The sequence below is a fragment of the Melanerpes formicivorus genome, unplaced genomic scaffold (assembly GCF_026170545.1).
Source record: "Melanerpes formicivorus ecotype bairdi unplaced genomic scaffold, bMelFor1.0.p_v2 SCAF_2, whole genome shotgun sequence".
Taxonomy (NCBI): Eukaryota; Metazoa; Chordata; class Aves; order Piciformes; family Picidae; genus Melanerpes; species Melanerpes formicivorus.
In genome coordinates this window covers 26,686,791-26,822,774 of record NW_027142354.1, presented here as the reverse complement: position 1 = coordinate 26,822,774, position 135,984 = coordinate 26,686,791, and the positions used below count along the sequence as shown (strand labels likewise).

Below are 135,984 nucleotides of genomic sequence, written 5' to 3'. Positions count from 1 at the left end.
GCCACTCTGACTGGCTGGGGGCTCCTGGGAGAGGAATGAAACACTTTATAAAATCACCCAGGTCCTCCCATGGAGGCAAACCTCCCTAGGTTTTAACAGAGCTAGAATGAGGCTTGCTTGATATGGGAATTTTGTCTGTGCTTTGGAGATCATCCAGGCTTTCTTGGGTTTCACACAGCATGAGGTGGTGGCCTGGGCTGTGTGTGACATGCTGGATGCCAACATAGAAAGCCCTTTTTCAAGCAGCATGTGGCTCCTATTAACATCTTTCTGCAGAGGAGACCTGCTGGCAGTCGCTGCCATAGGTACCCTGCCTTGCTCCCTGCTTTCAGCCACCACACTGATAGCACTTGCCTCAAAGGGTGCAAACCAGTTCCACCACACCAGTCTCCATCTTTTTGCATTCCTCAATGGCAGGACCTGCAGCAGCTCTGCTTTGTTTTTCCTTCTTCTAAACCTAAGTGCCTATTCTTGTGCTAGACTGCTCACATCATCCCATCTACATCCTAAGCAGCCTTATTGGCCCCAGGAACTGTAGATGGGAACCCACATGCTCTGCAATGCCAGCTGGAGCTGGATCCTACCCACACTGGGGCCACTGTGTGCCCAGGACCCACCTTCTCTCCCCTGCCTTACTGTTGGTGGGGAGGCAGCATCACTGTCAGAGCTGACCCCAGCAGCCCTGATGGGACTGGGGAAGAGGTCAGGTCAGAGGTGTGTCATGTGTGAGTTGAGGCAACTGGTGAACCCAGATCCAGACCCAGCTATATCCTAGAGTGTGTACATGGTGGACACTTGGAGGAATACATGTGCAAAACATTTCAGTCATCTAGAGAGTGAGTCCCTGCCTTGCTCAGAAATACAAACTCATTAGCTGCTGACTACGTGTCAAGGCAGCCACCACCGCAGCAGCACAGCGGAGGGCACCACAAACGTGCTGGCAGTCATGCTGCAGTTCCCTGTTTAGAACAGGGCAGTCGGGTGTGAATGCAGCCCCCCCTAAAATAGCACTTTGAAGGGGAGCTAGACTGGCCAGCCACTGATTTAAAAAAAAAAAAAAGGGCCTTGACCAAAATGTCACCACCATGAAAACATTTCCTCAGGTCTCACAGAGAAGTGTTATGAGAGAAAGGCATTAAAAGCATGGCACACCTTTAAATGGACATAAGAAGTGGCATCAGCGGAGTGGGATCTATTTTTACTCCTTTGGAGTCCACAGATGTGCAAACTCCCTGTGTGTATGTCTGGAGACCAGGTCTCCACAGTTAGTGAGAGGCACATAATCAGACTGGGAAACAGCAGTGTCATCAGGGTTCATTTAGCCTCCAGCAAGGAGGAAGATTAAAGTCTTACCATGCCCCTTCCTTTGGCTTGATTGCAACCCCAGCCAGCAGCATGAGCACACACATACATGCTAAGCACTACCAACCAGACACCAGTTTCACAGTTTTCATTTTGGAAGAGGCCATGCTGGGTCCAGGTTTTTAACCTTGGAGTCCCACCTGGCCCTGCCTGTGAGAGGTAGGTGGCAATGATGCTGCCACAAGGCAAGTCAAAACAAGACAAGGTGCTCTGGGAAGGGCAAGGCCCACACCAGCGACCCGTTGATAGCTGCTATCATCAGGCCAGTGCTGCAGCAGAGGCTCAGCCCATCTGTCAGCATTGCTGCAAACCTGCAGGGCTGGACACCTGCCATCCTGGCCTCTGGTCTAGCATTGCCCTGCACCTCACCACTCCTTGTGTGTGGGCACTAGGTGACACACACCGGCCAACCCAGGCCTCCTCCATTTCTGTAATTAAGCCATCAGCCTGCCTTGGGAGGATGGGTTGTCTGCAGCCCCTCATGCTGTCCAGCATTTTGTAGAATCTCCCATCATGTCTCAAGGTCTTCTTCACAGCTTCTTGGGAGAAACCTAGCTGTTCAGTAAGACACAATGCCAATTAAAAATATAGAAAAGCAAACACTACAGCCATTTCCCTGTGTCTCTCCAGATGAAAATTTTACTACATTTGTCTCCAGACACCTGTTTCTCCTCTCTAGTGCTCTCCATCCTAAAATATTCCATCAAAGCAAACTCCTTACAAGGACAGTCACCAAAAGGCCAGCCACTCTCTAACAACAGCTATGGACTCTGTGCTGCCCTCACTTAAAGGATCTGCCATAAAATGGCTTGGCACTAGGATTTCAGTTCTCAGAGGAAAATGAGGCCAGCAGTAAAAGCCCCAGCTTTAAACATTGCTTCCTCCCCAGATACCAGAAGTTATCTTGCGAATGGCTTTGACAAACGGATGTCCTTGAAAAGAACCTGTGCACCACTTGTGAGCATCTCTCCAAGAGGGTGCTGACATCTGTGTATATTATTTATAATTAATTATCTACACATCACAGGGAACCTGTTGGCTCTGGAAAGTGCTGTTAGGCTTTTATCTCCCCAGATTGCTGGTGTGAATCCAGCCCTAGCTTCCCATGAACTAGACCTCTGCCTGCACAACCTACTGTGATGCCCTCAGCCCAAGACAACATCAAGAGGGGAAGGCAAGTGAACCCCACTGCCCAACGCAAAATGGTGTCCAGAAACACTGATGTGTCAGCCAGGCTGCAGATGGAGAATTACTTGTTGTTTCCCCCCTGATGGGGGCATGGGCACTGCAGGGGGCTGGGTTTGGAGCAGCAAAGAGGCTGGCTGTGCAGCTTACCAGACAGTGCTGCAGCACTGCCACTCGCCTGCCACCCTGGCAAGAAAGAAATTACTCCTGATGCATCCACCACTTGCCCAGGCTGTGAGGTGAGAACAATATGATGAAATTCAGGGGATACAGAACTAAGAGAACTGTGCTGAGCTGGGCTCCCTGGAGAAGCTCAGTAAAAGGTACATGCTCACTGAGAGGAAACAGGAGCATTACCCACAAGCAAACTTGAGCTGTGCATTTTACTAGCAATGGCTTTATTCCTGAAAGAGAAGACTAGGAGTTTGGTACTTTGAGTCTGGCACTCCCACATCTGTGTGGCTATCCCTGCCATTCCCATGCTCCTGTTCCCCCACCCATGCAAGGACAGAATAGCATCTTCATCTGGCAGTGAAATACTAAATCATTTGTAGTTGTACCATTCTATGCACTGCCTGGTCTCTTGTTTGGCCAGTCATTTGCAGATGACCACCACGGAAAAATGACTGCCAGGGCAAAAGGTGATTATGCATTTGTTCAAATAACCCTTCAAAAACTCTTTCCATGTCTTTGTCCCTCTTCATCTGTGGAGAGAAAATGAGCAATACAAGTCAGAACTCTTCCTTCTGCATTCCTTCCACTGCTGTGCCCACTAGTACAATTTCCACTGTGCAGATCATGCATTTTTGCCTTTTCACCCCTGCTGTCCATCTGCTTGATGAGGAGATGTGCATCACTCTATATGAGTCACAGATGTGGGCATTTGAGGAAAACACCAAATAGGACTTCAAGTACAATCCAGCAACTGTGCCTGGGAGCTCTAGCTGGGTCCCTGTTGCAGAAAGCTGTACAGACAGTGCCAGAAACCCTGTGCCGGAGGTGGATACTGACACAGTGTCCACGAGGGCTTCTGAAATGCATCATTTGGTAATATGCTCTGAGGATGAGGACAAAACTCTAGAGATGTGTCAGCATCCTCTTCTGAGCACCTAAGACCTGTCAACACTGAGGCCCCCCACAGCCACCAGCAGCCTGAGGGCAGTGACCCAGAAAGATCTCTCATAGGTGGGAAGATCCTCGCCAGATGCCAGCAGCAACCCCCACTGAGACTCTGCTCCTCTCCACTAGCAGGGACCAGCTCCAGTAGCTTCATACCCTCCCTCCAGGCACTGTGCATGAGAAGTGAACAACTGGCTTAAATGCAGTAGGGCTTGTGGGCCTGCTTTCCTGGGATAACCTCACCCTGCTTATCCACAGGTCCTAAAACACAGCCAGGTGCTGGGTCAGATGAAATTTTGCTCTGCTTCTCTTTCCTCACTTTGTGCCCAGCAGACCAAAGCTGATGGTCCCCGCCTCCCTGGATTTTTCACCATGAAAAAGCCAAAAAGCACATTAACTCTGCTCTTCAGAAAGCATGCAGAGATTTACCATGCCCTTTCTAACTTCCCTTACTCTTCTAAATTATTCCCTGCATCCCATAATACACCACCAGAATCTCTTTGGCAGTTTGGAGGGCTTATTTAGCGAGTCAGATATAGTAAGGTATGACTTTATAAATAGAGAGGGGCATGGCTGGGGGACTGTGCAACATGATTCACAAGTCAAACTGCCAGTGAAGATCAGACATTTGCTTCAAGTATTCATTTAGCAATACCAAGCCCTGCTCATCATTAAACTTACCATATAAAACCCCCATTCCCATGTGCCATCACTGTGTTTACAGCAATTTCTCCAAATCAACTCAGAAGCCATTTACTCTCTCACTGGTCACAGAGAAACCACAGTTGGAAATCAAAATACTTCCTCGATGCTTGAGCCTGCCCTCACTTCCAGCTCTGCAACTCATCAGCCTTTCCCGGTCCAAAGCCAGTGGGATGACAGTTACATCATAAAACACTTCCTCCTTAACTGCTTTCATTTTTCACTCATGTACCTTATTCGCCTAAGCTGCTACTCCTACAGAATCCCTGTGGTCTGCATTTGGATCTTACTATTTTCAGCTTTTTTCTATACCCTCACTTGCTCAGCCAGTCCTTAACTCAGACTGATTCTTCTATTAGAAAATGGGGAAAATTAGATATGACTTAAAAAATCAACATGAAAAATCACCACAGAACAGGCATAGATTAAATGCATAAATCTTACACATTTCATGGCCTCAAGTAATTCCAGAATCTGAACTTAGAGCAATAACATTAGTTATTCCTTTGTCCTCTCTTCTACTTTCTCCTGAGATTGCTTTTATTGTTATGGCTTTGTTTCTTAATCTGGGACATGACCATGCAAGCAATTAAAACAATAACCAAACCCATTGTCCTCTCAGCAGCTTCAGTGAGGATTACTGGAATGAATCAACTCCAGCATGTTTGCAAACCATTAAATCAAGGGTTTGTCTAACCCAACAGAGGGTATCCGAGACTGGCAATGCTGGTATAGGTCAAATCTAACCTGCACAGGTAATACAAAATAATACTGAGTGCCATGTTGGTACAGGAACCCTGAGAGCTTTCTCCATCATTCTTGTGCTGCAGATCATCCCAGATGCCTTCTCCTTACGTGGCCATGCCTTTGTGTCCACAGATCCCAGTACTTGTCCTGTCCTTGCCCAGACCACCCCCTCCCCGCCCAGGCATGAGTCCTCCTCATGCCGTCTGCTGACCTTGCAATATTTTCCATGTTATTCTTTGCTCTCCTCCTTTTATTTTTAAACAATGATGCACATTCAACAGGTGTGCTCCCTGAGCTGCCTACAGGGAGTCCTGCTGCAGCCCTTTTCTGCGGGAAGCTGCAGCTGATAAAGAAACCAAGTACTGCCAGTTTGGGCAGAGCTACACCTGGTTTCTGGATACCAGTCAAGATGTGACAGGAGTTATGTCAGTTGCTTCTCCACACAGGAACATGTGCAGCAGGTGGTAAGAAAAAAATAAACCAAGATATTAGCAGAAGGTAAGCACCTCAGCGATTAAATAACGCCCTTTTTAACTTGGACTTTGGGGTTTAGCACCAAGTTCCACTTGATGCCATATTTTGCTCTCTAAGCAGATCAATCTTCATTAACATGCCTAGCATTTAACCCCTCACATGAACAGGGGGACTCATCGCCACTTGATCATGCTGTCCCAGCCAGGATGGTCTGGCTTCAGTGGGCTAACAAAAATAATAATAATGAAAAAATAAAAATAGGATTAGGTAAGAACAACATTATTGCTACTTCAAAATTATTTGGGTTAGGGAGCTCTGGTAGCTTTTTGTTGCCTTCTCAGGTTTCCCAGGACAAAAAATACTTAGAGAAGAAATATCCTGTGCTGACAAGGCTTTTGAAAAGTGCTTCAGTCCCCACACAAGCACTCCGACTAACTCATGGCAAGAAAGTGGACAGTCTCAGCATTTGGACCACACTTTCCATCATGAGATGTGCTGCAGAGCATACAGTGCTCCCAGCTGTGCCCTTTGGTTGTACTCCACAGGCAGATAGCCCAGTGACAGCATTGTTCATTGCTAGCAAACTGAAACTGGTTTAGACCCTCAAGCCTCTGTTATTTTAACCATTCTTCGTGACTATGGTTGCTAAAGGGGATTTTAAAAATCTTACAAAGCAGATACAGTTGCCCTGGTAAACCTTGTTGCCCTCTTTTGGGTTGATGTGCTTCAGATCTGATCCAATTGCATAGCCCTCATCCCTCCTTCTGCAGACAGCCATCTCTCTGCAGCCACAGGGAGGTTTGGGAAGGGCAAGACTGTCCTGCCATTGTCTGCTTCCCCAGCAAGGCTGGCAACACTGCATGTTGCACCATACTGGTGACCAAACCTTCCTCTGCTCTGGCGGGGTCCCCTGGCCAGCACTGTCCTAGACAATACAACACCAACAACCTAAGCTCATTACTGGCCACTGTTAATGGCAATGCAAACTTGTTTTGGTTTGTACTCAAAGAGATCAGGTGATGTTTGTGTCTGAAGGACTAGTAGGTGTGACATGAAGGGTCACTATTTCCTGAAACCACTGCAGCATTGTTTGTGAGACCACTCTTACCCCTACCTGCATGTGCTGGGAGCCAGGGCAGACCTCCTCCTGGGAAAAGGACAGAGCTGCATCCATACAGAGGTCCTCATACCCTCTTGTACTTGAAAACGTACTTGCAGCATTACTGCTTTGGTGAAGGAGGACAACCTAACCAGAAGAAGTAGGAGGCATTAGCTCCTTTGCAAATGCAACTCTGGTCCCCACGCCTCTGTGAGCCAGGGTCAAGGTCTGATGCCTGTTGTCCCTAACTTCAGGCTGCTCATCTCTGAGCACCTGTGAAAGCAATTTCGTAAGGTTGTCCTCCCTCTTTTCCCATCTGAGTTTTCTCAGCTGTAAAGCCTTGTTTTCCCTGGAAGGGAGAGAAGATGCTGGAAGCCAAGCAGTGAGGGCACAGGGGGGCATGGAGAACATGTTTGGAGGGTATTAAGGGTGGGAGGGATGTGCCAAGGAAGAAAGCTGCTTCCAGAGATCTATATATACACAGCTTCCTGAGGTGGGGTTACAGAGAGGCTCATTCCCGGGCTGCCTGTGGCACTCCCTGAACAACAGCAGTGGCCAGAGCTGCTGCTGAGCCTCATGCTTTGGTTTTGGAGCACAGAACTGAGCAGCAAAAACAAGACAGAGTTGGCTGTGATCTCTGCAAGCAGGGGTAGCGCTGGACGTTTGCGTGCAGTTGTCTCCAGTTCTGCGCTGGGCAGTGCAGTTCCAAGTTGACAGGATGCCCTGGGAGGGAGAAGACATAGTTCCCCATGGGCAATAAAACATTCCTCCATCATCTGATCGTCTCAACCACACACAGCACACATCCCCTGTGGCAACCAGCAATAGAGCTATAGAATCACAGAATCGCTTCATTTGGAAGAGATATTGAATCCGACCACTACCAAATTCTACCAAGTCTGGTGCTACATGAAGTCCCTTAGCACCACATCTATGTGTCTTTTAAACACCTTCAGGGATGGGGATTCAATCACCCCCCAGGGAGCATAAATACTCCCAGCTGTCCCTGCTGCATAACAGTTGGAAGATGCATTGTTTTTCATGTCCTTAACAAATATAAGCTAAAGCATTTGCCAGCTGCAATTACAACTAATTCCTTAAGCTTCAAGCTGGACCTTTTTGGTCCACTCCAAGGCTGTTCTGCCCCTGAGGCAATGAAGGAGCATCCCCAAAGCTGCCTGCAGTTCTAGCAAAAAAAGGAAGGAAGCCTAATGGGCAATGTTTAATTTGATTAAATTTGTGTGGGGATTAATAAAATAGAAACAACAAACATATTTCCTATAAAATAAAGGCATTTTAAGTTTTGAACAACTGTTCTTTGAAGGGATTTGTTCTAATGTTTGACTTTCAAAGTTAAAGATTGCCAAAGAGTTGCTTAGAAGTTTCCTGTGAAAAAATAATGGTATTTTTCAAGTGTCCTCTGTTTTGTCTTTTTACTAAATTTCATTGAATAAATATAAGTGGCTAAATGCCCATGGGAGATTCACAATCAACAGCGTATGTGGTGGAACTGCACTGATGTTGGAGATGAGGGGCTGTTCAATTCCTCTCAGCAAAGCCAACCCCATTAAATACTGTAGGCCAAAGTGCTTTTTGTTTCTGCAGTTTTGGAAGCCAAAGGGAGAAATATGTCAAGGTGCCAGTTCCCTTTCTCAAACAGGGGACAGAGCCATGACATTTTGTGGGAGGTAGCCCATCCTAGGCCATGTTGTGCACTCTGTGGCAAAGCAGATTATCACATTAGCAGTCTCTATCAAAATGAAATTAGGAAGGACCTTCTCATCTTTTTCAGGATTCCCTTTGTCCTTCTGCTCAGAGGCTCCTTCAAGCCTGCTCCTCAGAACCCACGTTTTCTCTGTTACTTAGCTTCTTAAACCGTTTTGCCAATTGCCTAGACATCTGCTGCCCTTAAGGAATCTTACTTCAGCAAGTAGTCATGACTGTGCTTCCCAAGCTCATTTAAACAGCCCCATATCGCTTTCGTCCACTCTAGGACTCTTTCTCCATATTTTCCCATCCCTTGGTTATATTTGCATCCGGAGCAGCTTCTCGAGTTGCTCACTGCGTGCAACTGCAAAGCCAAGCTGCGGAGAGTTGTCCTGCACTGGTCGAGCCCCAGAGGTAGCAGGCTATGGAGCAAGCAGTGAGCTGCAACCCCGGAGGATGCTATTGGCCAGGCAAGAACCATTCTCACAGTACCCGCCCTCCCACGGCACGCCGGCGTCCTGTATCCTTCTCGCTGCTCCCTTTTACTCCTCTGCGGTCACGTTTTATTCCTTTGCTTCTAGCAAAACAGTGGATGCTGGTCCTGGCAAATTTTTGCTTGCCGCCAGCAGCACCGTCACAGGCACAGGGAGGGTAATGAAATTATCAAGAAACCCACAAAGAAGATCAAACCCAGACTGCTGCGTACAAGCGAAATTTCACAAATATCTTCCCAACGCTGGGGCTTGTGGGCCATGTGAAAACCAAACTCACCTGTTTCCTAACAACACGTGTCTGCAGTTGCTGAAAATCCCAAATACAAATAAAAGGCTCAGTTCAGACTAAAAAATGTGGCTTGTTTTGAAATTAAAGCCCGAATAGGTTTAAAAATTTGTTGCATCTCAGTTCCTCCATTGAGTAACCAAAACAAACCAGTCTTTTCTTTTTCTTCTTTTCTTTTTCTTCTTTTCTTTTTCTTCTTTTCTTTTTCTTCTTTTCTTTTTCTTCTTTTCTTTTTCTTCTTTTCTTTTTCTTCTTTTCTTTTTCTTCTTTTCTTTTTCTTCTTTTCTTTTTCTTTTCTTTTTCTTCTTTTCTTTTTCTTCTTTTCTTTTTCTACTTTTCTTTTTCTTCTTTTCTTTTTCTTCTTTTCTTTTTCTTCTTTTCCTCTTTTTCTCTCTCTCCCCCCGCCCGGCAAAAATGCAGATTTTTGGCACTTCTCTTCAACAGAATGAAATTGGCACTATCAAGAACTCCTGATGCTGTGGGTTTGTACAAGAATAAATGCTGCTGTTACAGACAGCAAGATGCCAGTAGTACGGCTGCCTCCCTATGTGTGGCAGTGCCTGTGCAATGCCCTCTGCGCACAGCTGCACTCACAAGTGGTCCTAAACCTAGGTCTGGCACTGCAAAATCTGGGTCTTCATTCAGAGGCGAGCAAGCGTCCCCTGCTCCCACTGCTCCTGACTGTAATCAGGCTGGACGGTGGGTGGGTGGTTCAGCATCACTCTCCCCAGAAGTCAGCCTCTTCTGTTGTGAGTTTAGGATCCTAATTGTAATCATGCAGGTGGAAACTGAGTCTGCACTGCTACCCCAGAGCAAGTGCTGTCTAACCCATGAGGCTGTTTTTCTAACAAGTTTTGTCTGTGCTTCTAAAACAGTCTTTTAATCAAACAACAGAAGCAGGTCCTAAATTGTAACAGCACTTAAGCCACAGTCAAACCTGAGATCAGGGGTCAAGTACAGAGGACTTGACATCAGTCAAGCATCTCCCTAAATCCTGATACAGAGCTGTCAGATTAAATATGTGCCATTACACAAGAACTTGCACACGTGCCATACTCACTCTTTAAGGAGCAAACATCCCTACTTTCCAGTCCTCTTCCACTGACTCAGAGATGTGTCTTTGCTCAGGACCTCCTACAGCTGCCCAGGGCCTCCGTTTCCCCAGATATCAAGGAAGAAACAAGTCATCTTCTTCCAGTTTTTTCACTTGGGATAGGGCTACCAAAAATTGCACTCATGTACGGGTCTCATTTTAAAAACAAGCCAATACAAGTGCACCCTTAGCAAGGAATAAAAACTTCCTGGGTTAGAAGTTCAGCTGAAAAACCATTTTTTTCTCAGCACTGCTGGCTTCCACAGTAAAGGGACACTCTGAAACTCCAGCACTGCTTTCCTAGCAGGGCCCTATGTTCCAGAAGTCCTTTTCCAAGGGCTGCCTGCTCCTGTGTGTGTCCTGACATAGGGAGTTGTGCCAAGCCTTGGCAGGGTATCTTCCTGAGGGAGCTGAGAACCTGGTGGGATAGGGACAACAAAGGAGAGGTCCCAAAGCCCCCATCTGGGTAGGGAGATAAGCAGGAGCAGCTTCCCCATCTCTCACCCTGCTCTGCCTCCTCCCTGGCAAAAATGCCAGGCAAACGCCAGAGGCAGAGGGAATTTCTTGTAGTTCTGCTTCATGCACCTGGGGCATCCCTGTGTGAAGGAGCTGGCCATGGGAGGGAGTGGCCTGGGAGGGCAGAGGACTGGATGTTCCCTTTGCAGGCAGCCCCTCACTGGCAAGAGCAAGCATGTCAAGGAGCGTGAGGAAGTGGCCTTGGCTGCCCTCACTCCCCCAAGGACAGCCTGATGGTGGGTGGGTTTCCCATAAGTGGAATGGAAAGCTCTTTATTTACCCTGCCCCCTACCACCTTCCAACAGTCCTGGACTTGCATTTGTTCATCATGCCTTGGAGCTGCACCAGCCTGGCAGGGTTACGTTTTTGGCAGGCCAACACAAAGAAATCCTTTACAAGCTAAAGCTCCAGGTAACCCTTTCCCTTGTGGATCTAGCAGAGAATGTTGCCGAGCAGCAGGCACCCACCACGCAGTGGCAATGATGCAACACACAGAGACCTCTGGGCTGCTCTCAGCACCACCAAGTTGTTGACAACCCATGTAAGTCACACAGCTGGATCCTCCTACTAGTGTCCTGTCCCCACCCCAGTCTTCATCCTGTCTAGAGAGCTCCAACCCCACCACCCACTGCCCTCACTGTTAGGCGACACTCTACATCAGCAAGTGATGGAAGAACACAAGCAAATGATGACACACAGCCACATCAGGGGTAAGACAGAATGACTGATGATTTAATGCTTCTTGAAGTTTTTTGTTTCCTTCCATGGGGCATTGGTTTCAAAAACAAACATTGAGGTAAAATAAGTTAATTTATGTACACTTTACATACATTGTGTCAGGTGGAGCTTTGCAGCAACAGTAACCAGAAATCATTACAAAATAGAAAGTTACATGGCTGTTGCAGGCCCAGGGCAGCCTGCAACCTAGAAGGTTGTCATCCTGAGCATGGTTGGCAAAGTGATCATGTAAACATGTTTAGAAGCATTTACGGTGGACAATGGATGGACCAGCCTCATCATATTCCTGCTTTGTGATCCACATCTGCTGGAAGGTGGACAGGGAGGCCAGGATAGAGCCACCAATCCAGACAGAGTACTTGCGCTCAGGTGGGGCAATGATCTAGAGAAAGACAGGAGAATTGAGATCAGTAAACAAGCAACCACTGCAGGTGGCAGACAGAAGAACGCTGCTCCTGCACCTGTGTCCTTCATGCTCCAACCTTACCTTGATCTTCATTGTGCTGGGGGCCAGAGCTGTGATCTCCTTTTGCATGCGGTCAGCAATACCTGGGTACATGGTGGTACCCCCAGACATGACATTGTTGGCATACAGGTCCTTCCTGATGTCAATGTCGCACTTCATGATGCTGTTGTAGGTGGTCTCATGGATCCCTGCAGACTCCATACCTGGGAGCAGGGAAGGGAAGAAAAGAAGGCACAAGTTAAATACAAAGCAAGAGCTCTGTGGGAGGACTCAGGAGAAAGGGAAGAGGTGGCAGAGGAGAAGAGAGGGAGGGGGGCACACACACCAATGAAGGAAGGCTGGAAGAGGGTTTCTGGGCAGCGGAAACGTTCGTTGCCAATGGTGATGACCTGCCCATCAGGCAGCTCGTAGCTCTTTTCAAGGGAGGAGGAAGAGGCAGCAGTGGCCATCTCATTCTCAAAGTCCAGCGCCACATAGCACAGCTTCTCCTTGATGTCACGGACAATCTCACGTTCAGCTGTCAGGGGGGAGCAAAGGCATCAGTGATTGCAAAGGAGGAACAAGGAATGCTTGCATCTTCCATAGGTCTGTTGGGACTCAAGACCCTCAGCTACACGCAAACTTCCAACAGGGAACGCTCACAAGGTTTGCAAAGGAGCAAGACATTGCAGCACCCCTGAAGAGGCAAGGGTTGGACACAGAGGGGAGTATTTTGGGGGAGGGAATAGTACTTACCTGTGGTGACAAAGGAATAGCCACGCTCAGTCAGGATCTTCATCAGGTAGTCAGTGAGGTCACGGCCAGCCAGATCCAAGCGCATGATGGCATGGGGCAGGGCATACCCTTCATAGATGGGGACATTATGTGTCACACCATCACCAGAGTCCAGCACGATACCTGGGAAAACGAGAAGCAGCCACCTGAGATGCAGCCCACAAAGTGCCCTGCAGCAGAGTAAGGAACAGTCCTGGGCATCCTTTCCTGGGGAAAAGGGCCAGTTGGACACTTGCACTCACCAGTGGTACGGCCAGAGGCATACAGGGACAGCACAGCCTGGATGGCCACATACATGGCAGGGACATTGAAGGTCTCAAACATGATTTGGGTCATCTTTTCACGGTTGGCTTTAGGGTTAAGAGGAGCCTCAGTGAGCAGGGTGGGGTGCTCCTCAGGGGCGACACGCAGCTCATTGTAGAAGGTGTGGTGCCAGATCTTCTCCATGTCGTCCCAGTTTGTGATGATACCATGTTCAATGGGGTACTTCAGGGTCAGGATACCTCTCTTGCTCTGGGCTTCATCTCCTACATAGGAGTCCTTCTGACCCATACCCACCATGACACCCTGCAGAGAAGGAAAGGAGTGGGGGGGATCAGCGACCTATCCACAGGCGACAGCAGGAGGCTCCGCAGCAGGCTAGGCATCCTCCCTCCACACAGAGGACTGGGAGGCAGCAGGAACCCACGGCCATCGCTGCGTCAGAGCTTGAGGGGAGGCTCAGAGGGGGACAGAGCCGTACCTGGTGGCGAGGGCGGCCCACGATGGAGGGGAACACAGCCCTAGGGGCGTCATCCCCGGCGAAGCCGGCCTTCACCAGGCCAGAGCCATTGTCGCACACGAGCGCAGTGGTCTCGTCCTCGTCGCACATGGTGTCAGCTGTCTGCGGGGGCACAAGGGGTGCAGGCTGAGCCTCTTCGGCCGGCTGGCAGCCACAACGAAAGGGCGGCGAGACCGGGACTTACCTGGGCTGGCTGCGGACTCCACGCGTCGGGCCACTGACAGAGAGCCCTTCCGCTCCTCGCCGGGTAGCTCGTGGCCCGCCGCCTGCCGCCGAGCCTTTTATCGCGGCGGGCTGCGACGGCGGCCGGCCCCCAGGAATGCGGCCCCAACCGTCGCCATATTTGGGTGTCGGGGCCGGCGTGGCCCCGGCCCGGCGCTGCCCAAAGAAGGCGCTCCTGGCCGCGGCCCAGGTCAGCCAGGCGCGGCCGTATAAGGAGCGTCTGCCGAGCCCCCCCACCACCCGCGGCCGGGGCGAAATAATCCCCCGGCATCGCCGGGCCCGTTAAGGGCAAAGCAGGTGGGGGCCGCGGCGGCGGACCCGCGGGGGTGGCCGAAGCGGGCTCGGTCCCGCCATGGCGTGAGGGTGGAGCGCGCCGCGGCCCTGCCGGGGGCTCGGTGCGCAGGGGGAGGCAAAGGGCCTCGGCTGTGCAGCCGCGGCGTGCCGCAGCTCAACGGCGTGGAGCTGCAACGGGCGATAGGTACAGGGGAGCGCCTGTGGGTAGAAAAGGAGCTGCGAGAGCAGGTGAATTGACACGGTAGAGCTTGGTTTGCAAGTGATGCCGTTGTAGGTGGTGACAGCCCCTGTGAAAGCCTCAGCTTTACACACACTTATCCACACATTTTTCCTTTATTGGGATTTTAAAATGGGAGATCAATGCAGCAGATAACGTTAAAGAAATGCCTGAAGAGAAATGTGGTAAAGCATTAATGCTAGTGACCATCTGATCCCAGAAGCCTGCTGTAGCTATGAATGCTAGTGCCATTACTGAGTACCCTTTGCTGGCCAGTGAGCTCAGCTGGGCAGCAGGGCATCCTCTAGCTAGCAGTGAGGATCATCCTTTCCAAAAGGTCTGGAGTCTCACAGACGAGTCATCTCTGGTGAGCTGAAGGTACTGTGCAAGTAAAGAGGAACAGTTCATCTCCTTCAGCTGTGGCTATTTAAGTAGATATTCCACACAGGACACTTGGAACATTTTATACAGAAATTTTCTTACTGATGAAAGGAAGAGGCAGTATGGCAAGCAGACTTGCAGGCCTGCCAATGAGTCAATGCATAGAAACATTGGAGACCTTCTCTGAAATCACACTGCCTTTAAAAAATTAGCAGAAAACCGTCAAGAGAGGAGGAAGAAATAGTAAGCCAGAAGCAGCTATCTTGTGAGCAGTCTCCTGCAACTGAAGGCATTTCTTGTAGCTGATTTTCTCATCGGAGGAGCAGACAACTTTTGTGTCCCCCAGTCTGGCAGCATTCCTCTTCACCACTGGCAGCCCTCTATTTCATTATGCTGCAGGTTTTCAATTCCTGTCAAGTTATTAAAGTATGCTGGGGATAAAACATGCTCTTCTCTCATTCTGTCCTCTTATTCTTCAGTTCTGTCACTGACAACTGGCTGTACAAAAATCGCAAGCCTGAAAGCACGCACAGGCAGTGCAGCCATCAAATCTATTTACAGACCTGTAACGCTCTGTTGTGGTTTCCAAAATAGGGTCAGTTGTGTTGAATCAGAAATCAAGTAACAGAAAGCCTAATGCTGAAAGACAATGTTCTTAAACCCTCAATGGAAGCTGATGCAAGCACAAACACACTCCCTACCTTCTTTGATTTTTCTAATTCCAGCCTAGTTTACAGCAAAATGCCTGATGGCAATGCTAAGCTCTGCATAAAATAATTTTTTTCTGTGGGTAGATCTGGTATTTAACTGGACTCACTAAATTAATTTGGTTTTGGTCCCAAGTCAGAAAAGGGTTGAAGTTAATTTCCAGAACAGAGCCGGGCACACAGATCACTACCCAGAAGGCATAGCTTCTGAAATTGATCACAAATGACAACTTAAACTTTCCTACTATTCTGGTGGAAAGAGAGGATAGAAGTGTGGACCTCCTGTACAATGTATCTTTTTTATTACTGAGAAAACCATTTAAGAAGCAATGTATATGTCTTTATTCAGAAGGAGCTATCCATACTGCAAACTTGAACCTTTTAGTCCCAAGTTTATTTGTTTTTGTTACACTGGAGACAACCTAGAGCTCTTGGCATGACTTTTGATATGCAGTGGTAAATGAAGGCATCCTCCCTGTAAGGTAATCTGAGACAAGAGTTCTGTACCAGAACAACTTATTACATAATGGAACAGAGAAGGGAGAGAAGGAATAGCCTCTTCAAGCTTCCCACCAGAACAGTGAACCAGCTCAACACTCCTAGTACAAGAACACTCAACTTCACTTTAGACATGGAAGTTATTTTAATGAGGTTTTGTTTAAGTAAACTCATTGCCTGTAGCCTTCTGTTTTGGCAATAGTCAGATGGAAAGCCGTTGTACAAATGCCAAATGCCTCCCAACCCAGCAATAGTATAAAACATTAGTTGCAAAGGCTACACTGCTGGTTGCTTCCTGAGAAGCTGGAGAATGCTTTGACACCAACTAGAATAAACCAATTCCAGCACAGAAGCAAGGCACTGAGACAAATGGAGAGCCTGCTTCTGAAGCAAGCTTTCCAGGGCTCACCCTACCCTTCCTGACAGAACACAGGTGGCCTGTATTCTAGGAAGGGATGAGAGATCCCTGAAGTGTTCTATTGTGGACAGTCAGCTACAGATTCCTCTTCAAGCAAGATTTAAGTCTAGTACAAGTTCAGGTAGAGCATACTTTGGCAGCAGGTGGTCATCATTTGATAAGATTATAACCCTTCTTACAAATGTGAAGTTGATCAACCATGTGAAACCACCTCTAAAGCAAGCATGTGGAATTCTTCTAAGGCTTTGAACAACCCACTCCTTTTGAAGCGGCAGCTGGGACTTAACACCCGCTCTTCATTCTCTCAGCCATGCAAAGCTGCAGAAGAGCAGGGTTCACTTCTTAGAACAATCTTAGAAGATGACTGCTAGTGCATTTCTTTCCCCTATTAGTTAGAACCTCTCTAGATAATTCTATTCTTCCAAACATGTTCAGACTCTCAGCACAGCTTACTGTATTAGTACAGGGAGGAGGGGAAGCCACGGAACAGGAGCTGTGCTTTAAAACTAGAAACTGGATTCTCTTCAACCAATTTAACTTCTGACCTTCTCAGCTGTTGGATCAAGTTATTGCAGCAGGCATGGAGCCAGACAAGTAAAACATAAGGGCATGCAAGTTGCTCTGCATTCACTCCCTGGCTGTTGAGCTACTTGCAAAACAAAGGTACATGTCAGACTGAAGTAGTTTTATTACATAAAGATTAAAATCTCCTGCCAGTCAGGATAATTAAAAATGAAAAGTTAAATGGACTTTTTTATTGCCAGGTTTGGGGGTAGTAGTGGGAGGTAGGTGGCATACATGGACAAAGAAAATTATTAGCATCAACCAGTAAAACAAGTTACTGAGCAAGGAAGATCATGGGGTACTGCCACACTTTCCTAACTGCTCTCTAGGTTCAAGCAGTTGCTGTGAATAGCTGTACAGTGAGCTGCTTATCTTATTTTCTCATGAGTTCTAAAAATCTGGATATATCTTAAATGAAAGTACAACAGGTAAAATATTTACACGTTTTGCAAAAGTCTAATCTGACATTAGAATTATATAAACTGGAAGGAGGATATATTTACTGGACCAGAGGACTTTGCATGAGAACTGCAGTTTTTCTTGTCACAGACAAGTAGACTGACCCAGCCAGTCATTCCCTTTGTGGCAGTGATCTTTAATGCAAAACTGAAATTACCTCGTTTCTAGAGCAAGAAGTGTTGTGCAAAGAGAGAGTACAGCTGTCTTGTAGAGCAGGCATTTAAGTAAGCTCCACAGTCACCCAGTCAAGCATTTGTGTTTTCAGTATGTTCCCTGAACTGAAATCACAGCCCCACGGAAGAGAAAGCAAAAGGTTTCCAACTTCTGCAATAGGTCCTGTATTTTGTCCTGTGTGAAACAGCTTTGAGTCTCAGGCAAGAGTCATACCCATGAAGGGATAAAATCAAACAGCAAGTTTATGAAAGGCATAGAAATGTTTTTTTTGGTGTGTGTCTATAAACACACTTCTGCTCCCCCCCCCCCCCAAGTGTCAATGTCGATAAATTTAAGACCAAGTATATTATGCATACAGATTTTATTACAAAGTTTTAGCAAAAAAAAAAAGTTTAAAACAAAATTAAAAAAATCTGACCACCAACCAAGTATACAGGAAATGAACAATTCGTTAGAAAAAACAGCAAGTAGCAAGAATCACGCTTGTCCTTGAACATAGAACTCATAGTTCGCCTTTAACACAAATATGAAGTAAGTGTTATATTTCAAGTGGCCAAGTTCATCTGCTTGCAGGAAGTCCTTCACCTCTGGTAAATATTCACTTAACTGCACTCCTGCAACAAAACCTTTGATTACAGCACTGATAAAAGTACTTTGTGTTAGGAGTTAAGATAATTCCAAACCCAAGTAATTTAACTCTGAGGTAAGCACAGGAGTTTACTTAAAAATTGAGAAGATCTAATTCTATTATAGATGTCAAGAAATACAATAAAGCTTAAGCAGGCTTTAAACTGAGTTTAGGGGGCAAAAGAAAAGGCAACAAAAAGGTGTTTCCTACTCAAAAAACCTTCTCAGTGAATTTATGATGACATTTAAAATCCTTAAACCTAAAATCCAAGTCTTCACATAACATGTCACCAAGATACAGAAAAGAAAGATCAGTCAATACAACAAATACTTCTGTCATCAGTTGCAACATTTCAATCTGGGGGCTGAGAATCTTGTGAAATGGAAGAAACTGACAGAACTGAATACAGAAAACTAGAACTACTCCAAAGAACTTAATCTTTGTGGTTTTGATATGAAGGCTTCTCTCTTCTGGAAAAAGTTCACATGCAGCAATATTTGGAATGGACCTTGACTCTAAATTGCACCCTTCCTCCCCCCAGCTGTAACTTCCATAATCATAACCTCCCATGGTCAGCTTTAGCTTTGTTTATGTTCCTCCCACCCCAGCCTCTCAGGGAGGAAAAACAAAAGCACATTGAAGGTAGTTACTAATCCCTTATTTTTACAGAAGATATGTATTTAACTCCAGAAGACATACTTTACTGTATAGTAAGGAAGTGCTTAAAAATCTGACTGCTGCCCTACTGAACAAGCAATTTGAGGGTACCTATATTATCACCCAGAAATCTGCTCATCTCTTATCCCCTCAACATTCTAAAAAGAGAATTAGGTACATATAATTGTAATCATCTAGTGGAATAGACATGGAAGTTCTTATTACTCTAAGAATTTATTAATGCTATATCTTACATATTAGTGTCCATCTTAAGCAGCTTTTGGAACAACTACATTTCAACTATATTTAAACACACTTTACCTTCTTTCAGTAGCTTTTGTAATATTTTCACAAATATACTGTCTTTAGATGCTTCAATTGGATCACCTTTACCATCTAAATTGGACCATCTGCAAGTCAAAGAACAATTTGTGAAAGAATTGCATAGATGAAATTAAATGAAAACAAACAAGGAAAAATATGCAGGGAATTTGATAAATTGTCAAAGGCAATCAATACATGTTCACATAATTTTTATGTGTGTGGCTACAGCTCAAAGTAAGAGCTTTTTTCTATCTTGTGTAATTCTTTATTCCAAGAGTATCTTCTGCTGTGGCTCTAACTTTTCAGTTGTTAAAAATTCCTGTTGTACATAGAATCATAGAATCAATAAGTTTGGAAAAGACCCGAGAGATCATCAAGTCCAACCTATTACCTAACATCTCATGACTAACTAAACCATGGCTTCAAGTGCCACATCCAGTCCTTTCTTGAACACCTCCAGGGACGGTGACTCCATCACCTCCCTGGGCAGCACATTCCAATAGCCAGACAAAACCAGGTCTTGTAGCGCTCTCTAAAACAGCATGAGCTTCTTAGGACCACTGGGACATGCTCGTAACAGATCTGGACCCAGCTCCTAGGAGCCAGGACTGACAGATTTTCTGTACTTCACTGAAACCATGGTTTTACCCTGGATGTCACTTAAATTCCAAAATTTTGAGGATTTCATCTTTAACATCTACTGTGAAGAGTATAAAGGAAGGAGAGACAGAAGGAGAAGGGGCATTTAAGGAAACAAATCACTCAGGCACTAAACAGAACAGAAAATCAGAAGCGTGCTCATCAAGGCTGTTTTACCCACGCTGCCATTTGTGGCTGTTAAGCTAGAAAACAGGTTGTCATCCTTAAAAGCAGGTTACTGTAATGCTTACTCTTGGATGTAGATGGAAGTAAACCCCACCTCTTACGAAATAGCAACTGATCTCTTTCTGAGCCTTGTTGCCTGGAAATTCAACTGTTACAATTTGAGATTACTTTGCACTATATAGAAAACTTGATGTATCTGTTTAGTCAGTGTAGCAGAAAAATCTTGTCAGCATTATATATGATCTGGATGGTTTAGATAGGCTCAAAACTCTGTTCTTGGCCCAGGGTAGGCTGTAGACAAACCATTTACTGGACTGGTGCCATGCAGGAGTTCTGGATTCTTCAGTCCTGAACATAACAGCAAGGGAAGAAAACGCTTGGAATAGCGTGAACCTGCTCCTGCATAATATTCATGTCCTATGTGACAATAACTTAGCCATGCAACTACTGATACATTTTCTACTAATCATTGTTCTTTGAAATCTATTATGTGCATAAATGTCAATCCAAATGCTGCTTAGTTCCATTCTAATCACAAATGACTCAGTGCATTTGGAATATACTTTTTCCTCATCCTTTCTTCTTTAGGTCCTTTCAGAGCATGGATGGGAGCTGGAAAACCTGTGTAACTTCTGAAATTTAGAAAGGAAAGGGAGGAAATTCCAAGAGTTATTTAATCTGGAAGAGAACATCAGCACTGCATGATAAGAAGATTATTCTGACCAGTTGGATTCAACCTGTAATTGGTTGTGAACATCCACAAAAGTGACGCTTTTAGGAAACATTTAATTGATTATAGTCAAGAATGGAACCCATTGTATTGGGTTTGGCTGAGCTGGAGTTAGTTCTGTGATGCACCACTGCTTTGTCTGCTGCTGAGTAGTGCTTGCACAGCACCCAGACTGTACTTTTCCAACATTCCCCTGCTCAACAGCAGGCTGAGGGATGGGCAAGATCTCGGGAGGGGACACAGACAGTCCAGCTGACCCAAAGTGACCAAAGGGGTATTCCATGCCATGTGATGTCAGCTCAGATATAAAAGCTAAGTGAAAGAAGGAAGTCCTGGGGGCATTCGATAATGGTGTCTTGCCCTTTGGCACAACCAATATGTGTACTGAAGCCCTGCTTCCTGGGGAGTGACCAAATACCTCCTGCTGATGGGAAATAGAGTCATATTTTTATTTGCTCTTTCTTCCGTGCTTTTGCTTTTTGTCCTCTATCTTGACTCCTGGGCCTTTGTTGCATTTTCCCTCTCCCTTGTCCATCTAAGAAGGGCACGTGGCCCCCAGCCAGGGCCAAACCACCATGTAACTTTAACTCAAAAAGGTCATGAATTTGTCAGTGACCAACAATAAGTAAAAATGTTTGCAGGAATGACCTCTTCACATTGCTCTTAAAAAGTTTTTATCTTGATTTTTTTTTTCCAAAGATAAAAAAAGTTTCAGCATAGTTTATTTCTTTTACCTTAGCAAAGGGTTCAAGAATGAAAGCTGCATAGCTACATTTCTGTCTCAGGTACGAAGAATGGAGAGTATGTTGCCAGCAAGCTAAGTGAATAAAGTACTACAGATGATTTATTTATTTTTTTTTTTGAGTGGGTTCATTTTACAACTAAAAAGGCACGTTTGGATTACATACTTCACATACATTACTGACCATAATACTATGAAATTCAGGCTTTTTGGTGAGCTAGAGTAGTATACTAATATGCCATTCTGGAAAAGCTATGTCACAAATACTCCTAGTTTATACTGGACTTACCCATCTCTTTGTAGAGCCTTACAGAGAATTTTAAGTTTAAGCTCATTTATATCCACTTCCTCTTCCTTCAATTCATATAAGGAGAAAAGACAGCCAAGTTAGATTTTCAAACAATTTTCTTAAAGAAATTGTCACTCTTTCACACATTGTACTGATGAATTAGATTCAATTACTGAACACTGTTTTTAAACATGTTATTATTAGGCAACCTGGTCATATTGTTGAAACACCAAAGACTTCATTTCCCCTTGAAAACATGTCTTGGACTTTCTATATTATCACAAAACTTCTGATGACCAACTACCTCAGTTTGAAAGCAGGCAGATTTTAAAGCATCAAACAAATTCCATTGTGTAAACTGCATTCTAGGCAAGTTTTATTTTAAAATGTGATAAATGGTGCCTGAAGTCAAGGCTCTTTTGTTAACATGACTGAGCTATGAATTAATATGCATTAATGTCCACATTAGCATGTATGCAATTTGCTTTGAAAAGGGCTGTCCCTTCATTGCACAGAAACTTCGAGATAATTTGTACTAGAGTTCCTTTTAAAGTTTCAGGAACAACAGATTCTTGTTTGTTTTGTTGTTGGTTGGGGTTTCTTTCCCCCCTATCTCTCAATGTCCTGAAGCATCACACCTACTTTAATTTCCCTTCACAAGAGATAAAAAAACACAAATGCTTGAATTTACAGATTTGGAAGCAAGAGGATGAGGCTTGACTTTCTGCTACACTTTTGATGGGTTGGACACGATGATCTTGAAGGTCTCTTCCAACCTGATTTGGTTTGGTTTATTCTAAATATTTTTGCAAGAGAAAAGCAGGGAAAATAAGGGAACAGCCAGTTTTTAGACTCTAGGGTAAACCATCTCTAATTTGTGCCGAATGTCTATACTCAAGTTGTTAGAGACTCAAAGATCAGAGCAAAAACACGATTTTGAAACCTCATGGGTGTAGAGTGGTATTTATTTTGTTTAGATGTAAAAAAAAGAAAAACTTGCCAGTGGTCATGAACTGTTTTCACAAAATTTAAGAAGAACATTTAAAAGAGAAACACATGAGTTCACTCAAAGTTTGGTTGCTGTTTTTTTACTGCAAGGTATTATTCTTCAGACTACTAATGTTGTAAAAGTAAGGGGAAGTTAAAAAAAAAAAATATGCATTTTTTCTTAACTGAAGTGAACTAAAAGTATCTTGCTACTCTAAGTAGCAACACTATTTCCTCAGTGCACAAAGTACAATATAGTGCTAAACACGGGGCAGGCAAACATTTGTGCGTAAAGCGTGAATCCTAGCTAACAACGGTAACAAAATGTTATTTAAAACAGAGTTTGATAAAAGAAATGCAATTAAAAACTATTTTAAATTAATTTACATTTTAAAAGCAATTTACATTATTAAGATATTCGTAACTGTCGAGCCAAAGTTACTCAAGACCAACAAAATGTCACAATGGCCTTCACAAAGTACTACCACAGAGCAGATTTTAACTTGGAGTCTACCTAGACTAACAGGAATTGGGATAAATCGGAGAAGATCTCTCATTTTCAATTAGTAAGGAAGACTTTTGCTAAACTAATACAACTTCGGCATTTTAGCAAAGGTTTTTGTTAGTTCAGGTTTGATGTTTCTCAGAAGTTGATTTATTCATGCTTAGTGGAAAATGACTCTTGACAAGATGACAGATCATACAAGGACATGCAGCAAGAAAGCCATTCTGTGGCTCAGTACTATTTACATGTTAAAAAGCTGGTGAATATCCCACATTATCTCATGACAACGAGAGAAACTGCCAGTAGGAAAGAACAAGGACTAAACTACTAAAGAAAGTCTGCAGGGAAGCAGGGCTCTAAAAAAAGAAACTATAGACTATAAATGGGAAGTGAGGATGAGGAGTGTCATTTTTCTTAAATAATCTAAACCACATTTGACATTAAATCTGCAGTGACTACAAAAACAAACTGAAAAAAACACAACCGCATCAGTGGTTACAATAAGCTAATATGTTAACTAACTACAGATGTACCATCCTAGCTCAAATAATAATACATAGAAATGTCTGGATTAAAAATTATTCAAACACTTTTCCTACCTCATCAATATATTCCAGCAGATCAAGTGCTTTCTTGAAGTCATACTCATTAGCCCTTCTGTTCTCATCACATATGTACATCTAGGATATGAGAGATAACACAGAGCATTATTTTTAGCCTACAAACTAATGTAACTGATACCATGGACAACTCATTGTGGGAAGACCACCATGTATTTTCCACTTACATGACTCTCTCATGAAAATATGTCTTGATTCAACTGCAAGTGTTTTTATAGTGAGGAATATACTTAAGCTTTTGGAGCAGCATTCCACCTACATGACAATGGTGTGTGGACAGAAGGGATTGGGTATGAGGCTGCTAGGTTTCAAATTTAAATGCCATTTAAGGCTGTAACATTCCTGGACTATTGTAGCCAGAGCTCAGCTCCACAAATAAGCTCTCCGAATTATTTCGGTAATTAAGCTCAAAGCAGTACTTAAGCACACGGACTGCCTTTCGCCTTTTAAAAACAGAGGAGTTGGCTATTATAGTTCATCCCCACCCCCCACCCCCCAATACAATCTGAAATTAGTACTTCAAGGAATTTAACATTAATGCTCTTTAATTTATTTACTGTTTCCCAGTTTCATTCTCACATTACAAGTAGCAACTATGAACACTGGTTTGACAATAGAGAGAATTCAGAAGGAAAACTGTCATGGTGTCAGTGCTTGTCAAGTCATGAGTGACACCTCCTACTCCTCCCTAACCCCACAGAAAAAGACACAGGTCATGACTGGAGCATCTGCTATTACCGTTCTAAGGAAATAAGAAAGTAAAGGAGCGCTCTATTAGCCTTTGACTTTCTACAAGACTACAGAAAAGCAAGAAGTTATAAAACTGACACCAGACATAATCTGATTTTGTTTCAGAACACATCATTGTATTCACCAAGTATCTTGTGTGTGTATCACTGGATGGGAAAGATATGCTGCCAACGAGGCAGAAAAGGTTGGGCTACTGGTTCCTGGCTACCACCACAAAGGAGTGTGGAATAAGACTCGGCACTGTTAGTGATCCCAATACTGGAGCAGTTCATGGTTTTGTTTTGCTATGGGTTGAGTTTTTGCTTCTTTTTGAAATGGAAGTGGAAAAAACTAATTTTAAAATTGAAAGACTTCAGATGCCTCTTTGCAACAAGTGACCAAAAAACCTCTGCCTGCTTCTAGCCCTCTCTTTTTCTGGATTGTGGCATTTCTTTCCACTAAGGTGGAATTCTTTGTTCCTTCTGACTTTCAAGTTCTGTTCTACTAAGAATATAAAGGTAAAAATTGTATCATATGCAGTAAGTGGCTTATAGCAGCAAAACAACTTCTAGCACTGTGTTGATTCACTTTTTTTTCCTCCTAGCAGCACCCTAAAGCACATATTCAAGAAGAAGTTTGAACTAAAACCAGCATTCTGAAGTTTGGCACTTGCAGAAACTAAGCAAAGATAAACCAATTTGTGTATCAGATCTTCAGGTGCTTAGCAAGTCACATAACTGACAATGACAACTGTGATCTTCTCATTGTATCATACAGAGGCAGAAAACATAAAGGGACTTGACCTAGGTAATGAAGAAAACATGAGATACTTACATCAATGAGCTGAGATACAGACAACACTGGCATATCATTGAGGTTCAACTGTTTCTCTGACAGTAATTGTTCTGGAAGTGTCTCCTGATGCAACAGAAAGCGTTCCTGTTCTGATATTTCTTGCAGTCATTTAAGGAAATGAATGTTTCTTGTTATTAAAATGTAATAATAAATGCTACAGCACAGTAATAACTGCCAAGTCACAATATTATTCAGGTCTCCAAGTATTTGTAATGAAGCATTTTCTTTGGATGCTTGTCTATGTGTTAGAAGCACAAAAATGCTTCCACTTCAATATTGTCATCCTGGTGAACTAGTTCTTACTTTCCACTCAGGTTCCCAGTGAAATACTGATCATTTTTTTCTTTTTTTCCCCCTCAAACCCACAAAATGAATATGCATGATTGGAGGAAAGCTGTTGCACTAAGGCAGGAAAGTTAAGTTGGTTGCAATTTTTAGGAGGTACTTTGTGCCAAGAACGTGCTCCATTTAATGAATTATTCAATTTCTGATTGTTTTGGTTTCCAGTATGACCTGCTTCAGGGGCAGAAACTTACTAGGCTGAAACAATCAAAAAGGAATAACTTCAGCCACATCGAGTGAACACTGCCATTCCCACACAGTTCCACTGTATGGTAGAAAGGAGAAAATAATTCTAAGGAGCACTTGATCTGTTTAAATGGATTAGCAAAATAAGGCAAAAATAATTTCCTTTACCAATGGGAAAATGATAAACAAGTAAAGTCTAGAACAAATTTTGAGAGTCTATTAGTCTCCTGAAACAAAGCTTTGACAGTGGTTTAGGTACTATTCCAAAGCTTCCCCCTGGTGGCCAGTATCGGCTGAACTCTTAATGTACAACGGCTCAATGTACAACGGCTCTTTCACAAACTCACAGCACCCTGCACTGCGAAGACCATGTCAGGAAAAGGGTATTTTCCAAAGGGATAGGAACGGCAGAGCAGGGAACTGCTGCATTTAATAATGAAGCACAATAGGCATTCCTACTATTCCCATTATCACCACGCTCTAATGGAACGGCTGTAACACTGTCACTGTAACTTCATAGTTGCAGAGAGTAAGATGTGAGGAAGTTAAGTCTTGATCATAAATGTATATACTTGCAGGTACATTATTACAATATAACATAGTTACTGAATTTCCTTGCACAGCCTTAAAGTCTTAGGACCTGAGAAGAACTCAGAGCCATTCAATGAAGAGGCTTTGAGAAAGAAAATATTTTTTTCCTCACATCTTGAATATGAAATGCAGCTTCATGAAAACACATTAACTGTGAATGATTTACATGTTTCAGCCACTTTAGGAATGGTCTAATGACTTCTCAAAATACTCTGCAGCTTATTTATGCCAATATTTTGCATGTTATTAGAAAAAGTGGGAAAGCACAAATTTCTCATGCTCACAGTCCTAACTCACAGGTGAAAGTGAATACAGAGGTTACTGCCTCACACTGCCTCCCTTACACCCTTCCTGCAATGAGCATTAAAATCATCAGCCTGTTTATCCTTGCCACATTGTTAGTGCTCAACCTAATTAACAGTATGGAAAATTAATGTGATTCTAATTCAGTAACTTCATTAGAACATTCTTCACTTGGCTTAGTTTTTATTTCACAGAATCACAGAACATTAGGGGATGGAAGTGACCTTGAAAGACCATCTAGTTCAACCCCCATGCCATGGCAGGATCACCTAAAGTAGGTCGCATCCAGACAGGTTTTGAATGTCTCCAGAGAAGCAGACTCCACCACCTCTCTGGGCAGCCTGTTCCAGTGTTTTGTCACCCTCACAGTGAAAAAGTTTTTCTTTATGTTCCTGTGGAACTTCCAGCCTGTACCCATTGCCCCTTGTCCTGTCACTGAACATCACTGAGAAGAGCCTGGCTCTGTCCTCCTAACAGTCAGCCTTCACAGAGTTATAAACATCAATGAGATCACCTCTCAGCCTCCTCCAAGCTAGAGACCCAGCTCCCTCAGCCTTTCCTCATAAAGCAGATGTTACATTCCCCTAATCCTTTGTGGCTCTGCACTGAACTCTTTCAAGCAGTTCCCTGTATTTCTTACCTTCTATTTTCTCTTGCAGTATGTCTTCTGAGAAGTCAGATGCCAGTGCAGCTAATTTGCTCAAGCCAAGAAGTGTTTTCTTCTTTGCAAAATATCGAGTCTCCATATTTGCTAAAGTCTGCAATGTTCTGTGAGCCTGACATTAATAGAAGTATGAGAAATCAGTTTCATAAGTTAACATCAGAAGGTTAGCAGATAAGGATTTAACAAACTGCAGTCTCACAGCTATTTATCATTTGTAATAGTATAAATCTTATTTTTCAAAGTTGCACAACTTCCATGTTAGAATTCTGCATTACACTCTTCAGAAAGAGAGAGAGATGTCCCCTCCAATTACACCCAGGAAAATCTTTTCAGTACTAATCATGAAAAAACTTTAATAACGAAAAACTCTTACAAACAAAGGACAAATTGCAACTTCACATATTTTACCTCTGGCATCTTAATTAAGGTTTTGTCACAAAAGCAATTGATAGTCACTGCAAAACACCAGTTCCATCAAAGTAGTGATCATGTAGACAAAACTTCCCTGATAAAAAGTCACCAACAAGAGATGAAAAGCAGGCCTAATTTCCATTAGATGGTGCAGTGGCTTAAATAATATACCACCTGGTGCGTGGAGAAGGCCTTTTGGTACTCCATTAATAATCTGTCTCATCTCTTTCCTAAGTCAGCCAGATAAGCTCTCTTTTGATGAGAAAGACTCATAACTAAGTGACTTCCCTTCTTGAACATGAGCTTGACCTGTCTTAACATGCAGTATTTCACTTTGGTTGTATTTAAGAACCCTTACCTTTTGCAAATCCTGACTGTTGATTTCATGCAACCAGCTCAGATGCTCATGGGCTTGCAAGAAACTGGCTAGCTGTCCATGCTGAGCAATAGGCTGAGACAACAGCTTCCCTCGCTTTCCTTTTTCTAGATACCAGCGAAACAGGAAGTCTGAGAAATTCTGAAGACAACAGGAATATGAACAGATTTTAAAAGTTACACTGAAATACCTTGTTTGTCTTCCAAGGCAAAATGCTTCATAAAATAAAATTGGTGAGATTATGGCAAAAACCTACTTAACAAAACAAGACACACAACACCAGTGTTGAGGAATAAACTTTGTTGTGATAAAAACAGTATTCAGAGAATTCATGAGTACTCTAACAGATGCTGCTACACACAGCATCCTTCAACGGAAGTGAAGGAAGTGCCAATGGTAAATTCTTCATGTTAATCTACAAGAGTGGTAACAAGTATCACATCAATCTCAATTCTGATCTTACTTTTTCACCTGTTCCTTTGCCTTCCTTAGAACTCTGTGTTTACTATTTCCTTTCATATATGTTTATTTCTGCTGTTACTGTTTTTGAAACATTACCTCCTATCTCCAAGTGACCCTACAACCTTCATGGCCCCACTCATTACTAAAAACTTTTTCTTAAAAATAAAAAGAAAAGAAAGAAAGCCCACAACTATTTCATCCTCAAAAGCTTCAACAGCTAATCAGGATTTATGTTTGAGATTTTAGTCTTTTTCAGAATAATTATAAATTTTTATTGCATTAACAAGTTTGAAGACACCATCAGCCTGATACTCTATCCATTAGACTTATCTAGTCAGCTCTACCTTTGCCACAGTGACTTCTTTTCAGAAAATATTACATTTTTCCTTTTTAAAATGAAGCATGTGAAGAGAAAAAAAAAATACCCCTTTCTTCAGCAGTATTTCAGACTCACTATTAAAAAGGTATACTAGAATTGCTATCTTCTACTGACACTGTTTTATTTTCTTAGTAAAACAATTTTTCTATACTCTATTAGGAAACCTGTAGACTGCAAGATTTTTCTTTCGATAGTTGTTGTGCAAAGCTAAACAAATTGATCTCATCACCTCTCAAGTTAGGAAGCTTTTATCCTATTCCACTCACTTCAAGTAGTCTCTATCAGCTTTGCCATAAGCTTTCTGTTTTTTCAGCACACTTATGACCTTTACAGCAGATTTTAACAGACATTAGAAAAAATTGTGTCAAACAAGTGCCTAGCAGGACAACAAACAAACAAACCAAACCAAAAAGACAACAGCAACACTCCTACCTTTCCCTTCCTCTTAACTGCTCTTCTGTTTAGATGCCTAACAATCTCATCTTCTCTTTTGGAAATTATCTTTGAATTACTTTAGTTTAATAAAACAGCAATATGCCAACTACAACACCTCAGTGAAGTCAGAAAATACAAGATGATGTTGAGAGTGAGACAATGTGTAAGGCACAAAAAAGGTCCCATAGAGCTAGCACTTGCATTTCTTCTGACTTGCTTCACAGTCTCAGTCTCTCCTCTTTGGGTTCTGTACAGTGAATGCTGACTTCAATTTTCCACATTACACCTCTACATACATACAAATACCTATGCATTGAAAAACAACCACCACCACTAATCAACCTCCCACCCAACCAAAACACATTTGCAACGTTTCAGTTACAAACTTATTATAAAACACACTCCAGAGCAAACAGGAAAAAAGAGAATTACCTGATCTGCAAACTGACTCATGTACCGTTGTAACCTGGCCTGGTTGTCTGTCTGCTCACACATTTGCACCAGGATATCAAAGTCACAGTACTTCTCTGCTAAAGTAGCTGCCATCTGATACTGTCCCAGGGAAACTAAGTAATGAAGAAAAAGTTGTATCAAACAATGTCATCTTTGACCATAAGAAGATGAGTGAGGGCAGACAACAGAAAAATTGAAACAAGTTTTAAATGTTCCTATCAGAGAGATACACATTCCCAAAGAAACATTCACTTCCTGCATACACACATCCTGTGCACACACAATTGCACGCACCTGCCACCTCTGTCCCCCACAGAGAAGAAAGAAGCAGCAGCAGGCAAAGGCTTCTGATAAAAAACAGCACAACTAAAGGTAACAGGGTTTGTATTAAAAGTATATTCTTTAAACTCATTCTTTTTGCTTCAGTTCAGTACATGACAGTCAACAGGATACTCAGTTTTGTTTGTAAGGAAATCCGAACTTCAGATTGACCATAGCATGAAATGTATTTGCAAGCTAACAGAGCCCATGAATGTCATGGGTCAAAGTGAAAATGATAGTTTAAGAGATTTAAGAATGTTAGGAGGCAGTGTTAGCTAAAAAAATTAGATTTTATAAAGTTGCTAAAATGCATTTACTTCAAGTTATTCTCACTTAAAAAAGGGGGCCTTGCTGTCTGTTACTCATTAAAGAGTTGACAACATGTAACATGTTAAACAACAGGCTTGATTATTAAATAATCAAGATTAAAAAAGTTATCTTTTCCCTGACAAACACTAAACAGTTTTTTAGGCATTTAAGTTTATGACAACTGGTGACAATATACACATTTGGAAATTACTTTGTAGGCTATTTTCAGCCAAGCAGCAAAAGATAAACTGCCAAAAAAATACAAGAAGTTAGCAAAAGAAAAAATATTCAAGGAGAAGCGTGTCATATTAGAGGCACAAGCATGGATGCAGTCCTGGATACAACTCTGACCTGTTTCTATATTTTAAATATCTCACTAAATCATAAAAATAGAGTTAAAAATGTAATTCATACTCAAGTGCCATTCACTCCACCAGATTTGCACCACTTCCTCACCAAACGGCACACCGAATCCTCGCCTTAAGGAAAACCGTACTTACGGAGGGGAGACAAGAGTTCTGATCTTTTCTGCACATATTCCATTTCCAGATTGCTGTATCGCTCCTGATCAGCAGGGCGGTCCACGGATTTCAGCTGAGAAACATAGCCATCTAGAAAGCAATCCAGTAGTGCCACCAACTGCTCAGCCACAATGCTACGGAGGTTACTGTCAGCCTGAGGGTACACCATGTTCAGAATGATTCCGTGCTGACGTATTATTGATGCACGAAGGCAACTAGATGCTTGGGAAAACACCACAGACAGCATTAAAATCATATAATAGGAATATTAGAAATAATGTTTTATAATAAATAATATCATAAAAAGAGTATGTGCTGTACTGCAACAAAAACATTACTATATATAATTAAAAAAAGAAGTAGGAAGGAACAAGTGAAACAGTTCAATTTAAAAATCAAAGCAATACTGTTAAAAACAAACAAACTCACTCCAAAAAGCCCCAACACCCAATGATAGAATAGAATTAACCAGGTTGGAAGAGACCTTTGAGATCATTGAGTCCAACCCACCATCCACCACCATCTAATGAACTAAACCATGGCACCGAGCACCCCATCCAGTCTCTTCCTAAACACCTCCAGTGATGGTGACTCCACCACCTCTCTGGGCAGCCCATTCCAATAGTCAATCACTCTTTCTATGAAGAACTGATTAACTAAAACAACACAAAACCCTCAAACACATATTTATATCTACCTTTACATGGAAAATTTGGCCAAAATATGGTGGGGGAGGGGGAAGAAAAAAAGAACAGGAATAAAACCATTCCCTGAACTACAGGGATCTACACTGTCAACTATCAGTATCAGCTGTTTTTCAGAAGAATCACTTGCACACTGAAGAGACAATTCCTGTTAATCTGAATTAAATATTGGATGTAGTCATCAAGATACAACACAACAAAACATCTTTATCTTGGGAGCACTACACATGGTGTGTTTCACACGTAGAGGCCACATGGAAGCTGACACAGCACTGGAAATTGCTTGCTTCTGCAAACGTTTGTTCTGATAGTTTTTCATGTTATTAAACCGTCAAAACAAAATACACTTAAGGAAGGGGAGAATCATCAATCCTTTAAAAACATTCATATTTTTACAATTAATTTTAATGTTATGTATGCCATAGGTCTACCAACCGGAACCAGAGCATTAAAAATAAACAAACAAAGAAAACCCACAAAGAAACCAACCAAAAAAGTTTTGGTCTTCCAAACTTGGTTTAAAAGAATTTTAATTAAAAATAAGCATCCTTTGATTCATTCCATTTAGTTCAAACAAAAGCTTTAGCTTGTCCTACTCCTGCCGGTCAACCTTGTAGCAGATTTTAATGACAAGTTAAACATTTGGATTGAACGTGTCCAGAGAAGGGCAACAAGGCTGGCGAGAGGCCTCCAGCACAAGCCCTATGAGGAGAGGCTGAGGGAGCTGGGGTTGTTTAGCCTGGAGAAGAGGAGGCTCAGGGGAGACCTTATTGCCCTCTACAACTTCCTGAAGGGTGGTCATGGCCAGGAAGGGGTTGGTCTCTTCTCCCAGGCAACTAGCACCAGAACAAGAGGACACAGTCTCAAGCTGCGCCAGGGGAAGTTTAGGCTCAAGGTGAGGAGAAAGTTCTTTACTGAGAGAGTTGTTTGCCATTGGAATGTGCTGCCCGGGGAGGTGGTGGAGTCACCATCCCTGGAGATGTTCAAGAGGGGATTGGACATGGCATTTGGTGCCATGGTTTAGTCATGAGGTCTGTGGTGACAGGTTGGACTTGATGATCTTTGAGGTCTCTTCCAACCTTGGTGATTCTGTGATTCTTGTTTTCTGAAGCTCAGGAAAATTATTTCTTGTTTAGGACTACTACTGAAATAGCAGTAACACTTCTCACCTGTCCATGGAATATACTCAGGTTCTCTTTCTGGAAGCTCTCCTGTTTTATATAACGAGGCTTTAGACTGACGATACTGACAGGCAGACTGTAGCATGTCCTATTTAAAGGCAAGGACATAAGTACTTTAAAGTGAAAGTTCACACAAACCATATACAGACCATGAAAGCAGGTGTCTTTTAAAAGTGTATTTCAGAATTTTAAAGTCCCCCTTTTTGCTAAATCACTTTTCTCAACTGTACAGAGCAGCACATACTGACTGAGCAAGAAACCTCAGTGCTCAAAAGCATAAGTTGTCCACTCTTTGCTAGGTACTCATGCTGTCACAACTTCTGACAACGCTGCAATTTCTCAAATTCTCTTATATAGCACTGACACAGGAGAATAAGAAATGGCCCCAATTCTGCACAAGACCATCTTTCCCCCTTAATACATTTGGACATAAGAAAAGCACACTCACTTCCGTTCTCATGTCAGTAATTGAGATGCTTCATGCAACTTGAGTGCTCTTAGATATTTACCTTTGCTTCCCACAAATATTTTAGCTAATGACATTCTATACCTTAATGATACTGTTCACATTGACAACTATCTGGGCCCACTGAATTGATTCAATAGGCGTATCTTTCAGGATTTGTTCTTCCTCTTCTAGTAAGCATTCAAAGATGGAGTCTATCTGGGACACCTTAAAGATAGAAAGAAAAATTGCACTGATCACAAACATATCTATTACCAGGCAATACCTGAAAGCCAAAACACAAGGGTTGTACAGAAAAATAACCAAATATTAGCAGAAACCACAAGGGCAGCCATAAGAGGTATCAGCTACTAAAAGCTGATGATTTCATTATCCATTTATTTCATACAAAACTTAGAATACAAGAATTGCCTTCTTTCTCTATTTATAATCTAGAAGAAGAAAAAAAAATCATCCTCATTTTGAAGGCAATTCTATAAACTTTCCATTGAGTGTATTACTCCATCATCTTCTCAAACATTTGGCAATATCATCTTTTTCAGATGAAGTATTCAAGAGAACACATCTGCTGTAAAATAGCAGACTATTGTTTCCATTTTCTTTTATATTTCTCCATTAGCAACTACTGTCCTTTACAGGAAAAAAAACACCTTCATAAGAAAATAACGTTTTGTGTATAGTTCTTCTCAAGCAGCAAGAAAGAAATAAAGACTGGGTGCTTGACTGGAATGTGGTATAAACTGAGAGCTAGCTCAGATTCATTAATGTTGGAGAGAGAACAAAAAATTGAGACACTGAACTGATACAATTCCATTCAGGACAGCTCATCAAAGCAGATTTTCTGCAGTTGTTCTGACAAACTAGCTGGAAAGCAGAACAACTTTACTTCTGTGTGGAATTTGTCAAAATTCATGATTCAGATGCAAACCAAAAAGAAATATATACACTGAAGTGAGGTAGCCACTAATGCCATCTATTTAAGTGGAAATTGTGTAAAGCTTAATTGATTTCTTTTTAGAGACTAGTTTCACAGTAAACATCAGAGCACTCCAACTTCTACCACATGTGATATGCTACAATGATTACAAAATAACAAGTCCCTTACCTCCCGAAAGAAGACATCTGCAGGGGTAAGACTCGGTGGAACATCACACTCTTTTTTGTTTAATGCAATCAGTATAGCAGCATTCACTAGATCAGGCAGCTTGGAGTGGTGATTCTTGAGAACAATGGCTGCTGCTAGTTTCTCCGCATGCTCACAGAGCAGCAATCGAGTTGCCATTGTCGTCCCTCGTACTGGAAAACTGCCCAGACGTTCAAATACCCCAACCTGTCATCGAGAAAAAATAAAACATCACATGTACTCTAAACCAATGTTCTAGAAGAACTACTGTAACACAAAATAATACTCTGTGTGTGTTGATACCAAAAAAGCACTAGGATTTCACCTGATGAAGAAACTCAATGAAGAAGGTATGTGCTTTTGTCTTATCCTCTAGCTGATGAAGAAGAATGAGGGATGTGTTGCTGAAACCAGCTGCTTCTAAAAAGAGAAAAATACTAGGTCAGAGCACTTGGTATCTTAATTTCTTTGATAACTACTCTTTTTTTGCCTCTGAAATAAACACAATTCTGTAAATAGTGCTACTCTATTGGTACTTCTAAAAAAAATCTGCACATTTATATATTGCTTACTATGCTATTTTTTATGTGCTTTTAAAACTATCATACCTGAAGTAAAGCCTTTAGAAAAATTCAAGTACCTTTAGATCAGATTCAAGTATTCTGAAGCACTCAATGTACTACCTGCTAAAATAACAGCTCTCCAGCTTATTTGGGTTTTAGTAACTGTGACCATTTGAGGTTGTGCCTTTAAGAAAAGGGACACCATGGCCGAATGTTTTATAAACAAAGGACAGGTCTAAACTAATTTCATTGGTGGATTGATAGAAAGCAACTTTAAACTCTGAGTTCAGTAGAGACTAGTCTCAGCCTTGCACTTTTTCCCCCTCCTTCCGCAGCTCACAGCTTCTGGGCTTTGGGCCAGACTGACCTTGAACAGATAAGGCCTCTACTAATACATTCTGCTTTAATTAACAATTGCTCTTTTTTCTCTCTTTCTAACCCTCTTCGGGGAAAAAGGGGAGAAAAGGGGGGTACAGGGGGGAGGAACCCTCCTCAGCAGAGGAGGGAATCTCATTCCTGTGTTACTTTGTTATATATTTCTGTACATATATTGTAAATACTGTAAATTCTGTATATAAACCTGCATTTCCTAAACTGCTTGTAAATACAGCACATTTCCTTTGCTAATCCGGCTGTGGTTTTTTCTTTCTTTCAATTTTCTTCCCTTCACTTTACAGGGGGGGGAGAAGGCTGGGCCTTCCCCTCAACCCTCGACAGTAACATTGAGATTCAAATTTCTATCTTCATTATGGACTACTGCTAAATTTATTATGTCCTAGACCACAGCTACTGCAAGATAAAGTGTTAACAGGCATTCAAACCTAAGTCATGCTGTGCTGCCTGTACAATTCCACTGCACAATGTAAGTACAGTGCCCAGCACTGTTTTACTTCTCTTCCTCAAATGAGCTCACATCTGAAAAGCCAACTAGCATTTCCATTTGGATGATGAGGTTCTTAAAGGAGACAGGCTGATGAAAGCTTCTTTATGAGTATCCTCACAAGTATCTCACCTCAGCAAACTTTTCTAGACCCACTTATTTTCCAGTTTCAAAATGTTCTATGTGTGCTTCAAACCAAAAGACTACCAAGATACAAAAATTCAGGAGCTAGTGCACCATAAGCAAAATTAGCAAGACTAATTAGAAGCAGCTATCAATTTTCACTTCTTGCATTAGCAACTAATAAATGCAGATAAGATGATAAACTAAAAAAATGAAGTCAGTTCAGAAAATACTCAGCATCTAGCATGACAATTTCTAACTGGCTGCCATCTAGAAATAACAGCAGGAAGCATCATGCCCATCTGTAACCACTATATGAACTTTGAAACTAAGTCACTGCTTAGTAACTGCAAATGCTGCGCAGAGGTCCTGGGACAGTTTCAAATCAATGCTGTTCTTAAGGATGAGGCAGGGAAGTTTGAACAAAGAAGTTTCTTGATGAAAACCTATCTGCTTTAATCCATTACCTACAAGAAATACCCCAAAACAAGTTTCTCAAGTCCTCTTTTAGGCGGACATAAATACTAGAGGGTTTAGAGGTTCTTTAACCAAGGATCCAAGCTTGCCAGAAGCTATGCAGCCATGCTGACTAAGAAATAAACATGAGCAAATCAACTCTTTCACTCAGCATATCTACTTGTGGAAAGCAATTTAGATCTGTTCAAGGAATCATGGAAACACTAAAAAGTGATACCACCATTTCCTTGCATAAAGTGACCTTCACAGAAGTGATTTCTCTCCTGTTTGAGTTTACTATATAAAGTAAAGAATTAAACCACAGTAGACTGCAAATTTATCTAGCAGTCTGAAAGGATGCCTCTTTTAGCCTTTCTGGGAATACCTTTAATAGTGGAAGAATGGGCAAGGGACACCTATGCCTTTTCCACTGTTTAGTTTTATGTAGAGTAGAAAATTATTCACCAAAAATACCCCCAAGCAACCATCTCCAAAACATAAACCATCATGTTTACCTTCAGGTACAGATTCAGCCCATCTTGGATCAGAAGCAGGGTAATCATCTATTAAGTCCACACTGATCTGAGTCACTGCCCTATCTAGTTCAGCATCAGAATCCAGATCTGCATTACTTTGAAAGAGCTCAAGTACCATGCTTTGTGCATTGACTGTATCTTTCCTGAAATAAAGAAATACAAAAGTATGAGAAATAAAAACAATAGGTAGATTTGTAGGTACAAGAACCACCCAGACGGGATTTTCTGATATGCTTTCTGTTAAGTGCTTTAGATTATAAACATTGAGGATTATTTGGGCTATCTATAAATTAATTATGGATAAGAGATATTCTGATTGTACATATAAAGGCATATCATGTGACCAAGATATCTTAAAATAAAACCCAGCACTGCATCCAAAATTACACAAAGGTTTAATAAAATAAACTGTACTTTTAAAAACTGGAATATACTGAATTTTCTATTAAACAACCTTCCATTATTTGCTCTGCATCAACCGCTTGGCCATCTGGACAAGTCATTGCTACATCTGGTCTGTGGAAGAGTTCTCTGTTCATTTTACCATAATATTCCTCTGGAAACAATCTGAACCAATACCATACATGTCAAATTATTAGTTTATTCTAGTTTAATGGATATAACCCATGTTTTAATCAAAACAACATTCAGCTTTGTTTCTCTTTCACACTGTTTTCATTACTACCTTATACTTTCTTCTAACATGGTTTTCAACCCCCTTGTTCACATCCTCAGTGATGGCAACTTTCATATTTGTTACCTGTGCTTTCAGACCTTAGCTACTTCCATCTGCAGCAGTTCTGTCCACTTGTGACTACATACAGATTCCTACATTCTATGCATGCTTTCAGATCTCATCTTGATATCCTTTATTATGTGCTTAACCCCCTTCACAATCTTCTACCTTACATGCAGCTGTCAAAAGAATTCCTGCTTCAATCTGTTCTGTCCAAGTTTTAATACTCTTTAAGATGGGTTTGTGGGTTGTGGTTACTTTTAGTTTGGTTGGGGTTTTTGATATGTTTGTTGCTTGTGTTTTTTACACGGTTGGGGTTTGTTGTTGTTTTTAATAAATTTATATTGGTTTTAATAAATTTATATTGAAAATCATCTCTTCTAAACATAATTAACCTAAGTTGACAGCTCTATTTCTCCTCTTCCTCCTTTTTACTCATCATCAAACCTTTCAGTTAGGTTGCTTTAATCAGCACAGTCTGAGGAATACTTATTTCCTTTCACTCCTCCATCTCAATCTGAAAAAGAGACAACTTACCAGGCAGAATCTGCCATGCTAGGTATTTTCCTGGCCACATATACAGTAAATAAACATACTGAAAAGCATTATTTGAAACAGCTACACAAAGAAATACAAGGAAGAAAAGTAAAGAGTATTTTTTAACAACAAAACACCACTTAATATAAGAATCAAGAAGGCAAAACCCAAAGTTTAAGGTTGTTTTACTGGCAGTAATGTAACATCATGATTTATGCAGAGTTAGCAAGAAGTCATTGAGAGTACAGAAGCCTGTTTCTTCCTAGCATGTATCATCACTTTTTCACTAGCTCAAGATGTATCTAGCACTTTCCTAATACAGATGTGCATGTGTTATTAAAATGGCTTTAATTAAAACAGCATAGGAAAATCTTTACCAGGACTACCCCTCACTCAGAGTACCTTCAAGACTAGCAAAGAAAGACTCAAAAATCAAGTGCAATTTCTACCTGCAGTAATGTAGAAAAGCAGATTTCAGTAATTTAGTCTTATCTTCTTGAGCTGCAATTTCTAGCCTATTGGTTGTGTCAAACACAGGACTCTGAAAATACAAAATAAAAATCTTCATTATGAAATTAAAACAACTTTTCTAAGTAGCAACAACAAATGTAAAATAAAAATGCCACCTGGAAACTGTTGTCTTTATTAAGCCAAACATAAGCCATTAGAGAAATTACAATAAAAGTCATACAGTGGTTTGCCCTCAATTTTACTAAAATTGATACAAACTGCAAAGGAATTTACACCAACTTATTTAACCAGTCAAATTTTCAATGGCAATTTAAAATATTTTAACATTCAAATATTGTGGTTTTGACAGAACTTATAAGAGTATTTGTAGGCACTATCACCTGCAAAAAACAAGGTAAGCAGAAAAAAATCTAGGTATTAGTTCAATAAGAAAAATACAGCTCCCTCTGAGCAATCACCATAACTGATTTAAGAGGTGACTGAATTATAAGAAGGATTGAAACTCACTATTACCCCATAGAAATACTCTCTAATTTATACTGTAGCAACTGGGGGTTTTTGTCTATCCCCAATCTAGGGCACATATGTTTTACCTAAAATGTGTCTAATATAAACAGGAGCTTAATGCATATTGCACAAAATTAAAATACTTTCATTTATTTGTATAAGACTACATAAAAATATACATACACACATATACAAACAACAGAGTTGAAACTGTGTACAGCTATTGCATAGCCTTTCTCAGCTAAGCCTCCAAGCTCTTCACAGTGTGGTCAGAAAAAGTATCTCTTATATGCATAAGGGACTAGACTCAAAAGAAACCTTTCTGATCAAAAAGTGAGAAGGCAGTCTGCAGTAGTGTTAAATCAGGCCTAGTGGCATATAATAATATATCTACAGGAAAAAAAAAATAGCATTTCATAGAAATCTCATCCTCAGAAGAAGGGAAAACAGAAAAGTTATCCCAACTGTCAGATGTTGCAAAATTTCTTTGTTTTTGAAAACTGACTTCATTAAATATGTTTGAAAGTCTATTTAAAAAAAAAAAAAAAAAAGGAACTTTAAAAGTCAAACAAGCCAGGATTTCCACAGTGAAAATCCAAAACTGCCAGAAAAGCATTTTATTTGCAGCCTCACTTTTTAACTAGCCAGTCAAACAACCATTACCTCACTCCTTGGTCCAGCAACAGAAGAGCACAGAGAATCTTCAAGATCTTCAGGAAGCACAGAAATGTTTTCCTTAGATAAGATTGTGATAAGCCCACTTTTTTTGGTGAAGAAGATGGGGAGGCTGGTACAGGACCCTGCCCCTAAAATGCTATCTCCTAAGAAGAGAAGGGAGAGAAAGAAAGGAAAAAAGGAAAAAAAAAGGAAGAAAAAAAAAAAAAAGAGAGAAAAAAAAAGGAGAAAAGGGGCAAGCAAGCACATACCATTTTAATTCAGGAACAAAATGTTTCATAGATAATTACTAAACTTTGTCAGGAACCAACGAATAGCAATTGACAACTGCACCTGATTTACAGAAATTGTGGATACTATTTGCTGCTCAGGATTTCCAGATACTGCAAGTTTAAGGGAAAAAACAAACCTTCAGATCATTCGGAATCTCCCTAAGGGCTGATGTGTGCATTCCACTTAAAAACACTGCTGAAGATCAAGAATGACATATGTAGAGGCATCTGACACAGGCACCTAGTATGAATTCTAGTCTTAGCCTCAGCATAAAAGGTAAATTCGAGGGCCAAAGAAAAAAACAAGCCACCAACACAAACCCTCAGTGAATGTTGGAAAAAAACCCCAACAAACAACAACACACACACAAAAAAGACCAAAACCAACCCCCCCCAAAAAAAAAACCCAAAACAACCCAAACAAACAAGCCCCAACCCATTCATACACAAGAAGTGGGAATCTACTTCAATTTCATCCAAAATACTGGATGTTACCTAAGTGCTTTCTTCATACACCCATGAGAATCTTGAAAGATTTCAGATTTAATGAAGATAAAAAGGAGTGCAAACAGGATTTTTGCTCTCCAAGAAATATAAACACTGTAAAAAGATTCATTTAGAAAGTATCAATGAAAAGTAATGATTATTTTTCTCCTGCATTTTACCTTGGATGCCAAATACTATTTTCTCCTGTGGTAAAGAAATTCTTCCAGTTCCAGAGGAACAAGCAAACACTTCGTCTTCTTTATAGAGATAAGCAGCATGGCTAAAGTAATCTGGGACTATCAGACAGCACACCACTTCCTCTTCTGACTGAAAGTGTTACACATGAACAATATCAGATATATATATATAACCAAAACAAACATCCAGTATTTTAAAGGCTAATTTGAGTTGCCTAAACCTGTTTTCATTTTAAACAAGAAGCTATATATAACTTTAAATGTGAAAACCTCTTTTAATTTGCCATGAACTTATGATTTATTTTTCTCTTCCACAAGTATTACATTCTTGCTAATTTCACATGGAGACATAAGTAAACAGGTCAACTATTCTACATATTTTTCACTCTCCTTCCACCTTAGGATTCAATGTTAAGATGCCATTACAGAGGAAGAAAGGAAGAAGCTGAAGAAATTTACCAAAGGAAGTTAATGCCAAAGTTTATGTTTCCAGAAGAGATCACACAAAGGAGGTAAACTAAGGATAATCAATGTGTCCTCCCCCAGCAAGCCAGCTGTCTAGCAACGACCAAAACAAAAGACTCTTAATTCCTTGTCCTGCTACAACAGTCTCAACAGAGTCTGAAATCTGTCCTAAATGGATTGTATAAGTATACTGTAAAATTAGCCTGTAGAAACTTCCACAGACAGCACAAAAATTAAAACAAATCAGAAATAATCAGGTCTTCAGATTTCTCTTTTTTAGGCTTGTTCATTTTGTACTATTAATATGTTAAGGATAAACTTTGTATACAGATACTAATAAACACTAACACATACTAGCACACATTTTTCTCAAAATATTATGAATACATACTAACAGAACAACCTTAATATGGAGAACTAGATTTCCCTTTAGACAAAAAACTTGTATCACCTATGTACATCATCTTGTACTCATCTATGTACAGGAATATTCTGAAACACTGTGCTTCATTAGCTGAGTTTTAGATTGTTCATTTGCATACCTGAAAAGATGGATTATACTGTGTGACCTCCACAACAACATCATCAGACATCTGGTAGCCTTTATCTTCTACTGTTATTAAACTGTAGTAGACAAGACATGGACGATCTCCAGGGTGCCATGCTGCAGCAAGTATCACCAGTCCATCACTATTCAACAACAGATATCACACTGTTAAGAGATGATTACTACATATTTTACTTGCTTAAACTCTACCACTCACAAAACCCAGACATTTAAGTCCAATCATAAATAAGTATTTTCCAGTTTGGCAGTTTGTTTGGTTTTTTGGGGGGAAAGGGACTGCAGTATTTGATGTTTCAAACTGTTTTATTAACAGCATTCACGCTGCAGTACAAAACTGAACAAGGCATTTGTGATTTTATGCAATTAAATACAAGAGATAATGAAAACACTGTATTTACTGGAACAAGTTACAATTGCTTATTTGCTATCTTTTTTGATATCTTTGTAATATCAAGACAAAACAAATATTCAAATCTGGTAAGAATAATTTCTTTCACTTTTTAAAATATAATCTTAGGTAGAGAATTTGTAATCTTATCAAGATGGATAACTGTAGTAGTTTGGGCTGGGTGCCCTCTGCTACGTGGGGTGCTTCCTGTGTCTAGAAGTCCAGCCCAGTGGGCAGACACAGGAAACTAGGTATTTCCTACCATAATTCTCTGTGCCACTATAAGATCCAGCGCAGGGGTCTGGCACTTCCTCTTTCTTCCCCTCACCATCACCCAGTAACGGGGTGATTTCTCCCGGCCATGGGCCTAGCTAGGCCCAAGGCCACGGGAGATGGGCAATCTCAGATCTGGCCAGCTGAGACTAGCCTGGCAGGTGGATGGGGCGGGGGGGGGGGGGGGGAAAGAAGGAGCCCTGGGGGTCTTGGGTGCACCCTCAGGTGAGGTGGGATATTTCTGGGTCTGCTTTGGGATTTCTTTTGTCACTGTGCTTCTGGCTTTCTGTAAACATTCACCGCTTTCCTTTTAAACTTTCCATCACTTTTGCAATCCATTTGTTTGAGCCATTATTTCTGCCCATGGTGGGGAGTGGGTCTGCCTCAACCCTTCACAATAACTAGAACCTTAATGCTAATATGACATGCTTATTTTATCAACAGCAGTACTTAAGTAAAAAATTGCAACACTTATCTCATTAATTTAAATCTTACCAGACACAAGTGCACTTCCTTACCGATTTTGTTGCAAATCCATGTATTGTATATTTACTCCTCCTTTAATATCTTCATAGTTACTTTCAGAACCCTAAAAACAATGCATCTGATTTATAACTATACATAAATAGACTACAAAACAAACAAACCAACCCTTTCCAGGTGAGCTGGCTCTTACCCAAATTGCATCTGTAATATGTTCTTTCAGGACCCTATTGATATCCCAGCTGAGAATGTAACGTTCTGATGTATCATCAATCTCCCATTTGTTTAGATTTGAATTTGTTAGCATATAAAAGCTTGATCTCTCTCCATCCCAAAGAACACTAGAAATCTGCATTTAAACCAGAAGTTAAAAGGGTTAACAAACAGCCTCAATATTTGGATACAATATATACCACTCTCAATCTACCAATAAAACAAAAACAAACAAAGAGACAAGAAAGAATTACCTCCTTGGGCAAACTACACAAATTACACTAAAAGATGCCTTCCAAGAAAATTGTTTTATAAATACAGGAACATCTATAACAAATATGTTCTTCATACTGTCTTCTAACTTTTGCAAAGTTCACTAACAAAGCTCTTTGCAGTCCCCAACCCTTAGTGACCCTAAATCAGTAAAGTAAAATGACAGGCTATTGTTAGTTTCTTCCAGTAGCAATCAGGAAAGACTTTGAACCATTGTATATCCCCCAGGCAGTATTTCTATTTTAAAGTCTCCTTTCATTCAAATCTAAAGAGCAAGTGAGCATTCACCTTAACAAAGCACAAACATTTACTTAGTTTTCGCTTTTCTCTCAAATTTCAAAGTAACATAAATCACTTGAAGCTTGTCTCTTTTTTTTTGGGCATCATACATCCTTACACAGTCTTTTCCTCTTTCCTTTCTTAAATACTGAGGCTAGAAATTGCAGAGAAAAATTAAAGCAGTTTTTCAAGCTCACCATAGCACCATTTCCAGGAGACAATATACCCAGAAGAGAAGAAACCTTTCTACCAATTCCAGAAAACATGCCCTGACCCTGTGGCAGGGCATGCTGATGAATCTTGCCAGAACTATCCGGAATCAATCGAACAAGCTGGCCTCTGGAAGATGATAAAATAAAGCTTCCTCCCTAACAAAAAAGAAAAAGCAACTACATTAGAAAATAAGAATCACATTCCTGAACCAAGTCTACTGTCAGATAAAATTACATCAACTCATAAACCCTAAACAAGATTGAAGAAACCCATAGCACTTGAGAGCTAACAACAAACCTTCTGCTGAAAAACATAAAAAGACTGCTTACATGAATTTTCCACATTCTTCCCTTTTTGAATTTCCACATTATTGCCTGAATCAGTGCAGCACAGACCTCACAGGATACTTTTTAAAATTTTTAAATGGTATCTTCAATCACTCTCTACAGGTAATACTACATCTAACATTTATATGGTAACTTAAAAATGAATGACATTAAATTTCCATGAGTGCACTTTAAACCTGTATTATTCAGCACACTAACTTTTTTGTGAATCAGGTAACAAACCTTCCTTCTGATTGTGTCAAAAAGTCAACACCTGACCAGTACTTAGCACTTGCAGAGACTCATTTTCTTAGGATTGCATGACATTTTTATCCATGAAACTCCCATTTTAGTTTAAGGATAGAATTAACATCTTACATAATCCTTGGAATCTAATGATGAAAAGTGTTACCCTTTCACTAAAAAAATGTGAATAGTCTTGTGCTTCATGCAAAATAAGTACTAATAAATACTAATAAAAGGATTCTGCTCAAAAAAAGTTTCCTGATATTCTAGAATAATATTTATAAATGCACAGTATGAACAGCAGATGTTGAAGAGGTCCTGAGACAAAAATGTAACTTTAACTGGCAATTAGTTTTGAACATATCAAAAAATTCAACATATACTCCAATATGTGTTATGTTGAATTTTGAGCTTTCTCCATTTAGGCACATCAACAACAGAAACCAGAATTTCTAAGACCGGTTTACAATGTATTTGTTAATTACTCTCATACAGAAATCTCTCCAATTCAGTCACTACTGGGTTAAAATACAAGATGCTGAGTGTGTGGCCTGCAGATACAGATGAATTAATTCTCTCTTCCTAATAACAGGATTTCTACCTCTGGAATCAATCACAGTAGTAATACTGACACCCCTCAGACTGAGGTACCAAATCAGACCTGTTACTTCATGGCCAAATTCTGCATGCTTCCCCAACTTCAACATTATTGTGACTACCTGTCATCTGTGCTATGTAAGATCATCACATTCATCAGCGACCTCTGAAGTAACTCATTGGAATGTTAGATAGCATGTGGTGCAGCATTTATTGGAGATTTAGAACTGATAATGTGGAGCATGCTTTTTAATTTTTAAATTAAGAATTAAACTAGTATTTTAATATAAATCATACAGCACTGTACCTTTACTGCTGTTAGGAAACTGCACAGACAGCCTCCAAAGTCTGTAAAAGTCTCTGTATAGGAGCCTTCATGTGCAAGGTTGGGCCAGTAGCGCACAGAGCCTTCGCTGGTAGCAACCATTACTGCCAGAGACTTGAAAGTGAGAAAAACAATGGAACACACAAGATAACCATAATTGGACTGCAGCTCTAGCCAAAACATTATTTTACATATCAAGATCATGGACGAAAAACACACAAAAAAGTAGTAAATACATACAGATGTACACTGACAAACCTCAAACTGAGTAGCAAAATGATTCTGTAGCATAACTTAATACGTGCACAGAATGCTATACTCTCTTATTGTGCTAACAATACTTTCTACTGGTTTTTGGTGCTGATAATTCAGATTCTACTATTGAAATGCAAGGAAAACTTAGTTACAAGACAGAAAAGAGCCTCTGGAGTATTCTAGATGCCAAGGATTATAACTTACACTATTGTGGCCGTTTGAGGCTGTGCCTTTAAGAAAGGGACAGTGCTGGGACACTCTGGCTGAATGTTTTGGTGAAGACAATGAAAACATCGATATTCTGAACGAATTTCATTGGTAGATTGGTAGAATGCAGTTTTAAGTTTTAGAGCAGCTGGAGTTTTTTCTCAGTTCGCTCCTTTCCTTCTCTCTTCCAGCTTGCCTGCTTCTGGGCTCCTTGCCAGAGCGACCTTGAACAGATAAGCAACTAATCCTACTAATAGGCCTACTAGAATTCTGCTTTATTAATAACTGCCTTTTTCTCTCTTCCTAACCCTTTTTGGGAAAAAACGGAGGTAGGGGGAGAGAAGGGGGTATAGGGGGGGAACCCTCCTTCTGTCAGGAGGAGGGAATTTCGTTCCTGTATTCTTGTTTTTTTACTTTTCTGTATATATGTTGTAAATACTGTATATTGTGTACATATCTTGCATTTTCCACATTGCTTGTAAAATATAGCATCCCTTCCGCTTCTCCGGCTGAGTTACCTGTGTTTTGTTTTTTTTTCCCTTTGTGGGGGAGAGAAAGCTAGGCCTTCTCTCTCAACCCACTACAACTATGTAAAACTTAAAATGCACACTATAATTTAAACACAGAAACTGCTCTAGTCTCATTAAGAAAAAGATCAAATCACAGAGCAGCTGTTCTCTTCATAAAGACACAAGGCCACAGTGTGCCTACATTAGAGCTTCTGACTCATGAAACACAGCAGACCAGCCAAGGGAGGGTGCTAGTGTTTGCTGCTCATCCACGAGTTAAGCCACTGCTGAGAAACTTTTTCAGACAGCGTGCATTTAAATTGTACTTGCTTAGACTGAATGTTTCAATGCCTTGGTGTTTGTTAAGGGAATGCCTCTTAGTTTACTGTATTTATGTTTGTCACCAAAGCACATAAACTAATCCCTAGGAAAACTACTACTTAACCTGTGATCCTGCAATATATAAACAGTGTAACTGGAAAAGACCACCAGAATTTTGTCTATTTCAAACATACTTATTGTAAACTATCGATCCCGATCTTTAATCGATAATACAGCACCAAACACGGTTTTCAATGAAAGAGGGTATGTTCAAAGTACTTTTAAACACTATGATTTAAAAGCTGATCACCTGCAGAGAAGATGCTTCACCAGAGGAACTGAGACAAGTTATAGCTGCTAAACTGGAACTCCACTGGAAGTCACTGGGTGGTAGCTGCAGTTCCTTGCACTGAGATAGCTATACAATAGAAAAATATCATAATAAATATCAGACTGGCCAAGTTATTCTCTGCCACTAAGCCTTTAGACTTTTTGATTCTGCTTAAAATTAATTTTTAACTAGCCCAGACACTACATAAGGGAACCAAAAGAATCTCACAAGACATTTTCAGAACAGTTGTCACAAGCAGCAAGAGTGCTTGTGCAACACCTACTTGCACATTTTCAAATACTATTGTTTTTCTCAACACCATGACATTTCCTTCAGAGGTGAAATTATTCAATCATTCCTTAACACAATATGCCTAAAAAGGTGGCAAAACAAAATTAAAGTATGAGAGCTTGAGAAATCACAGTAGGTACTACCAGAATGGAGAGGGGAAATGCTCCTCTCTCCTCTTCCCCTACAAGGTTTTTCTTTAATTACTTGAAATTCTCGGCAAGTATGAGAATTCATACACCTAACACTCCACTGTAAGGGCAGAATCTGTATAATTAACATATGCTGCACTAACTGAAAGACACTGATTCTACAGGCAACTACAGGTTTTCCTCTTACCATACTTGCTATTCACTGAAATAATGCTGAAAGGAACACGTCCCCAAAGGGAAAAAGCCTCTCAAAATATTTTTGACATGAGAAATCTAAAATGAAACATTATGTTCAACACAACTGAAAAAAAATGTTTTTTTCACCTCAACATGTTGAAAATCAGTCCTAGAATAATCTAGATCCATCTGTAATCAACTGCCTAACTTGGGAGACACTTGTTAAAATGTGATGGATCAACCTTAGTATTAAGGTCACAATTAAAACAAAAATACTAAGTTCCCTCAAAAGCTTGACTTTCAGGTATTGTTAGTATGACTTCATACAACCTCTACTGCCTCTGAGGCAAACCAGACAAACATTAATTTATCAAGAAACTCTCTATAAGACCCATAACTTGTTGAACTAGCATAAATTACAGATTTTTTTCTTGATCTTTCAGTTACCTTAGCTACTAGAGACTGACCAATCTTCCAAATAATCAGCTTCTCTTTATGGACTAGCCAGGCCCATCCACTTTGATCCACTTGAACACTCAGCTGGTCATTAGCTACACAAAAAGTAATTTTTAAAAAGCATTTACATTTTTAAACCACTCCAGAGTGCCCTTAAAACCCATACACTTTCATTCTCATATTAAAATATTTCTTTTCTATTAGACTAAATTCCATGTCAGAATTTCCATGTATTTAAGATACCAAATTACTACATATAGTTTAAAAATCTGTTTAACAAACTCAGCTTTGAGAGTGATAAGCCAGACAATCCTAGAAACCATTTCCATCAATTTACAGCAGATTACTAAGAGCTCTGTAAATTGCTCAACAATTTTTGAGGGTCTTTTTAAGATACACATTTTTGGTTCCACACAGGAAAAACTGCATAGGAGATAAATTTCTGTACCTTCGGAAGAGGTTTGTATCACTAAGGCTTTTAGAAGTGACAACAAAGACGGCTTAAAAATAGGTTTTTTAAAACAGGACATCCTCTCTAGGACACAACAAAATCAAAACAAGTGAAAAAGGTGAGAAAGAACCAATACACAAAAGCTACTAAAAAAAACATTACAGGCTTTCTTTAGAACCTTGGATTTTTGGACACACTGGTTAAGACAGCAACTAAAGGATGTTTACATGCATGCATATTCACATCGGTGTTATTACAATTATAGTTACATAGTTAACTGAGATTCAAACCAAGGCACAAACATTTCAGTTTACACTGCAAAGCCTGCATTTAAATGGCATCAACGTGCTATCACTTCTCCTATGAAAACTGACAGGTGAGAAAAATAACAGATCAGTTCATACCATCAGCCTTCTTCAGGGCTTCCATAACCTTAACAGGCAGAGAGGATCCAAAAGCTTTAACATCATAGTTAACAGTCTCGCTTGCTGAGGGATGCTGGATAACTCTGGTAGGAGTTGCTCTTAAAGAAATCAAAAAGCTATAGTTAGCCTCTTATTGTTTCTTCATCAGTTTAATCAGACATTAAAATAAAATAAATGTAAAGTAAAATAGATGTTATCCCTCTGGGAGCACCATCTGAAGCAGCAATTTGGTGGCCTCCTCACTGTTAGCTGTCACCAAATTCCTTTACTTTTTCAAGAACTGACTCTAGATATGCATTCCTCTGCCAGCAACAAAATCACTGTTCAACTTCTCTACATTCTGGCTATCGACAGAATAAAGCTATCCACAATGCCAGGAGAAACTCAACAGAAGTTGAAGACTGCAGAGCCTATTCCCATCCCCAGTTCTCACACTGGTGAGCAGTACACACCCTGAACCCCTGTGGCAATTAGTATCAGCTCACACTTCTGTTGTCCTTGCTTTACTGTGGGGAATGCTGTTCTTACCTGTTTCAGCCGTTATTTGTTTTGTGATAGAATTTACAAAAGCTGCTTAACAACATAGGTCTGCCTTGCCTTTTGAACATGACTAAGTGGGTAAATTTCTCTGCTTTTAGAAGATGATGGTCTCTATTTCTCTTCACAAGTAAAATGGTATCACAAACCTCACCAACAGAAAATGCCAAAAGATGATTCCATACAGCTAGAAAACAACCCTAACACCCAGGCTGAAAAAATACTGTATTAAACAGATCTGCAGTAAAAGTTCCCCAAACCTGAAAATCAGCAGTTCTGTTTATTTCAACAACAAATAGCTGCTCCTGAGAAAGGAGATTAAGCATCTCTGAAATTGATCTGGGGGCTCATGTTTAATCTCAGTTTTCATTCATACAGAAAGGAGAAGAGGGTAAACTGGGGTGGAAATGCCTAAACTTTGACTATTTCACCTTCTTTTTAAATAAAGAGATTCTTACTATTTTAACGTTTCTTCTATACCAGGGATACATCCGAGGAATTAAAATGCTAAAAAGATGTAACACTGAACATGTGGTATTACATATATTAACAGTTTTAATGTACAATACCACTTTTAAAGAGCCTTAAAACCATTAAACCATAAAAAGTTTCAGTCAGACTTTGCTACCATGAGAACAGAGTGTATCAAATATCCTACAAGGAATCAGTGAGCATCTGAGAAATCCCAAACTAATGAAGTCTTACTACTCCTGCAGGAAAGTAAATGAGCAAAATGAGCAAACAGATCGGTAATTCAGATTATTTTTTTTTTTCTCCTTTAATACAAAATCACGCCTAGGAGTTCTGTCAGGTTGTAGACAGGCTGATGATGGTCTCTTCTCCCAGGCAGCCAGTACCAGAACAAAAGGACACAGTCTCAGGCTGCGCCAGGGGAGGTTCAGGTTGGATGTTAGGAAGAAGTTCTATACAGAAAGAGTGATTGCGCTATGGAATGGGTTGCCCGGGGAGGTGGTGGAGTCGCCGTCATTGAAGGTGTCCAGAAGGAGACTTGACGGGGTGCTTGGTGCCATGGGTTAGCTGTTTGGGTGGGTTGGATTGGTTGATGGGTTGGACACGATGATCTTGAAGGTCTCTTCCAACCTGGTTTGGTTTATTCTAAAGGTTTATTCTAAATTTTCTGAGGAAAAAAAAGTCTATGAATACAATCCAGGCAACAGTAAGTAATTTCCCCAAATATTTTTAAAAGATCCCTTATCAGACATTCCTGAAGAAATCAAGCTGGGAGTATGAGGAAGAGGTCTACTGTTGATAAAACTTCGTATAAAAGAAAATGATGAACAAAAACAGTACTGAGGAAAGACAGGCTGATTTAATACACTGCAGTAATGTCTTCATTCTATAAATCTGTACTGGTCTCTAAAATCTTCTGCACAGCCATTAAAAAAAAACAACCAAACAAAATAACCACCCACAAACAAGGAAAAAATACTACCAGAGGCTCAAGTGCATTGACAGTACAATCTCAGCCTGGAAATGGCTCAGGGGAGACTTTATAGCAGCCTTCCAATACCTGAAGGGGGAACTACAAGTCTGGGGAGGGCCTTTTTACAGGGGCTTCTTGTGATAGGGCGAGAGAAAGCGGATTCAAGATTGAGAAGGGTAGATTCAGACTAAATATTAGAAAGAAGTTCTTAACAGTAAGAGTGGTGGAACACTAGAATAGGTTGTCCAGGGACGCAGCAGATGTCCCCTCCCTGGAAGCGTTCGAGGCCAGGTTGGCGCAACCTGGTCTAGTGGAAGGTGTCCCTGCACATGGCAGGGGGGTTGGAACTAGTCGATCTTTAAGGTCCCTTCCAACCCAAACCGTGCTACGATTCTATATTACTTAGGATAAACAGCGTAGAGGGTGGGGCTCACCGGGCCGAGAGGGAGCCGCTCCTCCGCGCCACCGGGGAGAACAGCGCCGGGGAGCCGGCTGCCGCCACGACGGACAGGTTCTTCCTACCGCCCGGACGGGAGAGGGGGCTGGGAGCGGCGCTGCCGATGTTCCTGCGGGCCGACCCGCTGGGGGTGCGCGGGGAAGAAGGAGCCGGAGAGAACATGGCCAGGGAACGAGCAGCAGCGCAGGCCCTGGGTTCCCGCCGGGTGCCGGCCGGTACGTCACTTCCAGCGGGGGAGTGCTCAGAGCGGCGCAGCCCCTGCCGGTGGGCGGAAGCAGCACTGCAGCAAGTGCCTAGGGAAGCTCGACCCGGTCCCTCGCACCCTGCTGGCCGCCTTCGTACAACTCTGCGGTAGGAAACGTCCTGCCTCGTAGTTGTTACAGACTTCAGCGTTAAGGCAGAACCACCCCATTTCTACTATAGCTGCACCAGTACTAAGCACGCACCTTAGAAAAGAGATTTTTCTTCTCCAGGGAGGGAGAGCAAAAAGAAGACTTCCTCAGGCCCGATGGAACATCTTGTGGTGGCTGATTTGCCGTGCTCCTCTTGTCAGCACCGGAGCCTGAGTGGCCCCGCTCTGCTTCGAAGCTTGGGCAGCGATCTCTTTTGGGTGGCCCACATAAAGAGGGGTGCCCTTGCTCAGGTCTTCCTGGACACGGGCTGTTGCACTCGGTGCTTCAGGATGCTCCCAGTGGCATTCACTGGGATGGATTTGGGAGCCATTTTTTACTGACTCCATGCACTACCAGCACCAATCAACTTGAGCTGAGAAGGGCAGCTGCATAAAGCACAACGAACTGCCACTGAAAGACCACTGCAAAATGATGTTTGGCAGTTTAGAAAGGACCTGTATTCCAGTGATGTAAACTCTCCTCGGCCTCAAATTTCTAACATAAACAAACAAACCCCCAACACAACCCAAAACAGAACAAGCCACACTGCATGCAAATCTTGTGTCTCAGATCTATAGGCAAATAAAAATCATGCACTACAATTGTTTGATGATAGATAATTAGATTTTAGTCTTTAAAAGGGGAGCTGACTTTTCTCATTGAAAGAAAATACTCAACAGCACTGGTTTGTATGAAAACATGTTTCCAGAAGATACATATGTACCATGTATTCTAGGAAGAAGTTGAGGTCTCTCTATGTTATCAATTAAGCTAGTTAAGATAAAATTAACTAAAAATAGAACAATCAGAAACTGCCCATCATTTTCCAAAACTATCTTCCTTCATTGAAAGTGTTACAGCAGTTTTGCTTTCTATGTGGGCTGTTGTCTGACAGGCCTGAACCTGTAATAGAGAGGTAATAAACTTGAGATACTTCATCTGACAGTACTGAAGTAAAAGGCACCTGTCTGAATGTTTCAATGCTTTGCCATTTAACTTCACTCTGTATCCTTTTGCTTTGATTTTACGGGAGAGGCAAAATACGAACTTAGTGAAACATCACTATACTGTTAATGTACTATCCTTCTATTATAGCCTTCTCTTTTTTGACTCCATGCAGCCATGCTAAATTACCATGTTATATTTGTTTCAAGAAAAAAACAAACAAAACCAGAAAATGCACACAGAAGCAAACACAGGGAGACAAAGTAGAATTCAAGCTGCTGTTCACGTTTCTCAACATCCACGAATGGTAACAAATTATTTTAAAAACTGATAGCTTCCCTACACAACTTGTTTCCAAAATATTTAAGATGATTCAATGTGAGCAGTAGGGTTTTGCTGAGTCCTGGAAACACTTTGCAACACTTGCTGAGAGGACTGCTCAGCTTCATTTTTGCTATACCTATAGTTAAAGAGCTCCATCATCAGCATACAGCTCAACCTTTACATGTCACTACATGCTAACTATATGAGTTAGAGATTTAACCAGTTCTTGAACTGGGACTTGTGTTGTATTTGTTTTTTTACATGAAAGATGAATGTCCAGGATGCAGTTTTGTCAATACTGACTTGGTGGCCATTTAAACTAAGAGAAGGCAAATGGTTGACTTACATTAAAGACATGACATCAAAATATATGGGATTGATAATCTTTTTATAGTTCTGGTTTTGATTAACTGATTAATGGACTGAAAAACAGTGTAGAATATATTACTTGGGTAGACTTGCCACAAATAGCTGTACACTTGTTTAGAAAGAAAATTAGTTTGAAAGGATAGCAGCAACCAAACCCCATCATGTGTGTTCCAGGTCAGGGTGGGTGAGGCATTGAGAAACCTGATCTAGTGGAAGGTGTCACTGCCCATGGCAGGAGGTGTTTGAATTAGCTAGGCTTAATGTTCCTTCAAACCCAAACCATTCTATGATGTGCAGAACAAACCAAAATTGCCATGAATTAGTTACCTGATTATGCCTTACTGGGATGTTTAAACAAAGATGTGTATAAAACATGAGTAACATTATATATCTTATCAGAATAGAGCATTCCCTAATAAATCAGAGTATTAATCTGCTGGATTATTGCATCATGAATTTCAGGTCGCTAAAGCAATTTTCCCCATTCCAGACAACTGAAAATGTTGAACAGTGGAAACGTGGAGACAGAATTGGAAAGACCACAAAGGCAGGATACTCTCTTCTTTTACACCTCTAATTAGAATCCACTCCCTGAAATCCACAAATCTGAAGCTGTCCAGAAAAGCTTTCTACTTGTATATGTTCTCACCTTGTTGAGCACTGTGGTTTGTTCCAAGGAGTGTTTTGAGTGGTCCTAACCTGAATAAAGTCTGTTATCTGATGCACCTGTTATGACAGGCATTCTTTTTTGTATCTTTTCACACTTTTCTGTAGACTGCAATACCTGCCAGAACAACTAATAAACTGATGATTCAATTTGGCTGCAACAATTCCTGAATCCTGTGTAAAGGTTTCAGGGGCTTATTGCATCCCACGTAAGGAGATAGTACATCAGTAAGGATTAAAGTTCAAGCCCCTCTAAATACATTATAAAATAGAAAAAATAGTAGTCAACACTGAAATTAAACATCACATCAGGTCAGTGGTATTTCTGGCATACCTTTAGTACAATATCTGCTTCTAGTAAAAGTGTATCAGAAGATAAAATTACATCTGTATGTAATTTTATGTTCATTTCCTAGCAGAGATCTCTTTAGTGTTTTCACTGTGTTCCACAAAGTACCATTAATGATGGCACATTAGATAAATGTTTTATGCTTGCCCAGCACTACATGTTTCACCTATTGCCAATAAAGTTTTCTAACAACAAGTTTCCTAGCATATGTGAGTTTTAACATAACATGGAAAGTTTCTAACTTGTTTTAATGCACAGTTCTGCATCTTCAGAAGGTCTAAAGAGATTCTACTGGAAGAGATTCTTAAATTAGAATAATGAAGCCTGCCCTTTACTGCCAAATATACCTTTCTGCAGTTATTTACATTGATGTAATGCTAATATTTTACTAGTTGGCCTTAAGAAGGTAGTTTACCAGTTCTCCCTAATAATGTAGTTAGGCAAAACCTGGGATTTCTATCAAGGAAATTTTAAAGAACAAAAAGCCTTATATATGCCTTAAAAAAAATGACAACAACTTACATATGCAAGATTGTGTTCTTTTGGATGTCTTTTGACATCCAAGGAAGTGAAACTAAAGAACTGAAAATTCATAAGGGAAGAAAATGTTAGATTTTCCTATGCTGACTTGACATACTAATATACTTCCTTTGTCTTTATGTAAGTCAGTCACATTTTTTATTTGGTTGCTTGTTGTTGCTGTTTGTGTTTGATTGCTTGTGTTTTTGAAGAACGTTCCTTCAACTCATGCTTTCACATTCTCTAGTGTTCTCACATGTAATTCTCTACAGAAACTGTAGATGGTGATCATAATCAACTTTCACATTTCAGAACAATGGTAACAGAAAGGATGGTGCAGTGTAAGTCGGAACCTTTGGAGGACATTAGGGTCCCACATTTTTCCAATTCCAGCATTTTAAAACTGCTGACAAACACTGAAAGCAGAAATTCCTACAAAAGAGACAATGGTAGAAAAATGATAAGATTTGTCATTTAATTACCCTTAAAATACTGAATTTACTTGAGAATGAAGTACACCATCATAGAGTGCATGACAGCAAACAAGATTCTAAACGGTCTCCATTATCAGAACACAAAGCAGAAAAATCTATGCAGTGAACTCATGTCAATGTGATAGTTTAAAAAGTTGCAATAATTATTAAAAAGCTTTCAGTAAAAAGTTTAAATACATTTAGGTTTCAAAAGAATATTTTGTACATTCTGGAAAAATATAACATTTACTTTACATAACTGAAACATAACTTATATTCTTTGTAGTCTGTAAGCTTCCATTATTCATATATACTCTCATACATTTTCTTTTAATACCTCTTTTTCTCTAGATTGTAAATCTAATGTGAAATTATTGTTATTCTGAAGGAAAGCTTGTTTCTGCATTAGTTTCCTGAAAAGTCCATTTGGATTTGCAAGCAGTTCCTCATGTTTTCCACATTCAAGAATTTTACCCTGGCCAAGGACTGCAACAAAATCAGCATTCTGAATAGTAGAGAGACGATGAGCAATGATTAGGACTGTCCTCCCTTCCATCAGTCGGTCCAGAGCTTCTTGCACTAGGTACTCATTTTCAGCATCCAAAGCACTATTCAGAAATGGGAAGCAGAGAAGGGAGAGGAAATTAATTGTTATTTTAAGACAGGTTAGTTTTGCATGCATTAGGCTTATTTTGCTAAAACTGCAGATCCTTGCCGTTGTTGCTGAAGATGAACCAAGGGAACTGCAGGGAAGTTCCATGAATATGCTTAGTGCACACATCAAAGTTATAGGCATTACATAATCTCACAAGCAAAAAACATGCATGGGGAAATAACACTAAATTAAGTGGAAAAAATGAAGTTATGCACAAAGACTTTATTTAAAATAAAGGTTAGGAAAAAAAAAGATAAAAGAAAAAAGAGTATTCTGAGCAGATGTTTCAAAGTTAAGTTACATATTACAAATTTAACTCCAGAAAAGTGTACCAGCCAGCCTTTCCACTCTTCATAAACTGTTCATCACAGGTCTCCTAGCCAATTCACACATTCTAGAAAGCACATTTATTTTTTGGTAGAGAAAAACAGAAAACTAGATAATTTGTGCAAGGGCATGCAGAGAAAGAAAGAACACATCCCAGATCTGAGTTTTACATAGAGATCATTACTAAGTTTCTATTTATTTTCCTTCTCACCTTGTTGCTTCATCTAACAGAAGAATTTTTGGATTCTGGAAAAAAAAATAAAGTTGATTGTAATGCTAATTATTTTTATCAACAGAGAACAGGAATCATACAGCCTAACATTCCAAGTAAGTGTACTTCTTAAAAAAAAAAAAAAAGAGTGTCATTCAAAGCATTACTTTTAAGAAGTCCAAATGCTAAGACAACAAAACAGAAACAGCACTCTTCAAACTTTCCAAACTAAAGTGGCAGAACACTATTATCTGATAACCATTTGATAGATACAAACTAAAGCTGGGAGGTGATTTATTTATGCATACAGTGGCAGCACTGTAGTCTACAGTGCAATTTACTTTTTACTGTTCTCAGTGGATCTTTCACAGAGGCTCAGCTATCCTCTGCTTGCAGTCAGTCTGCTATACATAACTGTCTAGTAACAAAAAATAACACCTACAAACAAGCAGTACTTCACCCACACATGAAATACATAGTACTGAAAAAATAGCATTTAAGAACTCATCACAAGAATTAAATAAATAAATAAATAATCAGCACTGAAATGACTCTGAAGCTTCTTCTCAATTACAGAACACAAAGTTCCTTGATTAAATTGGCAGCAAATCCTTTAGCTTATCTGGAGATGAAGGGACTCTACTGCACCCTCAAACACTTGTATATCAAGTAGTTGTTTATTTTTTACAACCTCTGCCCCCAAATAAGGTCTCTGCTCCCATGAGCTGTGCTTGACATCAAATATAGCCTGGTTTTCTGTATTTTGGTGTTTCAGTATTCATGGTACAAGAGAACTGGTATAATGAAAATCTCCCCATAATCTACCAGAACTGGACATGCTAGGATGCTATAGACACCTCTGCGACTTAGAGTGAACATAAGCTGGGTTCAGCAAGGCTCAAAACTTCCAGCTGAGCATCAGCGCCAAACTGCCTTGCTGCAAAGTCCTGATGCCGTCCCTGAACCAAAATCTCTATCCAGAAGATCTGCAGAAGCCTCCTTGAATTTGTGCAGCACAGAGCCTGCCATAAAGCTAGATCCATGCCAACCCTTAAGTAAAACAATGACACAGTATTATGCCTGAAAGTATCCTGTCCCATACCCAGACCAAAGCCAGGACAGGGCATCTGTAGTCCTAGTAAGCTGCAACCCAGAAAAATCAACCTGTGAATGACAGAGTTCTGATGAGTTTACTAGCACCACAATCTTAAAGTCTTCCTTCATCCTTGACCTGGTTTTATCCAAGTGAGCCATTATACAATGTTTTACCATTAGTCTTGGCAAGAACTATTGAAAAATGTTACTGAAAGATAGGAAGAAGCACTTATGTAAGTAAATTTGCTTCAGTTAAACCACTCAGCCCTTTCAAACTTCCTCATTAACATAGAAAAATACATTTTTCTTTTTAAAAATATTTTTCTACCTCTCCCATTCAAAGACCTCCTCCTTTTAACCCTTCCTGCCTCCCTACAAAACAGCTGCTTGGGTGCTGGCATACCTTGAGTAGAGCTCGAGCAATTGCAATTCGCTGCTTCTGTCCACCTGGGAAAAAAAGCTCAGTAAATTGAAACAGGAAAACAGATGTGAAGTAATTTTAATTGAATACCTGGGCTGAAAAGAATTAGGCACATGTACTTCAGTGGGGGGGAAGGGGAAATGCAGTTGGAGGGTTTTTTAATACTTGGAGGGGGAAAAAAAATGGTAACAAAAAATAGAATTTTTACTTCATTATCATCAAGGTTTTTATAATAAGCAATATAAAGATGTACCCGAAAGCAAAATGCCTTTTTCTCCAACTACAGTGTCAAATCCTTTTGGAAAATCTCTGATGAAGCTAGCAGCATTAGCTATTTCAGCAACCTTCTCAATCTCCTCTGCAGTCACAGTAGAAGGATCCTCTGCACCATAGGCAATATTTTCAGCAATAGAACAGGAGAACAGAATTGGTTCCTGATAAAATTCAAAAACATAACTAATATGGACCTGCAGTTACATGCATGTATTGTCTGTATCTCAAAAATCATAAATCCCACCAAGACCCAGCATCAATTTCTGTTATATGCATACAAAGGAATATGTAACTAAAATTAACTGAATTAAAAACAAACAAAAAACCTTCCCCTAACACCAAAATGGGCAGTGAAAACCACTTTAAAAATAAGCTGCTTTTTTAACTGACATAACATAATACTCAATTCCTAACATTTGAAGAAGAGTCCAGCAAGAACCATTCATCCAAACATCAGAAACCTTCCCTTTGCACTTACCTGTATATCATCGTTTGCAACAACTGTAATTCTTCTCTAGTACCTACACAGATTGCACGGTGGTTTATGCCATTTAATTTAAAGCTTGAAACAGAGGACTGACAGTTAGGGCAGGTAATGTAAAATGGGAAAATGTATGAAACAAGGTAAGCCTGCTCTTTATAAAATAGAGACATGCTGCAGTATGAACAGTAGAAATCTCCTACTAGCAACTCATGTGGAATACATTATGTTTAAGCAGAAAAATGCTGACACACCCACAGGGAAGTAATTTTTGCACCAAAACTTTTGGTGGCATTATTACATGAACTAGATGTTTTGACATGCAACATATACTCAGTTATCTTTATGCTCTTAACCAGAACATCAACCTAATGGTTAATTGTATTATGAAGCATGTGGGGAGACGAGGGAAGAAGCACACATGTTTTACTTGGTGAAATTGTTTATTTGTAAGAGACCACTATGTATTTCTAGAGTTCAGGTGTTGTTACGGAGAGGGCAAGTACAAGAGTAAGTGCTGTATTTTCATGCTTTCCTAACTTCCATTAACACAAAATGTGATTAAATCTTAAGCTTTGTGTTACTTTCTTCAATGAATCACAACTAACATTAAGATGGTCTTACCTGTACAGTTTGCAAAAATGTAATTTCCAGTCTCCACATACATGACTCTATGATTATGTAAAAACAGACTACACAATAATGGGACTAGCTCCAAATACTTGCTTTCAGAACAAACAGCACAATAACATAGCTGCACAACAGCAGTTTGTTGACAAAAGGATTTCACTGAGAAGCAAGATTATATAGCTTTTAAAAGAAGACAAATGAAGCACAGCTAGCTGATTACACAAAATTACTTCCTTCACTTAGAGTTTTTTTTTCGTCCTTACCTGACTCACTGTTCCAATCTTTGTCCTGAACCACAGTGGATTTAGCTGACGAATGTCAAAGCCATCAACAGTGATAGTACCTTAAAGTAAGAAACAGTAAAGCCAAGTGTTTCACAAGTACTGAAAAGGAGGAGAAAGAACAGTTGAGGACGACAGCTCACATACTGGTGGATCAGAAATGCAAAGCTATGCAGGCACCATAATAAGGTAACGATACATCATTCTTCTATCTAGTGTGTTGCATCTCATGCAAAGCATCAACTGCTGTGAGTGAGAACAAAGCAAAACATACCTGAGATAGGATCATACAGCCTCAACAGAAGGGATACAATAGTGGATTTCCCTGTACCACTTGGACCAACCAGAGCCATAACAGAGCCAGCTGGAATGGAAAGGCTAAAATCTTTGAAAATGGATGCTTCTGGACGTGTTGGATATGCAAACTCAATGTCCCTGAATTCCAAAGCGCCTTTGAATGTGTCTTTGCCCAATGTGATTCCCTCTGTATGACAAAGAATAAAATACAGAACAGAAACAAGAATCAGATCAGCCTTCCTAGAACTTGCTTTACAGACACCAAATAAAAATACCTATCTCCATGTTAAATCTAGGGATACCTGCAAGCTGTAATTCAGGATCACAGGGGTTACATTTCAGCCATTACTGAATCAGTGTGGCACACCACTTGTTCGTGAATGTAATTTCAGGTTGCTGGCCAACAGTGAACCTGGAGGCTACCTAGAGCAAGAGGGAGAACTGCATCTTGCTAATATCTAAAAATTAATAATACTCACTTCTAACAAAATTATCTGAATTTTTAAACATATTGTAAACAATTTATTGGCAGTTTTGTCAATTAGGAGCAATTAAATAAATGACATTATTGAAGGCCAAAGTCCTGTTGCCATAGAACACATGCAAAAAGATAAACGTTGCAAATTGTTTATTGCATTTTCATCAAGCCACAAAACACACCTGAGACACCCTCCTCTGAACAAGAGCAGTTCTTTCTCCACTATGTGTTAACTGAGTAGCTTTTAATCAGAGGCTGTCACCAGAATAAAGTTGCTGCCAGGTTTCTTGCATTAATAGACATTTTTTGGTGGGTTTTGGTTGTGTTTGGGGTTTTTTTGTTAGTTTAAGAGGAAAGTATACTTAAATTCAGGACAACAGCATATTCAAAGACCAGTCTAAGACATAACTCTTAGGCAATAGTTCACTGAAAATGAAATTTCAGTTTGTAAAGTACTGTATCAAACCACCATGAATGAACAATTGCCAAAGCTAAATAAAATCAGCTTCTTTCTGGAGCACAGCATTTCATCTAAACCATTACCTTAAAAGAATATCAGTACCATGAAAACCTTATAAATAGGTAAGACAAGCATAATTACTTCAAGCCCTGTTAAATCCCAGCAACACATATCCATTCAAAACAAACTAACTGGACAGTGGTGCTGCATTCGTGAAGGGCAGAGCCTCACTAATGAAATTTTGTGAAATTGGCAATACCAGAGCAACACCTGAGTAGTGTCTGTTCATGCTAAAGACATGCAGCTCAAATCCCTGAATTCTTTTCAGAGGCAGCACACATGTAATCCTCAACTTGCCATAGCACACAGTAGCACATACCCATGTTTGGTTAAACCGTAACTGTAGATAGGAAACACAAGACACCTATCAGCAGCATGTGACTAGTCCTAGAGAAAGCAATTTATTTAGCCTTTCCTTTTTTCTAGATTCCCTCCTCTTTTCCAGGCTTTCTGTTTAATGGTAGTAGCATAGAAAGGACAAAGGCAAGAGCATACAATTTTACTTCATCCTTGACTTTCATCTGTGGACACACACAACTTGTTAGATAAAATCACAATGGTCTGTAAGCTTCTCTTTGGCAGAAGAAACGTACTTGCTTAATCCCATGCTAGCATCATAATACTTACTATTACTGAAGTAACAAGTAATAGCTTACTGGTATTCTCAGTTACAGTTATTGTACAGTCTATTCCATGGCCTGAGACACTGAAATCTACTGCAATACAGGAAGGACTGTTACCACAAGTCCTTCCTCTATCTATTAATGTAAAAGTATTTAAAAGCTGAATGTGATTGTGCTGTTCAGCAGGGACATCCTCAACTAGATCAGGCTGCCCAGGGCCTCACCAAGCCTTACCTTGAGTATCTGCAGGGAAGGGGCCTCAACTACCTCCTGAGACAACTTGGTTTGTTCAGCCTTGAGGAAAAAAGGCTTATGGAAGATCATGTTTCAGTATTTAAAGGGTGACTACAAAGAAGATGAAGACTCTTTATAAAGAGTCACATGGAAAAGACAAGGGTTAATTGGTACAAGTTACTCCTGGGGAGATTTCGATTCTACACGAGGAAATTTTTTCACAATGGGCACAATCAGCCATTGGAAAAATCACCCCAGTAAAGTGGTGGATTCCCTAACACTGGATACTTTAAATATTCAGCTGGACAGGCTGTTGGGCCATCTTGTCTAGCCATGCTTTTGCCAAGAAAGCTTGAACCAGATTATCTTTGAGGTCTCTTCCAACCTAAAGCTAGAACTCACTCAAAAAATCTGTTAGTTCTGCTGAATAGTCTTTTCTGATGACTCCTCTTAAAGCAATCCTTACAAAGTTTCCAAATTAGAGGACCACATAAACCTTAAAGAGAAACTAGTGCTGACATCTCACCTGGACTCTGCTATATTGCATTTCTTAAAAACATACAGAGCTGGTAAACACTCACGTGCAATTTTTACTCAGTGGAATGCAGCTAATTAAATAAAAGAGCAATTCACAAAGAAAGTACCTTTTACAAGCAGCTCACTCAACCACTTTAATGGATACTGGCAAATGCTGTTTATAGAAAATACACTCAGTACTGGAAGGTATTGTCTAGCTTCCAAACAACAAAGCTGTAAAGAAGGTGTTGCTGGCAATATGTTTTTATTTCCTATATTTAAATATTGTTAAATATGGTAACATTTAATTACACTATTAAAATAAATACTTTTTACAATCTTACTAATATTTAACTTTATATTTCTTTAAATTGTACTGCAGATTTATAGATGAAGTTTGCATATCTTCTTTTGGGGACTCGACTACAACATCAGCAACCTTCCATAAAAGCAAACCCATAAAAATCTAACACCTCTCAAAGATTCTTATCTAAACATACTGATAAAAACATTTGATTTCAGACTCACAAAACTATCTTTAGGCCTAAAGCAGCCCATGAAAAGAATTCTGATATGAATTACTGATCTGACAGTAATTCCACGCACTTCCAACAATGTCAAGCTTGATTAATAAAGGACATTACTTCCCTTCCAAAACTTTGTTGTTCGTGGCGTTAGAACATTGCAGCTATATGAAAAATTATGTCCATGTTACCAGGCCCAACGCTCCACACATCAAACTAGGAGACAGCTTAGCATGGCAGGCTGCTTATGCAGCAAAACACCTGTAGCTCCCTTACTCATAAGTGAATTAGGTAAGCCATGTGCTAGAGTGGCTCCTTGCCTTTCTTTAAACGGGAGAAATGTTAACACGTGTAAATCATTCCAAAAGCAACACCTGCTGTACTTGCACATCCATGCTTTCTCAAGAAGCAGGGCTCCCCACATTAGCTAGGTCCTTCCATCCTTTAATTCCCCAGTCATGCCTTAGTCCCCCACATCTATGGCAGAAGAACTGGAAAAGAAAAGAATTTGGCATGTGCCACTGAAAGGCCTCAAAATGTCCATGCTTGCAAGTAAGATTTTAAATCAACATGCCTTACTCAGGAAAGGTTTTCACTGGATCACTATGAATCATTTAAATGTGAGATACTCTCAATGCCATGAAAACACATGACTTTGAAAGCTTCTCCTTCAGACTGATAATTTCTTAGCCATTGGAGATAAGCATAGTAAACATTTTTGGGAAAATATGAGACCCAGCCATTTCAGAGCTCCTCCCTCCTCTGCTTTTTCTTCCTTCCATTCTAAAGCTGATCCAAGAGAAAGTGGTGATGACATCAAAGAAGTATTTCAGGAAGATATAAATGAGCATGTCCTCAGTCTCATAACTTACAAAGTAATACACTTAGAACATAGTCTGGATTAAAGAAAAAAGAAACACCGAATTTTCAGCTTCTGTTAAAGGAAAAGTCAGAAGAATATATATATCTAGTTTCTTTCAAAATCATTACTACCTTTAAGTATTATACACATTCTTCTGAAGTACTGGTGACCAATAAGAGAAAAATCAACCTGTAAATAGGAACGAACCAAGGACCCACCATTAAATGGAAGTTGGGGCTTCCTTTCAATAAGTTCCCATAGACGTCCACCAGCACCTAATCCTTTCATTAGCTCAGAATAAAAGGAACTCAGACCTAAACAAAAAGCAGAACAGTATTATGCATCCATACAGAATGCAAGACACAGGAGACATAAAACTTGCATTATACTTTTCATCACTAGCATTGAAGTATCAGATATGTAGGGGATCTCCATTGCACTATCAATCATATTCATTTGAATCCTACCTAGTCTCATTTGAGAAACTAGCTAACCCTCAATCACCATTCTTATTTCTATCTGTAACACAAATCATTCCAAAGAAAAAAGGAAGAAAATGTTAAATGTTAAGTTTGTTTATACTCAAAAGCAAAGCAACTCCTTTTTTATCCATCTGTCAGGAAGAACAGCATCCAGCTCTAGAGAAATAGCTTTGCATGCAACCAACTATATTTTAAAAATGATTCAGTGGACCAGAGCACTCTGAATGCCCTTCTTTGTCAGACAGGGTCATTCGATTCAAGGGGAGCCTGGCTGAGTCTGCCACAGCAGAGAGAAGGCACAAAACCAAAGGCTGAGTTGAAGCTCGTGAAGATGTGTAGGGAATGGACAATGTAAAGAAATGTCTCCCAGCCCAGTACGATTCAAACATTACTGGAGAGAAAGCAAAAGCTAAGCACAAGGCCTGCATATACTACTGTGTTGTAGCTCTTAGCAGCTGTGTGAATCAGTTTGGAGCTGGATTGGCTGAAAGGCTTTGCAGATGAAACAAACACAGAAACCTACCTAGAACAAAAAAATAAAGTATACATATAAAATGTTTTATTCCTTCATTTTTTGGTATGTCTTTCAAAACAGAATAACCAATCCCAAAATCTCTGAATTCCAACAGAATAAACCACTTCTACCTTAAAACATGTATAGTGTTGAGTGATTTTAGGAGGGCCTAAAATCAAAGGTATATTGAAATATATTTACTAGTTTACTCTTGCAGAGGAACAAATTGAGCACAAGGTCATGAATCTGTAAGGGTGAACAGGGTATTTCATCACACTGCTGCTGAGGACTATCTGAAAGCTTCCACCACAAGGTACTAGCCATGGTGAAAAACTATCTACTTGGAAAAAAGAGCCAAATCACCTACATCCTAGAGCCGGGCACAGGGCATGAGGCACACAGAGTGCCCTGAAACTGAGACACTGAAGTCTGCAAATTCACAACTGCTCATAAAAAAAGAATTCTCTAATATGGACAGCAAATACTAATCAGAGATTTTCTTTTACGTTTTTGTAATCTGTGTTCAATGTTTGGTAGAAAACACAAGCAAACTGTTACAACAAAAAGAAGCAAAGTCCCAAATTATACAGTGAACTTCAGAGTTAATTGCATGAACTCCTGTATGTATTGGTGACATATACCAGGCAGACTTAGCACCTCAAAGATTTATATGCCTTGTAGGTATCAAGGAAGGCAAGCCTTTTGTGGCAAGATACTTTTACTTCAGAGCCTTCATGAGAATAAGCTCTGTGCAGAACTATACTCTTAAGTAATCTTAAGTAGAATTAAAAAAAGATGTTTTTATATCGAATAAAATGTAGTTCAATGACATTTTATCAGTGCTTCTAACTTTATTGTTCATTTATTTAATTTTCCCACGTTATCAAAGTGTCAGGTACCTCTCTGTTGACCAAATTTGGATGATTTGAGCAGAGAAGGAAGGGGTTTTGTGGAATGAATGCCACTGGAATTTTAATATTCACCAAAGGTGGTTTTGTGAATTTTGCCCTTAGGCACATCCTTGTGCTTCCCACAGTATCAGGCTTAGTCTTAGAAGAGTACAGACGAGCTGCATTGCCCTACCCATCTATCAGAAGCAACAGACTCATTTTAAAGAGGAACCCTTCCAATCAATTGTGAAACTTCCAAGTACCTTATCTTCGTTTCTGCCTGCATGCAGTAGCGAAGACTGCTCTGTCAAAAAGACAAACTGTTTCTGGGCCAGTAGATTACAGAGTCTGAGCTTCAAAGAGGAATCAGTCAGTAAGGAAAAACAAAAGGTTAGCACTAGAGTGTGGTGTTCTGATGTTGCTATGTTCACTCTTCCAGCCCATGACACTCTATACTGAATTACTTCTAAATTCTACATGACTTTCTAAAAAGAGTTGTTTAACACAGACCTGCAAACTTCGTAAAACACCTAATAGCAGTATTATCTCTTCACACAATTTACCAAGTATCTTCATTTAGATCCAAAGAAGATTAAAGTAATATGTCTCTGTCACACACAGAGGAAAAATAACTTCTGTATTCCTTTGGGAAAATGGAAGGCTTATATTAAGTTATTTCCAGTAACTCTTCAGGGGGAAAAAAAAAAAGGTATGATTTCTTATGCAGATCACTTGGAAGAAACTTTAGGAAAGCCAAATCTTTTGAGAGTGTCTTCCCTCCCATTTCCATACTGACTGTAACACTTTGAAGTGAAGAAAATTTTTCATTCCATACCTCCAATGCTTATTCCAACCCAGAAAGCATACATTAGGAAAGATGAGAGTTCTCCAACTGTCATGTAGGCACTGCCCATGAGTAATCCTCCTTTGTATAAGACTGAAAGGACAATTAAGTTTCCAGAAAGACCAGTCTAAGGAAAAAGAAGAAAAGGCAGATTTTGTCCGATTCATCTTAGACTTCATGCTCTACAAAGCTGTTTCCGCATTTTTCTTCTAATAAACAAATTTCTATACGAGTGCCTAGAGTTTTGGAAAACTGACTAAAATGTGCACAAAATCAATTTTAAAGCAAACAAAGCCAACAGCTAGAGATGTCCAGTGGCAATACACAGCACTATCCAACAAGTGTTCTATAAGCAAGAAACTGTTGCGGGCTTGGGTTTTTTTTTTCACCCAAGGTGGAAAGGAACACCAAAAATTATTCTCAACCATCATTAAAGAAGAGTTGTTAGTCTGCAGTTATGTTGTAGTTTTAGAAAACTATTAAGCAAACTCACTGCAAGCTGTTATCAAGAAATGCTATCCCCACCTGCACACCCCCAGCTTCCTTGGCATTGATGCACTTCTCATCAGGAAGCCAAATCTGTAAAATGCCAAGAGTGAGGGATGGTTTCCACCATTTTAATTCCCTGAATAGGAGGTGTAGGCTCAAATAAACAGTACCTAGCTATGGAGTGTGGGGCAGAAAGAGAGGCTTAAACTGGCTTTATCATACCACTGCATCTTGAGGTGCAGTTTCACAGCAATTTAGACTGACTTAAGTCCAGTCTTCCTGCAGCTTTATGTAGGTTCAATTTACACTCAATTAATTTATTTGTAGATTTATAAGTACCCTCGTGAGTTTTAAAATTACACTTGGCATAACATGGTTGGTTTACTTTCATCAAGATACACTTACTGCTCCGAAGAAGCCTGCGCGAGCTAGTGCCTCTTTTTTAGCCAGCTGTAGCACATCATCAACTTTATTTGTATACTTTGCCATCTCAGCAACTTCTTGCCCAAAAGCTCGAACTGTTCTTATGTTCCCAATACGCTCTTCAGCTAACTACATTGAAGCAAAGAAGAAAACAAATACATACAGACACGCAATTTGGAATGTTCATATTATTTAAACCAATACCACCACACTAACCTTTAAATACATTTCTTTGGATACCACTGGAAAATTTCTCATGTGGTCCTTTCCCCAGACTTAGACTAGAATTAGACTAAGTTAGTAGAGGACACTGTGAAGGTCTTACAAAAAAACCCCACAAAACCACACACACTGAAACTCCCCTTTGTGAATAAAAGTATGATATAAAAAAATGTTTATTTTCCTTCCACCCTCCATTCAGCCTGAAAATCTGAATGAAACACTAGAATGTTCATGTGAAGTCCTACAGCCTGTTTACATAGGAATGAGCTTCCCCTCAGCACATGATGAGGAAGAGAAACAGAAAGCTAATCTTTCTACACGGCCAATTTACAGGAGTCCTACAAAGCACATCAAATTTAAAACAGCTGACAACTGAGGCTATTTTAACTAAATCTTTCCTAATTACATTTCTGTGCTTTTTAATGATGTCTCTCCACCCCTCAGTCTGTGAGGAAAAGGTTGCTATCTCTACTACACTCTAGTAGTGCCTTGTAATATTTCAGTGCAGTCAGCAAACACAGTGAAGTTCCCTCTGTAACAGCCTCTTTAGAAACAAGTTTGTTCTACTTTATTCCCAAATATCTGGGTATGCCCCCAAAAAGTTTAAGAAATGTCAAGCCTCATAAACATTAAAGAGCTGACAATAAGGTCAAACATCAAGGATTCCTTCCAGTGAAGGCCTTGCTAGCAGAATTTTGTTAAAAGATGGATCCATATAAGAATGCTTCTGATAACCATAAAATTAAAATCACAATTAAAAAAAAAAAAATTCAAACCCAAGTACACATTTACACAGTATTTCATAGGTTAATTTTTTTATGCTATCACAAAGCTAAAGCCTAACCTTATCCTTTCCTACATTTCCAAATTCTCAAGGCCTGGTACCTCCACATTATATTGTTATGGACAATCAAAGATCTATGAGTATGTGTAACTGACGTTTACCTTTCCTACTACTCAGGTGCAAAAGCACAGACTGAGCATGGCTTAAGGCAATGAATAGTACAATTACCTTCAGAAGATCTGTAACTTCAGAGATATTAACCTAAATGCACTAGAACAACTTTGAAGTTAACTATAAAGCCTCTGTTAAAAGATTACCTGTGTTGCTTCTGCAAGAGAATCTTGGGTCATTTTAGTAAGTTTTCGCAAGTATCTTCCATAAATCACAGCCAAGACAGCCAAGGGTGGCACAACACTCAGAACAAATGCAGCAAGGCTGGGAGACACAAAAAACTGGAAGAAAAAGGTATGTGTAAGATATTAGTGTTCGGATTAGAAAAACACACTGGAGTACTGAAGTGCAATTTCTCTCACTAGAATTTTCCACAACTAGTAGGATTGTAATTTAGTGCTGCCATGCTTTCATTTATCATGTTTTATTTCTTCCAGACAAAATGTCTATTCCTCCACAGTATTTGGGATATATCCCATGGTTAGAACAAAGGTTTGTAAGCAAAGCAATCTGGATTTAATTTTGAGTTCTCTCACTGGTTTTGTGTGTGGTCTTAGACAAGTATCTTAAGGTACCAGTAAAGAGGCCTACTGGGAAGTAACTTGTGGATGCTGGAAGACATAAGCTGTTATGTAGTTTCTAAAGTGCTTCCACAAGTTTTAAACAGATGGTGTAATACAGAGAGTTTAAGTAGGAAAACATTGTATGCTACTGGGTAACCAAGGAACAGATGGAGTTACCAGTGCTCCCTAGCACCCACAAATGCTCATAACCTGAAATAAAGGGTTTATTTACTTCTGCAAAACCTTATCACTCATAACAATCATCATCAAATCTCCTAAGTATGTTCTTCTAATAAGATTTATTGAAATTAGATTTAATGTGTTTTCATTTCATCTTGCTTTTTGTATTGAAAACAAACAAAAAGACCCAACAGAAAAACAAAAGACTGAGTTACCTGACAGACTTCATAATGATTTCATAATAATCTCTTCCTTCTGAGCAACTTTTTCTAGTCCACCTTTTAACACTGTACCATGGCAGCATTTTTAAGCACTATACTTGGTAAGAAGTTATTCCATTTAATCTATGATAAAAGAGGACCTTACTTTCTACTTCCTTAGATAGAGACAGCCGTAATTCTTATCAGTGACAAAGTATTAAAATTTTACAGCTTCACAGTGGAAACACTTTTCAGTTTCTAATAACATCAATATTGGAAACTTATTTTTGTAAGAGGACTTTCTGCTGTTTTGAACTTAGGGTAGAAAGCAGCGATCACCACATCTTCATTTAAGATAATTGTCACCAATGTATCTTTTCTCAGATAGGCACAACAAAATGCCACAAAAACCACCAAAGGAAGTCAGATTTTCATGTAAACCAACTGATTACCAAGGAATATTAACTGATGCACTCCACTGAAGCCTTCATTACCACCCTTCCTACCTAAATATATTAATTACTGATGGCCACAAGCAGAAAGACTAACACTTGTAAAAATCCTCAGCTGTAATTTGATATTCAGTGTTGCCTTTGCTCACTTAGACTTTAACCAGAATCAACCAACTTCAATGACTTTTACGTGAGTCCCTTCACACTCTATGGGGACATTATCACTAATTTTAATTCCTTCAGTAAGAACAGAGTTAAGCCATTTGACAACTGCACTTTGCTTGATAAATTGAAGCAGTGACACTAGTTCACTTCTGACTTCATTCTCCATATTGTGGATTGTAAATAAACATCAAGTGGCTGCAGGCACATCATATAACGCAACGCAGTACATGCAAGTTATTGGAAATAATCAGAGAAATACACTTTGATCCAACAACACAAACCGGTTTCTGGACTGAATCACATTCACCAATGCATTACCTAAAAGAATTGAAACAAACTTGAAACTACAAGAAGTGACAAGCAGGGAAGAGACCACCATACCATCATTCCAACCCCCACAGATGCTTGTGCTCCTGCTCTGAGGCCATCTGAAAGGTTTTCAGTTACTGAACGGCCCAAGAGGGCTGTATCTGACGATAAGCGGTTTATCAGCTCTCCAGTTCTGGTCTTGTCAAAGAATGCGGTTTCTTGCTTCAAAATAGAGGAGAACATGGTTGTTCTCAAACGTTTCACAATTCTTTGTCCTGTCAGAAACAGAAGCCAGTCAAGCATAGCATACAAGACTCTATACACTGACAATATATAAAAACATTGCAGGATTACACAGCACCAAACAAGTCACATTTAATATACCAGAAGAGAGAGGGCTGTAAGGTGTCACCTAACAGCAAACAAAAATGAGCAATTATTCCAGTATACCTTGCACTATTAGTTTACCTTTGATCTAGTGAAAAAAAAGCTACTGATTCCAAGAGCATCTTCCAGACAGCACCAAGAATTAATTTCAGATCGTTAGATGTCCTGACTGTGGAAAAAGATGACTTCCAGTCATCTTTTGCTTACCTGCAGTCTGCATGAGGTAGACACGAGTAGCATTAGCAGCAGCACCACAGAGAAAGATTCCACTCAGCAAGGCACACAGGTTGGTCAGGCTGTCAGTGAAGTCTTCACTGGGATTTGTATAAATAACATCAATAACCTTCCCCAGAAAGAAAGGGGCTGACATGGTTATAACACTGGAAACTGTCAGAAAGCCAACAGCAGCTGCAAATCAACAAGGAAAAAGGAAAGGAAAAATACTCTGAATTTGCAAGATCATTAATAGTACCTATCAAGTAATTTTCACCTGAAATTCCCATTAAGCTTGCGAATGCCAGTATTAAGTAATCAGTGATCTTTTAGGCCCAGTTCTGAATGGAATATTTTTGGCCCCTGTATAAATTAACATAAGTAAGACATATTTTTAGATCCTGAAAGCCTCTGTACATAATCACAATCCTGGAACTGCTTCTCATCTAACCTTCCCCATCACCATCCAACAAGGTTAACTTTTCACAAATGTCATCCTTAGAGAGCATTAACAGTTACAATTTTTCCATATCTCACACACAACCCTTCAACTCTTGTTTGGTTTAGCTTTTACTATTGATACTTGTTACTGCATTAAAGCTTCCAATTGTCTATTTCTGAGATAGCAACTGACTGAAGATCTGATATGAGATTTGTCTAAAACATGCCATTTTACTAGGGGGAAAAAAAAAGCCAACAGAAAAGCATTTGATTTACTCTTGATGAGCAAAATTTATGTACATTTGTTTTGCTTTACTCTTTACTATTGTTCATCTAAAAGAAAAATTCTATTCTATTCTAATAGCATGTTTGAATTGGAAATACATTTGCTGATGAGCAAAGCTCTTGAATTCCAGTTTTAAAATCATCAGTGGAACAACTTGTATAACTTTGCTACTGTATCGCAGAAAGCAGGACAACCCCACTGGATGAGGACTTAGCTCTTTAAAGTATGATCTGCAAAGATACTTTTGTGAAGAACACAGCTTGATTCTAAAAATGCAAGCCAAGACTGGAAGGCCAATAGCTAAAAAAAAAAAAATCTTAATTCAAAATTGACCAAATGAAGTGAAAACCAGTGAACCACAATGTAATTTGCCTAAGACACTGCACACAAAATTCTGAACTTGCCCAAGTTTTACTTCCATTCTACTGAGCTTCTTGTATCCCTTCTATGGGGAAGACAGTAGAGAGCCTCCCAGCAGCACACTGCTGTAAACAGTATTTCTAACATCTGCCGCAGATTATTTGATGAGTTACCACCTCCTCACGCATGAGGTCACACACATACCTGCCACTGCCTGAGGCAAACACTTCACTGCAGTGCCCCAGAGAAGTCCTGAGAGAGCTTCGCACACTGGACAAACAAACTATTCTTGCCATGGCATCCAACCTACAGGCTACAGTTCTTATCAAGATTTGCCTGTGATCTTTCTGTTGTTACACTCAGGCCAGCAAGCACGTGGAAGACAAAGGTCTTAGATCTTTAACTTGAAAATACAGAAACTATGAGAAGCCAAAACAGAAAAGGTAAGAGTTCCTACTGCAAACTTGTGTGATCCATGCCATAGATACATATTATTTGACTATAAAACTTGGTAAGAATTAGTAACCTTGCTAACAGGCTGGCTGCATTGGTGTATTCAAGCTGGTAAGCAGCAGGGAAAATTTCAGTAAAAAACAGGTCGTCTCCTGTCAGGAAAAGCTTGTCTATGAAGCAGCTGGAGATAGTCAAAAGCATTGCTTCTAAGCATAGTGCTGAATAACAGCTCAGTTACCACTAGTCCAGATAATTTTTCAATTATGGATGGAACTGGACCTATGAACCACATACATAAATATTCACTGAAAGAAGAGGACTGTATAGCTAAAAATCCCATATGCCTCTATCTAGTAGTACATTCCTCCTAGCTTGGATTTACCCTCAGGTCTACTTCATTCAAACCAGCATGGGTTTCACGGTAATTACTTCCAATGGCCGTAACTGAACCAGAACTAAACACTAGGACATAAACTGAAGACTTCCTAGTTACTTAAACATTAGACAATGTGTCTATAATATATCAAAACAATGCAGTCCTGAAGACAAACACATTATCTAGATCATAGAACCATAGAATGGTTTGGAAGGGACCTCTGAAGGTCATCTAGTCCAATTCCCCCTGCAGTACGCAGGGATATCCTCAACTAGAGCAGGTCGTCCAGAGCCTTGTTGAGCCTCACCATGAGCATCTCCAGGCATGGGGCCTCACCCATGTCTTTGGGCAACCTGTTCCAGTGCTCCATCACCCTCATGGTACAGAACTGGTTGCTGATATCCAATCTAAATATATACTTCTGTAGTTTGAAACCATTACAATTATGTCACTTGTAATTTTACCCATCTTTATTAATTTAATCAGAAGTCACATACAAAATAACACTCACTTTGATTATACTGGCAGAATGACTAGAATATAGCACAGATGCTAAGCTGTTGCTCTTTTTGTTTGTTCTAAACTGTTGACTAATTGAAGAAATAGGAATCAGCAAACATTTGTGCTGTCTCCTCATTCACAGAAGTGCTGTCATTGTGATAAATGGCTAAAGGGAGGAGCACGAGGTGTTCATCAACCAGACACTTCAGTGATGCTGAAGGTTGCTACTGACCTAAAAAGGCCAAAGTATATTTTAGAGTATTAGTTCCCCACTGCTTACTCTGTTAATGATATTTTGTATAGCTTTAGGATAGGTATGACTACTGTGGTTTTCTTTCTTCATTGAAGTGAATTCATGATATGTGGGCTGCACCAACTGTTATGCAAGAGCCTTTTAGAATAGTATTCCTTACTGAGCCTGCAGTGTGCCCAGGCAGCCAAGAGGGCCAATGGCATCCTGGCCTGCATCAGGAACAGTGTGGCCAGCAGGAGCAGGGAGGTCATTCTGCCCCTGTATACTGCACTGGTTAGGCCACACCTCGAGTACTGTGTCCAGTTCTGGGCCCCTCAGTTTAGGAAGGATGTTGACTTGCTGGAATGAGTCCAGAGAAGAGCAACAAAGTTGGTGAGGGGTTTGGAACACAAGCCCTATGAGGAGAGGCTGAGGGAGCTGGGGTTGCTCAGCCTGGAAAAGAGAAGACTCAGGGGTGACCTTATCACTCTCTATAACTACCTGAAGGGAGGTTGTAGACAGACAGATGATGGTCTCTTCTCCCAGGCACCCAGTACCAGAACAAGAGGACACAGTCTCAGGCTGTGACGGGAGGTTCAGGTTGGATGTTAGGAAGAAGTTCTATACAGAAAGAGTGATTGTGCTATGGAATGGGTTGCCTGGGGAGGTGGTGGAGTCGCCGTCATTGAAGATGTTCAGGAGGAGACAATATTTACACAACGCAACTTGAGGAAGAAGTCTATTACTTTGAAGAAAGCCTACACTTTGAGTCATAAGGTGTCCTGGATTGACATCTATCACCCTCAGTAGCCCCTCAGTCAGGCATCTATGATCAGAGGACACACCTGCCAGGAGTCTTTTGCTATGGAGCAAACGAAATATCAGAGAGCCTTTGCAGAGTAGGCTGTAGAAGGTTTGTCAGAAAAGCTTTCAGAAAAGGTATTTAACAACAGAAATGTCCTTCCAGGCAGAGCAGAATACAGTGATTTGAGGAAGTCCTAGAAAGGGAGGAGCAAATAAGACTGCCACTTCACATAGGAGAGATTGAAGAGGCAACAATGCACACAGCCTGACAGGAAGCTCAGGCAGAAATGGGTAAAAGACCTGCTTGAAAGCAAAGATGGAAGCTTGACTCTGACTGTAAGCAAGCATCTTCACTTTCTCTTAAGATGCTATCTCTATTTACAAGTTGTTGCTATCAATACAATCAGTAACACAAAATAGTCTTTAAGACACTCAAAACCAGCTTGTCATAATCAGGCCTCTTAAAGAACCCATTGACTTTATTTTTATTTTTTTTGGGGGGGCAAAACATTTGGAGAACTCATCACCAACACACAAAATGTAAAAGCAACTAAGAATTCAGTTGGAGATACTAGAAATTCAGAATTCCTTTCAAAGACAAAGTATTTTAAAATTTCAATTGTATTTTCTCATGATAATTTATTTTGTTGTTAATCAAGTAAGTTTCTAATCACCAGATCTTGGACAGTAATAAACTAATTGAAGGTTTGCAGGAGAGAATCAAGCAGGATTTTGTTTTGTTTCTTTGGGGTTTTATATTTTGGTTGGTTGGTTGCTTGTGGTTGTTGTTGTTTTTGCCATGCATTAACAATTAAAGCATTTAAATTTGTTTGTATTTATCTTGTGTGTAAATGGTCTTTATGTCAGACCAATCTAGCTATGTGGACTTGAGAAATTAATCCAAATTTTGGACAGGAATTTTCTAGCTCCTGGGTGACAGCAGAGAAACAGCAAGGTTTACAAGAGGAGTTTCACCCAGGTTCCAAACAGAAGGGTAACACCCTCCTCTGCTCCCACTAATTTATTTTCCATTATTCACACTACAGAATTTATTTGACTCACTGTCAAGTTTACAATGGGTCTATCAAACCTAAGTTTTAAGAGAGATGATACTTGTCCAAGTTTAAATTGTATTTCAAATAGAAGGGGGGGGGGGGGACGGGACATATCTTTAACAGCGTGTAGATTGCCTGCTGACGTTCAAACTCATGCTACAAAGTTGCAAGAGCAAAAGTTTCAAAATTAAACCATTTAAATGTTACTACAAAGTACATACATATTATTTGCCCAATTTAATTTCCTAAAATAATGGAAATTTAATTTCCTAAAATAAGGGAAATTTTCAGAGTTACTCCTACTCAAGTACTTGTACAAGCTGACATTTCTGAAGTATAAATTACTAAACCAGTTACTTTCTAGTGGCAATACACACAGCTGATGTGCTCTACATATCCATCTGCATCTTGTACAAAAAAATTCAAGTAGCTCACTCCCCCAATCAAATTAATTATTAAAACAGTTTCTGAACTACATTACAAAGAATACACCTAAAAATTCAGGTAGTCTTAGGTACACCATTTAAGATGTTTTATTTAATTGCCTTTCTTTAGGAATTGTTTTATAAGCAATTAGAAATAAAACTAGATAAATCTACAGCAATCCCATACTCCTCATTCAAAGATGACAAAGTGCATCATCTGGTGTAAATTTGAAGGTTATGAATAATGCAGTGCTCTTCTGATTGCATGGCAAATTTTAACCCATAGGAAAACAGTTATTACAAATTATGTCCAAAATTCTAAAATGGAATTATGGAACATTTCTCTAGAGAAGACGTGTATGAAACAAATCTTACTCAGTGCACAGGAAATGTTACATAGGGAAAGGGCATAATTTGCTACTGGATTAAAAATTTCAGAGTTCTTTGCACTTATTTTACAATTGAATAGAACCATTGTTGCCTTCCAGTGTGGTCTGCACAACATGCAACAAACAGATTCTCACAGGGACAAAACCAAGGAAGCAGGAGGAAATAAAAGGGATCTTTTTGAACAAGCATTTTTGTGGCCTCACACACAGAGCAGGATTTAATAATTTCAACAATGGTTCTGTCCTCTTCCCTGGGAACTGAATTTAACTGAAGACAGTTTTACCTGCCCTGACTGCACAAGACCAGCCAAAGAATACCTAAAAGTACTTCCCACCTTTGTTAAAACCTGGGAGGTATTACAGAATTTGCAAACTCCTAATTTCACTGCACAAAACTGCAGCCACTAACAGTGAATTCCCATTATTTGCCCATCTTTTTACCACTGTTAATAGGAACAGCAATATTTAACACACATGTTCTGTTTAAAATGTATATGCAGCTCTACCCAGCTCTAGAAGTAATGAGAGAGGAAACATATTTCACTGACTTTTCTGGGGGGCAGCAAGTCATTTTCATGTTTAACAGCCTTTGGAAGATCAGAACCTTGTTCTACAAGGAGAGCATTGTAAGAGGTGCTGTGAGCACATCACTTATTCCTGAGGCAGCAGATGGTGAAAAGGCCCTGCATAAAACACAATGTGGCTGTCTTCTGGTGCCAGTCACAACCAAAGCAGGTCACCTGCACCTCTTCAGATGACTCCACCTCCCCACCACACCACGATGGGTGATCTCAGTCTTGCTCAACTTGCTCATAAATCATCCTCTGCTCCCCAGGCCTCTGTTGTCACTACTGCAACTACTTCACTTTCTGTGACTGTGAATTTCAATGCACAACTGCAATGAACAGAGTATCAGGACTTGTGCCACATGGAATCATAAAAAAGGTATATATCACTTCACTCCAGTGATAATGCTATACATCTATGTTACCAACTACTGGTTATATAAAACACAAAATATCTGGAAGAGCTCAATTTTCTTGCAGAACAAAACAGCCTGTAAGCTTCTGAAGAGATCCCACAGCATTTGTTTACCAGTTATGTGGACCTGGAGAGGAAATTAAATGCTTTATCCTGGGTTCACTGTTTTACACCATGAAATCATTAACCTTCCTCTTTCTTTAAATGCAGTAAAATGTGAGATACTGAGTTTTTAATGACTAGTTTATCAGTACAAAGATGCCATACAACAAAGTGCAACATATTTTAATGTATTTCAGATACAACTGGGAGGTATGATTTCCCTACAACCACCTACAAGGCATTTTACCCGTATTTGTTATTCCTTCACTCTATAATGACCACAAATATTTTGTTAGCTTTGCCATCCTCCTACTAAATTACAACTTAGCAACAGAAGTTTTCCTTTAAGTAGGGTGTCAATAAAGAAGAAAAATTGTGTATGAATTTGCTGTTCTCCCTAAAACGAGACAAACAGAATGCTGAACAGAAGTTAAAAGAAGTTACTGCATTTGCATATTTAATCCTCATGATCTGATACCAAGCTGTTGTTTTGGTATTTTTTTTTAACTTTAACTGAGGCCATTTTTTTATCTCAAGAGAAAAAACTGCATTTAGCCGATTAACTATGATATTTGCATTACTTAGATAAGACCATCATCAAACTGCACAGATTAAGGATATTTAGCCCTATTTTAAAACAAACAAATATACCGTATCCTGCCCTTGATAAACAAACCTACACCAAGTTCCCAGTAGAGGGAACTAAATTAAGTTCTCAGTTACTTGGGAATCTTTGGCTCCTAAAAGGCATCCTTAAAATAACTGATTTGTTTCAATTTCAGTGGGAAAAACAAAGAACTTGGATGCAAAAGAAAAATAATCCTGAGCAAGACTGAAGTCTTACTGAATAAAATAGTTCTCAAAATCAACTCTTTACAGAAGTCCAACTTCCTCACCTCTTTGCTCGCAAACATCATTTACCATCGGAAGCACCCAACTTTTTACAAAGGCCTACGAACCTTACCTTGGCATGACAGCACATGTGCTGTCCTGTAATAAAGGTGCTTTTTAAAAAAAGACAAACCACATAATTTGATACAGCTTTTTTACAAACAACTACTATCTTGTTATCCCCATGGAAAGCAGTATCAATTAAAGTTTATTTCTACTCCTTACAGAAAGATCACTGTTAAGGGCACAGGTTATACAGACATTACATCTGACTTCACCATATAGACACTAAAAATAAATAAATCGCTTACAAAACATCTTACAAAAGTTTTAGGGAAGAAATTCTTGGGAGACAGAAATTTATTAAAAAAAATAATTCAGATTCCCATTTTTACTGCATTCCATATAGTCTCAGGCCTGAGATTATTGCAAACGGCTTGAGAAGACAGCACTGAATATGCACAGAAGCATTAACCTACACTACCAGCAAAACGGAAGAGTTCTATAACTTCCAAAACTTTTGACTTCCTTTCAAAACAACAAATTAAGAAATAACAAAAGGAGGGCGATTGCATGTTTTGAGCTTTCTCTCGCTCCAAGATTTCACGTTGTGTTCTGATACCCCCAGATCTGTCGGTTGGGAGTAGAAAATACACCGTTCTCGTTCACCTTGGCCGTGGGCCGCTATGGGCTGTGCCCCGGGGGCAGTGCCCCCGGCGCCGGGAGCAGGAGGCTGGGCAGGGCACCCACGCGAGGTGCGCGCGCGGCCGGCCAGGCACCGTGGTCCCAGGACACACTCCGGGCTGGGCGAGGGGAGCGAGGGGAGCCCGAGGAGCCTCACCGCCCCCTCCCCGCTCGGACAAAACCTTAGGACTGCCCCTGGCGCGGCAGCCCCGGGCCGCGGCCGGTACCTGTCAGTCTCCAGCGCTCAGGATGCGCCAGGGCCAGCAGCCTCCGAGCCTCGAAGCGCGGCGGGGTGCTCGCAGCCCCCCGCGGCGGTGCGGGCGGCTCCGCGCCTGTGGCGGCGCTCAGAGAACGCGCGGCGCTGCCCGCTGCTGCGGGCGGGAGGACAAGGGGGTGGCGGCGGCATGACGGTGCGCCCAGCAGCGGCGACAGCAGCAGCGGCGGCACGGGAGGTGTCCCGCACCTGCTGGCCAAGTGCGGCGAGGCGCGAAGGGTGGCGGCCCCGCTCGCAGCCCGAGTCCAGGGGGCGAGAGGCGCCGCCCGCTTCAGCAGCGGCAACAGCCAAGGCAGGCGCGGCGCGTAGCCCGCCATGCGGCAGGCACGGCGGAGCCGAGGCGGCGGTTCTGCTGCAGCCAGACCCCGCCGCGCGGGTCTGCGGCAGGAGGAGGCGCTTCCCAGCTGCCGCCGCCGCCCATGGGCCGGCAGCCGGGGACCCGCGGCGGTCCAGGCCCAAGCCGACCTGCAGCTAGCTGATAAGGCTGTAGCTGTCGGCCTCCTCCCGGTTACCGGGCCGCGCCTCGGCTCCCAGCCAGCGCCCTCGGCTCCCAGCCAGCGCCCTCTGCCGCCGCCCGGCCCGAGGAGTGTTTGGGGCCAGGGCCTGCCGAAATGGCGTCCGAATGGAGGCAGAGTCACTCCTGAAAGAGGGCCGGGGCCTGAGGACCCCGAATCTGGAGCGACGGAAGCAAGAACATCCTTCCCGTCTTAATGTCAGCCCACTCTGGATCGTGCCAAGGACGGATCATTGCCCTGTGTGGATCATTGCAGACTGGCCATGAGGCCTTGTGGACCTGCATTCACAGTGCACCCTAGCTCTGTCTGTGAGTTTGGTCTTGGTCTGGACAAGCGTTCCAGCCAGGGAAAAGCTGCCATTCAGAGACACCATGCATCTAGCTCCCTGCTCAAGCTGGTGACTCTGGCATCTATATGAACAGGCCGTACATGCCAATACTTGCACTGGAGCCTACAGGATGTGTATGAACAGCCCATAATTGTTACTGTTTTCTTCACACATTACTGCTTAGGGTACAAGCCACTTATCAGAGAATCAGCTGCCCCTAACCCTGATTTAGGAGAATGAAATCGAGTCACCAGGGATGCGGCTTTCCCTCAGGCTGTGCAGTACCAGAGCAGAGAACTGCTCCTGGCGTTCTGTTTTCCTTGCTGAGGAGCCTGGGATAAGGATACATAAGTCTTACATTGAAAAGATTGAGTCAAGCTTCTTGGTGAATTAATGTGAGATTTGGTTTGCAGGAGCACTGTTTGAACAACTACACTTTACAGTCTGCAAATGAGTAAAATAGTATTAAAAGATCAGGAGAAAACATGATTACAGTCTTGCTACCACAAGTGGTATTTCCCATTATTTAGGGAAATTGAGGGGTTAGCACACCCACTGTGTGTGCTGAGGGATAGTCTCATCCTGGGAAAACCACCACCTTGCCAGAGCTGTTTCCTTTGATATTTGAGTAAATTAGCATCAATCTTCCTTGGAGCCCTCAGGTGACAGATGAAACATTTTGAGACCCATGCTGTGAGGACACAACAGCCCCACCTGGGATGTTTGATTTTCTGCCCTTCTCACAACCAGCCTCCTTGCCCCATTCTTTGAGGCTCTAAGGAGGAACTGTACATTTAAACAAAACCCCATGGTCATTTTCCGCTGCTTGAGGTGCCTCACAGAACCAAAGCAACCAAAGCCCCTGGACCAAGGCTAGCTTTTGGCTGCTGAGGCCGGCACCAAGGTGACCAGTGTTAGGTGCAGCCATGGCGCACGTAGGTATGCCACCACCGACCCTGCACAGCCTCTAGGAGCAGAGCCGCGTGGGAGCTCCCCCCGACTGGTCCACAGGCGCCAAGGGCAGAGGCTTTACTGGCTCCCGGCACGCAACGCCTCGCTTTCAATTAACGCCTCGCCCAACGTTCCGTTAAGGACTGGCGGTTGCGACGTGCCTTCGGCGCCCCGCCAGGGGGCAGGAGGCCGCCCGCTGCCCGCGCCCGGCGCAGCAGGAGGCGTTTTTTCACGCGCAGAACACTCGGGGGATGTTTCTGATGCCTACGAGCCGCCCTCGAAATAGAGGCGCAACCAATCGATTCCTCGGGCGAGGAGCGAGAGGGGTGGGACGAGGCGGAGCTGCTCTGGGCCGGGCAGGGTCCCGCCGAGCGCCGCAGGCGGTTTCCTTGGGCTGCCCATAGGGGAAGAGACTTCGGCCTTGCCATACGCAGAGCAGGGAAGAATCTTGACCTGAACTTCCTGTCCCCACTTTTGGGTCAGTTTTCAGTGTTGCTGCTTAATTTGCGCCCCATTTGAAAAAGCAGCGCAGAGCGTTGCCACCGCCCGCGGGTGAGGAGAGGTGCCTTGGCCCAGCCAAACTCACATTTCCTTAACGAATTAGTTGGTTTTTGAGCAAAACTTTGAGATAGTCTGTAAAAGGGGGGAAAGATCCAATAAAGCAAAGAGTTGGTGGGGTGTTGTGGGGTTGTTTGTTTGTTTGTTTTTTCTATGGGAAGGACAGTTAGTTGAGTTTGTTGCGGCCTGTGAAAAACTGCACGCTATTGTAAGTTGTGCCATGGTGCTCCCCAGGGCCAGCACCATTCTCTGTGGCCGTGGGGATATTCTGCATCTCCCACACCAATCCCAGGCTGCCCACCCCACATCTTTAGGGTCTGAGGATTTATTTGGGTCTGGAACACAGTGCAGATTGCAAACTCCCTGCCTGGGTGCAACACCAAGATCCACAGCTCTTGACAAACCTGACACAACCTGGTGCCCCTTTCCCTGTGAGTTGCTGACAGGTACATCAAATGCAGGGGAGGATACAGGTTAAAGGGAGGCACCACAAGAAGGACACACTCAGAAAATTGTAGAGATGTGAGTTTGTCTTTCAGAAAAGCTTCAGGTGCAGCAGGCTGTCATGCCCAGCCTGTGCTGTCCCCAGGTTATCGACTGTATCAAAGCTGATGAGGTTACATGTTGTAAATTAAACTGCAAATGCTAAATTTATATTTAGTTATTGCATGATGCTGAAATAGATGACACTGCAGGACAAAAGCCTTTGCAGAGAGGCTGTGGAGTCTCCTTCTCTGGAGACTTTCAAAACCAGCCTGGATGCATTCCTGTGCAGACTACCCTAGGTGATCCTGCTTTTAGCAGGGGGGTTGGACTTGATGATTTCTGGAGGTCCCTTCCAACCGCTAACATTCTGTGATTCTGATTATGTGAGTGAAGCAAGCAGTGGAAAGGCAAAACAGAGCACTGAAATCCCACAATGTATGTCTTTTCACAGTTGCATCTGAAAGCAAATGAAACATCTCCATTGTGGAATTAAACCTGATCAAAGCACGCAGTTCCCATTGCTCAGTGCACCTGAGCTGAAGGAACATGAGCAGTAAGGCATGCAGGGTGGAGCTCTGGCATCCCTGTACATAGGTATCACTGAGATGTGTAAGGTACCTCTCAATAAAATTTTGCAGGTAAGAAGCACCATGTGCTTGTAATAAATCCATGTACTGACACAAACAGTGCTTCAGGAAGGCAGTTCTTTGCACTTGTGTGTTTTCTGCACTGGCTGCAGGATGAGGGCTGTTAGACAATACAGGATGTTTTCTCCTGAGAGACTTTGGAGAAGTAATAAATAATTATGGATAACTAGTTAACAAACAAATAAAAAAACCCCAAACCAACCAACAAAACAAACAAACAAAAAGATAAAATAAAGTCAAGCACCCCCTACCTTTTCCAGGAGAAGGAGACCTGACTGTCAAAGGTGATGGGATGTTTAGATGCAGCAGAGCTTTATGTTCCAGTTTATTTTAGGCTTTGCTTCTGAGTAAAAAAACTAGTCTAAAAAACCCACAACCCCCAAACACAGATGGTTATACAGTTATCTCAAGTGGTCATTGAAGATTTGCTCCAGTAGAGTTGCTAGGAGAGAAAAGAACACATTTACCATATGCAGATTGTTATGCTATTGACTTAAGCAAAAATGGCAAAAGCAACATCAGTCTCCAGCTAAGCTGCTCACCAGTGCAAAACAAAATGAGCAAAAGCTGCACAAAATGCTTCATTTCAACTTCAGCAATGGGTTGAAGTTGTAATGTGTTAACTTAGAATACTACAAAGCCACAGGTACGCTCACAGCTCCAGACCTCAGGATACCTGAGCTTATGGCTTTGACTTGGCTGCTTTGTGGCCTTGAATTGTATGCTGCTCCAGAAGGATTTGTGCAAGTTCTAAAGGGCACATTGTCATTACACAAATTTTGCTGTGCTCTTCTGGATACCAGACAAATGGCCATCCTCCAGATGCAGCTGGCAATAGTTTGTCTAGGGTTGTCTTACAGCATGACCCCAGTTTATCACTGCAGCAAGCACATGGCAGTTTCTGCCCTCACTTGCACTGTCCTTTTCCTCTCCATGAACTACAAAGCATCATGAACTACTGCAAAGCTAGGCTCACCTATAATGCAGATAACAGAGTAGACAGATACTACCAGTGCTGTCCAGTGGCCAAGAAACTCCTTCTGTGAAGAGTGTTTTGCTACATAGTGGCCTTGTTCCCCTTAGTGTCCATCTACTTCTCCTGTCTATCCATTGCTTTTAGGAACTTCCTGAAACTCATGTGCAACCCAGCCTTTGGATGCTCAGCAGGAGCATTGCTAGGCCACCAAACAGAACTATGGCTCTCGTTGTTGTCTAGGCAGCCTGCTTGTCTAAGTGTAAAAGAGGGGGTAGAGTCTGATCTGGTACCTTTCAAACGGGACAACAGGTTCAGGATATCCCCTGAATATCACAAAGAATATCACAAGATGAAAAGCTTCTCACAGATGGAAGCAGGAAGTTCATTATGCTACAGCCTACCTCCCTTCATTTCAAGACACAGAAAAAAACCCAACCAAACCAAAACAAAAACAACATCCCAAAACAAAGTTCAGGCTTGCATAAGGAAATGTTTATACACAATTTATGAGCAAGGCCTTCCTTGATTATTTCAACAAGCAGCCTGACCAGCCCTGCTTCTCTACCAAAGCTGATGGAGTTGGTGGTGTTACATGATGTGTAGCAGTGTGAACAGAATCACAGAAGTTAGGTGTTGGAAGGAATCTTGAAATGTCATCTAATCCAACCCACCCCACCAGAGCAGGATCACCTAGAGCAGGTCACACAGGAATGCATCCAGGGTGGCTTTGACTGTCTCCAGAGAAGGAGACTCCACAACCTCTCTGGGCAGCCTGTTCCAGTGTTCTGTCACCTTCACAATGAAAAGGTTTTTCCTTATGTTTACGTAGACCCTTCTATGTTCCAGCTTGCACCTGTTAGCCCTTGTCCTGTCATTAGACATCACTGAGATGAGCCTGGCTCCATCCTCCTGACACTCACCTTTTACATTCCAGCCATGTGATCTGTCCCACCATGTCTCTGTAACTGCCAGCAGACCACAACCCCTTGGCTGCAAACAGATTTCTAACTCCTGTTCATTCCCCATGCTGTGTGCATTGGTGTACAGGCACTTGAGGTAGGGAGCTGAGCATGCTGATTCCACTCTAGTTGGGTGGGAGGCCTTCTGGTCTTCACTAAAACTAGAATACTGCCCCCCCCCCCCGGTGCAAACCCAGCTTTACAACCCCATCCCCCTTTGAAACTAGTTTAAAACTCTATGAATGAGCCCTGCTAATTCTTGTCCTAGGACTCTTTTCCCCCTGTGAGATAAGCCTTTCCCATGTGTTACTGTCAGGCCTGGTGTCTTACAAATCCAGCCATGATCAGAACCATCACTGATGGGTGGGGGTAAGAAGCGATGCAAAGAAACACAACTGGACAAGGTAAAGTTTTTGTTCTCAGGCAGTGTCAGAGGAGTGCTGCCCATGTGCTGATGTACAGCACTGAACACCATAAAGCTATCAGTTCTTAGCTAACCCACTGGCTATATATGGTGAAATAGTTTTGTTATCAAGCTTGTCATAAACTGAGGGTGATGAATTCAGTGAAGGTCACAAACCTACGCAAAGAGCAAACAATTTTATATTAAACAGAACTGCAAAGATCTGGACCATCTAGGAAAACAGCACTATTGATAAAGAAGTCTTCTGAGAGTCGTCTTCTCATCTAACTCTCAGCTTAATGCAGCTGATCCCTTCTCCTGTTTGAAAACAGGATGCATGTTAGAGTAACACCTATTATATCTGTTTACAGAAATAGCTTCCAGAGCTGCCTTGTTTGAGAATTTCACAACCCCGAGAATATTTCTGCTGGATGACAGATACAGTGGGTAACACTTTGTCTTAAACTGAACACTTAATATGCCACCTTCTCATTAAACAAAGCTAGGTGCTGCTGTGTAGCAGTGCCCAGTAAACAGCCAGATGTATGTTTAAAATAGTTTAAAATTATCTGGATGAGAGGATTGAGTGTTCCTGCATTAAGTTGGCAGATGACAACAAATTGAGTGGGACTGTTGATCTACTCAAAGGTAGCAAGGCTCTGCAGAAGGATCAGAACAGGCTGGATTAATGGGCTGAGGTAATTTGTATTAAGTTTTAACAAGGCCAAGTGCTGGGTCCTGCACTTGGATCGCAACAATCCCATGCAATGATGCAGGCTTGGGGCAGTGTGGATGGAAAGTTGCCAGGCAGAAAAGGACCTGGGGCTGTTGGTTGACAGCCAGCTGAACATGAGCCAGCACTGTGCTCAGGTGGCCAAGGCCAACAACATCCTGTCTTGATTCAGAAATAGCATAACCAGCAGAAATTGGGAATCATGCCAGCAGGATCATGCCTCCATATTTGGCATTGTTGAAGTCACACCTCAAATAATGTGTTCAGTTTTGGGGCCCTCACTACAAGGACATTGAGGTGTTGGAGTGAGCCCAGAGAAAGATCACAAAGCTGGTGAAGAGTCTGGAGAACAAGTCTTATGAGGAACAGCTGAAGGAGCTGGGATTTAGTCTGGGGAAGATGAGGCTGAGACAACAACTTACTGGTCTCTACAACTACCTGAAAGCAGGTTGTAGTGAGGTGGGAGTTGGTCTCTTCTCCCTAATAACAAGTGATGAGAGGAAATGGCTTCAAGGTGCATCACAAGAGGTTTAGATTTGGTATTAGCAAAAACTTGCTTACTGTGTGGTCAGGTGTTGGAATGGCCTGTCCAGGGAGACAATGGAGTTACCATCCCTGGAGGTGGCCAAAAAATATGTAGACTTTGGGACATGGTTTAGTGGGCATGGTGGTGTTGGATTGACAGTTGGACTTCATGATCTTAAGAGATCTTTTCAAACCTTAATGATTCTATGAAAAATATTACCAGTCCAGAGAAATGTTACCAGTATTTGGTACTTGAAATACATTGACCATGGTGAACATTGTTACTTCAGCCAGTTTGGGCTCCTATCCAGTACTTTTAAAAAACCCCGTAGCTAATGTGCAGCATCATGGGATAGTCATTGGCAAGGGATATCCAGGCAGTTAATTTAACTGTCACATTGGTGTCTTGTAATGGTACAGTTTTAGAGCCTGGCTCACTGTGAGCAACTGGACACTGCTCAGAAGAAAGGCCATTTCAGGACTTTGTTGAAGAACCACAGCCTGGAGAAATAACAAAGTCAACAAGAGTTGAAATAAGGTTAGTAAAATGGCCTGTAGTGCTTATTTTTCTTGGCAAACCCAAAGCATTTGTTAATGGAAATACAATTTCTGTAAAAATATTTTTGGACTGAAGACACTTTTTAGAGACAGCTTTTTTTCACAAAAGAACCAGAATAGGGAGGAATAAGAGCAAATGTTGAGACTGGACAGTGTGGCAGCACACTGCTCGGGGGATATCAGTATTAAAAGTGGGAAGGGCAGCTTTAACACAGACCTGTGAATGGGTGCAGCAGTTCATTTATTAGGGCAAATACCCTTTGCTTTTGTCAGTATTCAGTGTCTAAACATGGACTTAGTCTGCATTTACTGTGACCTGTACTACCTGACACCCTTTGAAAGTGCTTTACTGTTCATCACCTTTATCAGTTGAAGAGGTAAGAGAACCCTAATCAGGTAACAGGGGTCTCAACGCTAAGGACATATTTTTCTCCCTCAAAGTCCAGGTGTAGAACTTCTCACTGCAGCCAACTATGGAAGCTAGAAGTATACAGCTGGTAAATAAAAGAGATGAGACAAAACCAATGGAAACTAAATCCCATCAGCAGCTATTACAGAAACACAACCTGCAGCTCTGGAAGTCTGCTTAAAAACACATCCCCAAACAAAACCAAACAAACAAGAGCTGGGAGAAGACAGGAGTATGTAAGCCATGGAAGGATCACTGCTTCTGTGCCCTCATTCTCCAAGCATCTGTTAGCCACTGGCTGATACCATGCAGTGTCCAGCACACTGCACGTCATCCAGTCACTCTTAGGTGACTGAGAACTGCCTCACACAACTCAAAAGCAGCAACGGTCCCTCTTATGACACACATTAATATTTGAGTGGTCAACTATGTCAACTTCAATGATTTTGTGGGGCTTTTTCCCTTTTCTTAATGATATATATTTAAAATAAAGAATAGGTCTATGATTATGTAGACTTATTTCTCAACTACACAGTTAATAGAAGTAATGGTCCAAATTTTGCTAGACTTCATGGTATTTCTTCCTGCCACTCACACTTTTGCTCCCAGTTGTGCCTTGAAATTCAGACTGACAATCAATTTCAGGCACTTTTTTATAGTCTGGATTATTTCCTGGCTTCCTACTTTCAAATACTCCAGGAGCATCAAAAACTGTCCACATTGAGCACAAAAATTTACAGGCTCGAAGCACATAATTAATAATACTGTTTATAGAACGCATCAGAAATCACTTCTACATCTTTAACCTATGTAGAGAATAGGATTTGCTTCCTAGATCTCTTTACTTGTGTCACTTTTGTATGCAAGATACTTCAGAATAACCTAGCTAATAAAAAGTCCTATTTTGGTAGAAATGAGATGTTAAACAGAAACTTTATTCTCTGCCCACCTCACCTTCTCTTCCCCCACCCATCCTGTTTTTGCTTGCTGTTTGCTCTACTTAGGACTGAAAGTCCAGCTGCTCTAAATCTAAGCACTGCACAGAACAAATGACATCAAACAGCAAAACGAGCTCCAGTGAACACTCCTGAGGTACATCCTTCCAGGGTATTCACACAGGCACTGAGCCAAGCACTTCTATACTTTGCTACAAAACAAGAGCAGTCATTTAATAATGAAATCTTTGGGCTAAATTCCCCGGAATTGAACAAAGATATTCAAAACCACCACAGAGATTACTGAATGTTGAAGAACACAATGCATTTAGTCTGATGAACATTATCTGAAGGAGGTCTCTCTAGAGACCTGCATAGTACAATCAGCAATACAACTATGTCCCATACTGGTGTGTTTTTGTTGTTGTTTTGTTTGCCCCACTCAAGTGCCTGATTCTGGTCTGGGACTGTTGATCTGCTTCACACTTCTGATAGCCAGCCATCAGATTAGCAGTGTCCTTCAACTCCAAGCATACAGAGTGGTTTCTTTTACTCCCAGAGCAGAGCTGCAGCACATGCTATCACTAATCTCGGCAAGGTCAAACACTTTCCTGGTAAAAGGTTTCGGTCATTTACCAACGTGTAAAGTAGGTAACAACAAAAAAAAGCAATTGCAAGCTGTCATTGTAACTTGTAGATTGTTTGGATGTTCTCAAGATAATTCTCTCAAGAAAGTCCAGAAGGTGTGAGGGAAGCTGAACAGAATTCTCTCTTAATACCAACAGCCTGTCTAGAAGGGCAAAGCAAAGGTCATGCAGCACTACAGAATGAGGCCTTTTGGTGCAGTGTCAACCTCAGGGACTATCCACCCGCATTTCATCTGACCTACATGCTGTGTCAATACCCTGCTCTATCACCTGCCTTGTCAGCTCTGTGGAAAGCAAGTAGGGGGATACTGAAATACCACACACCAAGTGAGCAAGACCACCAGATTCAGCCTCCACATGCCAAGTGGGCTCTTGCTTGAACAGCACAGAAGCAGTATGCTCCTGCCCTCGCCCTTCCCATGCAAGTCAGAGCAAGTTCCCCAGAAAAGGACCAAACGATTGTTATTATTTTTAAACTAAATGCTTTTAATAGAAAACAAAATACAAAATAATTCTTTCCAGAAAGCAGAAATATTTAATCTCTCCAAATGACAAACTAGAACGTGCTTTTTCTGCAGATCCTTGCTGTAGATGCTGATGATTTATCTCACAAAGTGTTCATGACACTGATATTGCAACATTTTAAGAAATATCCAACACTGGCAGAGCTGCCTCTGTGTATGCACAATAATTTAGTAATACTACTTTTTCCCATGTCACTTCATGTGTGCCTCTCTCTCCTCGTCCCCCTCTCCCTAGATTGCCAACTTCCATTTACGGAAATATTTCTGTGAAGTGCAGTGGATTGATGTGCCTCGTTTCCATTAGGAGTCCAAAGTCACCTGCTTTAGTTCTGTTGTGCCCTCCCTCCAGACAAGGTGTTTGTTACCCCTAAAGCCACCACTGTTCCCTTACTGTCCTCCCGTCCTTGAAACACAGTGCAAAGATTCAAAAAGATTCCTAATTAATGGAACATAAATACAAATATTGCAGCTAGTACCCAGAACCAAACTCGAATGACAACAGAGATGGTTTGTGGAGAGGTCAGGCTTGCATCCCCTCACTAAAAGAAAGATGGAATTTTCTATTTAGCCAGTCCAAAATATTTCAGAAGTGCTATAGGGAGATGCAATATTTAGGACCACTGTCACTGCAGAAAACACAATATTCTTTAAACAGAAGGGTCTTAAAATGATGGTCTTATGTGTACCCAGTTAAACAAAAACAACATGAAAAACACTGGGCCAGTCGTTATCCACACAGCTAAGCCTCAGTTAACAGTAGGTAAGATGTGTCCATTAGTTAATGCAGGATATCTATGTGCAGGCAGCTTATCTGGTTGGCAGTTTCACTTGTCTGGACCAGGAGTTTGATTTCCGCAAGCTACTGGATTTGCTTCCCTTTTCCCCATTCCTACAAGTATAAGATTAGAAGATATACACAATTTCATCACTTTTTTCTGTAGCCTGTTCAACAAACTTGGCTCCCTGATGGTTTCTACCACCTTGGAGGGGTCAATCTTGGCTTCTTGAAGGTTGACACCAATTTGGAGAGGTTGGGTTTGGCCTTCTGGAGGGTTTTCACCACCTTTTGAGGGGTCAAGCTCGTCTCTTTGATGGTTACTCCCACCTTGGAGGGGTCAATACTGGCTCCTTCATGGTTTCCATCACCTTTCAAGGGCCAACTTTGGCTCCTCAACCACCTTAGAAAGGTCAAGCTCAACTTCTTGAAGGTCTCTACCACCTTGAGGCCAACCTTAGCTCCTCCCCATTTTATGAGGTTTTTCTGGTTACAAAGTTTAACATTTTTTACAAATAGGGATGGAAGGATGATCCAGGGAACTACAGGTCTGTCAGTCTGATCTCTGCCAGGAAAGGTCATGGAGCAAGTCATCCTGAGTGCCATCACACAGCACTTACAAGACAACCAGGTGATCAGGCCCAATCAGCATGGGTTTATGAAAGGCAGGTCCTGCCTGACTAATCTCATCTCCTACAGTAAGGTGACCTGCCTAGTGGATGAGAGACATGCTGTGGACATTGTCTACCGGGAGTTTTACTGAAGTCTTTGACACTGTCTCCCACAGCATTCTCCTTCAGAAACTCAAGGCACATGGCTTGGATAAGTGCATTCTGCACTGGATAACAAAAGCTGTCTGGATGGCTGGGCCCAAAGTCTGGTGGTGAATGGAGTGAAGTCTGGCTGGCGCCCAGTTACTAGTGGCATCCCCAGGGTTCAGCAGTGGGGCCTGTCCTCTTCAATATATTTATCAATGACCTGCATGAGGGGATTGAGCGCACCCTCAGTAAATTTGCTGATGACACCAAGATGGGTGGCTGTGTTATCTGCTAAAGGGTAGAGAGGCTTTGCAGCAGGACCTGGACAGGTTAGACTGACAGGGCCAAGGTTAATTGTATGAAGTTTTCTAGGCCAAGTGCCAGGTCCTCCGCCTAGGTCACACCAACCCCACTGTAAGCTGCAGACTTGGGGATGTGTGGTTGGAAAGATGTGACTTGGAAAGGGACATGGGGGTTCTGGCTGACAGTTGATTAATTATGAGTCATCAGTGTGCACAGGTGGCCAAGAAAGCCAATGGCATCTTGGCTTGTATTAGAAACACCATGGCCAGCAGGAATAGGGAGGTGATCGTCTCCCTGTACTCAGCACTAGTAAGGCCACACCTCAAGTATTGCGTGCAGTTCTGGGCCACACTCTACAACAGGAACGTTGTGGCTCTGGAACATGTTCAGAGAAGGGCAATGAGGCTGATGAAGGGCCTGGAACACAAGGCCTGTGAGGAGTGTCTGAGGGAGCTGGCATTGCTGTCTGGAGAAGAGAAGGCTGAGGGGAGACGTCATCGCTCTCTACACCTACCTGAAGGGAGGTTGGAACGAGGAGGGGGCAGCCTCTTCTCCTTGGTGGCAAGTGACAGGACTAGAGGAAATGGTTTCAGGCTGTGCCAGGGGAGGCTCAAGCTGGATGCTAGGAAGTATTTCTTCAGAGAGAGGATTATCAGACATTGGAATGGTCTGCCCAGGACAGTGGTGGAATCACTGTCCCCAGAGGTGTTTAAGCAACCTGTGAACCTGATGCTTAGGGACATGGTTTAGTGTTGACTCTCCAGTGCTGGGTTGAAGGTTGGACTAGATGATCTTTGAGGTCTCTTCCAACCTGATGTTTTCTGTGATTCTGATTCTATGAACAGCAAGGACCTTTTTGTGGGCAAAACATTTTAAAGCATTTGCATCACTCTGAACAAACATGCTTTTCAAGGGGGCAGAGGAAGTTTTTCACAGTCAGTAATCTCAGCTTGCAACGGACTCTCGCATTCAATACACCTACCCATTTCCCTAAGAAAAAAAAATAATTAATGTTCCTGATTTTCTTGTGCAATTCCAGTCACTAGAAGAAGATTACAGGCCATAAACTGTACGCTCAGTACATTATTCATTTGTCCAGTATATACACCAACCAGTTCACTGGAAGACCCATCTGCAGGGGCGTTGCAGTAAGTGTTCCGAATGTCCCAGACACGGACTGAATTGTCCATTGAAGCTGAAGCAATTAAGCTGCTGTCAGGGCTAAAAGTAAGGCTGGTTATGTTGTCCGTGTGACCCCTCAGTTCTTTGTAAAGTGTTCCTGATGCTAAGTCCCACAGCTTTAGCCGCTGGTCTTCACCTGCTGAGGCCAGGTACTTACCGTTGGGAGAAAATGCAAGCGCTAAGACGGGACCACGGTGCCCGGTGAAAAGACGTACAGAGTTGCCTTGCTGAGTGCTCCACAAGCGCACAGTTTTGTCTGTGGAGCCTGTTGCTAAGTAGTTGGAATTGGGGTGGAACTTGACACAGTCTACATCTGCCAAATGGCCTGCATATATTCGCAGTGGGTACGTCCGATCGAATGACCAGAGCCTTGCAGTGCGATCATGGGAACCACTGGCAAAGTACAGACTGCAGGGGCTAATGTCTAAATCCCAGACAGGATAGGCATGTCCTTGGTACAACACAGTGTTTGTGAAACTTCTGAGGTCCCAATATCTGATGGACATGTCCTCAGAACAAGATAAGAGTCCTGAACTGTCTGAAAGGAACCTTGTGCTGTACACAGGTCCACAGTGTCCTCTCAGGATCTTCATTTCTGTGCCTGCACTGTCATCCTCTTCTTCCTGGTTGGGAAGAAGAAAAAGAAATGAGAAAGGAAAGCATGTTTATCTGTGCAACAAATACAGGAACCTCCATGAGGAAAATACATGCGTGTTAATACAGAAGATAATTTAAATGCGGCACATTCTGTGCAACACTGAATCAGAAGCATTGCTAGAGCGTTTTCTGCTAAGATAATACTGAAAGGGATGGTGAGATAAAACCTTTATATAAAAAGTCTTATCTTAGTTTTGAGTAGCCTCATCCTCACTCCAGGAGGCACCTTGACCTTGGACTATAGGTAGATAAGGAAAAAAATATTTTGTGACATTTTCCTACTTGCTAAAAGAATACTTACTCCCTGTTCACTTCCACTAAATTTGGCTAAGATGTTGAAGCAGATCTTGGCACCTGTTCTTTTGGTGTGATCATTATTGGAAATGAATCTCATAGTAGAGAAAAAGAAACACAGATGTCTTAAAAAGCAGGAGATGGAAAGACAAACCACATTTGACAAGCTGTCTGATGGACATTCTTTCTTAGCCCAACATGTGAACAGAAACCCAGTAAGGCCATACCACCTGTTTCTCCATGCAAGCTCCATCATAATGCTTTCACATCCTCACCCTTCAAGAACCTTTAATAGCAGCAAATGGAAGCAGCTTATTTAGGTCTAAGGTTCTATTTTTTGGGGTAGACAATGAGTAACCACAAAGAGGATGGCACTGGAAACCTTTTAATTCTGTAAATCTTCAAATTAAGGACCAGAGTCAATGAGTAAAGGCTTTCACATGTAAAGACTGTTCGGTGAGCTATGCTAAAGGAGTTCTCCCAGTAAGAGGTAAGACTGGAAGCATACACAAGTAACACCACTCAACACTTAAAGGCTATAGACTGTGAAAAGTTTCCACAAATTTCAACTCAAGACAGTATCCCTGCCTGACAAGCTGGGCTCTCATAGTCTGCAAGATAACCATGGTGTGGGGTGCACCTGTGTAGTAGCTCAAGACTACTTTTGCTCAGGCTGTCAGGTAGACACTTTTCCTCAGTACTGAATCAGTTAACACTCATCCATGAACAATCTCTGCACATCAAATTCAACAGAACATCAGCTTGTTTGTAAGTCACCTCTTTTAACTTTTATCATTGCAAACTGACCTGTTTCCTGCAGAAAGAGCACTTCCTGCTGCAGGAGGAAACCCTGTTCCCTAGGGGTGCCAGACTGCTGATGACCTGTGAAAGTCAGCATGCCCCAAGCAGCTTTCTTGGCTGACACAATGCCTCCCATCCCTCTGACCTCAAGACCCACAGTTTTGCTTCAGGCTTAGCAATAGTCCTGAAAGCTCTTCATCTCTGGTGGTTTCAAATCTCACATCAGAGATGAGCAAATTCTGACTTAGCTCACTGCCTTTCTCCACCTCCACTGTGTTTTTAGCACTGGGCAGCAAGCCATGTTTAGAAATGCTAATTCTCTTCAGAGTAGTCATGCCCACGGGAGTTTTATGATGTGGCTGAGAGCCAACTTCATCTCCACTAAGGAGCTGAGGCAGAGAGAAATTGCAGGCTCTAGCATGCAAATTCCCATTCTTACTCAAATTGCCTTTTCTACTTCAGATAGCACATTGCTTGCTGGAATCCACAGAATCTCTAGGCTATGTTACCACATTAAAGGAGAGATGCTGATACCTGGAGCATTTTCTACTATTTAATTATGACCATAAGTTTCCTGACAAGTTACCCATGGAAGCCCATTCAAGTTACCCACAGTTTCTGTAAATTCCAGAAGTTCAGGTACTTAATTTTATGCTTTCAGATTCATCTGGGGCTATTTGGACTGTGTGCAAGCACAGACTTTTACAAGCACCTAACTCTTCTTGTAGCAGAAGCAGCAGCTTATTTGACAATGCCTTCTGCAGTACCCAAAACCATACTCCTATATGGTGACAGGCAGCAAGTCCTATCCCTGACTTCTGATTAAGACCCACATAGCTTGACAACTGCACCCTGATGTTACAGCCCACCAAAAATGTCATAGCTGTAATATTTCAGAGTATCTAAGTTCTCCATTTCCGCTCTATCCAGTCAGTCTGCTGACCAGATTAACAAAGCAGCTAGGAGTGCAGCCATTACATTACTGCCTTACAAAACCAAGATTAATTTCTTGGTAAGATCAAGCATACTCTTCCATGCATCCCACAGCTACTACCATGTAGGTGAGCATTAGCAGCAGCTATAGAAAGGTTGCAACCTGTGCAATAAATCAGCAGGGAGGCAGGAAATCCCTCTCTGTAGTATTTTTTCAGGATTCAAATTTCACACACAGTATATGTTGAGAACTAGCCAGATATCCATTAGTTCCTTCTGAAGTAGAAGTGTTTTTGTGTTGAGCACTTAGCAGGTGAAATATCTTTTTCTGTGTTTCTCTTCTCACTAAAAATACCTAACAGCAGAGTTCTGTTTATTTTGGAAGAGCACAGAGAGCTTGCTGTATGCAGAGATCTATGGTTAGGGATTGCTTTGTTAGCTTGAGAACTAGAGGCAGGCATCCAGGTGAGAGAGCACAGCAGGCATAGGCACTGCTTCCCAGGTTAACCCTATTATCAGAGTGAGCAGGTGGATGAGTCAAACTAGCTCAAGATAGAGCTGTGAACTAGTTTTCATTATAAGCTGCTGGAGTTCATAGGATGTCTGACATGGAAAACAAATGTCAGTAACCTGCAACACAGGAGAATTTCTCTAGTAAATCAGCAAGACAACTCCTTTGGCTCCAGACTATAGAAAAATTAGGTATTATCAGATTATCAGGAGTGTTGTATTAGCTTCTTTTGGCATGTAAGCCACATACTTGCATATTGTATGTGTATTACAAAAGAGCCATGGAAGCTGGAGTACAAATGGCTCTTGTTGGCTATTTGATATTTTGTGTATCCTGCAGTGTTTGTGCACAGGTCTATAACCGAAAACTGGTCAAAGACCAGCACAGACCAAAGTCATTATTGCCCTGAATAACTTCTACCACTGCCAAAACAAGTAGTGACCTGATCAGGAGTTCAAAGAGAGAATACCAGCCTGAACACACTGCTGGTCACATGTCTCTAGTGCAAATGAAAGCCTGCTATGACTACAAAGGAAATAAATTCCAGTATCTGGAAGAAAACCTTAAGTGAAAATACACAGGGGGGTGTGTGTATATATATAAAGTATATAAAAATGAGGTTGAGACATGGCAAAAATGTTGAGAGTGAAATTTTTTATTAGTCCATGTAAAACCTTTGTGTCTCTAAGGTCAAAATTATCTCCTAGGTGTAGTGTTAGTGAATTTTGCTCAGTGTGATGCTCTGGTGCACTTCATTAGCACTGTCTTGCTTCTTGGCAACAGGAGAGGCTTACTACACTATTTTCTTTACTATTATATTTTCTTTTATAGTAGCATCTCACAAATGCCACTTTCTAGTCTCTCTCACTTAAGGTCCAGTGTAAAAATGCAGCTTTGCAGATGGATGCATTTGTCTCATTGCAATTTTGGCTTGCTCATCACTGGCACCACATAAATAAACAGTAGAAACCAATACTCACTGTTCCAAGCCACAAGAGTGGCAGCCTTTTAATTCAGTGAAAAATAAGTGTTGACCACAATCAGCTCTGCTCCTAAGAATCTGCCTTTAAGCGGTAGTAGTCCATCAAGTGGTAATGAGCAGGGATGATGCTGACATCTTGGTGGATGATAGATGGGAGGGAGCAATAGGAAATGCCCTGCAAAGAGCCATGGAATCTGCTCCCTCCTCTTTCCCTGCTAGGAGATCACTTCTGTAGGCAGGTAAGAGATCTTCCCTTTTGACATTGTAAGAGCACTACAGGATAGGAAAGATGACACCACCTAAGAAGGCCTGTTACTAGTTAAAACAATAAAAGCAAACCCAAACAGACAAAGGATGTGTGCGTGTGAGAGATCTTTTGTTTGTTTGCTTTTTTTTGGGTTTTTTTAAGGTTATCATTGTTGCTTTTGAGGCTCACTCATTCCCTTAAAGCTTATGCTGGGTAGGAGATCAAGATAGTTTTTGTGAGCTAGGTAATTGCTTGCTGTTTACAAGGTCAAATGCATCACCAGTAAATTTTTGGGGGTCCACATAGCTGCATGCAAAACTCCATTACTGGTTTAAGTAATAGTTGAGAAGTTGGGCAGTCTGTTCATAGAGATATCATTTGGAAGGTGTCTTGTGTAACAAAGTATGCCAACATTTATGTTCTTTAGTGTTATATCAGTATAATATATAAGAAACAATAACTTATACTTGCTCACTGAGATTTTCTGCTCACTACTGAAGAACAAGTTACTTTAAGCTTACTGTAGCAGTATTGATTGTCCAGTCCTATCCTATAATTAAAATCTGTTTTGATGATTCTTCTTCTCAAAATGGATAGTTCAAATAATAAAAAGTAACTTTTAGTGTGTGTTTGTGTGTAGTTTATTGATTAAAATAGGCTTATATAACTGAATTCCTTGTTGGAGAAAATGCATACAGCAAGCTCTCTGCACTCTTCCAAAATAAACAAAACCCTGCCACTAGGTATTTTTAGTGAGAAGAAAAACACAGAAAAAGGATGCTTTGCCTGCTAAGTGCTCAACACAAAAACAAAGGAGGCACCATTTTTTTTCTCTCCCCCTTCAGGAGAAAGGTGATTAAACAGTCATTACAAATTTTGAAGATGTAAGACGCTACATTGGCAGCTGTGGCAGAAAGGAGGAAACGTGCGACTAGAAGGCAAAAAAAGCCCAGAAAGTAAACTAGAAGATGCTATCTAGCCTAGCATGTGAAGGCACATTCATGCCTGTCTTGGTCTCCAGTGCTCCTCTGAAGTTTCTGCACTTAACAGAGATACTTTGCATAATTTTTCCATGCTAACTCTTCACCTTTGGTTGAGTCCTGAAATACAATTTTGTACTTAGGCATCACTCCTCCTTCCTGAGGCCTCAGAACATCCTCTTTTGGTTCTTTCCTTACTTTGTCTCTAAGGTAAGGGAGCCTTCTCTAGTCACCTGTCCTTACTGTCAGCCCATGTACTGTCATCTGTTCAAGGACACTTGGAAGAGGGAACTCAGTGCCTAGCACTAACAAACTATGACCTCTGCACAAACTCATTGCACCTTAGTGCAGCACTTACAGCCACCACAGGAAAGAACAAGGATGAGAGTAGGGTATAAAATTTGTGCATCAAAGCAGACAAGGTGTGGAACAGCCTGTGTCCTAAGACACCACTAGATACTCCACAATGCATGCCTAAAATAGATCAGCAGAAAGGATAGGAGCAGGGAAAAAGGGGTATCCAGACCTCCTCATCCAGGATGTCACAAGCCAAACGGATGCGGGACACATCAACAAGGTGGGGCTCAGATTTCAACTTCCTGGAACGCAGGCTCCATAGCTTCACACACGAATTATCAAAACCAGCAGCAAGCAGCTTGCTATTTGGTGAAATCTCTGCAGTGTTCAGCAACTGCTCCGTGTTATAGAAGGCATAGAAACAGATAGTTGTTAAGGAAGGGGGCCCATCCTTGACACGTTTAATGCTGTCCTGCAGTAAATCCAGCGCCGCCTCATTCTGCAGAATGGAAGCTGGCACATCACTGGGTTCCAGGCCATTGCTCTCATTGCGTGAGGAGCTCCCACCAGCATAGAGCTGGTAGTCAGTCCTCTTTGCAGGCTGCACATCCAGGTGAATGTGCAAGGTCAAGACTTTGCACAGGGCATTGTTGTTGTCACTTTGGAGGTAGCGAAGAAGGTAGTTGTAGCTGTCCTCTTGAAGGCGGATGACATACTTGTTGTCCAGAAAAGCCCGAAGCTTCAAGTTGGACAGGATATCTTGAATAGTCATGGTAGTCTGCAACTGCTCAATGATATCCTTCTGGCTGGCATTCTGCAAGAACATGCCATGGAAGCGGCTGTAAAAACTGTCCACTGTGCTTTTTAGGCCATTCTGGACCATGTTCAGATGGAGGTAGACAAAGAGGGGATACAGAAGAGGCATCACTTCATGGCTGTGCTGAGAATCTGAATCTGCATAAAACACAGCAACAAACTTTTAATGATTTCTCTATCCACTTGCTACTGAGAATAAAGCAGAGCAAGGACAATTACTGCAAAAAGTCTTGACATTGGTATCAGAGACCATGCAAGAGGAGACTTCTGTTGGCAAATCTAAGTGGACCTCTTCTGTCACCTAGAGGGTATACACAGGGTACACCTATTACAGATATCAACAGAGACTGAAGTCAGTGAGGTACCCTGCCAGAACAAAATCCAGGGATTTCAAAACCTTTTTAGATGTGTGCCAGCAATTAAAATATTGCCTCATAAAACATGATGGTGGAGTTGTCCCCATTTACTTAAGAGGAAAACCTGTGCTGTTTTTTTTTTTTCCCCAAGAAATGGACTTCAAAATTTATTCAATATATTTAAAGTAGTATTTAGACTGTTTAAGGCAAAATTATTTACCTAGCTTGTGTTTGCCTAAGCTTTGGCAGCTTCGCCCCACACCCCCAGCTTCAAAATAACTTGCTTGAGATGGAACTCATTTGTCTCCAGGGGAAAGGAAGCTAGTTTCCAAAACGTCCTGCAATACGCAGTGCTCTTGTTTTAGTTCTGTGCCAACGCATGTGCACTTTTTCTCTCCCCTCTCTGCCAAGGCAAATCCCAGCAGTAATTCCTAGTACACAGCGTAACAAACTCCTGATTAGGCTGTGCTGTACCTTGCTGACTGATCTGTGCAACAGCTCCACCCCTCCACCAGCTTCTCAGGACTGTTTCCCTCCCACATTCAGCTGGCTGCAAGGAGCTCTAAGGAGTGGAGCCCTGCTATAGAACACCATGGCAACATACAGGGCCACAATAATGAATTATCAGAGAACCAAATGGTCCAAATTACTGGAACAAAATAGACACTGCTGATCCTCTAACAGCATTGCTTCTTTTCAACCTACTCTTCCTTCTTACCACTCAATTCATACTCCTTTTTTCCCTTTCCTGTTGAGCACCCTTTTTGACTTTCTTTGGTCCATGCTGCATCTGTCTACCATTTCTCTGTGAATAACTATGGGGGGTGTGTGTAGTGTATACACACATTTGCCTACTTAGGCATCACTCTCCCACTGAAACTGGGCCAAAGCCAGCCAAAGTAGGGGCCTGTACACAGTAAAACCTCTAAGCAGCCAGCAGAAATGCAACAAGGGGAAGGACCTAACTGCAGTGAAGAGAAAAAGGGAAGAGATATGAAGTTAACAGAAGCAGGAAAATCAAAATGCTCCCTAGGAACCCATGAAAAGAGGTTATGGGAGACAGGTCTGCCTAGCCTGGAGAAGACTAAGCAGGTATCCAGCTGCTGCCTTCAGTATTCAGTGGTCCTAATCCCCTGCCTACTTCTCAGTGCCTCTGAGGGCAGGCATCACAGAAATGAGAAATGTCCCCCTGTGCTTTGTGGCTGACTGGCAAGTTACTCCCTTGCAAACCCATCAATTTTTATGTATAAGAAATCAAAACTGTTCAAGAGGGACAAAAAAAGATGAAAACAGTCAATCTGAAGAACAAAACCCAGATCACCATTTCCCCAAGCAATATTTAAGGCACTGAACAGAGCAATCATACTTCTCAGGAATCTATCAAAGCATAAGGATTTACTTCCAATAAAAAGTGCACTGAAGTGCAATAGTGTAGATGGTAAGACTTCACTGTTCTCTGCCTTGGCCTGTATCCTTCCCTTTCCTGTCAACAACTACAAGGAATATTAATCCTAGTGTTATGCTCACTGGGATAAAATCCCTTCACTGGGCAAATGCAGAAGTGCCCAAAGCGGGGAGGAGTGGCAATCTTACTTTCCTTGGTAAAAATCCTACTGCCTTCCTTCCTCCCATATGTGAGGCTCATAAGAAATAAGGACATTCCCAGGAATAGCTTTTAAAAAACATTTTAAAATTATGATAAAAAAAGACACCTTAATTGTCTTCCGTATCACACTACAGAATGAACAACTTTAAACTTTGCCATATACCTTCAGTCTTAAAGCCAGTACAGATAAATTTAAGGTAGCAAATTCTCCCTTAAAAAAACACACCAATCATGAATAAAATAACAAAAAAAACCCAAAACACTAGACTAGGAGACAGCAGAGAACTACACTCATTTCAGCTACTTTCCTCTTCCTTCCTTGCTGCCTGGTATTTACCTGTGAGAAAATTGCGTAATCGTCCAAATTGTACTTCATATTGCTGTGGCTCTGCCAGGCAGGGAGCTGCAGACACAACATTGGCACAACCAGATTCAGATTGGACTGCAAAATAAAATAAGAAAAAATTAAACAGGAATTTGAGGAGTTTGTACGCACGCTTGGAAACAAAGTTTCTTGTAAAACCAAAGGTAACATAGCTAGCAAAATGACATATCCTTCAAACTGTCCAGGGATGACAGTCTGAAGTATGTAAACATGGCATTAACAGTCCAGAAAGATCATGAATGATTAAATATACTGAAAGCTTAAAAAAACAAACAAACAACAAACTTAAAATATCACCAACCTGCTCTCCCCCAGAACACATTTTTAAGTTTTCATATACAACCTTAAGCTCTGAAGAAATTCAGAGTAACATCATACATCCCTTATCAGTTTTACAAGATACTCAATGGTTTTACAACTTCTCACCAAAAAAGGGTGAGTAAAGCAATCTACAATTTCATCCAGAACAAAGCTCTTTTCAGCAGGACCTACCAAACATCATGGACAGAAGGCCTGCAGTGACACTGCCTCTGAGGTTCAAATTCCTTCTCCCAGTCATTATAATTTACAACAAACAAACAATACTCACTACAATTTACCAGTATCCTGGATGTGGTGGTGAAAACACGTTGAACCTGTAAGCAAACACTTAGTAGTTCTTAAACATGTACTCCCCTCTGAGTATTTTACATTAAAGGGCACCTGCTATCTGACCACAAACCTGGTTGTTATGGTCTCCCAAGATGGCATGAAACCAATTTTCAGAAAAAATACCAATTCTGGTGAAAGTGGTTCTGAACTGTTTAGAAAGGACTCTCCTCTGGCACCTAACCTTTGATCTTCTAGCCTCTCAGACTCCAACAGAGGACTTTGCACAAATTTACAGGCACCCACCAACACACCCCAAGTGTATACAAATACTGGTGATTAGAAACAGGAGTTATGTAAGTCACATGTTTATTCATCTACTCTAAGAAAAGCAAAGAAGGGCATGAAGTTTTCACTGTTTTTAATTCATAACTATATTCCCCTCCACAAAACCTATTTTTATTACTTCCACTTCCAATTACTAACTTCTTTCAGATTTTCTTGCCCCATTGCTTTTCATCCTTTCTCTTTGCCTTTCCACTACTGATTGATTTCTTTTTGGTTCACACAGAGGCACAACTGACAGCTTTGGAAATCTATAAACATCACCAAATGTTCACATGCTATAAAGATAGGCCAGCCTCCAGCTCATCTCAATGCTTCTAATTAGGAAGAGATCGGCACATGCTATACTGGCAGCCTGTTGCTATTTTGCTCTCTCTTTCAAGACACAGCCTACCTTCCAGGAGTTCATGGAAATCTAGGAGGTATGTTTAGCAACTTCCCAGGGCAAGCTGAATTCATCATTGGAAACAAAGCAGAGCTATGCTCATCATCCCTTCATAGGAGAAAACCAAAACAGTTTCCAGCACAGATACCCTAGCTCTCTCAAATCAGTTTAGAAATAAACAAATATAACCTGCTGAAAGACTACAGTTGAAAGACACACTGTGCTTTCTACAGCTTGGCTGCTTCAGAAACTCAAAGCCAGTAAGAACTCCAAGCTCACTTACTGATACTACTTAACAGCTTCAGCAAAAAAACTCTGATATTCAGACTTAAGATTTACTATAATCAATACTCAGCATGAGAAAGTAAACTGCATACATGCACACACAGTAACTCAAAAATGCTTAGTGACAGTTTTCAATGCCATCATACTATTAATTGTAAAAGCAAAGAAAAAGATCAGCATCAGGGCCTGTCCTTTATGCTGTATCACATGGCTACAATACAAGGGTCAATTCTTCACAGCATTCCGGTGGCCTCAATCAGTAGGAATGACAATAACTTGTCACCTTGCTCATACCACGCAAGCTCAAACTACTGTCCTTGGCTTTTAAGGTGCTTCCTCCATGCCACCTATTCAACTTTCTCTGCATAAGCAACTTAACTCCAAAAAGAGGAACATCATCTTTGAAGCTATGTCTGACTGAGCAATCCTACTGTCCTACTGTTTCAGTAATGATGTTAGTGCATGTTCCCATCAAGAAAACAATAAATGAACTCTACATAGCAGACAGCTATAACAAATTACCTCGGTCCAAAAGTTAGGAAGAAGACAGTTCTTTTTGAACATTCCCGTGAGTGAAATGAGACACAAATGAGGTCAGCTATCATGACAAGTCTATTTATTAGAGGGAAAATGGAGCAAACAAAGCAGATAAGGAAAGAAATAGGAGTGAAAAAAAATGAAGAGAGCGAGAGAAATACCCCATAGTCCTTCTTTGGTGGGGGAGGGAGGGAGAGATGTCCTTGGGCTGCTGCTTCCAGCCTCACATGTCCCCGGTGATATTCCCCCAGTAAGCTGGCATAGCCCAGAGCTTTTGTTATATTCCTGGTTCATTCATCATAGTTCCACCCGGCCCACACCCTAGTCACATTACAATGCATATGTGACTGCCAGGTGTGCTATCTTGGTGGGCAGAGCTGACTCATCAAGCAGGCCATTCATGATGATCTTATCGTTGTTAAGACACTTCTCAGTTCTTAATGTAGTCACCGCATCACCAGGTGATTTACATGTTCAAGAGAGGATTCTCTCAAGTTCAAATTCTAATTCTTTTCTTTCCAAGACTTTTTATCAACCAGAACTACAAAAAGGATCAAGAGCTCAATTGATTCAAAAATAAAAGTAAATTTTCAGACCTCTTTTTCTCCTGGTGGAAATAAATGACTGTCCCAGTCCTTCTAATATATCAATAAATCTACCATAGCTTCTGAAAATCTGTTGGAAACATCTGCTCCTTGAGTTCCAGTAATTGCAGCCAGCTGTGCAACTTGATAGCAAATTTAAAGGAACTCACTCCTAACTTGGGGATATGGACAGTACCCTCCTGGTCTTGTGTGCTGGCTATGAGGAGCATTACTTACAGTTAACTGTGAAGTGTTTAACAGCTGCCAATTCCTCTTATATAAGTGTGATGACATCATTGCCTATCCGTTCAGATACCATGGGCAATATTACAGGAACCTGTTCCTCAGTCACTCATTTTTGTTCTTACTATTCTTCTAGTTTTCTGCACAAATATAGGACAGTTATGAGGAAGATCTGCACTGCATTTTACTGCAGATGTGATTGGATGGGGTGCTAGATTGTCTCATCTGGGCTCCCTTTCCCATGGAAGGTTGGACCAATGATCTTTTGAGGTCCTTTCCAACCTTGGCTGCTCTATGATTTTGTGAAAACAGCTGGGCAGATATGGCAAGTCTATGAAGCACTGGAAAAGGGCTGAACTGAAGAGTCTCTGAAAGAAGATGAAAAGAAATGCTGAGATAAAACTGAGAAACAGAACTATTTAAAACTAAAACCAGAGGGGACACTTCACTGTAAAAGAAATAGAATTGAAGGCAAGTAAACTGGTCAATGGTAGGCTGAACATGAGCCTGCAGTGTGCCCAGGCAGTCAAGAGGGCCAATGGCATCCTGGCCTGCATCAAGAACAGTGTGGCCAGCAGGAGCAGGGAGGTCATTCTGCCCCTGTGCACTGCACTGGTTAGGCCACACCTCGAGTCCTGTGTCCAGTTCTGGGCCCCTCAGTTTAGGAAGGATGTTGACTTGCTGGAACGAGTCCAGAGAAGGGCAACAAAGTTGGTGAGAGGTTTGGAACACAAGCCCTATGAGGAGAGGCTGAGGGAGCTGGGGTTGATTAGCCTGGAGAGGAGGAGACTCAGGGGTGACCTTATTGCTCTCTACAACTACCTGAAGGGAGGTTGTAGACAGGCTGATGATGGTCTCTTCTCCCAGGCAGCCAGCACCAGAACAAGAGGACACAGTCTCAGGCTGCACCAGGGGAGGTTTAGGTTGGATGTTAGGAAGAAGTTCTATACAGAGAGAGTGATTGCCCATTGGAATGGGCTGCCCAGGGAGGTGGTGGAGTCACCATCATTGGAGGTGTTTAGGAGGAGACTTGATGGGGTGCTTGGTGCCATGGTTTAATTGTTTAGGTGAGTTGGATTGGTTGATAGGTTGGACACGATGATCTTGAAGGTCTCTTCCAACCTGGTTTATGCTATTCTATTCTAAACCACTCTTCCATTTATATAGGCTGGTTAAATTTGAAGTCAAACGAAAGAGCTGAACAAAGAATAGTTTTAAGGATCAAGTGAAAACATCAGAGAAAAACATATCTGATCACCTTAATAAAGCAACACAGGCTTTAGAATAGGGTCAGTTATTATTCACTTGGCAAAACTAAGATGGCTGCAGCAGTATTTTCAGCTTCTCATCAGAACAAGTACAAGTCAGGGTTTTCTTCTCTGACAGTCATTCATGGAACTGCAGCATACCCACTGACAGCTTACTATGGGTGTGTTTGACAAGAAGTAGTAAGCAGCTGATACTTGAGAGTAGACTGTTTTCAATTCTAATGAGAACTGATGACTAAGTTCTGAATCACCAGCCACAAAGTCCTTGCACTGACAAAAGGATACAGACTCATAAGAAGAAATTTAGTTACAGTACTTGGTGAAAGATTAGTGAAAAGGCAAAACTCACACACACATTCATGTTCTCTATTGAAACATTTCTTTTCTGCATGACGCCACATGAGAACGCAAGATTTTATAACCCAGTTATTTTCTACTTCAGATACTCATGTCCTCCTGGTATGGTTGGTCCCAAGTTCCAAACTCATTTCAATACTGACTTTTCTAACCACCTCTCACATAAAATCAAGAACAGTTCAGGATTTTATTTTTGTTTCATTCTGCAAGCTCTTCTGAGAACAGCAAGGAAACAGAGTACTAAGAAGATGTAAGTAACTTCTAATAACAAAGCATTACCCAAATGCCTTCAGGTCCCCGAGAGAGTCAGCCTGAACATTCAACCACAAGTTACTCATCTTTGCATTTTAACTATGACAAAATAATCTAGAAATGGAAAGAGCTACTTGGGCATCCAATCTTATCTAGCTACAAGCACAGACTATGCAGCTACAAATGTTTTGTCAAATCTAGTTGTATCACAACTAACCAAGGTGTTCAGCAGTCTTTGTTATCTAAGCAGCTTTGTTAACAGAAAATATTTTCTCCTTGCACTTTAACTCAAAGATCAGCCCAGTATTTTCTCTTACTTGTACAAGTAAATTTAGTCTTTATAACCTCCACATGGTTTGCATCCTTTCAATGTCTGTATGCACTCAAGCAATAACAGTTTGTTATAACAAATGTAATAATAATGAAGACTGTCACAAACAATTTCCTCTCTCAAGTGACAGAGTGGATCTCTCAGAACTGGAAAGCCCACTAGGCCAGAGCAAGAAACAGCCTGTATCACTCCCATTTCACATGATATAACTCTCCTAGAATAGAAAGGAACAATAGATTTTCCTGTTTCTCCTTCGCACCTAGATTCTTCTCACCTCTATCCCAAAGCATCACTAGTCAACAGACCATGTCTTTGAAATACAGCATATGCATTTTCCACTACCCTGACCTGGTATTTCAGCCTGTTTCACTGTGAATCTGACCCTGTTAGGCATTCACCACCATTTTCATTCTTCACAAGTTCCTAAGTGATGCCAACTTCACACTGGAAAATTTCTTTATTTCAGAAAAAGAGCTGTCCGTATGTGCTGACAAACTCAAGTAGTTTCCAATACACATACACTTCTCACAACTCTGCCAAGAAATATGCAAGGAAAACATAGTAGGGTTACCTGTGAGATTAGCTGCCATCTCTTCAGTGGTCTGACACAGCCTCAGCCCTTGCTTTAGGGGACCTTCTGAGTCCACATACTGACGACGCTTGAGGTAGCAGGACACTGCCATCTGAATCTGTTCTGTGCGTACACGTTTCATGACCTCAAAAAAAAAGGACAACGAAGCTCTTGTTGTGTAGGTGTTCCCTGAGATCAATATACAATATAGCCATATTAAAACTGAAACAAAGGGCTCAATATTGTCACTGCTGCTGTCAAACAACTTTAATTGAATTACAAAACAAAATCTTGATGCATTTGCCTCGTCATGACATGTTAAACCAGATTGATGAAGATATTTTTCTGCCTAATTCTATTTATTTCAGCAAGAAATCAAAAATACTTTTGAGAATCCTGGACTAAATCTGCAGTGGTGAAGTGAAGGACTTGTTTTTCTTAGAAGTAACTGTCAAAAAGGGAATGTTTCTCCACCTTGCTTTTTTGCAGTAGTAGTTTGGGAATTTGGTCATTTTCTGATTCCTCTGCTTGATAAGCCAACAAAATAATTCCAGAATAGTCAAAAGCATGAGAAATAAAGTACACAAAGAAGGAAATTTCAGAATCATAATGATTTAATTCTCACACCTATCTAGTGAGCTCAAGAAGCAAGAACTTATCACTTGAAATTAAAGGTTATATCCAGACTTCTGGCACTTCAGTCAGGTAAGTCCCCAGAAAAAAAATAATAAAAAATTAAAACCCAACCAAACACCACCACCACACAAGCAACTTTGAAGTTTCCTTTTTATATATTTTGAAAGCCATCTTCACTAATACCATTTAGTAGTATTCAAAAGGGAGCCCAGCGATAGCTTTTAGCCTCTGGCTTGTAATCAAAGAACTTTGGTTAGATGAATGCCAATCACTCCCTTGCTATTGGAGTAGTTCCTGATTGCCAGCGATCTTGTGTAAAACCAATGGATATTGTAAAGAAGTTCAGATGATCTAAAAGATTTTAAATAAAGCAGAACTAAGTAATAATTTCATTCTACTAGGACAGGTAAAGCCTACCTCAAAATAGCTCTACCTCTCACAGCCCACTACCAGTTACCTGCATGCATTTCACAAGTGCATATGGTTTCTGCTTTGAGCAGCTAAGTCTGTTTAAACAACTTCACAGAGGGACAAAGACGCCCTCCTCCTCAAAAGACCCATATTTCTAACAAAATGACTACTTCAAAAATATTATTACAAATTAAACTTTTCTAATAGCCATGCACACTTCAGTGCTTATCCCTGTTGTTTGAACAATAAGCCCTCTATGAAGTTCCAATCAGAGCGGGATGCAAGGCTTCAGCAAGTTACTTTAAACAGGTATGTGGAATTGCACTCCTGCTTTGGCAAAAATCTTACAAATATTTCCTTTTGTTCTCACAGGTGAAATAACTATTGAGGGTGGGGAAGGAGCATAACAGGTGTGGAGCTTTCAAAGCATTTCCAAACAGACCCATTAAAATCATGAGTTTCAACCACAACTTTTTCCACTCCAAAAGCAAGCTTCCTTTTCATCTTCTGCTGCACAAAACTAGGAAAGACAGAATTCTAATGAAGACCAGGATGAAAGGTGGACACAGGGATAGACCAACATCTTAACATCTTCCTAAAAACATTCTTAACTAAGCTTCACAATGTATTTTGTTACCCTTCTGTGTTTCAGCCAGCAGCATGGACTCACACAGAGGCAACTTGTGCAGGTCCACACTAACACCTCTGCACAAAGTCTGCCATACAGTTTAGGTTAGGGTAGCAACTTAATTATGTCTGAGATGCTCTCACAGATGCTTATTTCAGGTCTAGAAACTCTTGGAGAGTTTGCATCTAGATTGTTAGATTTGTCTTATAATCCAAAAGAACGTTGTTCCTAAAAATGCCACGGAAGATTCAACTCTATGTTTTTGAAGCGGTTTAGCCAGTCACAGCTGTGCAAACCAGCCTCAGGTCTGTGACTCAATCACAAAGAGACCATCTAGAAATATCTTCACCCATACTTTTCTGCTTCACTTACAGGATAAGTTTGTGCTACATCAGATTCGGTAGAAAACCCTTACTCATTATGGCACAATACGCACATACAGATGATTCCTCATAAACTCGTGATGGATCAGAGGAACTAAAAACTGGAGTGCAAAAGATGCACAACTCCAGAGATCCTTTGAAATGACAAACAAGAGGAGCACTGAGATCAATCTTTTCAAGCTGCTGAGCAAACAGGTGAATGCAGAGACAACAGTCAGTTTGAAATAAGAGGAAAAAAAAAAAGCAGTAGGCTACCCAGCAGTCTCAAATGCTGACAAGAGGATTGGACATTTCAGCAGCAAGAGAGAAAGGCCTGGGAAAAAAGCAGCTGATTCAAGTCCAAACTTTTTCAGAGCTTTGGGGATAACTGGAAGTCCCAGTTTCTTTGGTCACAGCTAGCAAGGTGGTGTTTGCAGCTGCTTTATGCATCCTGTACAGTTTCTTGCTCCTATCATATGCCTTGTATACTTCTTCCAGCAGTCACTGTAGTGGGTGTTACTCCCAACAGGAACTAACTTACAAGAAATGCATCCACCAAGAAACACCTGTTGTCATCAAACACATTGTCATCCCTACTTTCATTTCAGGTATTTGTTTCTTCATTCACTTAGCCTCTATACTTGACCCCCAGCACAAGATAGAGCAATGTCACAGGAGCAAGGAAAGCATTCCTAAACAATGCAGGAAGAGCATTCCTACCAATACTATTTATCAGGCCTTCAGAATTAGAGTTTATCATAAAATAAACTTAAGGATGGCCTGCCAAAATGCCTTTAGCTGGGTTCAAGCTGAGTCAGTTCACAACAGGTCAAGAATGCACAATTTAAAGGCAAAAAAGAACAAGTCTGCCACTCTGACCTCTGACCAGTTGTAAGACTCTACCTCCCACCACTGAAGATAACCTCCAAAATACTAAACAAACTGAAAGCATATAGAGATCCCTGTCCATGCCTGAAAAAAGCTTGAAACAATTGTTCACAAGTCCCATATGCCTTGTTCTTCTCAGAGAGAACAATAAACACTAATGCCATAAACTATTTTTACTGGTAAAAAAAAAAAATACATAGAAGAAAATCACATCAGGAATCTGCACAGCTACAATGCAGTGTCTTTCTGCAGTGTCAAAAGCTAGAGCACGGGACAAAAAAAGTATTAGGTTCATGTTTTGAGAAACCAGAAATACTGAAGTTCCTCTTTCCTAAAAAAAAGCTGGAAATAAGCTGTTTACTAAGCATTTGGCCAAGGAAAATAATTTCCTGCCTGTGCTACATCTTGAATACAGGTTTAGGCAGAATCCATGGTCTCGAAATATTCCTGATACAGACATAAAAAAAAAAAAAGAGCTTGAAAACCAGCACCAGAAATGTTGCTCTTAAAGACTCTGCACTCCTGCCCTGACGGTGGAACTGTAGTCTCTTCCTTTCAGTAGGCTGAGGAAAGACCTGTGAGCATCAGAGAACTGAGGATGTGCAATCTTAAAAATACACAACTAAACAAACCAATATAACAACCCAAAAAAGCACATTTTGAATATTCTCCAGTGAGAACTGTCTCAGGCCTCAGCGCTGGACAGAAGTATTTTTTTCTCCTCCCTTATCACTACAGGTGAAATGTGGAGTCTACTAACAATGTAACAATGCAATCACCTAAATTTTAATTTTGTGTCATTAATGTAAGATTTACAGAATTTCAGAATAAGCATGGATAAATTTATACAAAGGTAACTGTGAAGCTAAAGATATGGGACTTCACACATGCAGTGGCTGCAATTCAGAAAAACAGGCAAGTAAACATGTCGAGTCGACTTGGAGATGCAGTGTGGTGGTGGTGCAAAGTTGGAAAAGGGCTGCAGATAGCACGAACTACAGAGATTAAATTTGCCTGCGCACTGACATTCACTCCAAGAGGCTGAGAGGACAAAGATGTGATTTTAGAAGAGCCTGTGTGCACTTTCATTGGACCTAGATTTTGTTCACTGTCCACGGAATAAGCTTTTGCCAATTCTACAGGGTTGGTTTTCTTTTCCACCCGTGAAGACAGAGCCAAACAGTATGCTTCACCCATTTCACCTCCACTGTGCCACCTGGGCATGACTCCTGCCCACCACACACCACCTCACGCCTTCAGCCTCTACCACCTAACCCTCCTTAGAGCGAACCGTGGGGCTGGACCAAGCGCCGCTCACCGGTAGGCCCTGTGAACAGAAACCCCACGAGGACCCACGCCGAGAGCCCTGCGGCGCCCCTGGCCCGTTCCAAAGGCGTCCCGGGCCGCTGCTGCCCGGGCAGTGCTGGCGGGTGGGACGCTGAAAGGACGCGAAAGCGCCAATTCTCCTCTACAAGAATTAAAAAAATAAAGGGAAAAGGTAAAGGGAAGAGAAGCAGTGCGAGAAGCAGCAGCAAATTAAACCCACGCACTTTTTCAAGGAAAAAAAAAAAAGAGAATAATGAGATAAGCCCACCCCACTTACATCCGAGCGCTGCGAAGGAGCCCGGCCTTATCTTCACCCGCGGCTGCCCCCGAGGGCCGCGTCTGTGCCCGAGGCCCTTCTCCCGGGGCTAACCGGCCTCACGGGAACCTCTGGCCGGGCCGGGCTGGGCCTGGCCTGCGGGCCTCCGCCACGAGGCGGCTCGGCGGGACGCCCCGGGTTCGCTCCCGCCGTCGGCCGGCTGGCGCCGTTCCTCCCCTGCGCTCCCCTACCCCAGTCCCGTACGCCCTCGCTCGCGCTGGTCCCCGCTCCCCGCTACTCACTGAGCATCGCAGGCAGCGGCGGCTGCGGCGGGAGGCGGGGGGCCAGCGGGGCCGGGGAGGGCGCTGTCACTACGCACAGGGGCGCGAGGCGCTGCCGGCGAGTGCGCCGCCACTGCCGCCTCCCCTGGGTGCCGGTGGTGGTGGCACTGGTACGGCCGGTGCTGCCCAGAAGACGGTAGCAGCTGCCGACGGCCGCTCCATGTCTGACTGACACACGCCGCGACGAGCAGGAGCGCGGGGGAGGGTGAACTGGGCTGGGGCCACCCTATGCGCAGGCGCCCTCCGGCCGCCAATGGGCGCGAGCTCCCCCGAGGCCGCCTCCGCGCTCGGCGCTCGGCTGGCGCTGCCTGGCGGGGACAGAGGTCAGCGGGGCGGGCGTGGGGACAGTACGGCGTGCGGGTCTGGCGGGCCGGTGACGGTGAAGGCCGGGCCGGGTGCGGTGGGAGGGAGCAACAGGACGAGCGAGCGAGTGAGTGAGGGAGAGAGAGGGGTCCTGGTGGGGGGAGAGGTGAGTGTTGCGGAGGACTGGGGAATGGGGTTGTGTGGGGCCTAGTGTGTTCCGCTGGGGAGGGAGCACGCGGGTAGGCGCTTAGGCCCTCAGCAGTAGGTACCTTAACCGCCATACCACTTTCTCTTTGCCGTTTCTTTCAGTCGTTGCCTCTGAAAGCCCATGTGCTCTCCTCATGGCAGCGATCTACTCTGGGATTTACGTGAAGCTGAAAAGCAAAAACACTTCTTGGGAAGACAAACTCAAACTAGCCCATTTTGCGTGGGTATCCCACCAGTGTGTTCTTCCTAATAAGGAGCAAGTAAGTATTTTGTCGTGGTAAACAGCGGGGGAAAAAAGGCATTAGCTAATCTCAAGCTGCGCCAGGGGAAGTTTAGGCTTGAGGTGAGAAGGTTCTTCACAGAAAGAGTTGTTAACCGTTGGAATGTGCTGCCCAGGGAGGTGGTGGAGTCACTATCCCTGGAGGTATTCAAGAGGGGATTGGACGTGGCACTTGAAGCAATGGCTTAGTCATGAGGTGTTGGGTGACAGGTTGGACTTGATGATCTTTGAGGTCTTTTCCAACTTTATTGATTCTATTATTCTATTGCCACTGAGGATTAATTGATTAATAAATCCAGATCTAGTTGCTTAAGCTTTTGACCCTAAGTAGTAGTGGAAATACAGCTTTAATGGTGAACTGTGGGTTGTTCTTGATATCTGTGTGTTTGTATGAAATATTTTCATAACATTTTTCAAGTAGGTTCAGAAAAGAAATCTGTATTAGGGCAGGAAGAATGAGCTTTACAGAGAAGGTAGTTTGTGTGTTCTGCTTCCCAGATACAGGAGGAACAGTCATCTTCAGAGCTGTCATTAGTATTGTTTATTATATCCTATACAGGATACTCTGAAGTCTGATGCTTCTGGACATGGTTAAGAAGAACAACTGCAGGGTGGGAGAATTGACTGTAGCTACACTTGGTTTCTAAGTACTCTAAATTTGCATACATAGAAGGAGTTCACTCTGGATTCATGGGCATCTCCTTGGAAGATGCTTGGAACCCACCCTATTCCCTGAAGTCTTTTGATTCTGTTTCCTGAAGGTCTCTTCAGTGTTCACCCTGTTCAGTGCTTCCCCTAGTGAGGAGTGTCTTAAGCTGCTTCTCCAGCATAGTGATTTTGTGGGTTCTAGGATCTGGACCATCTGAGATCCATGTTTTGAGTTGTAATTTTACTTAGAATATTAAGCCTAGCTGTACACCATTATTTATTTTTTTAAATCAATAGTTGAAATTATTAGGTTTCAGCCTTTTCTGGCTTTCACACATCTACATTCCTAGGCCTGAATTTCTAGGTAGCAGATTTAAATTTAAATGTACAAGGAGGATGCAAGTGGAATGCCAGTTGGCAGAAAGTGAAAGGTGGTTCTTTTGATTTAAAAGACTACATTGGCTGTCAGAATTGTGCCCTGATGAAAAGGCCTGTGTTGACTCCTGAGAGCTGTTTTGGGATGGTACAGGGAAGCTCAGGGGTAACACTGGATTTGGAATGAAAGCTTTTAGGAATTGAAACTTAGAAGGATGGACTTCTTGGCTCTTTCAGAGCCTTTTGTGCTTGGATGTAGAGCAGTTCTAAAGTCACAAGGCATGTAAGAGATGCTACTTTTTGTGTTGGTTTTGCATGTTTTTTTTTTTTTTTAAAGATTACTTCTTTTCCCTTTTGTTGACAGGTGTTACTTGATTGGGTAAGCCGTGTGTTGGTTTCACACTACAATAAATCACAACTGGAGGATGAAATTGTTGAGAAACTCTGGGTGTATCTAGACAATGTTATTCACAGTAAAAGACTACAGAATCTCTTGAAGACTGGGAAGACAATCGGTCTCAGTTTTTCAATTGCACAGGTAACGAAAACTGTGGCTATTTTGTAGCATGCTGGACAGCAGTGCCTGTCTTCTACAGTACATGACCCTTCTTCACTGTGTAGGGTGTCAATGCAATATATAACAATGAGTCTGATGGCTTTTGGGACATCTGCTAAAATTATTCTATTTCTGTTCTGTCATATGGTTTGTATTTGTGCAGCAGTAAGGTTGACAGGCAGAGCATCCTAATAATAAACTTTCTTTCTGTCTTTGCCTTCATCAAACTACCAGAGAGTGAGTTGGCTTAGCAGATAAATAAAAGCTCCCTATGTTGGTCTTTTATTTTATTTACTGCTTATATTGCCATTTGGCCTGGGAGTCTTAGGGAGAGAGATTCTCCCTCACGGTGGGGCTCATCATTGTCTTTGGCTTGAGTACATGCGCACTGTGATAATGCTGTTTAGCAGACCTTGCAGCTTCTTACGATGACTGAATGGTGGTGGCACTGAACCGTTACTGATCTTAATCATATCATTATTATATCACTATTATTTAGCCTCAGATGAAAGGAAATGGGGGAGACTTGAGTTATGGTTTAGAATTAAACAAGAAAGTCTAACTTATTCAGCTTCCTGCTTACAGAAATAACAGAATTAGTGGATGGCTGCAAAGGCAGTCATAATGACTGGACAAATTACCCATTTAGTTGTGATCTAGTTAGAAGGAAGCAGGAGAAGATTGACTTTATATGCAGAAATAGGGTCATGAAGTACAGAGAATTGGTTGAATGAAATCTCTGCTTCAGAGATGCTGTGTGGAAAATGTGCCAAATGTAAAAGTCTGGGTGAGAGGTAAAGGCCAGAGTATCCTAAAGACCAAGAAGAGAAGTAGTAGAAGTTCTAGCAGAAAAAATTTAAGGATCTATTTTAGTCCACTGGGGCCTGAGCTGAGAAGATGAACTGTTCACTACAAGATATAAGTAGACAGCTGAGATTTTTAATTCTGAAGTAGAGGCAGATTTGTAAATTGATACTGCATTCATAGTGCAGACAAATGCAGGAACACAGTTCTGGTCAGAGGAGCTTCTAGAACTACAATGCGAAAAGCCTAGCAGTAGCTGTTGGCAGGTCCCTATTGCTTCCTTCTTGCAGCTAGAGCTCACAAAAGGTGGTGTGGGCTTATAATGATGAGTTTTATTTTTGCAAAACTGACTGATTGTTTTGAATTTTTTTTTCCCAATCTTCAGGTCATAAATGAAAGGTTTTCAGAGGCCTGTTCTCAAAAAACACAGCAGAACATCGGCACAGTGCTGAGTTGCTCCAGAGGCATTCTTTCTACTCCTACACTCTCCATCATTTACACAGCAAAGTGTGAGCTCTTGGTTGATCTCCTCAGCACACTGTCCAAATTGGCATGTCAGCAGCTGGCTTCTGCTGACACTGTGGGCTCTCAGTTGTTCAGTGTCCTCCAACTGGCCTTTGCTCAGTACCTCCTGATTCAGAGGCAGCAAACCAACCCAAATCGTGTTTTTGGTCAAGTGGCAAGTCACTTGCTCCAGCCATGTCTGCTACTGAGGCACTTGCTGACTGTGAGGGGCTGGACACAAGCGGATGACAACCATGTGCGTCAGCACCTGAGCAGGGAAATCCGAAACCAAGTAGAAACTTTGCTGCAGGCTGGGCTATTCCAACCTGAGCTTTTCTCATCGTACAGAGAGGAGCTGCTGCCAGAACAGGAATTCCAAGAGAATAAGAAAGGAGCTTTGAAAAGTAGTTTGCTACCAGTCAACGCAGTGCAGATCAAGCTGGGCAGTGGCTTTTGTGAACCTGCCCTTCATGGAGCTGTTGTGGCTGGTTCGGTGTCCCTGCTGTACAAGCTCTTTCTGAACTCATACTGTAAGGCAGAAAACCACCTTGTGTGTTTCCATATGCTCAGCCGGCTTTTTGTCTGTCTCAGACTCTCTGACGTACAGCAGGGCTTGGAGGAGAACACACTCTCTCCAGCAGACTGGAGCACAGAGCTGCTTGCTTTGGAACAGCTTCTGAACTTGGTTTTTAGCAGTGATATCTATAATGTTGCTAGCGACCGTATTCGTCACAAGGAGGTACAGTTCAAGTTTTACCGCAGCCTAGCACAGGTGTTGATAAGGCGCTCCCAAGCTTCTATCCCAGCTTGGTTCCGGTGTCTCAAACTCTTGATGTCATTAAACCACACTATAGTGGAGCCAGACCTGGATGACTTAGTGGCTTCAGCTTGGATTGATTCCCAGGTCTCTGATCAGCATACGAAGAAGCCCCAGGAGGCTCTTATCAATACTGTGTTTCAGACTTACTGCAAGCTGCGACAGTTCCCTCGGCTCTTTGAGGAGGTGCTGACAGTCATTTGCCGACCAGCTGCTGGTGAACCGAGAGGACCTCTCTTCTCTGCTGGCCTGACAGTAAAACTTCACGAGTGCCTCCTTGAACTGCCACCAAACCAGATTCTAGACATTTTGTTTCTCTTTGTGGAGAAATGCCAGACCTTTATCATTCCTGCTGTTGAAGAATCAGCTGACATGGCCTTGAAGCTGCTGTCAGTGAGCTCAGTGCTACACACCTTTCTGTTCAACATGAGGAGTCTAGATGATGTCACTCCTTCTCCTGTGATTATTCGCACTCAGAGTGTGCTGGCAAAGATTCAGAAGGGAATAATTCAGCCACTGATGGAGCTGCTGCAGGCTCCTCGAAAAGAAGAAGAAAAATCAGATGTTTGGCTAAGAAAGGCCAGTGACTCTCTTCTCCTCCTTGTTTACACTTGGGTTGAGGTAGACACTTTGTTTGGTTTTAGCTGCAGTAAATATGTGTCTCCAATAGCTGAAATTGCCGGTGCTGTTACCGGATCTGCTGAAAGGCACTGGGGCATTTCAGCTTTCCTCCCTGGTATGGAGGAGCAGTGTTGGGAAAGGGTCATGGAACTTGCAAATAGTTTTCCCTCCACTAGTAAATATTGCCTAGAACTGCTTACACTTCAAAAAATTAAGATGATCACAATGCAGACCAAAATTGATCTGCAGGCCTTGCGGCATGCTGCATCTTTCATCCTGGAGTCTGGGAGATCCAGCATGAACAGGGGAGAATCAGAACCATGGGATGGAGATATCACTGTTATAAGTGATTTTACTTACCCCACAGCACACTGGCACCTTGTCGTCTCCAACCTGACTATCCTGTTGCCATATATTTCCTTGCAGGATGTAGAGTACATTGCTAATGTGCTTGTAAAGACATTAGTAGTGGCCAAATCTCACGAAGCTGACACAAATCAGGAGTCTTCTATCAGTACTGGAAAGCTATCTCTTGGTTTGGTGCATAGCTCCTTTCTCCCAGAGCTGAAGGTCCTGCATTGTGCTTTTCTGACCAGTCTTATTCGTCAGTTTGCTACACTATTGCCCACTGCTGCTCAGGATTCAGTAGACTTGCCACTTCAGCAGCTATCTGCAGGTAATATCCCTTGGCATGAAGAAATCCTGGCTCCTTGCAAACCAGCTCACTCTTTGGAAGCACCATCAGAGAACAAACTGCTAAAGTACGAGCTCAGCTTGTCTTGGAAAATACTGGAGAAAGTTGCTCAATGTATACTATTAGCAAAAAATGGATACCCTGTCATCTTAGAAGAAAATCATCTGGAAAGCTGTCTGGGTTTGCTAGAAATTGCTTCTTTTCTGAAATTAGACAGTCTTCTTCCCCTTGACTGTACTCGGTGTTTTCTGGTGCTGCTGTCCCTGCTAGCTAATGCCAGGGCTAGTGCCTCTTGTAGCAAACTGTTGTTCCTGAAGTTTTTAAGTACTTGCTTTCATCTTCTGAGGTGCCTGCAAGCTGGCAGGAATGTCAACTCTGTTTTTAAGGTGTTTCACGCCAGTGATATTCTTGAGGCTGTCATGACCTCCCAGCTTACAGCTAGCAAATTCATCACTGATGTCCTAACCACTCCTATTTGGGCGCAGTACCTCCAGGAAGTTCAAGCCTTTTTGGAAAACTTTCTTCAGATGATTACGGAAAGAAGACAGAGTATGAGGCTCAATTTGGAGAAGTTCATGTCTTTCTTGGTGAGCTGCAAGCCAGATACTGGTGCATCCAAAAGCAAAGGTTGGAAAAACTGGAATCCTGTAGCTGAACAGTTACTGCTCATGGCATTCACCACACTGTGTCATGTTATCACACTCTACCTTCAGCAGCTGCCAGAAAAGAGATTGCAGTCTGCAGATGTGCTGTCTGCTCTGTCAGAGTCAGTGGTTCTGCATATGGTTAAAATTGTTGAACATGGCCTTCAGAATTACACCCAAAACCAGCCCTCACCAGTAACATTCATACCATCTATCACAACTCTTCTCAAGGCAGATCTGCAGAAGTGCTGGCAGAGCGAGCCTAGTGGGTTTTTGGAGCAACCTCGTGTTAAACTGTACCAAAAGTTTTACTCTCAGATACTGAGAGAGCTGCACTGCGCAGGAGGTAATCTCCAGTTCCTTCAGTCTGCGTTGCAATTCCTAGCAGTCTTCTGCTCAGCGCCAGAGCTGTATCCTGGGGAAGAAACTGCGGTCACGGTTGTTTTTGCCATAAAAAGGCTTCTCACTGGTATGAAAACTCTCTTTCTACACTTCTTTGCTATTTTGGCAGCTCAGAGGCGAGTTAAAACTAATTTAGCAAAACATAACAGCTTTTTGAAAAGTCTGTATCTTTAGTTGTGTTGAAGTATTATTTATAAATGCGTAACAGGAAAATTTTCAAGGAGGCAATAGTGTGGTACCTGGACCACAGCCACTGTCTAATTTGGTACTGATCTTGTCTTACATTAAGATCTTATTTTACAAGATCTTAATGAATCTGAGATCCTGAGGTACTCCTCTCTCTAGAGTATTTTCATAAAACCTTAGAATGGTTTGGTTGGAAGAGGCCTTTAAAGGTCATTTAGTCCAACCTTCCTGTGGTGAGCAGGGATATCTTTAGATGGGGTTACTCAGAGCCCACTCCAACCTGACCTTGAATGTTTCCAGGGAATGGGGCTTATACCACCTCCCTGGGCACCCTGTGGCAGTAACAGAAATGTGGTAATACTTCTGGATGTAGTGCAGTGTCCTCCTTACGTAGTTGGTCTTGTAGGCAGTGCTGAAACAGCTGATATGTGCTAGATCAGTCTTGATTGGTCTTTCCTGAGAATCTCAGAAGACCTTAACATTAAAATACTCATCTATTTTTCTGTCTGATAGGCAAGGTTATAGAACAACGGAAGAGACCTGTTAGGGATGGAGAACGCATGTAATTCTGATGAATCCTGTGGGATATTGCCAGATGAGTCCTTTAATCCCCAACAAATAAAAGCCAGGGCTAGAAATCATATGAGAAACCTCTCTTACCAGCTGTGTGACCTAATGGCTTCTTTATATAGTCTTTTTCAGAAAGAGATGAACTAAACACAGTACAGGTGACTTCTTCAGACAGCTGGAATTTATTGAACTTACTGCTAACATGCTCTAGTGCAATGATCTCCAAACATTTTTGATTATGCACATTTATCAGTAAAAAAAAATAAACTGAGCATGCAGCCTTAATATGTGTCTATTTATAAATTAGATGTATGTTGTACTCTACTGGTATACCATGTACATCACAAAGCATACTCAAAAATGTTTCAAAAGCATGAGATAAAACATGCAATAAACACTATTTTTACATGCCTTTTGAAAGAATTATAAAAGATGTTTTATTTATAATTTTCCCACCCCAGTGGATTGTCTTGTGCACACCCTAGGGTGTAAACACCATGCTTTTGTGGCTACTGCTCAAGTGATCTGCAGTCATGATCTCAGTGGTTACACTAGCATTAGGTAGTTAAGAACAGAGCACAGCTCCCTCTGGAAAACCTGATAGTGAATTTGCACAGTTGAGTTTGGGCTAGTAGGTACAGGCTTAGTCTGTTTCCTCACTGGTCTGCCTTTTCATCCTTCAGCATTGTGGGGTTCAGTAAGGGTGCTGAGCAGGGAGTTCACATTGAAGTTAGAGACCATGAGACATGTCAGTTTCGTAACTTCTCTGCTGACTTTCATATCTCCTCCTGTGCCTCACTTTACAAGGGTAAGATGAGTAAAGTGCTTTAGCCTGGAGACATAATCACTGTACAAAGCTGTAAGGATTTTAGATTAATAAGTAATTCAGTAAGGTGAAATATGGATTCCTGTTGAAGGAGACTTTAGTTATTGCCACAGATCCTGTGAATACTTGAAGTATTGAAAAAAACCACCTTCAAGTACTGAGTACTTGAAGTATTGAATCAATTAAGATATATGCTAGTCTAGGACTGTCTGTGTAGTAATGATTGAGCAAGAAGTGGGGAGTGTGGTTTATGATCAGCAGAGACCTAAACTTTGTCAGCTTAATGCATCTTGTGAAAGTTCTCTGTCCAGCAGTTGTAGTAAAGTCCTGTGGTTTGTTTAGCCTACTCCCTTGGCTTGTGCACATGTTTTATTGTAGAATTTCCATACTGCCAAAGGCTCCTTACTGATACGATGACTGCTCTGTGAACTCTAGGGTAGGAAATACTCAGTAAGAGCAATTAATTACACTTGGGGGGAGGGATGTAAAGGGAAACTGTGGGGCCTTTTATACATTTGAGTGTTATAAAAGTATCCACGGAGCTGTTTTAGTTTCAGTTTTCCCTGTTCTTACGTGTAGAAGTCCTTGCCTTGGGAATTGATTTAGACATGCTTATGTCTCTTGAATATGCAGGTCCTGCGATCACAACCCAGGTGATCAAAAATATGGAGATGGAGCTGACAGAGGTGCTTGTCCAGCTGCTGGGAACCTGCTCTTCTGAGGAGTTCTGTACCATAGTAAATCTGGTGCTGCAAGGACTTGAAATAAGGAATGTTTGGCAACAGAAGGCTCAAGTAAGGCATTGTCTTAGTTTATTATCAACTCCTTTCTTCAGTTTTCCATACCTTGAAAAAGTTTTCTTGGTTGAATGACATCTGAGTAATACTTTTGACTCTTCTGCTTCATATTCTGTGGTCAGGTCTGATTAATTTACACAGTTAAGGGCTTGGTGACTGTGCTGGAATAAAATTGAGAAAGGTAAAGAAGTCATAGAAACCTACTAGAAAAAAATTTCTATCCAGTTTAAGAACTCAGCAGTCTTAATTCCATATATTGCCAACAGCAGTCACACAGCTCTGATATTACATGTCACGCTGAGATTTTTTTTCCTTCTACTTGTTGATCAGAGCTCTTGCACAACAGATACCAGCAGTTAGTGAGTTTCACCACTGTTTGTCTGTGGTGCTAAAGGCACGTTTAGAAATGCTGGCATTTTAAAATAAAGCTGAAACAGTATCTGTACTTTTGGTATTTGTCTCTCTAAAGACTTCTACTCTGTAGTAACCAGATACCACTCAGCAGCTTTTTAAGTAGTGTGCCTTTCTCCAGAGCACCTGAAGCATCAATGGTGACATATGAAATGCTTTTGCCTGAAAAGCCAGCTGTAGCCTTTGTAGAAAGCTCAGTGGCTTAAGAATGAAACTTTGATTAAATTCAAGGGTTTGTCTGGCTCTGTTTTATTTTTCAGGAGTAGACATAGATATGCTGCATTAATTCTTGATAGTTTTTTTTTTGAGAGTGTATTTGGAATTCCTGTACTATGCATATAATTTCTAGTATAGCTTGTAATATGGTTCTTTTATCAGTCTGTCGTAACAGCCAGCAAGTGAAAAACACTGTGCTGCCAAATGTGACATTCATAGTGTATTGGTGTGCTTGTATTACCCATGCTTCCTTCTGTTATCTAGTGGTAGCTGAAGGAGAAGGCTTTCCTTTCTTAAAAGTCACACAAGCCTTTTTGTATACTAAACTGATTCTAAACTAAATGTAGTATGCAGTACATTTGACCTAGTGCTGCTCAGCTTATTGAATTTTCTTGAGCTGCTGCTTTCTTTAAAATTTCCAAAGAGATGTGTCGGTGGGAGGACTTTAATGTGTCAAGGCTCTGGTGATGCTCAAAACTGCCAGTACCCTTGAAAGAGCTATTCTGTACTTAAAGTCCATTGCATCTTGTACCTGTGCTTTCTGCAGGAAGTATTGTCAGCTGTTACACTAACCAAATTCCTGCTCATCTGCCCATTAAGTGAAGACAAAGCAAAAGCTTTCTGGATTGCCAGCCCGCAGATACTCACAGCTTTAGCTGTAAGTATCCCTTTATTCTAACTTCATTACCTATGCTTTTTATTTGATAGAGCCCGTAGCGGTCACATCAAACATGCCCAGAAGCATACAGGAGCAAAACAATTGTTGATGCCAAACAGATCCAGACCAGGCTCACCTGCACTTTTCTGTCTAGTCCCTTTCTCTCCTCCTTCCTCAAGTACATTTCCTCCTATGCGTGCAGTGTGTAGGTCATCCATTTCTTAGCATCAATAATTTTCTGTGACTGCAGCATGTAATCTGGAACTTGGGAGAAACTTTTTAGGCTGCAGAGAAGAGAGTCTGAGTCTCCTGTCCTTAATTCTGTCCAGAGGAGAAGGGAACTGTCCCCATGTGTCACCACAGAAGCCAATAGCAGCAAAACAAAAAGAGGAAAGTTCTCATATTACACTATATAAAATTAACCCCCTCACATTGTTATGGGAATTTTAACTGAAATGGGAAATTTAACTGAAGTAACCAAACACTGTTTTTCTGTCCTTCATTTATACAGCACACAAACCTAGCAATGCCGGTTTTCTCTTTTCCTGTGGTGATGGTCTCTAGACCAGACTTTATCAGTGTCTGGCTGGCTCTTCAATGCCTGTAAATCATGAGTATGTAATTTTTGCCCTTTTTTGGGTGCAAAAGTCTGCATTCTTGTAAAGGAGAGAACTGCATTGGTGCGTTTATGTGAGGAGGTGCAAAGAGGTGCTGGTTGTCACAGGAGTGAGGAGTTGTTAAGACTCCACACACAGAGCAGTGGAATGGTGGCTAATGCACTCACCTGTTTCTTGTCTTCTTGTAGATGCAAACCAAAGAGGCCTGTCAGGACCACTCACTGATTTCTACCATAGTTGTACCTATTCTAGACACTGTAACAGTTCTCCTGCGGCAAGGAGAAGGGTTTCTCTTGAATGTGCGCCATGTGGCGTTGGCATTCAGCATTCTCCTAATAGTCCCTCTGGATCATCTAAAGACAGAAGACTATCACAGTGTCTTTCTGGGAGTCCATGAAGTGCTGTTCTCTATTGTGCAGTGTCATCCAAAGGTATATCTCTGAGGGAAAAAGGGTAGAAAGAAGCAACACAGAGACCAGTGATTAGAAAGTTTTTTTTCTAATAATGATATTGAAATGAATTATCCTAATGTGTAAAAGTGCTTTGACTACTCCTCGTTTTAAAGTCAAGAATCTCAAAGTCACCTAATTTCACTTGCCCTCTTGCTTTGTTTTATTGCTTGCAGTAGAGTGGTTATCAGTATCTGATGCCAGGTTACAATAAAACTTTCCTTTTATTTCTGATTGATTTCTAGAAGCACAGGTGACTCAGACTATAGGACCTGGGTCTCCAGTCACTCTCACTGGAGATCAAGATTCCACAGTCCTTGGAAAACAAGGCTTAGGCATTTTAGAGGCTGGTGACTTCCAAACGTTGTACCATCCTGGTGTTGTCAGCCTTCTGGCATGGGAAGGTGAAGATATGCCAGGACTTGCATGGAGTTGGAGATACTCCTGTATGGAATACTAGGCAGAGGTGGAAGAAGTAAAGAATGCATTTCCTGTGCATTTGTATTAGGACTGAGAACAAAGAAAGTTAAAAAACTGGTATCCTGGTTTAAAACCACCCAGCTGGCAACAAAGCACCATGCAGCTGCTCACTCACTTCTACCCGCCTTCTGGTGGGATAGAGAGGAGAAAATACAACAAAACTTTTGAGAAAAAGGACAAGGAGAGCTCACTCCCTAATTATAGTCTCTTGGCCAGAGACTGGTTCAACTTGGGGCCAGGGGAACTTCTTGAAGGTTCTTACAGGAGCCATGCTAGTAGCCCCCTCCCCAGCTACCCTGTCAGACACAAGCCCAGCACAGATGGGGAAATGGCAAACTCTAAAAGCAAGGCAGTATAGATTGTTAAAAGGCTCTTAGAAGAAGCTTCTGGTAGAAGTTGCCTTTCCAGGCTATTTTTACAGAGTGATCTGTAGTGTTACTGGACCCTGTGTTCTGTAAATCTGTATGGCTACACATCAGGAACAAATTCTCTAGACATTAGGGGATTAAATGCTACTTTGGAGATATGAATTACCTCTAATATGGTGTTTACTTGTTAGGTATATTTGAATATGGCCAGGACTGCAGTTCTGCTCCAGGATTCTCAAATACTAGATACTGTATGAACACAGAATTAAAAGATAGTCTCTGCTCCTGACAGCCCTATAAGCTACTATAGTTTCCTTCGTCGGAGTTTATTTCCTTCAGACTGTGGGGTGGTGTCCCTCAACCCTCTCCACTCCCTTTAGTACGTATTCTGAGATAATTGTATTTTATGTCTTTCCAGGTGCTTTTGAAAGCAGTACCATCCTTTCTGAACATTTTCCATCGTCTAGTTGTTTCTATCATGCATGAAGGGCGTCAGAGAGGAGACAGAGGTATTGTATCTTTTCCACTTTTGCATTATATGTACACTCTGTAATTCTGTATATTCTAGAAGAGGCGATGCAGAACAGGACAGTCTGACACACTGGCAGCAAAGTCACTAAAACCTAGCTGTGACATTGAAACCATTAGCCCTATCTGTCCTTTGTGTAAAATGAAAATGAGCTTTCTAGTACTGTGGGCTTAGGCAGGTAAGTGGGACTTCTGTGAAGCTGCATGCAGACAGCACTGCTGTAGGTGAATGGAGTATTCTTCACTGACTGGTTGGCAAATAGACAGGAATTGTTAAAGCTTGCTGTAGCAAATTCCTGCTCTTCCTTTTGATTCCGGTGGCTGTAAATTCTGGTGATGCATGCTAACACACCTGAGTTATGGTGCAAAATTGATCCTGCTAAATGGAGCTTCTTGAGACTGGAGCTATTGCACACACCTGAAGCATCAGCTAGGATTAGATGACATATCTATAAGGTTAAGGATTTGGAATTAGCATAGTTAAGTATTTCAAAAGGAACAAAGAAAAAACAAGAAAAGACTTACTACTAGCAGTATTGAAGAATGTGCATTGTCAAAGTAGCCATGTCAGAGATGTTCACAGTGATTAAGGTAATCATCCTGTGCGTTATGCTAGTCAGGACACAAATACTGCATGAATTGAGTTTTGGAGACAAGTTGACTTCATGTCCTGCAACTGGTTGTACCCCAGCTTTCCACTGATACCCTACAGCTTCCTCTGTGTTCATATTTATCTCAGCTGATATGTTACCCACAACTGCAGGCAAATCTGTGTGTGTATGGAGAAATATACTATCAAAGGCTCAGTGATAAAGGAAAAGATACATTAAACCGCTGCCATACATTGAGAATTTGCTTGCTTCTGCACTTTGCTTACATAAGTCAAGGGTCACAAGAGACTTACAGATATGTGATGTCCTCAAGTTGGAAAATATCCTGTTTATCTTTGCGGGATTGTTCTGTATTATTAACCGATAACACAAAAGTAATTTCTAGATTTCCCTTCTCCCTTTTTTGTTTTAGTTCTCTTCATTCACTGCCTGCTGAGTGACTTCTCAGGTGATCTCCCCAGTCTCACTTTAAATATCTCCAGTGATGTGGCTTCCACTGCTGTATTCCACACAATAGATCTCATCCAAAAGCTTTCTTACTATGCGGTCCCTAAGAGGAGTTTTCTGATTTTTCTGTAGGTAGAGAATACAGTTTTCCTGTCTCCCTGTTCCCTCCTCCACAGTGCTACTTGGGAATGAATTATGGAAGGAACCAACCACAGCTGCTACTTTTAGCACTTCAGCATCTATAACGAATATTTTTGCCTTGCAGTGCACGTGGAGTTGGAATAAGTGTGTGCTCTTACGATATAACCATTGTAAGAGATGCATATGTGTGTTGTTGAGGTGTGTGGGGCCTGGCAGCTGTGGCTTGATAAGAAAAGATGAAATGGGAAAGCTGGCACTGGCTTCATGAAGTTCAAGAATCATGGAAGACTATGTGATTCTTTCTGCCCCCCACCTCCCCCTGGTGTTTTTAAGCCTCTAATACAAGGTTGCAACTCGCTTTCTGTTTTAGTCAACATAGGTGAGTTTGAAGTTATACTGAAGTGTGCACACTTGGTGGAACGCATGTATACTCGCGTTGCTGCAGAAATGGAGGACTTCACTGTGTTTTCTGCTTTCATTGTGGCTCAGTATGTGACTGAATTGCAGAAGGTAAGATGTTCTCATCCATCTTGAAAAATTGTCTAAAATGTGTGAAATTACAGAAGTTGCTGCACTTTGGATATACAGGTTTGCTCCAGTTCCTGAGAAGGTTTCTTACTCAGCTCCTGGAAACTTTCTAAAGGCGTGGGCTGGTTGGTTTGGGTTTTGTTTTGGTTTTTTTTTTTAAGGCAAAACAATGCAATGCCTGTTTGCAGAACTGCTTTGCTTTTCTATCATGTTGGGTGTTGTTTGTTCCTTATGTGGTAGTTAGATTCTTCTCAGTTAGCTAGTCTCAGTTGTCCAGGACTGCTAGCACTTACGGCCCCATCTGGCAAAGTAAAGAAGAAAAATTCTCCTGGAAAATTTCTTTTAATCTGCTGTTACTGTGTTAGTGAATGGAAAAAAGTGTTACCAAGGTAGAGAATTGTTAGCTTTTCAGTGGTTTCCTTCTATACCAAAGATATCCCTCCAGTACTTACGGAAAACAACTATTTTGCATGCGAAAGATAGATCAGTAGCTTCTCATATCCCGACCTAAGTTGAACTGACCTTTCTATTCAGCCTAATGGATACAGATTTCACCAAGGTTTAAGTGCTGCATGTGTTGCAAATTGATTATGTGGCCCTGGCCTGGACATGCTGTGAAATACAGAAAGGAATTTTAGTGTTTAATTTAAAGCTCTCTTACCACAGGAGTATCCTATCTGGTACTGTGTTTCTGAAGGATTATGGTGTAACCAGTGTAACTAACCATGAAGGTTGTTATGAAGCTTAAACTCAGCTGCCTTCTCTATTGTCCAGGTTTTTCCCAAGGTTTGGGAGCAAAACAATGGGATATGTCAACTTTTATCCATGTTTTTTAGTGTTCCCTGGAAGTTAGTTATTGTTTACATAGTAAACATAGTAGTTCAGCAGCTAGGGAAAAATTACTATTAAGACCATTTGTGGGCACTTATCTCAGCATTAGCAGGAGTTCAAAGTCTCAAGAGTCCTCTAGGAAAGTTTTGTGCAATACTTTCACTGGGAAATGAAAAGTAATGCGTGATAGCTGAAACCACAGATCAGTAGTGGAACCTTTGGGCATGGAACAGGGAATTGGTGTAGTGGGCCACCAGATGCTGTGACAAAGGAGTGTTTATTGTTTGACAGAACAGACTGACGATTTATTTGCTCATTAGACTGGTGAGGATGGATATTGAAGGAAGGGGAGGCCTCAGTATGCCTGTCTTGAGGGGAGCATGTGCCCATCTTTCACACTGCTCTTTGGAGGGAGAGAAAAACTCCTTTAACCATTAATGTCTTCTGAGCCCAGATCAGCGGCTTTCAGTCTGTGATCTGAAGACCCTGGGGGTCCATCAAAGGTAACTAGTAGATTTAAGTCTTGATATGGGCATCTGCATACTTACTGGAAACCTTTTAAACATGAAAGCTATTGGCTTCAACAGTTAGTCCTAAAGTAGTTGTGTCACAGTTCCCTCAGTGCTTCCTTTTTATACCAGGAAATAAAATATCCTTGTGAATTATTTTGTGTTGATGTAGAAAGCTTCTGTGTTAGAGTGGGTGGCATCTATAGCCTCTTTCAAACTGTTGACAATACTTTTCCCTTGTTGTCTGTTGCTTAATTCAGAAGTCGTGAAGTACCTCTTCACACATTTGAAAGAGTAAGCACAAATTGGTTGTGCTTACTATATAGACCATAAAACACTTACAAGCATAATTAACTGCCAGCCAGCAGTGGCAGCTGTTTAAATCTTTAGTTGTGTTTCCCATAGTGTTATTGGAGGGTATTTATAGGAGATTGCACTACAAGGCAGGAATGGCCCAAATAAGACATTGGGTCCAGATTAATTTGTGAACTGAGGTATCTGCCTGTCCCAAGTGGGACATCTGGTCCATCTTGTCAATAGATGTGGGTTTTGCTGTCCTCATTCTCTGCAGTCACTTCTCTGCTCTAGGAAGGGATTGCCCAGCTCAGTGCATTCACTGGGAGTTGGGAAGCTCAACTACTCTCTTACTGTAGTGCAAGGTGACCTATTATAAATCATGTCAGCTCTTATAATGAGGAAAAAATGTCAACCTTTTGGACAGGCAAATTCTTCAGGGTCACAGATGCAAAGAAATGCTTATGTACCTCAATGCCTACTGTATGTTTTCCCCAGTTATGTTAGCAGGTCTAATAAAATATATTAGCTGTTTTACATTTAGGGTAGAAAGAGAGTGAGAGCTTATCACATTGATTAGGAGTACACTTCATTAGAGGAAAGCTTATTAGTTGCCTCAGGAAGAAGTCTGAATTTTAATGACAGCTTTTTATGTAATTTTCATTGGGCCTGGAGTACAGAGGCTTAGGTCTGGAGGCATAAAGCTAATTTGGGGATTCAGCAAAGATAAGACATGGTTTTGCAGCAAAAATAATGTGATTATGCCAGAGGCCAGCACTGCTTCAGGCAGTGAGATATTTAGCAAGTGATTTGTGAGCACAGGACAAATGTCCATTAGCCTGGGGTACCAGAGGACTCCGAAGTCAGTACTGATGTTCCTGGTTGTAGTGACAGTTCTACTGGTTGTGGGGTTGAGCAGGGGCAATGGCAGGAACAGGGCATGGAATCATGAATAATAATGAATAATATTCCTTCAGCTTTCTGTATGATTTCAGGCAAGGTAACTGATTCCTCATATTAAAACATGTTAAGGAAGTGCTCATCTCCTGAGCTTTCTGAAGGCTTCTTTTGTGAAGGTTTATATGTTGAAGTCCTCAGATAGAAATTGTTAGATAAATACCAAATTAAGTGCTAAGTTAAAACTGATTGTCTACCCAGTGTAAATTGTAGAGTAGCCTAAAGTAAGTGCTCATTTGAAACAGACTTAGTAGCATACAGTTAATATGAGATATGCAGCATCTACTGAAATGTGTAATCCACTTTGGGTTTTTTCCTTACCATTTTTGTGCTGTGGAATTTTCACGTGATTCCAAGTTGATCTGTGTCTTTGCCTCTGCAGCAATGTTTGTAGTGGCACTCTTGTGGATTTTATTGCAAAAGGCATGCTGCTTCTGCAAAGTGTACTTGCAAAAATCAGGAAAATATTGCATGAATCAAAATCTTGGGTTTTATCTAATGGGCTGTTGCAGATGGTCTGATGTGCTGGATAACCTGTGGTCAGCATTTAATGTATACTGACTGTGGAAAAAATGTTTTCCTGCCTTTTTGTCTCTAAGTTTTAATGCACTTTTGTTCTCCTCATAGGTGACTTTGCACCCTGCTGTAAAGAAGCATCTCACAGAAGGGATATATCACATCCTTGACCTTTGCATTGAGCGGGACATAAAGTTCTTAAATGCATCACTACCAGCAGGTGTGAGGGAGGTCTTTAAGGATCTGTATAATGATTACAACCGCTACTACAAAGCAAAGAAACACGGGGAGGAAAAGTATACTGCATAATGAATCCTGCCTGGTGCTGTGAATTGATCTTGCAGAGTTCAGAATATTCTCAGTTGCTGTTGGGATGATTAGTAAGATCAAATCGAAGAGGGTCTCCTAAACACGGATTGCATTCATTTGTATACAGCCAGCCTTCATAATGGGGAAGAGGGGAACAGGGAGGGAGGGTGTGCTGTCAGGTCTGGGCCTGCTGTATGTTGCAAATGGCAGAATCGCTGCACCTGAGCTAGCACCTGTGAACTCACAAGGAGCTCTGGAGGGTTCACTGCACTCTGGCAGCCAATGCGAGGCTTCAGGCTTTGGCACATCATGGTGCTTTTCTGTGAAACCAGTAGTGTGGTGTAGAAGCCAGTGAGGGTTATAACTCCTCAGCTCTCGCTTACATGGGAAGCAGAATTGAAGCAGTTGAAGTATTTATTTTTGTACTCTGTTATTCTATATTTTGCATTGTAAATGTTGCATAGATGCACTGTAGGTTACTGTGCAAAAGTGTGGAAATACAGTAAAAAAATTGGATGTTTGTATCTCTTTGTTTGATTGATTTTGCTCTGGAGTCCAGCCCTGGGTAACCCGTTCTGACCTATTGAATTTCTTTCCCAACCATATTATCCTATGATCTCCAGATAATCAGAAAGACTGACTACTTAGAGCTTTGGTCGATTTACTCTTATTAAACAATTACACTTAGTCATCTGAGCTGTGGTTGCTCTCAGTGGGCATTTTTAGGTTTTGACAAATGCTGAGGACCAAGACCTTTCTGAGACCTTTTTTGTCTAAGCTAAGCTTAGTTGCTTTGCATTTACTCTAGGTTAAGAGGAAGCCCTGGACTTGAAGCAGCTCAGCTGAGAGTAGTTTAATAGGCTATGGTAAATTAATCACTTCTGACCCTGTAAGAAGCTTTATCAAATAGCTCCATTTCATTAGTTAAACTATAGAAGTTTATTTTCTTGAAAATAGAGACTAAAGATGTAAACTTTGATGTAAGTGGTAAAACAATTTTTACCCCCCCTCACTTTACCCCCCTTCTCCCCCTTCCTCCCTTTTTTCCTAAAAAGGGTTAGAGAGAGAGAAAAAGGTAATTATTAAGGAGGAAATTCTGTTAGCTCAAAGCGTATGCAAGAATTAGTTTCTTATCTGGTTAGTTGAAAGGTCAGCACCCATCAGACAGAACACAGCTGTTTCTCAGAGAGACTGAAACAGACAGACTGAAAAAGACAGACTGAACTGACTGAGATTCAAACTGAACTGAAGCTAAAAATTGAAAGTTGCATTCTACCAATGAAATTAGTTTAGACCTATCTTTGTTTTCATTCTCCCACCAAAACATTCAGCTAGAGTGTTCCAGCAACTGTCCCTTTCTTAAAGGCACAGGCTAAAACTGTCACAGCATGTCATAGACCTCCACTGGAAGCTTGACTAGGCTGTGGCATCAGGTCCCTGGCAGGTGTGTCTATAGGCAGCTCCTGGGCAGTGTCTGGCCCTGGGGCAGCTGCATCTGCAAAGCACACTGGTGCCTGCTCACCCCTTCCATCTTTGCCATGTGGAGCCTCCTGTGCTGGCTAAACTTCAGCCGTTGGACTGGAGTTGATCCTACTTATGTCCTGAACAAGAATCTTACTGAGAAAGTGCTGGTACTGTGCAAGTGCTGTTCAGAAGTAGCTGCAGGTGCTGTTACCCATACTGTTCTAGCCACAAAAGCAAAGCACAGCACCATATGGGCTGCTGCAAAGCAAGTTTGACTTCATCCAAACTGGATTCTGTGTACACCACTGTTCTGTTTTTGCATTTTATTTCAAGCTGGAAAGCTGATGTGGGCCATTAATTACTGCTGCCCCACCCGGCAGTGGGACAGTGAAGGAGATCTCAGAAGGGAAATGTTTTTGAACTGGGTGCAGCCAAATGGACACCAACTGGAGAAGGTCTCCAGTGTGAAGACCATTAATTTGTTAGTAAAATGAATGAAGGTTATGAGTCTGGGAGAGGACCTGGAAAGAACAGAAAAAAGGAGAGCTAGATTTGGAGTGGGGGAGGAAGGAAGTGAGGTAGAATCTCTGGCATGTTAGTGTTAAGACTCCCCTGATGTAGCCATATGGTTGGAAGTGCAAGCCACACACATAGCTCAAAAGGCTCTGTGTGCAGACCGGGGAGTAAATAGCATCTTAGTCATGCTTTAAAGAAGATAAAGTACTTTTGTTGATTCCAATTTCATTTCACTAACACTCAAAAAATGTTAGCAGTTTCAACTTGGTGGCTTGGAAATGAAAACATGAGTTACATGGACAGGGGTGCTGCAAATAACAAACTTCTACTATAAAAAAGACACAGTGCTTGAATGAATGGAAACTTGAAATGCTTCTACAATTAAACCTCTATTTCAAATACACTGTGTAACTGCCCTCCTTCTCCAGGCCAAGCAGCAGGGGTCGGAAGCACAAAGCAGCATTTCTATGTAGAAGTTAGGAAGGGGTTAAAAAGAGGTCTGTGTTTTACTTGCTAACCCTAGTTCTTTGTTCAAGAACTGCTCTGTTTTTTGGTTTATTTTTTAGCTAGAATAAATTAAGTCACTGGCAGAGGACCACCTGCTGAGAAAGCAGGCTTTGTTTTATTGAGTTTAGTGCCATGTGGGTGCAGCGCTCGTCTTTCGTCACACGATGGAGCCAGCCTGCAAGCGTACGGAAGCGCTCTCTGAAGTCACAAATTTGGAGTCCTTTCTCCTTTGCTTGGTTAGTTTATGAGCTTTGATCACCAGGCAGGTGCTTGGAAGAAGCACTATGTCAGGGCTGAAGGACAGGATTGTTATTTTTGTTTCACCTGAGTGTTAGCAATGTGCAAGTGCCCCTAAAAGCACAGTCCTTACAGGATTCTGCAGCAGTTTATCTTGGCCAGATTTCCAACTGTTGCTGTGACTTAGCTTCTCTCCCTACTGCCTCAACTAACAGAGATACCTCCTGCAGGCAGAGCTTGTAGGCAGGGCATCAGGGTGCTGCTGGCTGTGCCATGGGCTCAGCCTATGGCTCAGTGTAGTGTTTGTTATTCATGCCTTGGCAGTGCCCAAGTCTGCTGTGCTGAAACTAGCTCAAATATAAAGAGACCCAATGTGCAAGAACAGTTGTGACCAGCAAATCGCACTGGTGTTATATATCCTTTTTTGTGTGTGTGTAGCTGCTATGAAAATCAGCTGATTTTTGTGCTTACCTGGGGTTGGAGTTTGATGGTTGATTTGTCTTGCAACTGTGGATAGAAATGCCAACAAAAGATGATAGTGTAACTTGGTAGAAATTATTCTACCATAAGATGGTAAATGTTTTTCACCCTTTTCTTACCTGCTGAGAGGAGACAATGTAGAGAGTATTTTCACTTGAGTTTGAAATGGATCAGTAACTTGCTGCTTATTTACTTTTTGATGTGAGTTTGTGGCTGTTGAACAACGGAAGTCTCCTTCCAAAACCTTCTTTATGGATTAAAACATAATAGCATGAATAATGAAATACTTTGAGAGATTCCCATATCATTATTACTGAGTCTTTAGATATCTTCAGTGATAACAGTTGCACTGGGATTCTGTAATCTTAGTGTGTTTTAGACTTGTAAGGACATTTGCCTTGAGGTCAAAACCTGATTTTCTGCTTGAAGCATATTCTAGCCATTCAGGTGGAGAGCTGCATTTGGGTCTCAATCAGAATTTACAAGCATTGGAGATTATTTTTTTTTTTTAAATTTTATTTTTTTCCCCAGAAAAATGATGGATTTTTTTTGTCCCCAGTAAGAAACATACAAAAGTGACGACGTATCATTGTTGGCAGTGCTGACATTTGCTGCTGTATGATCAGTGAAGTATTCTGCTAATGGTTAAAGTTTCCAAAAAAAGAGAGGATGCTCCTGTTACTATATTTACACTGTAAGATTTATGCCACAGGCAAGTGGGAGTGAAGCCTGACTTGCCAGGGAGTAGCATTGATTTGTATTCATGTACCACTTTTGTAAAGTATGAAAGATTTTGGGGTTATAGGTATTTTTGAGTTTGGTTTTTTTTTGTGACTTTAAAGCCTGGAAACTTTGTGGAAGGAAGTGTATCCTTGTGACCTTCTCAGAATTTCCAGTCTAAGAGAGCCCTCTAGCAAACCCCTGGACAGCTCTTCAAGAGAATTTGGGAAGAATATAGGCACTCCAAGTGTCTAAGATGTGTTGCCATCCCTTTCCTGCTAATAAAGGACACTGACATTTTTATTCCTATTTCTAAAGATGGTAACAGAACAAAAATGGTAAAACCCATTTTGTCTTTTTTTAGACATCTTTTAATGTGAGCAGAGTGGCAAAAAGTACAGGGCTGCAACAACTTCCCAGCAGTGGCTGCTCAGACCCTCCTAGCTACAGAGTTTTGTGCCAGAAGAGCCTTATCCTGACATCTAGGGCTTCTTGTTTAAGATTGGTGGAGACCAGCTTCTGCCTCAAAGCAATTGCCATTGGCTTGATTACTTTTTGTAGAAGATGGATTCAGAATTGCACCTTGAAGGGAGAAGTTTCACAGATCATCTACTCTGAACTACTCATCTTCTCATGGAAGCTGCTGCAGAGACTGGACACGCTTGTTTTCCATCAGAAAACTCTCTGTAATGCTTTTCAGCTTTTCCCCATGTGGTGGTGAGAGACAGTTCAGTTCTCCCCCCTACACAAAGAAACCACGGCTAACTCAGTCGGAGAAGCAAAATGGATAAGAGCTACATTTACAAGCAGGATGAAATGTGATGAATATATACACAATATACAGTATTTACAATATGTACAGAAATATACAGCAAACATAATACAGAACAAAACTCCCTCCTCCAGCCAGGAGGGTCCCCACACCCTGTACCCGCTCTCTCCCCCTACCTCCCTTTTTTCCCAAAAGAGAGAGAGAAAAGGTAATTATTAAGGAGGAAATTCTGTTAGCTCAAAGTGTATGCAAGAATTATTCTTATCTGTTAGTTCAAGGTTAACTCCATCCCGCACAGCTGTTGGTCAGAGACTGAAACAGACAGGCTGAAAAAGACAGACAGACTGAGACTCAAACTGAACTAAAACTTAAAGTTGCATTCTACCAATCTACCAATGAAATTCGTTTAGAATATCTTGTTTTCATTATTTTCACCAAAACATTCATCCAGAGTGTTCCAGCAACTGTCCCTTTCTTAAAGGCACAGCCTAAAATGGTCACACCCCACAACCAGAGGACAGGGGTCTTTCTGCTGATAGCTGATGGATAGCTGGTTGGGAAAGCAAGAAAATAATAAAAGGAGAAAGGAAACTAGGGACATGTGCCCTGTTTATTTGTTCAGCAATTGAGTTTTCTGGTAGGTTCAAGCACCGTTGCTTTTATTTCTGCAGCCTCCACTTGAGGAATTGGTTCTGCAGGCTTTCACAGAGCAGTGCTGGGGTTTCTCAGGAATATGCACAAAGCTCTCCTAAGAATCAGGGTTATGGGCTGCTTCCTCTGTAGGAAAGTAAGAGAACAGGAATGAAGATCTGGGGTGGCTGGTGCCAAGGTTCTTTGATGATCTGATTTTGGG

The 135,984-nt window shown here is 41.5% G+C and overlaps 5 protein-coding genes across 8 annotated transcripts; 1 reads left to right on the top strand and 4 right to left on the bottom strand.

The window, feature by feature from the left end:
- Nucleotides 1-11,495: 11,495 nt before the first annotated feature.
- On the bottom strand, nucleotides 11,496-13,832 carry ACTA1 (actin alpha 1, skeletal muscle). The gene is made up of 7 exons (XM_068154150.1): nucleotides 13,728-13,832; nucleotides 13,505-13,645; nucleotides 13,005-13,329; nucleotides 12,724-12,885; nucleotides 12,314-12,505; nucleotides 12,010-12,191; nucleotides 11,496-11,904 (listed from the first exon to the last, which is right to left on the bottom strand). Exons 2-7 carry the CDS (start codon nucleotides 13,631-13,633, stop codon nucleotides 11,761-11,763), a joined length of 1,134 nt encoding a protein of 377 aa, XP_068010251.1. The 5' UTR covers nucleotides 13,634-13,645; nucleotides 13,728-13,832; the 3' UTR covers nucleotides 11,496-11,760.
- Nucleotides 13,833-17,821: 3,989 nt separating this feature from the next.
- NUP133 (nucleoporin 133) lies at nucleotides 17,822-51,916 on the bottom strand. Its single transcript, XM_068154137.1, has 26 exons — nucleotides 51,671-51,916; nucleotides 49,235-49,353; nucleotides 48,371-48,474; nucleotides 47,286-47,393; nucleotides 45,666-45,797; nucleotides 44,174-44,344; nucleotides 43,405-43,560; nucleotides 43,247-43,317; nucleotides 42,042-42,189; nucleotides 41,017-41,164; nucleotides 40,068-40,225; nucleotides 38,876-38,967; nucleotides 37,133-37,296; nucleotides 34,921-35,015; nucleotides 34,578-34,802; nucleotides 33,557-33,679; nucleotides 32,995-33,094; nucleotides 31,101-31,343; nucleotides 29,950-30,083; nucleotides 28,224-28,382; nucleotides 27,431-27,566; nucleotides 25,348-25,466; nucleotides 23,764-23,844; nucleotides 21,673-21,737; nucleotides 19,084-19,172; nucleotides 17,822-18,091 (listed from the first exon to the last, which is right to left on the bottom strand). Exons 1-26 carry the CDS (start codon nucleotides 51,853-51,855, stop codon nucleotides 17,955-17,957), a joined length of 3,462 nt encoding a protein of 1,153 aa, XP_068010238.1. The 5' UTR covers nucleotides 51,856-51,916; the 3' UTR covers nucleotides 17,822-17,954.
- A 3,791-nt stretch (nucleotides 51,917-55,707) lies between these two features.
- On the bottom strand, nucleotides 55,708-80,059 carry ABCB10 (ATP binding cassette subfamily B member 10). The gene is made up of 13 exons (XM_068154127.1): nucleotides 79,654-80,059; nucleotides 71,441-71,641; nucleotides 70,919-71,121; nucleotides 69,124-69,258; nucleotides 67,783-67,929; nucleotides 66,880-67,015; nucleotides 64,377-64,472; nucleotides 60,379-60,588; nucleotides 60,087-60,166; nucleotides 58,693-58,873; nucleotides 58,422-58,465; nucleotides 56,924-56,958; nucleotides 55,708-56,338 (listed from the first exon to the last, which is right to left on the bottom strand). Exons 1-13 carry the CDS (start codon nucleotides 80,015-80,017, stop codon nucleotides 56,047-56,049), a joined length of 2,124 nt encoding a protein of 707 aa, XP_068010228.1. The 5' UTR covers nucleotides 80,018-80,059; the 3' UTR covers nucleotides 55,708-56,046.
- A 9,739-nt stretch (nucleotides 80,060-89,798) lies between these two features.
- On the bottom strand, nucleotides 89,799-112,500 carry TAF5L (TATA-box binding protein associated factor 5 like). 3 transcript variants are annotated; one of them, XM_068154098.1, is made up of 5 exons: nucleotides 112,293-112,500; nucleotides 107,484-107,628; nucleotides 101,690-101,794; nucleotides 98,804-99,528; nucleotides 89,799-93,495 (listed from the first exon to the last, which is right to left on the bottom strand). In XM_068154098.1, exons 2-5 carry the CDS (start codon nucleotides 107,623-107,625, stop codon nucleotides 92,698-92,700), a joined length of 1,770 nt encoding a protein of 589 aa, XP_068010199.1. In that variant the 5' UTR covers nucleotides 107,626-107,628; nucleotides 112,293-112,500; the 3' UTR covers nucleotides 89,799-92,697. The 3 variants fall into 3 exon arrangements, with proteins under 3 accessions (XP_068010199.1, XP_068010205.1, XP_068010214.1); XM_068154104.1 differs by lacking the exon at nucleotides 112,293-112,500 and adding an exon at nucleotides 112,012-112,226; XM_068154113.1 differs by lacking the exon at nucleotides 112,293-112,500 and adding an exon at nucleotides 111,727-111,742.
- Nucleotides 112,501-112,660: 160 nt separating this feature from the next.
- URB2 (URB2 ribosome biogenesis homolog) lies at nucleotides 112,661-130,959 on the top strand. 2 transcript variants are annotated; one of them, XM_068154090.1, is made up of 10 exons: nucleotides 112,661-112,761; nucleotides 112,944-113,101; nucleotides 114,509-114,682; nucleotides 115,890-119,253; nucleotides 121,402-121,562; nucleotides 122,740-122,850; nucleotides 123,656-123,898; nucleotides 125,183-125,273; nucleotides 126,862-127,001; nucleotides 130,238-130,959. In XM_068154090.1, exons 2-10 carry the CDS (start codon nucleotides 112,976-112,978, stop codon nucleotides 130,433-130,435), a joined length of 4,608 nt encoding a protein of 1,535 aa, XP_068010191.1. In that variant the 5' UTR covers nucleotides 112,661-112,761; nucleotides 112,944-112,975; the 3' UTR covers nucleotides 130,436-130,959. The 2 variants fall into 2 exon arrangements, with proteins under 2 accessions (XP_068010191.1, XP_068010194.1); XM_068154093.1 differs by having other exon boundaries at nucleotides 112,705-112,800.
- The last annotated feature ends 5,025 nt before the right edge of the window (nucleotides 130,960-135,984 follow it).

What these genes read in the sequence shown, in the direction of transcription:
- ACTA1 (XM_068154150.1), bottom strand. Translation starts at nt 13,633, where the DNA reads ATGTGCGACGAGGACGAGACCACTGCGCTCGTGTGCGACAATGGCTCT. An exon ending in TGGGCCGCCCTCGCCACCAG is followed by an intron (nt 13,330 to 13,504) that starts GTACGGCTCTGT and finishes CCTTCTCTGCAG; the next exon opens with GGTGTCATGGTGGGTATGGG. An exon ending in CCAGCACAATGAAGATCAAG is followed by an intron (nt 11,905 to 12,009) that starts GTAAGGTTGGAG and finishes GTCTTTCTCTAG; the next exon opens with ATCATTGCCCCACCTGAGCG.
- TAF5L (XM_068154098.1), bottom strand. Translation starts at nt 107,625, where the DNA reads ATGAAACGTGTACGCACAGAACAGATTCAGATGGCAGTGTCCTGCTAC. An exon ending in GATGGCAGCTAATCTCACAG is followed by an intron (nt 101,795 to 107,483) that starts GTAACCCTACTA and finishes TTTATTTTGCAG; the next exon opens with TCCAATCTGAATCTGGTTGT. An exon ending in ATTACGCAATTTTCTCACAG is followed by an intron (nt 99,529 to 101,689) that starts GTAAATACCAGG and finishes TGTTTTATGCAG; the next exon opens with ATTCAGATTCTCAGCACAGC.
- NUP133 (XM_068154137.1), bottom strand. Translation starts at nt 51,855, where the DNA reads ATGTTCTCTCCGGCTCCTTCTTCCCCGCGCACCCCCAGCGGGTCGGCC. An exon ending in CAGATGTCTTCTTTCGGGAG is followed by an intron (nt 33,680 to 34,577) that starts GTAAGGGACTTG and finishes TCTATCTTTAAG; the next exon opens with GTGTCCCAGATAGACTCCAT. An exon ending in ACAAAAGCTACTGAAAGAAG is followed by an intron (nt 18,092 to 19,083) that starts GTAAAGTGTGTT and finishes GTTTTGTTGCAG; the next exon opens with GAGTGCAGTTAAGTGAATAT.
- ABCB10 (XM_068154127.1), bottom strand. Translation starts at nt 80,017, where the DNA reads ATGGCGGGCTACGCGCCGCGCCTGCCTTGGCTGTTGCCGCTGCTGAAG. An exon ending in CTGTGGGGGTTGGAATGATG is followed by an intron (nt 69,259 to 70,918) that starts GTATGGTGGTCT and finishes TTTTTCTTCCAG; the next exon opens with TTTTTTGTGTCTCCCAGCCT. An exon ending in AAAAGGCATTTTGCTTTCGG is followed by an intron (nt 58,466 to 58,692) that starts GTACATCTTTAT and finishes TTTTTTTCCCAG; the next exon opens with GTGGACAGAAGCAGCGAATT.
- URB2 (XM_068154090.1), top strand. Translation starts at nt 112,976, where the DNA reads ATGGCAGCGATCTACTCTGGGATTTACGTGAAGCTGAAAAGCAAAAAC. An exon ending in TTCTTCCTAATAAGGAGCAA is followed by an intron (nt 113,102 to 114,508) that starts GTAAGTATTTTG and finishes TTTTGTTGACAG; the next exon opens with GTGTTACTTGATTGGGTAAG. An exon ending in CATAAAAAGGCTTCTCACTG is followed by an intron (nt 119,254 to 121,401) that starts GTATGAAAACTC and finishes TTGAATATGCAG; the next exon opens with GTCCTGCGATCACAACCCAG.